The sequence below is a fragment of the Lissotriton helveticus genome, chromosome 6, assembly GCF_964261635.1.
Source record: "Lissotriton helveticus chromosome 6, aLisHel1.1, whole genome shotgun sequence".
Classification (NCBI taxonomy): domain Eukaryota; kingdom Metazoa; phylum Chordata; class Amphibia; order Caudata; family Salamandridae; genus Lissotriton; species Lissotriton helveticus.
The window spans coordinates 230,617,986-230,762,164 of NC_136067.1; positions in this window are offsets into that span (position 1 = coordinate 230,617,986).

Consider the following 144,179-nt stretch of genomic DNA (forward strand, 5'->3'; position numbering starts at 1 on the left):
GGAGTCAAGCTATCCAGGCTGATGAAGGCTGATAGCCAGAAACCGGTCCTTGGATGCTTGATTCCGGTCCAGGAAAGACATGGCTTGGCAGTTCGGGCTGGACTGTTCCCATGAGGCACAGGGTCAAGGCTGATTTGCATATGGCCATGTCTGACCTGGGGTGGTGTGGAGTGCAAAAAAACAATGGATTTAGGCCCAGATCTCTGTACTGGGGTGAATGTATGACATTGTGCTGCATTCTGTCCATCAATTGTTGTTTTTGCATTTGTCACCCCGAGTGGGATGGGTATACTCAGACGTGAGTCCCATGCTCTCCACACCACTGGAGTCAAGCTATCCAGGCTGATGAAGGCTGATAGCCAGAAACCGGTCCTTGGATGCTTGATTCCGGTCCAGGAAAGACATGGCTTGGCAGTTCAGGCTGGACTGTTCCCATGAGGCACAGGGTCAAGGCTGATTTGCATATGGCCATGTTTGACCTGGGGTGGTGTGGAGTGCAAAAAACGATGGATATAGGCCCAGATCTCTGTACTGGGGTGAATGTATGACATTGTTCTGCATTCTGTCCATCAATTGTTGTTTTTGCATTTGTCACCCCGAGTGGGATGGGTATGCTCAGACGTGAGTCCCATGCTCTCCACACCACTGGAGTCAAGCTATCCAGGCTGATGAAGGCTGATAGCCAGAAACCGGTCCTTGGATGCTTGATTCCGGTCCAGGAAAGACATGGCTTGGCAGTTCGGGCTGGACTGTTCCCATGAGGCACAGGGTCAAGGCTGATTTGCATATGGCGATGTCTGACCTGGGGTGGTGTTGAGTGCAAAAAAACGATGGATTTAGGCCCAGATCTCTGTACTGGGGTGAATAAATGACATTGTTCTGCATTCTGTCCATCAATTGTTGTTTTTGCATTTGTCACCCCGAGTGGGATGGGTATGCTCAGACGTGAGTCCCATGCTCTCCACAGCACTGGAGTCAAGCTATCCAGGCTGATGAAGGCTGATAGCCAGAAACCGGTCCTTGAATGCTTGATTCCGGTCCAGGAAAGACATGGCTTGGCAGTTCGGGCTGGACTGTTCCCATGAGGCACAAGGTCAAGGCTGATTTGCATATGGCCATGTCTGACCTGGGGTGGTGTGGAGTGCAAAAAAACTATGGATTTAGGCCCAGATCTCTGTATTGGGGTGAATGTATGACATTGTTCTGCATTCTGTCCATCAATTATTGTTTTTGCATTTGTCACCCCGAGTGGGATGGGTATGCTCAGACGTGAGTCCCATGCTCTCCATACCACTGGAGTCAAGCTATCCAGGCTAATGAAGGCTGATAGCCAGAAACCGGTCCTTGGATGCTTGATTCCGGTCCAGGAAAGACATGGCTTGGCAGTTCGGGCTGGACTGTTCCCATGAGGCACAGGGTCAAGGCTGATTTGCATATGGCCATGTCTGCCCTGGGGTGGTGTGGATTGCAAAAAAACGATGGATTTAGGCCCAGATCTCTGTACTGGGGTGAATGTATGACATTGTTCTGCATTCTGTCCATCAATTGTTGTTTTTGCATTTGTCACCCCGAGTGGGATGGGTATGCTCAGACGTGAGTCCCATGCTCTCCACACCACTGGAGTCAAGCTATCCAGGCTGATGAAGGCTGATAGCCAGAAACCGGTCCTTGGATGCTTGATTCCGGTCCAGGAAAGACATTGCTTGGCAGTTCGGGCTGGACTGTTCCCATGAGGCACAGAGTCAAGGCTGCTTTGCATATGGCCACGTCTGACCTGGGGTGGTGTGGAGTGCAAAAAAACAATGGAATTAGGCCCAGATCTCTGTACTGGGGTGAATGTATGACATTGTTCTGCATTCTGTCCATCAATTGTTGTTTTTGCATTTGTTACCCCGAGTGGGATGGGTATGCTCAGACGTGAGTACCATGCTCTCCAAACCACTGGAGTCAAGCTATCCAGGCTGATGAAGGATGATAGCCAGAAACCGGTCCTTGAATGATTGATTCCGGTCCAGGAAAGACATGGCTTGGCAGTTCGGGCTGGACTGTTCCCATGAGGCACAGGGTCAAGGCTGATTTGCATATGGCCATGTTTGACCTGGGGTGGTGTGGAGTGCAAAAAACGATGGATTTAGGCTCAGATCTCTGTACTGGGGTGAATGTATGACATTGTTCTGCATTCTGTCCATCAATTGTTGTTTTTGCATTTGTCATCCCGAGTGGGATGGGTCTGCTCAGACGTGAGTCCCATGCTCTCCACACCACTGGAGTCAAGCTATCCAGGCTGATGAAGGCTGATAGCCAGAAACCGGTCCTTGGATGCTTGATTCCGGTCCAGGAAAGACATGGCTTGGCAGTTCGGGCTGGACTGTTCCCATGAGGCACAGGGTCAAGGCTGATTTGCATATGGCCATGTCTGACCTGGGGTGGTGTGGAGTGCAAAAAAACAATGGATTTAGGCCCAGATCTCTGTACTGGGGTGAATGTATGACATTGTGCTGCATTCTGTCCATCAATTGTTGTTTTTGCATTTGTCACCCCGAGTGGGATGGGTATACTCAGACGTGAGTCCCATGCTCTCCACACCACTGGAGTCAAGCTATCCAGGCTGATGAAGGCTGATAGCCAGAAACCGGTCCTTGGATGCTTGATTCCGGTCCAGGAAAGACATGGCTTGGCAGTTCAGGCTGGACTGTTCCCATGAGGCACAGGGTCAAGGCTGATTTGCATATGGCCATGTTTGACCTGGGGTGGTGTGGAGTGCAAAAAACGATGGATATAGGCCCAGATCTCTGTACTGGGGTGAATGTATGACATTGTTCTGCATTCTGTCCATCAATTGTTGTTTTTGCATTTGTCACCCCGAGTGGGATGGGTATGCTCAGACGTGAGTCCCATGCTCTCCACACCACTGGAGTCAAGCTATCCAGGCTGATGAAGGCTGATAGCCAGAAACCGGTCCTTGGATGCTTGATTCCGGTCCAGGAAAGACATGGCTTGGCAGTTCGGGCTGGACTGTTCCCATGAGGCACAGGGTCAAGGCTGATTTGCATATGGCCATGTCTGACCTGGGGTGGTGTTGAGTGCAAAAAAACGATGGATTTAGGCCCAGATCTCTGTACTGGGGTGAATAAATGACATTGTTCTGCATTCTGTCCATCAATTGTTGTTTTTGCATTTGTCACCCCGAGTGGGATGGGTATGCTCAGACGTGAGTCCCATGCTCTCCACACCACTGGAGTCAAGCTATCCAGGCTGATGAAGGCTGATAGCCAGAAACCGGTCCTTGGATGCTTGATTCCGGTCCAGGAAAGACATGGCTTGGCAGTTCGGGCTGGACTGTTCCCATGAGGCACAGGGTCAAAGCTGATTTGCATATGGCCATGTCTGACCTGGGGTTGTGTGGAGTGCAAAAAAACAATGGATTTAGGCCCAGATCTCTGTACTGGGGTGAATGTATGACATTGTTCTGCATTCTGTCCATCAATTGTTGTTTTTGCATTTGTCACCCCGAGTGGGATGGGTATGCTCAGACGTGAGTCCCATGCTCTCCACACCACTGGAGTCAAGCTATCCAGGCTGATGAAGGCTGATAGCCAGAAACCAGTCCTTGGATGCTTGATTCCGGTCCAGGAAAGACATGGCTTGGCAGTTTGGGCTGGACTGTTCCCATGAGGCACAGGGACAAGGCTGATTTGCATATGGCCATGTCTGACCTGGGGTGGTGTGGAATGCAAAAAAACGATGGATTTAGGCCCAGATCTCTGTACTGGGGTGAATGTATGACATTGTTCTGCATTCTGTCCATCAATTGTTGTTTTTGCATTTGTCACCCCGAGTGGGATGGGTATGCTCAGACGTGAGTCCCATGCTCTCCATACCACTGGAGTCAAGCTATCCAGGCTGATGAAGGCTGATAGCCAGAAACCGATCCTTGGATGCTTGATTCCGGTCCAGGAAAAACATAGCTTGGCAGTTCGGGCTGGACAGTTCCCATGAGGCACAGGGTCAAGGCTGATTTGCATATGGCCATGTCTGACCTGGGGTGGTGTGGAGTGCAAAAAATATGATGGATTTAGGCCCAGATCTCTGTACTGGGGTGAATGTATGACATTGTTCTGCATTCTGTCCATCAATTGTTGTTTTTGCATTTGTCACCCCGAGTGGGATGGGTATGCTCAGACGTGAGTCCCAAGCTCTCCACAGCACTGGAGTCAAGCTATCCAGGCTGATGAAGGCTGATAGCCAGAAACCGGTCCTTGAATGCTTGATTCCGGTCCAGGAAAGACATGGCTTGGCAGTTCGGGCTGGACTGTTCCCATGAGGCACAGGGTCAAGGCTGATTTGCATATGGCCATGTCTGACCTGGGGTGGTGTGGAGTGCAAAAAAACTATGGATTTAGGCCCAGATCTCTGTATTGGGGTGAATGTATGACATTGTTCTGCATTCTGTCCATCAATTGTTGTTTTTGCATTTGTCACCCCGAGTGGGATGGGTATGCTCAGACGTGAGTCCCATGCTCTCCATACCACTGGAGTCAAGCTATCCAGGCTAATGAAGGCTGATAGCCAGAAACCGGTCCTTGGATGCTTGATTCCGGTCCAGGAAAGACATGGCTTGGCAGTTCGGGCTGGACTGTTCCCATGAGGCACAGGGTCAAGGCTGATTTGCATATGGCCATGTCTGCCCTGGGGTGGTGTGGATTGCAAAAAAACGATGGATTTAGGCCCAGATCTCTGTACTGGGGTGAATGTATGACATTGTTCTGCATTCTGTCCATCAATTGTTGTTTTTGCATTTGTCACCCCGAGTGGGATGGGTATGCTCAGACGTGAGTCCCATGCTCTCCACACCACTGGAGTCAAGCTATCCAGGCTGATGAAGGCTGATAGCCAGAAACCGGTCCTTGGATGCTTGATTCCGGTCCAGGAAAGACATTGCTTGGCAGTTTGGGCTGGACTGTTCCCATGAGGCACAGAGTCAAGGCTGCTTTGCATATGGCCACGTCTGACCTGGGGTGGTGTGGAGTGCAAAAAAACGATGGATTTAGGCCCAGATCTCTGTACTGGGGTGAATGTATGACATTGTTCTGCATTCTGTCCATCAATTGTTGTTTTTGCATTTGTTACCCCGAGTGGGATGGGTATGCTCAGACGTGAGTACCATGCTCTCCAAACCACTGGAGTCAAGCTATCCAGGCTGATGAAGGATGATAGCCAGAAACCGGTCCTTGAATGCTTGATTCCGGTCCAGGAAAGACATGGCTTGGCAGTTCGGGCTGGACTGTTCCCATGAGGCACAGGGTCAAGGCTGATTTGCATATGGCCATGTTTACCTGGGGTGGTGTGGAGTGCAAAAAACGATGGATTTAGGCTCAGATCTCTGTACTGGGGTGAATGTATGACATTGTTCTGCATTCTGTCCATCAATTGTTGTTTTTGCATTTGTCACCCCGAGTGGGATGGGTATGCTCAGACGTGAGTTCCATGCTCTCCACACCACTGGAGTCAAGCTATCCAGTCTGATGAAGGCTGATAGCCAGAAACCGGTCCTTGGATGCTTGATTCCGGTCCAGGAAAGACATGGCTTGGCAGTTCGGGCTGGACTGTTCCCATGAGGCACAGGGTCAAGGCTGATTTGCATATGGCCATGTCTGACCTGGGGTGGTGTGGAGTGCAAAAAAACTATGGATTTAGGCCCAGATCTCTGTACTGGGGTGAATGTATGACATTGTTCTGCATTCTGTCCATCAATTGTTGTTTTTGCATTTGTCATCCCGAGTGGGATGGGTCTGCTCAGACGTGAGTCCCATGCTCTCCACACCACTGGAGTCAAGCTATCCAGGCTGATGAAGGCTGATAGCCAGAAACCGGTCCTTGGATGCTTGATTCCGGTCCAGGAAAGACATGGCTTGGCAGTTCGGGCTGGACTGTTCCCATGAGGCACAGGGTCAAGGCTGATTTGCATATGGCCATGTCTGACCTGGGGTGGTGTGGAGTGCAAAAAAACAATGGATTTAGGCCCAGATCTCTGTACTGGGGTGAATGTATGACATTGTTCTGCATTCTGTCCATCAATTGTTGTTTTTGCATTTGTCACCCCGAGTGGGATGGGTATGCTCAGACGTGAGTCCCATGCTCTCCACACCACTGGAGTCAAGCTATCCAGGCTGATTAAGGCTGATAGCCAGAAACCGGTCCTTGGATGCTTGAGTCTGGTCCAGGAAAGACATGGCTTGGCAGTTCGGGCTGGACTGTTCCCATGAGGCACAGGGTCAAGGCTGATTTGCATTTGGCCATGTTTGACCTGGGGTGGTGTGGAGTGCAAAAAACGATGGATTTAGGCCCAGATATCTGTACTGGGGTGAATGTATGACATTGTTCTGCATTCTGTCCATCAATTGTTGTTTTTGCATTTGTCACCCCGAGTGGGATGGGTATGCTCAGACGTGAGTCCCATGCTCTCCACACCACTGGAGTCAAGCTATCCAGGCTGATGAAGGATGATTGCCAGAAACCGGTCCTTGGATGCTTGATTCCGGTCCAGGAAAGACATGGCTTGGCAGTTCGGCCTGGACTGTTCCCATGAGGCACAGGGTCAAAGCTGATTTGCATATGGCCATGTCTGACCTGGGGTTGTGTGGAGTGCAAAAAAACGATGGATTTAGGCCCAGATCTCTGTACGGGGTGAATGTATGACATTGTTCTGCATTCTGTCCATCAATTGTTGTTTTTGCATTTGTCACCCCGAGTGGGATTGGTATGCTCAGACGTGAGTCCCATGCTATCCACACCACTGGAGTCAAGCTATCCAGGCTGATGAAGGCTGATAGCCAGAAACCGGTCCTTGGATGCTTGATTCCGGTCTCCAGGAAAGACATGGCTTGGTAGTTCGGGCTGGACTGTTCCCATGAGGCACAGGGTCAAGGCTGATTTGCATATGGCCATGTCTGACCTGGGGTGGTGTGGAGTGCAAAAAAACGATGGATTTATGCCCAGATCTCTGTACTGGGGTGAATGTATGACATTGTTCTGCATTCTGTCCATCAATTGTTGTTTTTGCATTTGTCACCCCGAGTGGGATGGGTATGCTCAGACGTGAGTCCCATGCTCTCCACACCACTGGAGTCAAGTTATCCAGGCTGATGAAGGCTGATAGCCAGTACCCGGTCCTTGGATGCTTGATTCCGGTCCAGGAAAGACATGGCTTGGCAGTTCGGGCTGGACTGTTCCCATGAGGCACAGGGTCAAGGCTGATTTGCATATGGCCATGTCTGACCTGGGGTGGTGTGGAGTGCAAAAAAACGATGGATTTAGGCCCAGATCTCTGTACTGGGGTGAATGTATGACATTGTTCTGCATTCTGTCCATCAATTGTTGTTTTTGCATTTGTCACCCCGAGTGGGATGGGTATGCTCAGACGTGAGTCCCATGCTCTCCACACCACTGGAGTCAAGCTATCCAGGCTGATGAAGGCTGATAGCCAGAAACCAGTCCTTGGATGCTTGATTCCGGTCCAGGAAAGACATGGCTTGGCAGTTTGGGCTGGACTGTTCCCATGAGGCACAGGGTCAAGGCTGATTTGCATATGGCCATGTCTGACCTGGGGTGGTGTGGAATGCAAAAAAACGATGGATTTAGGCCCAGATCTCTGTACTGGGGTGAATGTATGACATTGCTCTGCATTCTGTCCATCAATTGTTGTTTTTGCATTTGTCACCCCGAGTGGGATGGGTATGCTCAGACGTGAGTCCCATGGTCTCCATACCACTGGAGTCAAGCTATCCAGGCTGATGAAGGCTGATAGCCAGAAACCGATCCTTGGATGCTTGATTCTGGTCCAGGAAAGACATGGCTTGGCAGTTCGGGCTGGACTGTTCCCATGAGGCACAGGGTCAAGGCTGATTTGCATATGGCCATGTCTGACCTGGGGTGGTGTGGAGTGCAAAAAAACGATGGATTTAGGCCCAGATCTCTGTACTGGGGTGACTGTATGACATTGTTCTGCATTCTGTCCATCAATTGTTGTTTGTGCATTTGTCACCCCGAGTGGGGTGGGTATGCTCAGACGTGAGTCCCTTGCTCTCCACACCACTCGAGTCAAGCTATCCAGGATCATGAAGGCTGATAGCCAGAAACCGGTCCTTGGATGCTTGATTCCGGTCCAGGAAAGACATGGCTTGGCAGTTCGGGCTGGACTGTTCCCATGAGGCACAGGGTCAAGGCTGATTTGCATATGGCCATGTCTGACCTGGGGTGATGTGGAGTGCAAAAAAACGATGGATTTAGGCCCAGATCTCTGTACTGGGGTGAATGTATGACATTGTTCTGCATTCTGTCCATCAATTGTTGTTTTTGCATTTGTCACCCCGAGTGGGATGGGTATGCTCAGACGTGAGTCCCAAGCTCTCCACACCACTGGAGTTAAGCTATCCAGGCTGATGAAGGCTGATAGCCAGAAACCGGTCCTTGGATGCTTGATTCCGGTCCAGGAAAGACATGGCTTGGCAGTTCGGGCTGGACTGTTCCAATGAGGCACAGGGTCAAGGCTGATTTGCATATGGCCATGTCTGCCCTGGGGTGGTGTGGATTGCAAAAAAACGATGGATTTAGGCCCAGATCTCTGTACTGGGGTGAATGTATGACATTGTTCTGCATTCTGTCCATCAATTGTTGTTTTTGCATTTGTCACCCCGAGTGGGATGGGTATGCTCAGACGTGAGTCCCATGCTCTCCACACCACTGGAGTCAAGCTATCCAGGCTGATGAAGGCTGATAGCCAGAAACCGGTCCTTGGATGCTTGATTCCGGTCCAGGAAAGACATGGCTTGGCAGTTCGGGCTGGACTGTTCCCATGAGGCACAGGGTCAAGGCTGCTTTGCATATGGCCACGTCTGACCTGGGGTGGTGTGGAGTGCAAAAAAACAATGGATTTAGGCCCAGATCTCTGTACTGGGGTGAATGTATGACATTGTTCTGCATTCTGTCCATCAATTGTTGTTTTTGCATTTGTCACCCCGAGTGGGATGGGTATGCTCAGACGTGAGTCCCATGCTCTCCATACCACTGGAGTCAAGCTATCCAGGCTGATGAAGGCTGATAGCCAGAAACCGGTCCTTGGATGCTTGATTCCGGTCCAGGAAAGACTTGGCTTGGCAGTTCGGGCTGGACTGTTCCCATGAGGCACAGGGTCAAGGCTGATTTGCATATGGCCATGTCTGACCTGGGGTGGTGTGGAGTGCAAAAAAACGATGGATTTAGGCCCAGATCTCTGTACTGGGGTGAATGTATGACATTGTTCTGCATTCTGTCCATCAATTGTTGTTTTTGCATTTGTCACCCCGAGTGGGATGGGTATGCTCAGACGTGAGTCCCATGCTCTCCACACCACTGGAGTCAAGCTATCCAGGCTGATGAAGGCTGATAGCCAGAAACCGGTCCTTGGATGCTTGATTCCGGTCCAGGAAAGACATGGCTTGGCAGTTCGGGCTGGACTGTTCCCATGAGGCACAGGATCAAGGCTGATTTGCATATGGCCATGTCTGACCTGGGGTGGTGTGGAGTGCAAAAAAACGATGGATTTAGGCCCAGATCTCTGTACTGGGGTGAATGTATGACATTGTTCTGCATTCTGTCCATCAATTGTTGTTTTTGCATTTGTCACCCCGAGTGGGATGGGTATGCTCAGACGTGAGTCCCATGCTCTCCACACCACTGGAGTCAAGCTATCCAGGCTGATGAAGGCTGATAGCCAGAAACCAGTCCTTGGATGCTTGATTCCGGTCCAGGAAAGACATGGCTTGGCAGTTTGGGCTGGACTGTTCCCATGAGGAACAGGGTCAAGGCTGATTTGCATATGGCCATGTCTGACCTGGGGTGGTGTGGAATGCAAAAAAACGATGGATTTAGGCCCAGATCTCTGTACTGGGGTGAATGTATGACATTGTTCTGCATTCTGTCCATCAATTGTTGTTTTTGCATTTGTCACCCCGAGTGGGATGGGTATGCTCAGACGTGAGTCCCATGCTCTCCATACCACTGGAGTCAAGCTATCCAGGCTGATGAAGGCTGATAGCCAGAAACCGATCCTTGGATGCTTGATTCCGGTCCAGGAAAGACATGGCTTGGCAGTTCGGGCTGGACTGTTCCCATGAGGCACAGGGTCAAGGCTGATTTGCATATGGCCATGTCTGACCTGGGGTGGTGTGGAGTGCAAAAAAACGACGGATTTAGGCCCAGATCTCTGTACTGGGGTGAATGTATGACATTGTTCTGCATTCTGTCCATCAATTGTTGTTTATGCATGTCACCCCGAGTGGGATGGGTATGCTCAGACGTGAGTCCCATGCTCTCCACACCACTCGAGTCAAGCTATCCAGGATCATGAAGGCTGATAGCCAGAAACCGGTCCTTGGATGCTTGATTCCGGTCCAGGAAAGACATGGCTTGGCAGTTCGGGCTGGACTGTTCCCATGAGGCACAGGGTCAAGGCTGATTTGCATATGGCCATGTCTGACCTGGGGTGATGTGGAGTGCAAAAAAACGATGGATTTAGGCCCAGATCTCTGTACTGGGGTGAATGTATGACATTGTTCTGCATTCTGTCCATCAATTGTTGTTTTTGCATTTGTCACCCCGAGTGGGATGGGTATGCTCAGACGTGAGTCCCAAGCTCTCCACACCACTGGAGTCAAGCTATCCAGGCTGATGAAGGCTGATAGCCAGAAACCGGTCCTTGGATGCTTGATTCCGGTCCAGGAAAGACATGGCTTGGCAGTTCGGGCTGGACTGTTCCCATGAGGCACAGGGTCAAGGCTGATTTGCATATGGCCATGTCTGCCCTGGGGTGGTGTGGATTGCAAAAAAACGATGGATTTAGGCCCAGATCTCTGTACTGGGGTGAATGTATGACATTGTTCTGCATTCTGTCCATCAATTGTTGTTTTTGCATTTGTCACCCCGAGTGGGATGGGTATGCTCAGACGTGAGTCCCATGCTCTCCACACCACTGGAGTCAAGCTATCCAGGCTGATGAAGGCTGATAGCCAGAAACCGGTCCTTGGATGCTTGATTCCGGTCCAGGAAAGACATGGCTTGGCAGTTCGGGCTGGACTGTTCCCATGAGGCACAGGGTCAAGGCTGATTTGCATATGGCCATGTCTGACCTGGGGTGGTGTGGAGTGCAAAAAAACAATGGATTTAGGCCCAGATCTCTGTACTGGGGTGAATGTATGACATTGTTCTGCATTCTGTCCATCAATTGTTGTTTTTGCATTTGTCATCCCGAGTGGGATTGGTATGCTCAGACGTGAGTCCCATGCACTCCACACCACTGGAGTCAAGCTATACAGGCTGATGAAGGCTGATAGCCAGAAACCGGTCCTTGCATGCTTGATTCCGGTCCAGGAAAGACATGGCTTGGCAGTTCGGGCTGGACTGTTCCCATGAGGCACAGGGTCAAGGCTGATTTGCATATGGCCATGTCTGACCTGGGGTGGTGTGGAGTGCAAAAAAACGATGGATTTAGGCCCAGATCTCTGTACTGGGGTGAATGTATGACATTGTTCTGCATTCTGTCCATCAATTGTTGTTTTTGCATTTGTCACCCCGAGTGGGATGGGTATGCTCAGACGTGAGTCCCATGCTCTCCACACCACTGGAGTCAAGCTATCCAGGCTGATGAAGGCTGATAGCCAGAAACCAGTCCTTGGATGCTTGATTCCGGTCCAGGAAAGACATGGCTTGGCAGTTTGGGCTGGACTGTTCCCATGAGGAACAGGGTCAAGGCTGATTTGCATATGGCCATGTCTGACCTGGGGTGGTGTGGAATGCAAAAAAACGATGGATTTAGGCCCAGATCTCTGTACTGGGGTGAATGTATGACATTGTTCTGCATTCTGTCCATCAATTGTTGTTTTTGCATTTGTCACCCCGAGTGGGATGGGTATGCTCAGACGTGAGTCCCATGCTCTCCATACCACTGGAGTCAAGCTATCCAGGCTGATGAAGGCTGATAGCCAGAAACCGATCCTTGGATGCTTGATTCCGGTCCAGGAAAGACATGGCTTGGCAGTTCGGGCTGGACTGTTCCCATGAGGCACAGGGTCAAGGCTGATTTGCATATGGCCATGTCTGACCTGGGGTGGTGTGGAGTGCAAAAAAACGACAGATTTAGGCCCAGATCTCTGTACTGGGGTGAATGTATGACATTGTTCTGCATTCTGTCCATCAATTGTTGTTTATGCATTTGTCACCCCGAGTGGGATGGGTATGCTCAGACGTGAGTCCCATGCTCTCCACACCACTCGAGTCAAGCTATCCAGGATCATGAAGGCTGATAGCCAGAAACCGGTCCTTGGATGCTTGATTCCGGTCCAGGAAAGACATGGCTTGGCAGTTCGGGCTGGACTGTTCCCATGAGGCACAGGGTCAAGGCTGATTTGCATATGGCCATGTCTGACCTGGGGTGATGTGGAGTGCAAAAAAACGATGGATTTAGGCCCAGATCTCTGTACTGGGGTGAATGTATGACATTGTTCTGCATTCTGTCCATCAATTGTTGTTTTTGCATTTGTCACCCCGAGTGGGATGGGTATGCTCAGACGTGAGTCCCAAGCTCTCCACACCACTGGAGTCAAGCTATCCAGGCTGATGAAGGCTGATAGCCAGAAACCGGTCCTTGGATGCTTGATTCCGGTCCAGGAAAGACATGGCTTGGCAGTTCGGGCTGGACTGTTCCCATGAGGCACAGGGTCAAGGCTGATTTGCATATGGCCATGTCTGCCCTGGGGTGGTGTGGATTGCAAAAAAACGATGGATTTAGGCCCAGATCTCTGTACTGGGGTGAATGTATGACATTGTTCTGCATTCTGTCCATCAATTGTTGTTTTTGCATTTGTCACCCCGAGTGGGATGGGTATGCTCAGACGTGAGTCCCATGCTCTCCACACCACTGGAGTCAAGCTATCCAGGCTGATGAAGGCTGATAGCCAGAAACCGGTCCTTGGATGCTTGATTCCGGTCCAGGAAAGACATGGCTTGGCAGTTCGGGCTGGACTGTTCCCATGAGGCACAGGGTCAAGGCTGATTTGCATATGGCCATGTCTGACCTGGGGTGGTGTGGAGTGCAAAAAAACAATGGATTTAGGCCCAGATCTCTGTACTGGGGTGAATGTATGACATTGTTCTGCATTCTGTCCATCAATTGTTGTTTTTGCATTTGTCATCCCGAGTGGGATTGGTATGCTCAGACGTGAGTCCCATGCACTCCACACCACTGGACTCAAGCTATACAGGCTGATGAAGGCTGATAGCCAGAAACCGGTCCTTGCATGCTTGATTCCGGTCCAGGAAAGACATGGCTTGGCAGTTCGGGCTGGACTGTTCCCATGAGGCACAGGGTCAAGGCTGATTTGCATATGGCCATGTCTGACCTGGGGTGGTGTGGAGTGTAAAAAAACGACGGATTTAGGCCCAGATCTCTGTACTGGGGTGAATGTATGACATTGTTCTGCATTCTGTCCATCAATTGTTGTTTATGCATTTGTCACCCCGAGTGGGATGGGTATGCTCAGACGTGAGTCCCATGCTCTCCACACCACTCGAGTCAAGCTATCCAGGATCATGAAGGCTGATAGCCAGAAACCGGTCCTTGGATGCTTGATTCCGGTCCAGGAAAGACATGGCTTGGCAGTTCGGGCTGGACTGTTCCCATGAGGCACAGGGTCAAGGCTGATTTGCATATGGCCATGTCTGACCTGGGGTGATGTGGAGTGCAAAAAAACGATGGATTTAGGCCCAGATCTCTGTACTGGGGTGAATGTATGACATTGTTCTGCATTCTGTCCATCAATTGTTGTTTTTGCATTTGTCACCCCGAGTGGGATGGGAATGCTCAGACGTGAGTCCCAAGCTCTCCACACCACTGGAGTCAAGCTATCCAGGCTGATGAAGGCTGATAGCCAGAAACCGGTCCTTGGATGCTTGATTCCGGTCCAGGAAAGACATGGCTTGGCAGTTCGGGCTGGACTGTTCCCATGAGGCACAGGGTCAAGGCTGATTTGCATATGGCCATGTCTGCCCTGGGGTGGTGTGGATTGCAAAAAAACGATGGATTTAGGCCCAGATCTCTGTACTGGGGTGAATGTATGACATTGTTCTGCATTCTGTCCATCAATTGTTGTTTTTGCATTTGTCACCCCGAGTGGGATGGGTATGCTCAGACGTGAGTCCCATGCTCTCCACACCACTGGAGTCAAGCTATCCAGGCTGATGAAGGCTGATAGCCAGAAACCGGTCCTTGGATGCTTGATTCCGGTCCAGGAAAGACATGGCTTGGCAGTTCGGGCTGGACTGTTCCCATGAGGCACAGGGTCAAGGCTGATTTGCATATGGCCATGTCTGACCTGGGGTGGTGTGGAGTGCAAAAAAACAATGGATTTAGGCCCAGATCTCTGTACTGGGGTGAATGTATGACATTGTTCTGCATTCTGTCCATCAATTGTTGTTTTTGCATTTGTCATCCCGAGTGGGATTGGTATGCTCAGACGTGAGTCCCATGCACTCCACACCACTGGAGTCAAGCTATACAGGCTGATGAAGGCTGATAGCCAGAAACCGGTCCTTGCATGCTTGATTCCGGTCCAGGAAAGACATGGCTTGGCAGTTCGGGCTGGACTGTTCCCATGAGGCACAGGGTCAAGGCTGATTTGCATATGGCCATGTCTGACCTGGGGTGGTGTGGAGTGCAAAAAAACAACAATGGATTTAGGCCCAGATCTCTGTACTGGGGTGAATGTATGACATTGTTCTGCATTCTGTCCATTAATTGTTGTTTTTGCATTTGTCACCCTGAGTGGGATGGGTATGCTCAGACGTGAGTCCCATGCTCTCCACACCACTGGAGTCAAGCTATCCAGGCTGATTAAGGCTGATAGCCAGAAACCGGTCTTTGGATGCTTGATTCCGGTCCAGGAAAGACATGGCTTGGCAGTTCGGGCTGGACTGTTCCCATGAGGCACAGGGTCAAGGCTGATTTGCATATGGCCATGTCTGCCCTGGGGTGGTGTGGATTGCAAAAAAACGATGGATTTAGGCCCAGATCTCTGTACTGGGGTGAATGTATGACATTGTTCTGCATTCTGTCCATCAATTGTTGTTTTTGCATTTGTCACCCCGAGTGGGATGGGTATGCTCAGACGTGAGTCCCATGCTCTCCACACCACTGGAGTCAAGCTATCCAGGCTGATGAAGGCTGATAGCCAGAAACCGGTCCTTGGATGCTTGATTCCGTTCCAGGAAAGACATGGCTTGGCAGTTCGGGCTGGACTGTTCCCATGAGGCACAGGGTCAAGGCTGCTTTGCATATGGCCACGTCTGACCTGGGGTGGTGTGGAGTGCAAAAAAAGCAATGGATTTAGGCCCAGATCTCTGTACTGGGGTGAATGTATGACATTGTTCTGCATTCTGTCCATCAATTGTTGTTTTTGCATTTGTCACCCCGAGTGGGATGGGTATGCTCAGACGTGAATCCCATGCTCTCCATACCACTGGAGTCAAGCTATCCAGGCTGATGAAGGCTGATAGCCAGAAACCGGTCCTTGGATGCTTGATTCCGGTCCAGGAAAGACTTGGCTTGGCAGTTCGGGCTGGACTGTTCCCATGAGGCACAGGGTCAAGGCTGATTTGCATATGGCCATGTCTGACCTGGGGTGGTGTGGAGTGCAAAAAAACGATGGATTTAGGCCCAGATCTCTGTACTGGGGTGAATGTATGACATTGTTCTGCATTCTGTCCATCAATTGTTGTTTTTGCATTTGTCACCCCGAGTGGGATGGGTATGCTCAGACGTGAGTCCCATGCTCTCCACACCACTGGAGTCAAGCTATCCAGGCTGATGAATGCTGATAGCCAGAAACCGGTCCTTGGATGCTTGATTCCGGTCCAGGAAAGACATGGCTTGGCAGTTCGGGCTGGACTGTTCCCATGAGGCACAGGGTCAAGGCTGATTTGCATATGGCCATGTCTGACCTGGGGTGGTGTGGAGTGCAAAAAAACGATGGATTTAGGCCCAGATCTCTGTACTGGGGTGAATGTATGACATTGTTCTGCATTCTGTCCATCAATTGTTGTTTTTGCATTTGTCACCCCGAGTGGGATGGGTATGCTCAGACGTGAGTCCCATGCTCTCCACACCACTGGAGTCAAGCTATCCAGGCTGATGAAGGCTGATAGCCAGAAACCAGTCCTTGGATGCTTGATTCCGGTCCAGGAAAGACATGGCTTGGCAGTTTGGGCTGGACTGTTCCCATGAGGCACAGGGTCAAGGCTGATTTGCATATGGCCATGTCTGACCTGGGGTGGTGTGGAATGCAAAAAAACAATGGATTTAGGCCCAGATCTCTGTACTGGGGTGAATGTATGACATTGTTCTGCATTCTGTCCATCAATTGTTGTTTTTGCATTTGTCACCCCGAGTGGGATGGGTATGCTCAGACGTGAGTCCCATGCTCTCCATACCACTGGAGTCAAGCTATCCAGGCTGATGAAGGCTGATAGCCAGAAACCGATCCTTGGATGCTTGATTCCGGTCCAGGAAAGACATGGCTTGGCAGTTCGGGCTGGACTGTTCCCATGAGGCACAGGGTCAAGGCTGATTTGTATATGGCCATGTCTGACCTGGGGTGGTGTGGAGTGCAAAAAAACGATGGATTTAGGCCCAGATCTCTGTACTGGGGTGAATGTATGACATTGTTCTGCATTCTGTCCATCAATTGTTGTTTATGCATTTGTCACCCCGAGTGGGATGGGTATGCTCAGACGTGAGTCCCATGCTCTCCACACCACTCGAGTCAAGCTATCCAGGATCATGAAGGCTGATAGCCAGAAACTGGTCCTTGGATGCTTGATTCCGGTCCAGGAAAGACATGGCTTGGCAGTTCGGGCTGGACTGTTCCCATGAGGCACAGGGTCAAGGCTGATTTGCATATGGCCATGTCTGACCTGGGGTGATGTGGAGTGCAAAAAAACGATGGATTTAGGCCCAGATCTCTGTACTGGGGTGAATGTATGACATTGTTCTGCATTCTGTCCATCAATTGTTGTTTTTGCATTTGTCACCCCGAGTGGGATGGGTATGCTCAGACGTGAGTCCCAAGCTCTCCACACCACTGGAGTCAAGCTATCCAGGCTGATGAAGGCTGATAGCCAGAAACCGGTCCTTGGATGCTTGATTCCGGTCAAGGAAAGACATGGCTTGGCAGTTCGGGCTGGACTGTTCCCATGAGGCACAGGGTCAAGGCTGATTTGCATATGGCCATGTCTGACCTGAGGTCGTGTGGAGTGCAAAAAAACTATGGATTTAGGCCCAGATCTCTGTACTGGGGTGAATGTATGACATTGTTCTGCATTCTGTCCATCAATTGTTGTTTTTGCATTTGTCACCCCGAGTGGGATGGGTATGCTCAGACGTGAGTCCCATGCTCTCCATACCACTGGAGTCAAGCTATCCAGGCTGATGAAGGCTGATAGCCTGAAACCGGTCCTTGGATGCTTGATTCCGGTCCAGGAAAGACATGGCTTGGCAGTTCGGGCTGGACTGTTCCCATGAGGCACAGGGTCAAGGCTGATTTGCATATGGCCATGTTTGCCCTGGGGTGGTGTGGATTGCAAAAAAACGATGGATTTAGGCCCAGATCTCTGTACTGGGGTGAATGTATGACATTGTTCTGCATTCTGTCCATCAATTGTTGTTTTTGCATTTGTCACCCCGAGTGGGATGGGTATGCTCAGACGTGAGTCCCATGCTCTCCACACCACTGGAGTCATGCTATCCAGGCTGATGAAGGCTGATAGCCAGAAACCGGTCCTTGGATGCTTGATTCCGGTCCAGGAAAGACATGGCTTGGCAGTTCGGGCTGGACTGTTCCCATGAGGCACAGGGTCAAGGCTGATTTGCATATGGCCATGTCTGACCTGGGGTGGTGTGGAATGCAAAAAAACAATGGATTTAGGCCCAGATCTCTGTACTGGGGTGAATGTATGACATTGTTCTGCATTCTGTCCATCAATTGTTGTTTTTGCATTTGTCATCCCGAGTGGGATTGGTATGCTCAGACGTGAGTCCCATGCACTCCACACCACTGGAGTCAAGCTATCCAGGCTGATGAAGGCTGATAGCCAGAAACCGGTCCTTGGATGCTTGATTCCGGTCCAGGAAAGACATGGCTTGGCAGTTCGGGCTGGACTGTTCCCATGAGGCACAGGGTCAAGGCTGATTTGCATATGGCCATGTCTGCCCTGGGGTGGTGTGGATTGCAAAAAAACAATGGATTTAGGCCCAGATCTCTGTACTGGGGTGAATGTATGACATTGTTCTGCATTCTGTCCATCAATTGTTGTTTTTGCATTTGTCACCCCGAGTGGGATGGGTATGCTCAGACGTGAGTCCCATGCTCTCCACACCACTGGAGTCAAGCTATCCAGGCTGATGAAGGCTGATTGCCAGAAACCGGTCCTTGGATGCTTGATTCCGGTCCAGGAAAGACATGGCTTGGCAGTTCGGGCTGGACTGTTCCCATGAGGCACAGGGTCAAGGCTGATTTGCATATGGCCACGTCTGACCTGGGGTGGTGTGGAGTGCAAAAAAACGATGGATTTAGGCCCAGATCTCTGTACTGGGGTGAATGTATGACATTGTTCTGCATTCTGTCCATCAATTGTTGTTTTTGCATTTGTCACCCCGAGTGGGATGGGTATGCTCAGACGTGAGTCCCATGCTCTCCACACCACTGGAGTCATGCTATCCAGGCTGATGAAGGCTGATAGCCAGAAACCGGTCCTTGGATGCTTGATTCCGGTCCAGGAAAGACATGGCTTGGCAGTTCGGGCTGGACTGTTCCCATGAGGCACAGGGTCAAGGCTGATTTGCATATGGCCATGTCTGACCTGGGGTGGTGTGGAGTGCAAAAAAACAATGGATTTAGGCCCAGATCTCTGTACTGGGGTGAATGTATGACATTGTTCTGCATTCTGTCCATCAATTGTTGTTTTTGCATTTGTCACCCCGAGTGGGATGGGTATGCTCAGACGTGAGTCCCATGCACTCCACACCACTGGAGTCAAGCTATCCAGGCTGATGAAGGCTGATAGCCAGAAACCGGTCCTTGGATGCTTGATTCCGGTCCAGGAAAGACATGGCTTGGCAGTTCGGGCTGGACTGTTCCCATGAGGCACAGGGTCAAGGCTGATTTGCATATGGCCATGTCTGCCCTGGGGTGGTGTGGATTGCAAAAAAACTATGGATTTAGGCCCAGATCTCTGTACTGGGTTGAATGTATGACATTGTTCTGCATTCTGTCCATCAATTGTTGTTTTTGCATTTGTCACCCCGAGTGGGATGGGTATGCTCAGACGTGAGTCCCATGCTCTCCACACCACTGGAGTCAAGCTATCCAGGCTGATGAAGGCTGATAGCCAGAAACCGGTCCTTGGATGCTTGATTCCGGTCCAGGAAAGACATGGCTTGGCAGTTCGGGCTGGACTGTTCCCATGAGGCACAGGGTCAAGGCTGCTTTGCATATGGCCACGTCTGACCTGGGGTGGTGTGGAGTGCAAAAAAACAATGGATTTAGGCCCAGATCTCTGTACTGGGGTGAATGTATGACATTGTTCTGCATTCTGTCCATCAATTGTTGTTTTTGCATTTGTCACCCCGAGTGGGATGGGTATGCTCAGACGTGAGTCCCATGCTCTCCATACCACTGGAGTCAAGCTATCCAGGATCATGAAGGCTGATAGCCAGAAACCGGTCCTTGGATGCTTGATTCCGGTCCAGGAAAGACATGGCTTGGCAGTTCGGGCTGGACTGTTCCCATGAGGCACAGGGTCAAGGCTGATTTGCATATGGCCATGTCTGACCTGGGGTGATGTGGAGTGCAAAAAAACGATGGATTTAGGCCCAGATCTGTGTACTGGGGTGAATGTATGACATTGTTCTGCATTCTGTCCATCAATTGTTGTTTTTGCATTTGTCACCCCGAGTGGGATGGGTATGCTCAGACGTGAGTCCCAAGCTCTCCACACCACTGGAGTCAAGCTATCCAGGCTGATGAAGGCTGATAGCCAGAAACCGGTCCTTGGATGCTTGATTCCGGTCCAGGAAAGACATGGCTTGGCAGTTCGGGCTGGACTGTTCCCATGAGGCACAGGGTCAAGGCTGATTTGCATATGGCCATGTCTGCCCTGGGGTGGTGTGGATTGCAAAAAAACGATGGATTTAGGCCCAGATCTCTGTACTGGGGTGAATGTATGACATTGTTCTGCATTCTGTCCATCAATTGTTGTTTTTGCATTTGTCACCCCGAGTGGGATGGGTATGCTCAGACGTGAGTCCCATGCTCTCCACACCACTGGAGTCAAGCTATCCAGGCTGATGAAGGCTGATAGCCAGAAACCGGTCCTTGGATGCTTGATTCCGGTCCAGGAAAGACATGGCTTGGCAGTTCGGGCTGGACTGTTCCCATGAGGCACAGGGTCAAGGCTGATTTGCATATGGCCATGTCTGACCTGGGGTGGTGTGGAGTGCAAAAAAACAATGGATTTAGGCCCAGATCTCTGTACTGGGGTGAATGTATGACATTGTTCTGCATTCTGTCCATCAATTGTTGTTTTTGCATTTGTCATCCCGAGTGGGATTGGTATGCTCAGACGTGAGTCCCATGCACTCCACACCACTGGAGTCAAGCTATACAGGCTGATGAAGGCTGATAGCCAGAAACCGGTCCTTGCATGCTTGATTCCGGTCCAGGAAAGACATGGCTTGGCAGTTCGGGCTGGACTGTTCCCATGAGGCACAGGGTCAAGGCTGATTTGCATATGGCCATGTCTGACCTGGGGTGGTGTGGAGTGCAAAAAAACAATGGATTTAGGCCCAGATCTCTGTACTGGGGTGAATGTATGACATTGTTCTGCATTCTGTCCATTAATTGTTGTTTTTGCATTTGTCACCCTGAGTGGGATGGGTATGCTCAGACGTGAGTCCCATGCTCTCCACACCACTGGAGTCAAGCTATCCAGGCTGATTAAGGCTGATAGCCAGAAACCGGTCTTTGGATGCTTGATTCCGGTCCAGGAAAGACATGGCTTGGCAGTTCGGGCTGGACTGTTCCCATGAGGCACAGGGTCAAGGCTGATTTGCATATGGCCATGTCTGCCCTGGGGTGGTGTGGATTGCAAAAAAACGATGGATTTAGGCCCAGATCTCTGTACTGGGGTGAATGTATGACATTGTTCTGCATTCTGTCCATCAATTGTTGTTTTTGCATTTGTCACCCCGAGTGGGATGGGTATGCTCAGACGTGAGTCCCATGCTCTCCACACCACTGGAGTCAAGCTATCCAGGCTGATGAAGGCTGATAGCCAGAAACCGGTCCTTGGATGCTTGATTCCGGTCCAGGAAAGACATGGCTTGGCAGTTCGGGCTGGACTGTTCCCATGAGGCACAGGGTCAAGGCTGATTTGCATATGGCCATGTCTGCCCTGGGGTGGTGTGGATTGCAAAAAAACTATGGATTTAGGCCCAGATCTCTGTACTGGGTTGAATGTATGACATTGTTCTGCATTCTGTCCATCAATTGTTGTTTTTGCATTTGTCACCCCGAGTGGGATGGGTATGCTCAGACGTGAGTCCCATGCTCTCCACACCACTGGAGTCAAGCTATCCAGGCTGATGAAGGCTGATAGCCAGAAACCGGTCCTTGGATGCTTGATTCCGGTCCAGGAAAGACATGGCTTGGCAGTTCGGGCTGGACTGTTCCCATGAGGCACAGGGTCAAGGCTGCTTTGCATATGGCCACGTCTGACCTGGGGTGGTGTGGAGTGCAAAAAAACAATGGATTTAGGCCCAGATCTCTGTACTGGGGTGAATGTATGACATTGTTCTGCATTCTGTCCATCAATTGTTGTTTTTGCATTTGTCACCCCGAGTGGGATGGGTATGCTCAGACGTGAGTCCCATGCTCTCCATACCACTGGAGTCAAGCTATCCAGGATCATGAAGGCTGATAGCCAGAAACCGGTCCTTGGATGCTTGATTCCGGTCCAGGAAAGACATGGCTTGGCAGTTCGGGCTGGACTGTTCCCATGAGGCACAGGGTCAAGGCTGATTTGCATATGGCCATGTCTGACCTGGGGTGATGTGGAGTGCAAAAAAACGATGGATTTAGGCCCAGATCTGTGTACTGGGGTGAATGTATGACATTGTTCTGCATTCTGTCCATCAATTGTTGTTTTTGCATTTGTCACCCCGAGTGGGATGGGTATGCTCAGACGTGAGTCCCAAGCTCTCCACACCACTGGAGTCAAGCTATCCAGGCTGATGAAGGCTGATAGCCAGAAACCGGTCCTTGGATGCTTGATTCCGGTCCAGGAAAGACATGGCTTGGCAGTTCGGGCTGGACTGTTCCCATGAGGCACAGGGTCAAGGCTGATTTGCATATGGCCATGTCTGCCCTGGGGTGGTGTGGATTGCAAAAAAACGATGGATTTAGGCCCAGATCTCTGTACTGGGGTGAATGTATGACATTGTTCTGCATTCTGTCCATCAATTGTTGTTTTTGCATTTGTCACCCCGAGTGGGATGGGTATGCTCAGACGTGAGTCCCATGCTCTCCACACCACTGGAGTCAAGCTATCCAGGCTGATGAAGGCTGATAGCCAGAAACCGGTCCTTGGATGCTTGATTCCGGTCCAGGAAAGACATGGCTTGGCAGTTCGGGCTGGACTGTTCCCATGAGGCACAGGGTCAAGGCTGATTTGCATATGGCCATGTCTGACCTGGGGTGGTGTGGAGTGCAAAAAAACAATGGATTTAGGCCCAGATCTCTGTACTGGGGTGAATGTATGACATTGTTCTGCATTCTGTCCATCAATTGTTGTTTTTGCATTTGTCATCCCGAGTGGGATTGGTATGCTCAGACGTGAGTCCCATGCACTCCACACCACTGGAGTCAAGCTATACAGGCTGATGAAGGCTGATAGCCAGAAACCGGTCCTTGCATGCTTGATTCCGGTCCAGGAAAGACATGGCTTGGCAGTTCGGGCTGGACTGTTCCCATGAGGCACAGGGTCAAGGCTGATTTGCATATGGCCATGTCTGACCTGGGGTGGTGTGGAGTGCAAAAAAACAATGGATTTAGGCCCAGATCTCTGTACTGGGGTGAATGTATGACATTGTTCTGCATTCTGTCCATTAATTGTTGTTTTTGCATTTGTCACCCTGAGTGGGATGGGTATGCTCAGACGTGAGTCCCATGCTCTCCACACCACTGGAGTCAAGCTATCCAGGCTGATTAAGGCTGATAGCCAGAAACCGGTCTTTGGATGCTTGATTCCGGTCCAGGAAAGACATGGCTTGGCAGTTCGGGCTGGACTGTTCCCATGAGGCACAGGGTCAAGGCTGATTTGCATATGGCCATGTCTGCCCTGGGGTGGTGTGGATTGCAAAAAAACGATGGATTTAGGCCCAGATCTCTGTACTGGGGTGAATGTATGACATTGTTCTGCATTCTGTCCATCAATTGTTGTTTTTGCATTTGTCACCCCGAGTGGGATGGGTATGCTCAGACGTGAGTCCCATGCTCTCCACACCACTGGAGTCAAGCTATCCAGGCTGATGAAGGCTGATAGCCAGAAAAAGGTCCTTGGATGCTTGATTCCGGTCCAGGAAAGACATGGCTTGGCAGTTCGGGCTGGACTGTTCCCATGAGGCACAGGGTCAAGGCTGCTTTGCATATGGCCACGTCTGACCTGGGGTGGTGTGGAGTGCAAAAAAACAATGGATTTAGGCCCAGATCTCTGTACTGGGGTGAATGTATGACATTGTTCTGCATTCTGTCCATCAATTGTTGTTTTTGCATTTGTCACCCCGAGTGGGATGGGTATGCTCAGACGTGAGTCCCATGCTCTCCATACCACTGGAGTCAAGCTATCCAGGCTGATGAAGGCTGATAGCCAGAAACCGGTCCTTGGATGCTTGATTCCGGTCCAGGAAAGACTTGGCTTGGCAGTTCGGGCTGGACTGTTCCCATGAGGCACAGGGTCAAGGCTGATTTGCATATGGCCATGTCTGACCTGGGGTGGTGTGGAATGCAAAAAAACGATGGATTTAGGCCCAGATCTCTGTACTGGGGTGAATGTATGACATTGTTCTGCATTCTGTCCATCAATTGTTGTTTTTGCATTTGTCACCCCGAGTGGGATGGGTATGCTCAGACGTGAGTCCCATGCTCTCCATACCACTGGAGTCAAGCTATCCAGGCTGATGAAGGCTGATAGCCAGAAACCGATCCTTGGATGCTTGATTCCGGTCCAGGAAAGACATGGCTTGGCAGTTCGGGCTGGACTGTTCCCATGAGGCACAGGGTCAAGGCTGATTTGCATATGGCCATGTCTGACCTGGGGTGGTGTGGAGTGCAAAAAAACGATGGATTTAGGCCCAGATCTCTGTACTGGGGTGAATGTATGACATTGTTCTGCATTCTGTCCATCAATTGTTGTTTATGCATTTGTCACCCCGAGTGGGATGGGTATGCTCAGACGTGAGTCCCATGCTCTCCACACCACTCGAGTCAAGCTATCCAGGATCATGAAGGCTGATAGCCAGAAACTGGTCCTTGGATGCTTGATTCCGGTCCAGGAAAGACATGGCTTGGCAGTTCGGGCTGGACTGTTCCCATGAGGCACAGGGTCAAGGCTGATTTGCATATGGCCATGTCTGACCTGGGGTGATGTGGAGTGCAAAAAAACGATGGATTTAGGCCCAGATCTCTGTACTGGGGTGAATGTATGACATTGTTCTGCATTCTGTCCATCAATTGTTGTTTTTGCATTTGTCACCCCGAGTGGGATGGGTCTGCTCAGACGTGAGTCCCAAGCTCTCCACACCACTGGAGTCAAGCTATCCAGGCTGATGAAGGCTGATAGCCAGAAACCGGTCCTTGGATGCTTGATTCCGGTCCAGGAAAGACATGGCTTGGCAGTTCGGGCTGGACTGTTCCCATGAGGCACAGGGTCAAGGCTGATTTGCATATGGCCATGTCTGACCTGAGGTCGTGTGGAGTGCAAAAAAACTATGGATTTAGGCCCAGATCTCTGTACTGGGGTGAATGTATGACATTGTTCTGCATTCTGTCCATCAATTGTTGTTTTTGCATTTGTCACCCCGAGTGGGATGGGTATGCTCAGACGTGAGTCCCATGCTCTCCATACCACTGGAGTCAAGCTATCCAGGCTGATGAAGGCTGATAGCCTGAAACCGGTCCTTGGATGCTTGATTCCGGTCCAGGAAAGACATGGCTTGGCAGTTCGGGCTGGACTGTTCCCATGAGGCACAGGGTCAAGGCTGATTTGCATATGGCCATGTCTGCCCTGGGGTGGTGTGGATTGCAAAAAAACGATGGATTTAGGCCCAGATCTCTGTACTGGGGTGAATGTATGACATTGTTCTGCATTCTGTCCATCAATTGTTGTTTTTGCATTTGTCACCCCGAGTGGGATGGGTATGCTCAGACGTGAGTCCCATGCTCTCCACACCACTGGAGTCATGCTATCCAGGCTGATGAAGGCTGATAGCCAGAAACCGGTCCTTGGATGCTTGATTCCGGTCCAGGAAAGACATGGCTTGGCAGTTCGGGCTGGACTGTTCCCATGAGTCACAGGGTCAAGGCTGATTTGCATATGGCCATGTCTGACCTGGGGTGGTGTGGAGTGCAAAAAAACAATGGATTTAGGCCCAGATCTCTGTACTGGGGTGAATGTATGACATTGTTCTGCATTCTGTCCATCAATTGTTGTTTTTGCATTTGTCATCCCGAGTGGGATTGGTATGCTCAGACGTGAGTCCCATGCACTCCACACCACTGGAGTCAAGCTATCCAGGCTGATGAAGGCAGATAGCCAGAAACCGGTCCTTGGATGCTTGATTCCGGTCCAGGAAAGACATGGCTTGGCAGTTCGGGCTGGACTGTTCCCATGAGGCACAGGGTCAAGGCTGATTTGCATATGGCCATGTCTGCCCTGGGGTGGTGTGGATTGCAAAAAAACGATGGATTTAGGCCCAGATCTCTGTACTGGGGTGAATGTATGACATTGTTCTGCATTCTGTCCATCAATTGTTGTTTTTGCATTTGTCACCCCGAGTGGGATGGGTATGCTCAGACGTGAGTCCCATGCTCTCCACACCACTGGAGTCAAGCTATCCAGGCTGATGAAGGCTGATAGCCAGAAACCGGTCCTTGGATGCTTGATTCCGGTCCAGGAAAGACATGGCTTGGCAGTTCGGGCTGGACTGTTCCCATGAGGCACAGGGTCAAGGCTGCTTTGCATATGGCCACGTCTGACCTGGGGTGGTGTGGAGTGCAAAAAAACAATGGATTTAGGCCCAGATCTCTGTACTGGGGTGAATGTATGACATTGTTCTGCATTCTGTCCATCAATTGTTGTTTTTGCATTTGTCACCCCGAGTGGGATGGGTATGCTCAGACGTGAGTCCCATGCTCTCCATACCACTGGAGTCAAGCTATCCAGGCTGATGAAGGCTGATAGCCAGAAACCGGTCCTTGGATGCTTGATTCCGGTCCAGGAAAGACTTGGCTTGGCAGTTCGGGCTGGACTGTTCCCATGAGGCACAGGGTCAAGGCTGATTTGCATATGGCCATGTCTGACCTGGGGTGGTGTGGAGTGCAAAAAAACGATGGATTTAGGCCCAGATCTCTGTACTGGGGTGAATGTATGACATTGTTCTGCATTCTGTCCATCAATTGTTGTTTTTGCATTTGTCACCCCGAGTGGGATGGGTATGCTCAGACGTGAGTCCCATGCTCTCCACACCACTGGAGTCAAGCTATCCAGGCTGATGAAGGCTGATAGCCAGAAACCGGTCCTTGGATGCTTGATTCCGGTCCAGGAAAGACATGGCTTGGCAGTTCGGGCTGGACTGTTCCCATGAGGCACAGGGTCAAGGCTGATTTGCATATGGCCATGTCTGACCTGGGGTGGTGTGGAGTGCAAAAAAACGATGGATTTAGGCCCAGATCTCTGTACTGGGGTGAATGTATGACATTGTTCTGCATTCTGTCCATCAATTGTTGTTTTTGCATTTGTCACCCCGAGTGGGATGGGTATGCTCAGACGTGAGTTCCATGCTCTCCACACCACTGGAGTCAAGCTATCCAGTCTGATGAAGGCTGATAGCCAGAAACCGGTCCTTGGATGCTTGATTCCGGTCCAGGAAAGACATGGCTTGGCAGTTCGGGCTGGACTGTTCCCATGAGGCACAGGGTCAAGGCTGATTTGCATATGGCCATGTCTGACCTGGGGTGGTGTGGAGTGCAAAAAAACTATGGATTTAGGCCCAGATCTCTGTACTGGGGTGAATGTATGACATTGTTCTGCATTCTGTCCATCAATTGTTGTTTTTGCATTTGTCATCCCGAGTGGGATGGGTCTGCTCAGACGTGAGTCCCATGCTCTCCACACCACTGGAGTCAAGCTATCCAGGCTGATGAAGGCTGATAGCCAGAAACCGGTCCTTGGATGCTTGATTCCGGTCCAGGAAAGACATGGCTTGGCAGTTCGGGCTGGACTGTTCCCATGAGGCACAGGGTCAAGGCTGCTTTGCATATGGCCACGTCTGACCTGGGGTGGTGTGGAGTGCAAAAAAACAATGGATTTAGGCCCAGATCTCTGTACTGGGGTGAATGTATGACATTGTTCTGCATTCTGTCCATCAATTGTTGTTTTTGCATTTGTCACCCCGAGTGGGATGGGTATGCTCAGACGTGAGTCCCATGCTCTCCATACCACTGGAGTCAAGCTATCCAGGATCATGAAGGCTGATAGCCAGAAACCGGTCCTTGGATGCTTGATTCCGGTCCAGGAAAGACATGGCTTGGCAGTTCGGGCTGGACTGTTCCCATGAGGCACAGGGTCAAGGCTGATTTGCATATGGCCATGTCTGACCTGGGGTGATGTGGAGTGCAAAAAAACGATGGATTTAGGCCCAGATCTGTGTACTGGGGTGAATGTATGACATTGTTCTGCATTCTGTCCATCAATTGTTGTTTTTGCATTTGTCACCCCGAGTGGGATGGGTATGCTCAGACGTGAGTCCCAAGCTCTCCACACCACTGGAGTCAAGCTATCCAGGCTGATGAAGGCTGATAGCCAGAAACCGGTCCTTGGATGCTTGATTCCGGTCCAGGAAAGACATGGCTTGGCAGTTCGGGCTGGACTGTTCCCATGAGGCACAGGGTCAAGGCTGATTTGCATATGGCCATGTCTGCCCTGGGGTGGTGTGGATTGCAAAAAAACGATGGATTTAGGCCCAGATCTCTGTACTGGGGTGAATGTATGACATTGTTCTGCATTCTGTCCATCAATTGTTGTTTTTGCATTTGTCACCCCGAGTGGGATGGGTATGCTCAGACGTGAGTCCCATGCTCTCCACACCACTGGAGTCAAGCTATCCAGGCTGATGAAGGCTGATAGCCAGAAACCGGTCCTTGGATGCTTGATTCCGGTCCAGGAAAGACATGGCTTGGCAGTTCGGGCTGGACTGTTCCCATGAGGCACAGGGTCAAGGCTGATTTGCATATGGCCATGTCTGACCTGGGGTGGTGTGGAGTGCAAAAAAGCAATGGATTTAGGCCCAGATCTCTGTACTGGGGTGAATGTATGACATTGTTCTGCATTCTGTCCATCAATTGTTGTTTTTGCATTTGTCATCCCGAGTGGGATTGGTATGCTCAGACGTGAGTCCCATGCACTCCACACCACTGGAGTCAAGCTATACAGGCTGATGAAGGCTGATAGCCAGAAACCGGTCCTTGCATGCTTGATTCCGGTCCAGGAAAGACATGGCTTGGCAGTTCGGGCTGGACTGTTCCCATGAGGCACAGGGTCAAGGCTGATTTGCATATGGCCATGTCTGACCTGGGGTGGTGTGGAGTGCAAAAAAACAATGGATTTAGGCCCAGATCTCTGTACTGGGGTGAATGTATGACATTGTTCTGCATTCTGTCCATTAATTGTTGTTTTTGCATTTGTCACCCTGAGTGGGATGGGTATGCTCAGACGTGAGTCCCATGCTCTCCACACCACTGGAGTCAAGCTATCCAGGCTGATTAAGGCTGATAGCCAGAAACCGGTCTTTGGATGCTTGATTCCGGTCCAGGAAAGACATGGCTTGGCAGTTCGGGCTGGACTGTTCCCATGAGGCACAGGGTCAAGGCTGATTTGCATATGGCCATGTCTGCCCTGGGGTGGTGTGGATTGCAAAAAAACGATGGATTTAGGCCCAGATCTCTGTACTGGGGTGAATGTATGACATTGTTCTGCATTCTGTCCATCAATTGTTGTTTTTGCATTTGTCACCCCGAGTGGGATGGGTATGCTCAGACGTGAGTCCCATGCTCTCCACACCACTGGAGTCAAGCTATCCAGGCTGATGAAGGCTGATAGCCAGAAACCGGTCCTTGGATGCTTGATTCCGGTCCAGGAAAGACATGGCTTGGCAGTTCGGGCTGGACTGTTCCCATGAGGCACAGGGTCAAGGCTGCTTTGCATATGGCCACGTCTGACCTGGGGTGGTGTGGAGTGCAAAAAAACAATGGATTTAGGCCCAGATCTCTGTACTGGGGTGAATGTATGACATTGTTCTGCATTCTGTCCATCAATTGTTGTTTTTGCATTTGTCACCCCGAGTGGGATGGGTATGCTCAGACGTGAGTCCCATGCTCTCCATACCACTGGAGTCAAGCTATCCAGGCTGATGAAGGCTGATAGCCAGAAACCGGTCCTTGGATGCTTGATTCCGGTCCAGGAAAGACTTGGCTTGGCAGTTCGGGCTGGACTGTTCCCATGAGGCACAGGGTCAAGGCTGATTTGCATATGGCCATGTCTGACCTGGGGTGGTGTGGAGTGCAAAAAAACGATGGATTTAGGCCCAGATCTCTGTACTGGGGTGAATGTATGACATTGTTCTGCATTCTGTCCATCAATTGTTGTTTTTGCATTTGTCACCCCGAGTGGGATGGGTATGCTCAGACGTGAGTCCCATGCTCTCCACACCACTGGAGTCAAGCTATCCAGGCTGATGAAGGCTGATAGCCAGAAACCGGTCCTTGGATGCTTGATTCCGGTCCATGAAAGACATGGCTTGGCAGTTCGGGCTGGACTGTTCCCATGAGGCACAGGGTCAAGGCTGATTTGCATATGGCCATGTCTGACCTGGGGTGGTGTGGAGTGCAAAAAAACGATGGATTTAGGCCCAGATCTCTGTACTGGGGTGAATGTTTGACATTGTTCTGCATTCTGTCCATCAATTGTTGTTTTTGCATTTGTCACCCAGAGTGGGATGGGTATGCTCAGACGTGAGTCCCATGCTCTACACACCACTGGAGTCAAGCTATCCAGGCTGATGAAGGCTGATAGCCAGAAACCAGTCCTTGGATGCTTGATTCCGGTCCAGGAAAGACATGGCTTGGCAGTTTGGGCTGGACTGTTCCCATGAGGCACAGGGTCAAGGCTGATTTGCATATGGCCATGTCTGACCTGGGGTGGTGTGGAATGCAAAAAAACGATGGATTTAGGCCCAGATCTCTGTACTGGGGTGAATGTATGACATTGTTCTGCATTCTGTCCATCAATTGTTGTTTTTGCATTTGTCACCCCGAGTGGGATGGGTATGCTCAGACGTGAGTCCCATGCTCTCCATACCACTGGAGTCAAGCTATCCAGGCTGATGAAGGCTGATAGCCAGAAACCGATCCTTGGATGCTTGATTCCGGTCCAGGAAAGACATGGCTTGGCAGTTCGGGCTGGACTGTTCCCATGAGGCACAGGGTCAAGGCTGATTTGCATATGGCCATGTCTGACCTGGGGTGGTGTGGAGTGCAAAAAAACGATGGATTTAGGCCCAGATCTCTGTACTGGGGTGAATGTATGACATTGTTCTGCATTCTGTCCATCAATTGTTGTTTATGCATTTGTCACCCCGAGTGGGATGGGTATGCTCAGACGTGAGTCCCATGCTCTCCACACCACTCGAGTCAAGCTATCCAGGATCATGAAGGCTGATAGCCAGAAACTGGTCCTTGGATGCTTGATTCCGGTCCAGGAAAGACATGGCTTGGCAGTTCGGGCTGGACTGTTCCCATGAGGCACAGGGTCAAGGCTGATTTGCATATGGCCATGTCTGACCTGGGGTGATGTGGAGTGCAAAAAAACGATGGATTTAGGCCCAGATCTCTGTACTGGGGTGAATGTATGACATTGTTCTGCATTCTGTCCATCAATTGTTGTTTTTGCATTTGTCACCCCGAGTGGGATGGGTATGCTCAGACGTGAGTCCCAAGCTCTCCACACCACTGGAGTCAAGCTATCCAGGCTGATGAAGGCTGATAGCCAGAAACCGGTCCTTGGATGCTTGATTCCGGTCCAGGAAAGACATGGCTTGGCAGTTCGGGCTGGACTGTTCCCATGAGGCACAGGGTCAAGGCTGATTTGCATATGGCCATGTCTGACCTGGGGTGGTGTGGAGTGCAAAAAAGCAATGGATTTAGGCCCAGATCTCTGTACTGGGGTGAATGTATGACATTGTTCTGCATTCTGTCCATCAATTGTTGTTTTTGCATTTGTCATCCCGAGTGGGATTGGTATGCTCAGACGTGAGTCCCATGCACTCCACACCACTGGAGTCAAGCTATACAGGCTGATGAAGGCTGATAGCCAGAAACCGGTCCTTGCATGCTTGATTCCGGTCCAGGAAAGACATGGCTTGGCAGTTCGGGCTGGACTGTTCCCATGAGGCACAGGGTCAAGGCTGATTTGCATATGGCCATGTCTGACCTGGGGTGGTGTGGAGTGCAAAAAAACAATGGATTTAGGCCCAGATCTCTGTACTGGGGTGAATGTATGACATTGTTCTGCATTCTGTCCATTAATTGTTGTTTTTGCATTTGTCACCCTGAGTGGGATGGGTATGCTCAGACGTGAGTCCCATGCTCTCCACACCACTGGAGTCAAGCTATCCAGGCTGATTAAGGCTGATAGCCAGAAACCGGTCTTTGGATGCTTGATTCCGGTCCAGGAAAGACATGGCTTGGCAGTTCGGGCTGGACTGTTCCCATGAGGCACAGGGTCAAGGCTGATTTGCATATGGCCATGTCTGCCCTGGGGTGGTGTGGATTGCAAAAAAACGATGGATTTAGGCCCAGATCTCTGTACTGGGGTGAATGTATGACATTGTTCTGCATTCTGTCCATCAATTGTTGTTTTTGCATTTGTCACCCCGAGTGGGATGGGTATGCTCAGACGTGAGTCCCATGCTCTCCACACCACTGGAGTCAAGCTATCCAGGCTGATGAAGGCTGATAGCCAGAAACCGGTCCTTGGATGCTTGATTCCGGTCCAGGAAAGACATGGCTTGGCAGTTCGGGCTGGACTGTTCCCATGAGGCACAGGGTCAAGGCTGCTTTGCATATGGCCACGTCTGACCTGGGGTGGTGTGGAGTGCAAAAAAACAATGGATTTAGGCCCAGATCTCTGTACTGGGGTGAATGTATGACATTGTTCTGCATTCTGTCCATCAATTGTTGTTTTTGCATTTGTCACCCCGAGTGGGATGGGTATGCTCAGACGTGAGTCCCATGCTCTCCATACCACTGGAGTCAAGCTATCCAGGCTGATGAAGGCTGATAGCCAGAAACCGGTCCTTGGATGCTTGATTCCGGTCCAGGAAAGACTTGGCTTGGCAGTTCGGGCTGGACTGTTCCCATGAGGCACAGGGTCAAGGCTGATTTGCATATGGCCATGTCTGACCTGGGGTGGTGTGGAGTGCAAAAAAACGATGGATTTAGGCCCAGATCTCTGTACTGGGGTGAATGTATGACATTGTTCTGCATTCTGTCCATCAATTGTTGTTTTTGCATTTGTCACCCCGAGTGGGATGGGTATGCTCAGACGTGAGTCCCATGCTCTCCACACCACTGGAGTCAAGCTATCCAGGCTGATGAAGGCTGATAGCCAGAAACCGGTCCTTGGATGCTTGATTCCGGTCCATGAAAGACATGGCTTGGCAGTTCGGGCTGGACTGTTCCCATGAGGCACAGGGTCAAGGCTGATTTGCATATGGCCATGTCTGACCTGGGGTGGTGTGGAGTGCAAAAAAACGATGGATTTAGGCCCAGATCTCTGTACTGGGGTGAATGTTTGACATTGTTCTGCATTCTGTCCATCAATTGTTGTTTTTGCATTTGTCACCCAGAGTGGGATGGGTATGCTCAGACGTGAGTCCCATGCTCTACACACCACTGGAGTCAAGCTATCCAGGCTGATGAAGGCTGATAGCCAGAAACCAGTCCTTGGATGCTTGATTCCGGTCCAGGAAAGACATGGCTTGGCAGTTTGGGCTGGACTGTTCCCATGAGGCACAGGGTCAAGGCTGATTTGCATATGGCCATGTCTGACCTGGGGTGGTGTGGAATGCAAAAAAACGATGGATTTAGGCCCAGATCTCTGTACTGGGGTGAATGTATGACATTGTTCTGCATTCTGTCCATCAATTGTTGTTTTTGCATTTGTCACCCCGAGTGGGATGGGTATGCTCAGACGTGAGTCCCATGCTCTCCATACCACTGGAGTCAAGCTATCCAGGCTGATGAAGGCTGATAGCCAGAAACCGATCCTTGGATGCTTGATTCCGGTCCAGGAAAGACATGGCTTGGCAGTTCGGGCTGGACTGTTCCCATGAGGCACAGGGTCAAGGCTGATTTGCATATGGCCATGTCTGACCTGGGGTGGTGTGGAGTGCAAAAAAACAATGGATTTAGGCCCAGATCTCTGTACTGGGGTGAATGTATGACATTGTTCTGCATTCTGTCCATCAATTGTTGTTTATGCATTTGTCACCCCGAGTGGGATGGGTATGCTCAGACGTGAGTCCCATGCTCTCCACACCACTCGAGTCAAGCTATCCAGGATCATGAAGGCTGATAGCCAGAAACTGGTCCTTGGATGCTTGATTCCGGTCCAGGAAAGACATGGCTTGGCAGTTCGGGCTGGACTGTTCCCATGAGGCACAGGGTCAAGGCTGATTTGCATATGGCCATGTCTGACCTGGGGTGATGTGGAGTGCAAAAAAACGATGGATTTAGGCCCAGATCTCTGTACTGGGGTGAATGTATGACATTGTTCTGCATTCTGTCCATCAATTGTTGTTTTTGCATTTGTCACCCCGAGTGGGATGGGTATGCTCAGACGTGAGTCCCAAGCTCTCCACACCACTGGAGTCAAGCTATCCAGGCTGATGAAGGCTGATAGCCAGAAACCGGTCCTTGGATGCTTGATTCCGGTCCAGGAAAGACATGGCTTGGCAGTTCGGGCTGGACTGTTCCCATGAGGCACAGGGTCAAGGCTGATTTGCATATGGCCATGTCTGACCTGAGGTCGTGTGGAGTGCAAAAAAACTATGGATTTAGGCCCAGATCTCTGTACTGGGGTGAATGTATGACATTGTTCTGCATTCTGTCCATCAATTGTTGTTTTTGCATTTGTCACCCCGAGTGGGATGGGTATGCTCAGACGTGAGTCCCATGCTCTCCATACCACTGGAGTCAAGCTATCCAGGCTGATGAAGGCTGATAGCCTGAAACCGGTCCTTGGATGCTTGATTCCGGTCCAGGAAAGACATGGCTTGGCAGTTCGGGCTGGACTGTTCCCATGAGGCACAGGGTCAAGGCTGATTTGCATATGGCCATGTCTGCCCTGGGGTGGTGTGGATTGCAAAAAAACGATGGATTTAGGCCCAGATCTCTGTACTGGGGTGAATGTATGACATTGTTCTGCATTCTGTCCATCAATTGTTGTTTTTGCATTTGTCACCCCGAGTGGGATGGGTATGCTCAGACGTGAGTCCCATGCTCTCCACACCACTGGAGTCATGCTATCCAGGCTGATGAAGGCTGATAGCCAGAAACCGGTCCTTGGATGCTTGATTCCGGTCCAGGAAAGACATGGCTTGGCAGTTCGGGCTGGACTGTTCCCATGAGTCACAGGGTCAAGGCTGATTTGCATATGGCCATGTCTGACCTGGGGTGGTGTGGAGTGCAAAAAAACAATGGATTTAGGCCCAGATCTCTGTACTGGGGTGAATGTATGACATTGTTCTGCATTCTGTCCATCAATTGTTGTTTTTGCATTTGTCATCCCGAGTGGGATTGGTATGCTCAGACGTGAGTCCCATGCACTCCACACCACTGGAGTCAAGCTATCCAGGCTGATGAAGGCAGATAGCCAGAAACCGGTCCTTGGATGCTTGATTCCGGTCCAGGAAAGACATGGCTTGGCAGTTCGGGCTGGACTGTTCCCATGAGGCACAGGGTCAAGGCTGATTTGCATATGGCCATGTCTGCCCTGGGGTGGTGTGGATTGCAAAAAAACGATGGATTTAGGCCCAGATCTCTGTACTGGGGTGAATGTATGACATTGTTCTGCATTCTGTCCATCAATTGTTGTTTTTGCATTTGTCACCCCGAGTGGGATGGGTATGCTCAGACGTGAGTCCCATGCTCTCCACACCACTGGAGTCAAGCTATCCAGGCTGATGAAGGCTGATAGCCAGAAACCGGTCCTTGGATGCTTGATTCCGGTCCAGGAAAGACATGGCTTGGCAGTTCGGGCTGGACTGTTCCCATGAGGCACAGGGTCAAGGCTGCTTTGCATATGGCCACGTCTGACCTGGGGTGGTGTGGAGTGCAAAAAAACAATGGATTTAGGCCCAGATCTCTGTACTGGGGTGAATGTATGACATTGTTCTGCATTCTGTCCATCAATTGTTGTTTTTGCATTTGTCACCCCGAGTGGGATGGGTATGCTCAGACGTGAGTCCCATGCTCTCCATACCACTGGAGTCAAGCTATCCAGGCTGATGAAGGCTGATAGCCAGAAACCGGTCCTTGGATGCTTGATTCCGGTCCAGGAAAGACTTGGCTTGGCAGTTCGGGCTGGACTGTTCCCATGAGGCACAGGGTCAAGGCTGATTTGCATATGGCCATGTCTGACCTGGGGTGGTGTGGAGTGCAAAAAAACGATGGATTTAGGCCCAGATCTCTGTACTGGGGTGAATGTATGACATTGTTCTGCATTCTGTCCATCAATTGTTGTTTTTGCATTTGTCACCCCGAGTGGGATGGGTATGCTCAGACGTGAGTCCCATGCTCTCCACACCACTGGAGTCAAGCTATCCAGGCTGATGAAGGCTGATAGCCAGAAACCGGTCCTTGGATGCTTGATTCCGGTCCAGGAAAGACATGGCTTGGCAGTTCGGGCTGGACTGTTCCCATGAGGCACAGGGTCAAGGCTGATTTGCATATGGCCATGTCTGACCTGGGGTGGTGTGGAGTGCAAAAAAACGATGGATTTAGGCCCAGATCTCTGTACTGGGGTGAATGTATGACATTGTTCTGCATTCTGTCCATCAATTGTTGTTTTTGCATTTGTCACCCCGAGTGGGATGGGTATGCTCAGACGTGAGTTCCATGCTCTCCACACCACTGGAGTCAAGCTATCCAGTCTGATGAAGGCTGATAGCCAGAAACCGGTCCTTGGATGCTTGATTCCGGTCCAGGAAAGACATGGCTTGGCAGTTCGGGCTGGACTGTTCCCATGAGGCACAGGGTCAAGGCTGATTTGCATATGGCCATGTCTGACCTGGGGTGGTGTGGAGTGCAAAAAAACTATGGATTTAGGCCCAGATCTCTGTACTGGGGTGAATGTATGACATTGTTCTGCATTCTGTCCATCAATTGTTGTTTTTGCATTTGTCATCCCGAGTGGGATGGGTCTGCTCAGACGTGAGTCCCATGCTCTCCACACCACTGGAGTCAAGCTATCCAGGCTGATGAAGGCTGATAGCCAGAAACCGGTCCTTGGATGCTTGATTCCGGTCCAGGAAAGACATGGCTTGGCAGTTCGGGCTGGACTGTTCCCATGAGGCACAGGGTCAAGGCTGATTTGCATATGGCCATGTCTGACCTGGGGTGGTGTGGAGTGCAAAAAAACAATGGATTTAGGCCCAGATCTCTGTACTGGGGTGAATGTATGACATTGTTCTGCATTCTGTCCATCAATTGTTGTTTTTGCATTTGTCATCCCGAGTGGGATGGGTATGCTCAGACGTGAGTCCCATGCTCTCCATACCACTGGAGTCAAGCTATCCAGGCTGATGAAGGCTGATAGCCTGAAACCGGTCCTTGGATGCTTGATTCCGGTCCAGGAAAGACATGGCTTGGCAGTTCGGGCTGGACTGTTCCCATGAGGCACAGGGTCAAGGCTGATTTGCATATGGCCATGTCTGCCCTCGGGTGGTGTGGATTGCAAAAAAAACGATGGATTTAGGCCCAGATCTCTGTACTGGGGTGAATGTATGACATTGTTCTGCATTCTGTCCATCAATTGTTGTTTTTGCATTTGTCACCCCGAGTGGGATGGGTATGCTCAGACGTGAGTCCCATGCTCTCCACACCACTGGAGTCATGCTATCCAGGCTGATGAAGGCTGATAGCCAGAAACCGGTCCTTGGATGCTTGATTCCGGTCCAGGAAAGACATGGCTTGGCAGTTCGGGCTGGACTGTTCCCATGAGGCACAGGGTCAAGGCTGATTTGCATATGGCCATGTCTGACCTGGGGTGGTGTGGAGTGCAAAAAAACAATGGATTTAGGCCCAGATCTCTGTACTGGGGTGAATGTATGACATTGTTCTGCATTCTGTCCATCAATTGTTGTTTTTGCATTTGTCATCCCGAGTGGGATTGGTATGCTCAGACGTGAGTCCCATGCACTCCACACCACTGGAGTCAAGCTATCCAGGCTGATGAAGGCTGATAGCCAGAAACCGGTCCTTGGATGCTTGATTCCGGTCCAGGAAAGACATGGCTTGGCAGTTCGGGCTGGACTGTTCCCATGAGGCACAGGGTCAAGGCTGATTTGCATATGGCCATGTCTGCCCTGGGGTGGTGTGGATTGCAAAAAAACGATGGATTTAGGCCCAGATCTCTGTACTGGGGTGAATGTATGACATTGTTCTGCATTCTGTCCATCAATTGTTGTTTTTGCATTTGTCAACCCGAGTGGGATGGGTATGCTCAGACGTGAGTCCCATGCTCTCCACACCACTGGAGTCAAGCTATCCAGGCTGATGAAGGCTGATAGCCAGAAACCGGTCCTTGGATGCTTGATTCCGGTCCAGGAAAGACATGGCTTGGCAGTTCGGGCTGGACTGTTCCCATGAGGCACAGGGTCAAGGCTGCTTTGCATATGGCCACGTCTGACCTGGGGTGGTGTGGAGTGCAAAAAAACAATGGATTTAGGCCCAGATCTCTGTACTGGGGTGAATGTATGACATTGTTCTGCATTCTGTCCATCAATTGTTGTTTTTGCATTTGTCACCCCGAGTGGGATGGGTATGCTCAGACGTGAGTCCCATGCTCTCCATACCACTGGAGTCAAGCTATCCAGGCTGATGAAGGCTGATAGCCAGAAACCGGTCCTTGGATGCTTGATTCCGGTCCAGGAAAGACTTGGCTTGGCAGTTCGGGCTGGACTGTTCCCATGAGGCACAGGGTCAAGGCTGATTTGCATATGGCCATGTCTGACCTGGGGTGGTGTGGAGTGCAAAAAAACGATGGATTTAGGCCCAGATCTCTGTACTGGGGTGAATGTATGACATTGTTCTGCATTCTGTCCATCAATTGTTGTTTTTGCATTTGTCACCCCGAGTGGGATGGGTATGCTCAGACGTGAGTCCCATGCTCTCCACACCACTGGAGTCAAGCTATCCAGGCTGATGAAGGCTGATAGCCAGAAACCGGTCCTTGGATGCTTGATTCCGGTCCAGGAAAGACATGGCTTGGCAGTTCGGGCTGGACTGTTCCCATGAGGCACAGGGTCAAGGCTCCTTTGCATATGGCCATGTCTGACCTGGGGTGGTGTGGAGTGCAAAAAAACGATGGATTTAGGCCCAGATCTCTGTACTGGGGTGAATGTATGACATTGTTCTGCATTCTGTCCATCAATTGTTGTTTTTGCATTTGTCACCCCGAGTGGGATGGGTATGCTCAGACGTGAGTCCCATGCTCTCCACACCACTGGAGTCATGCTATCCAGGCTGATGAAGGCTGATAGCCAGAAACCGGTCCTTGGATGCTTGATTCCGGTCCAGGAAAGACATGGCTTGGCAGTTCGGGCTGGACTGTTCCCATGAGGCACAGGGTCAAGGCTGATTTGCATATGGCCATGTCTGACCTGGGGTGGTGTGGAGTGCAAAAAAACAATGGATTTAGGCCCAGATCTCTGTACTGGGGTGAATGTATGACATTGTTCTGCATTCTGTCCATCAATTGTTGTTTTTGCATTTGTCATCCCGAGTGGGATTGATATGCTCAGACGTGAGTCCCATGCACTCCACACCACTGGAGTCAAGCTATCCAGGCTGATGAAGGCTGATAGCCAGAAACCGGTCCTTGGATGCTTGATTCCGGTCCAGGAAAGACATGGCTTGGCAGTTCGGGCTGGACTGTTCCCATGAGGCACAGGGTCAAGGCTGATTTGCATATGGCCATGTCTGCCCTGGGGTGGTGTGGATTGCAAAAAAACGATGGATTTAGGCCCAGATCTCTGTACTGGGGTGAATGTATGACATTGTTCTGCATTCTGTCCATCAATTGTTGTTTTTGCATTTGTCACCCCGAGTGGGATGGGTATGCTCAGACGTGAGTCCCATGCTCTCCACACCACTGGAGTCAAGCTATCCAGGCTGATGAAGGCTGATAGCCAGAAACCGGTCCTTGGATGCTTGATTCCGGTCCAGGAAAGACATGGCTTGGCAGTTCGGGCTGGACTGTTCCCATGAGGCACAGGGTCAAGGCTGCTTTGCATATGGCCACGTCTGACCTGGGGTGGTGTGGAGTGCAAAAAAACAATGGATTTAGGCCCAGATCTCTGTACTGGGGTGAATGTATGACATTGTTCTGCATTCTGTCCATCAATTGTTGTTTTTGCATTTGTCACCCCGAGTGGGATGGGTATGCTCAGACGTGAGTCCCATGCTCTCCATACCACTGGAGTCAAGCTATCCAGGCTGATGAAGGCTGATAGCCAGAAACCGGTCCTTGGATGCTTGATTCCGGTCCAGGAAAGACTTGGCTTGGCAGTTCGGGCTGGACTGTTCCCATGAGGCACAGGGTCAAGGCTGATTTGCATATGGCCATGTCTGACCTGGGGTGGTGTGGAGTGCAAAAAAACGATGGATTTAGGCCCAGATCTCTGTACTGGGGTGAATGTATGACATTGTTCTGCATTCTGTCCATCAATTGTTGTTTTTGCATTTGTCACCCCGAGTGGGATGGGTATGCTCAGACGTGAGTCCCATGCTCTCCACACCACTGGAGTCAAGCTATCCAGGCTGATGAAGGCTGATAGCCAGAAACCGGTCCTTGGATGCTTGATTCCGGTCCAGGAAAGACATGGCTTGGCAGTTCGGGCTGGACTGTTCCCATGAGGCACAGGGTCAAGGCTCCTTTGCATATGGCCATGTCTGACCTGGGGTGGTGTGGAGTGCAAAAAACGATGGATTTAGGCTCAGATCTCTGTACTGGGGTGAATGTATGACATTGTTCTGCATTCTGTCCATCAATTGTTGTTTTTGCATTTGTCACCCCGAGTGGGATGGGTATGCTCAGACGTGAGTTCCATGCTCTCCACACCACTGGAGTCAAGCTATCCAGTCTGATGAAGGCTGATAGCCAGAAACCTGTCCTTGGATGCTTGATTCCGGTCCAGGAAAGACATGGCTTGGCAGTTCGGGCTGGACTGTTCCCATGAGGCACAGGGTCAAGGCTGATTTGCATATGGCCATGTCTGACCTGGGGTGGTGTGGAGTGCAAAAAAACTATGGATTTAGGCCCAGATCTCTGTACTGGGGTGAATGTATGACATTGTTCTGCATTCTGTCCATCAATTGTTGTTTTTGCATTTGTCATCCCGAGTGGGATGGGTCTGCTCAGACGTGAGTCCCATGCTCTCCACACCACTGGAGTCAAGCTATCCAGGCTGATGAAGGCTGATAGCCAGAAACCGGTCCTTGGATGCTTGATTCCGGTCCAGGAAAGACATGGCTTGGCAGTTCGGGCTGGACTGTTCCCATGAGGCACAGGGTCAAGGCTGATTTACATATGGCCATGTCTGACCTGGGGTGGTGTGGAGTGCAAAAAAACTATGGATTTAGGCCCAGATCTCTGTACTGGGGTGAATGTATGACATTGTTCTGCATTCTGTCCATCAATTGTTGTTTTTGCATTTGTCACCCCGAGTGGGATGGGTATGCTCAGACGTGAGTCCCATGCTCTCCACACCACTGGAGTCAAGCTATCCAGGCTGATTAAGGCTGATAGCCAGAAACCGGTCCTTGGATGCTTGATTCTGGTCCAGGAAAGACATGGCTTGGCAGTTCGGGCTGGACTGTTCCCATGAGGCACAGGGTCAAGGCTGATTTGCATTTGGCCATGTTTGACCTGGGGTGGTGTGGAGTGCAAAAAACGATGGATTTAGGCCCAGATATCTGTACTGGGGTGAATGTATTATTTATTTATTTATTTAAAGAATTTATAAAGCGCTGCTGACACCTTGCAGGTTTCCTGGCGCTGGAGAAAACTCTTAACTGAGGCAAATCGTAACGGGGGCATAGGGGGAGGGTTTAAGGAAAGAGCCAGGTCTTAATGCGTTTCCTGAAAGGGAGGAGGTGGGAAATTTGGCGGATATCAATGGGCAGACTGTTCCAGAGTTTAGCCGCTGCGATTTGGAAAGATCTGCCCCCGATTCTAACTTTATAGTAATTCGGCACTTTTACAAGACAGGCAGATGTAGAACGCAGGGTCCTGTTGGGGGTGTACCAAGAAAACAAGGCTTGCAGAGGTTTAGGTCCGAGTCCATGCAAAGCTTTGAAGACCAGGCAGAGGGCTTTGAATGCCACCCGCTGCTTCAGTGGTAGCCAGTGTAGCTCGGCTAGGGCTGCTGTGGCCGAGGATCTCCTAGTCCAGCCGAGGGCTAGTTTGGCAGCCGCCGACTGAATTCTTTGCAGCCGATCCAGCAACACGGTTGGAGACTCGAGTAACATCGCGATACAGTAGTCAAGGCGACTAAGAATAGTGCACCTGACTATCGTTGCTCGGGCATGTGCGGGTAGGAGTGGCATAATTTTGCGCAGAGAACGCAGCAACGCAGAACAAGTCCCCACTGTTGTTGTGACTTGAGTTTCCATGCTCAGCTTGTTATTGAGCATAACCCCAAGGTTACGGACCGAGGTTACTGGCTGTGGTTTATCCGGTATTTCCAAAGGCCAAAAATCGCTCGGGAACGGACGAGGAATTCTATTTCCAGCACAGAACAATACCTCGGTTTTGGAAGAGTTGAATTGTAGGGAGTTGTTATGCAGCCACCCAGCCGTCTCTCGTAGGCAATCATGGAAGGATGTTAAGGGAATAGAGTCTTCACCTTCCCAAGAGAGAATGAGCTGGGTGTCGTCAGCATAATTGATGGTTTTTATCCTGTGGGACTTTATAAGCGTGATCAAAGGCTTGAGATACACGTTAAAAAGAATGGGGCTGATGGAGGACCCCTGGGGAACTCCCTGGGGCACGGCTGCAAATTCCGATTGAAATGGGGGAAGGGATACCGCCTGTCTCCTGTCCTGCAGGTAGGAATGAAGCCACAGCAGGGCTGTGCCGTCCACACCGGCCTCTCCGAGTCTCTCCAGCAAAGTCTTGTGGTTGACCGTGTCGAATGCGGCAGACAGGTCCAGCAGTATCAGGGCTACTGCCTGGCCCCTGTCTGCACGCATTCGAAGATCCTCCATGGCAACCAAGACCGCTGTTTCGGTGCCGTGGGCTGGGCGAAAACCGACATTGACATTGTTCTGCATTCTGTCCATCAATTGTTGTTTTTGCATTTGTCACCCCGAGTGGGATGGGTATGCTCAGACGTGAGTCCCATGCTCTCCACACCACTGGAGTCAAGCTATCCAGGCTGATGAAGGATGATAGCCAGAAACCGGTCCTTGGATGCTTGATTCCGGTCCAGGAAAGACATGGCTTGGCAGTTCGGCCTGGACTGTTCCCATGAGGCACAGGGTCAAAGCTGATTTGCATATGGCCATGTCTGACCTGGGGTTGTGTGGAGTGCAAAAAAACGATGGATTTAGGCCCAGATCTCTGTACGGGGTGAATGTATGACATTGTTCTGCATTCTGTCCATCAATTGTTGTTTTTGCATTTGTCACCCCGAGTGGGATTGGTATGCTCAGACGTGAGTCCCATGCTATCCACACCACTGGAGTCAAGCTATCCAGGCTGATGAAGGCTGATAGCCAGAAACCGGTCCTTGGATGCTTGATTCCGGTCTCCAGGAAAGACATGGCTTGGTAGTTCGGGCTGGACTGTTCCCATGAGGCACAGGGTCAAGGCTGATTTGCATATGGCCATGTCTGACCTGGGGTGGTGTGGAGTGCAAAAAAACGATGGATTTAGGCCCAGATCTCTGTACTGGGGTGAATGTATGACATTGTTCTGCATTCTGTCCATCAATTGTTGTTTTTACATTTGTCACCCCGAGTGGGATGGGTATGCTCAGACGTGAGTCCCATGCTCTCCACACCACTGGAGTCAAGCTATCCAGGCTGATGAAGGATGATAGCCAGAAACCGGTCCTTGGATGCTTGATTCCGGTCCAGGAAAGACATGGCTTGGCAGTTCGGGCTGGACTGTTCCCATGAGGCACAGGGTCAAGGCTGATTTGCATATGGCCATGTTTGACCTGGGGTGGTGTGGAGTGCAAAAAACGATGGATTTAGGCTCAGATCTCTGTACTGGGGTGAATGTATGACATTGTTCTGCATTCTGTCCATCAATTGTTGTTTTTGCATTTGTCACCCCGAGTGGGATGGGTATGCTCAGACGTGAGTTCCATGCTCTCCACACCACTGGAGTCAAGCTATCCAGTCTGATGAAGGCTGATAGCCAGAAACCGGTCCTTGGATGCTTGATTCCGGTCCAGGAAAGACATGGCTTGGCAGTTCGGGCTGGACTGTTCCCATGAGGCACAGGGTCAAGGCTGATTTGCATATGGCCATGTCTGACCTGGGGTGGTGTGGAGTGCAAAAAAACTATGGATTTAGGCCCAGATCTCTGTACTGGGGTGAATGTATGACATTGTTCTGCATTCTGTCCATCAATTGTTGTTTTTGCATTTGTCACCCCGAGTGGGATGGGTATGCTCAGACGTGAGTCCCATGCTCTCCACACCACTGGAGTCAAGCTATCCAGGCTGATTAAGGCTGATAGCCAGAAACCGGTCCTTGGATGCTTGATTCTGGTCCAGGAAAGACATGGCTTGGCAGTTCGGGCTGGACTGTTCCCATGAGGCACAGGGTCAAGGCTGATTTGCATTTGGCCATGTTTGACCTGGGGTGGTGTGGAGTGCAAAAAACGATGGATTTAGGCCCAGATATCTGTACTGGGGTGAATGTATTATTTATTTATTTATTTAAAGAATTTATAAAGCGCTGCTGACACCTTGCAGGTTTCCTGGCGCTGGAGAAAACTCTTAACTGAGGCAAATCGTAACGGGGGCATAGGGGGAGGGTTTAAGGAAAGAGCCAGGTCTTAATGCGTTTCCTGAAAGGGAGGAGGTGGGAAATTTGGCGGATATCAATGGGCAGACTGTTCCAGAGTTTAGCCGCTGCGATTTGGAAAGATCTGCCCCCGATTCTAACTTTATAGTAATTCGGCACTTTTACAAGACAGGCAGATGTAGAACGCAGGGTCCTGTTGGGGGTGTACCAAGAAAACAAGGCTTGCAGAGGTTTAGGTCCGAGTCCATGCAAAGCTTTGAAGACCAGGCAGAGGGCTTTGAATGCCACCCGCTGCTTCAGTGGTAGCCAGTGTAGCTCGGCTAGGGCTGCTGTGGCCGAGGATCTCCTAGTCCAGCCGAGGGCTAGTTTGGCAGCCGCCGACTGAATTCTTTGCAGCCGATCCAGCAACACGGTTGGAGACTCGAGTAACATCGCGATACAGTAGTCAAGGCGACTAAGAATAGTGCACCTGACTATCGTTGCTCGGGCATGTGCGGGTAGGAGTGGCATAATTTTGCGCAGAGAACGCAGCAACGCAGAACAAGTCCCCACTGTTTTTGTGACTTGAGTTTCCATGCTCAGCTTGTTATTGAGCATAACCCCAAGGTTACGGACCGAGGTTACTGGCTGTGGTTTATCCGGTATTTCCAAAGGCCAAAAATCGCTCGGGAACGGACGAGGAATTCTATTTCCAGCACAGAACAATACCTCGGTTTTGGAAGAGTTGAATTGTAGGGAGTTGTTATGCAGCCACCCAGCCGTCTCTCGTAGGCAATCATGGAAGGATGTTAAGGGAATAGAGTCTTCACCTTCCCAAGAGAGAATGAGCTGGGTGTCGTCAGCATAATTGATGGTTTTTATCCTGTGGGACTTTATAAGCGTGATCAAAGGCTTGAGATACACGTTAAAAAGAATGGGGCTGATGGAGGACCCCTGGGGAACTCCCTGGGGCACGGCTGCAAATTCCGATTGAAATGGGGGAAGGGATACCGCCTGTCTCCTGTCCTGCAGGTAGGAATGAAGCCACAGCAGGGCTGTGCCGTCCACACCGGCCTCTCCGAGTCTCTCCAGCAAAGTCTTGTGGTTGACCGTGTCGAATGCGGCAGACAGGTCCAGCAGTATCAGGGCTACTGCCTGGCCCCTGTCTGCACGCATTCGAAGATCCTCCATGGCAACCAAGACCGCTGTTTCGGTGCCGTGGGCTGGGCGAAAACCGACATTGACATTGTTCTGCATTCTGTCCATCAATTGTTGTTTTTGCATTTGTCACCCCGAGTGGGATGGGTATGCTCAGACGTGAGTCCCATGCTCTCCACACCACTGGAGTCAAGCTATCCAGGCTGATGAAGGATGATAGCCAGAAACCGGTCCTTGGATGCTTGATTCCGGTCCAGGAAAGACATGGCTTGGCAGTTCGGCCTGGACTGTTCCCATGAGGCACAGGGTCAAAGCTGATTTGCATATGGCCATGTCTGACCTGGGGTTGTGTGGAGTGCAAAAAAACGATGGATTTAGGCCCAGATCTCTGTACGGGGTGAATGTATGACATTGTTCTGCATTCTGTCCATCAATTGTTGTTTTTGCATTTGTCACCCCGAGTGGGATTGGTATGCTCAGACGTGAGTCCCATGCTATCCACACCACTGGAGTCAAGCTATCCAGGCTGATGAAGGCTGATAGCCAGAAACCGGTCCTTGGATGCTTGATTCCGGTCTCCAGGAAAGACATGGCTTGGTAGTTCGGGCTGGACTGTTCCCATGAGGCACAGGGTCAAGGCTGATTTGCATATGGCCATGTCTGACCTGGGGTGGTGTGGAGTGCAAAAAAACGATGGATTTAGGCCCAGATCTCTGTACTGGGGTGAATGTATGACATTGTTCTGCATTCTGTCCATCAATTGTTGTTTTTACATTTGTCACCCCGAGTGGGATGGGTATGCTCAGACGTGAGTCCCATGCTCTCCACACCACTGGAGTCAAGCTATCCAGGCTGATGAAGGATGATAGCCAGAAACCGGTCCTTGGATGCTTGATTCCGGTCCAGGAAAGACATGGCTTGGCAGTTCGGGCTGGACTGTTCCCATGAGGCACAGGGTCAAGGCTGATTTGCATATGGCCATGTTTGACCTGGGGTGGTGTGGAGTGCAAAAAACGATGGATTTAGGCTCAGATCTCTGTACTGGGGTGAATGTATGACATTGTTCTGCATTCTGTCCATCAATTGTTGTTTTTGCATTTGTCACCCCGAGTGGGATGGGTATGCTCAGACGTGAGTTCCATGCTCTCCACACCACTGGAGTCAAGCTATCCAGTCTGATGAAGGCTGATAGCCAGAAACCGGTCCTTGGATGCTTGATTCCGGTCCAGGAAAGACATGGCTTGGCAGTTCGGGCTGGACTGTTCCCATGAGGCACAGGGTCAAGGCTGATTTGCATATGGCCATGTCTGACCTGGGGTGGTGTGGAGTGCAAAAAAACTATGGATTTAGGCCCAGATCTCTGTACTGGGGTGAATGTATGACATTGTTCTGCATTCTGTCCATCAATTGTTGTTTTTGCATTTGTCATCCCGAGTGGGATGGGTCTGCTCAGACGTGAGTCCCATGCTCTCCACACCACTGGAGTCAAGCTATCCAGGCTGATGAAGGCTGATAGCCAGAAACCGGTCCTTGGATGCTTGATTCCGGTCCAGGAAAGACATGGCTTGGCAGTTCGGGCTGGACTGTTCCCATGAGGCACAGGGTCAAGGCTGATTTGCATATGGCCATGTCTGACCTGGGGTTGTGTGGAGTGCAAAAAAACGATGGATTTAGGCCCAGATCTCTGTACGGGGTGAATGTATGACATTGTTCTGCATTCTGTCCATCAATTGTTGTTTTTGCATTTGTCACCCCGAGTGGGATTGGTATGCTCAGACGTGAGTCCCATGCTATCCACACCACTGGAGTCAAGCTATCCAGGCTGATGAAGGCTGATAGCCAGAAACCGGTCCTTGGATGCTTGATTCCGGTCTCCAGGAAAGACATGGCTTGGTAGTTCGGGCTGGACTGTTCCCATGAGGCACAGGGTCAAGGCTGATTTGCATATGGCCATGTCTGACCTGGGGTGGTGTGGAGTGCAAAAAAACGATGGATTTATGCCCAGATCTCTGTACTGGGGTGAATGTATGACATTGTTCTGCATTCTGTCCATCAATTGTTGTTTTTACATTTGTCACCCCGAGTTGGATGGGTATGCTCAGACGTGAGTCCCATGCTCTCCACACCACTGGAGTCAAGCTATCCAGGCTGATGAAGGCTGATAGCCAGAAACCGGTCCTTGGATGCTTGATTCCGGTCCAGGAAAGACATGGCTTGGCAGTTCGGGCTGGACTGTTCCCATGAGGCACAGGGTCAAGGCTGATTTGCATATGGCCATGTCTGACCTGGGGTGGTGTGGAGTGCAAAAAAACGATGGATTTAGGCCCAGATCTCTGTACTGGGGTGAATGTATGACATTGTTCTGCATTCTGTCCATCAATTGTTGTTTTTGCATTTGTCACCCCGAGTGGGATGGATATGCTCAGACGTGAGTCCCATGCTCTCCACACCACTGGAGTCAAGCTATCCAGGCTGATGAAGGCTGATAGCCAGTACCCGGTCCTTGGATGCTTGATTCCGGTCCAGGAAAGACATGGCTTGGCAGTTCGGGCTGGACTGTTCCCATGAGGCACAGGGTCAAGGCTGATTTGCATATGGCCATGTCTGACCTGGGGTGGTGTGGAGTGCAAAAAAACGATGGATTTAGGCCCAGATCTCTGTACTGGGGTGAATGTATGACATTGTTCTGCATTCTGTCCATCAATTGTTGTTTTTGCATTTGTCACCCCGAGTGGGATGGGTATGCTCAGACGTGAGTCCCATGCTCTCCACACCACTGGAGTCAAGCTATCCAGGCTGATGAAGGCTGATAGCCAGAAACCAGTCCTTGGATGCTTGATTCCGGTCCAGGAAAGACATGGCTTGGCAGTTTGGGCTGGACTGTTCCCATGAGGCACAGGGTCAAGGCTGATTTGCATATGGCCATGTCTGGCCTGGGGTGGTGTGGAATGCAAAAAAACGATGGATTTAGGCCCAGATCTCTGTACTGGGGTGAATGTATGACATTGCTCTGCATTCTGTCCATCAATTGTTGTTTTTGCATTTGTCACCCCGAGTGGGATGGGTATGCTCAGACGTGAGTCCCATGCTCTCCATACCACTGGAGTCAAGCTATCCAGGCTGATGAAGGCTGATAGCCAGAAACCGATCCTTGGATGCTTGATTCCGGTCCAGGAAAGACATGGCTTGGCAGTTCGGGCTGGACTGTTCCCATGAGGCACAGGGTCAAGGCTGATTTGCATATGGCCATGTCTGACCTGGGGTTGTGTGGAGTGCAAAAAAACGATGGATTTAGGCCCAGATCTCTGTACTGGGGTGACTGTATGACATTGTTCTGCATTCTGTCCATCAATTGTTGTTTGTGCATTTGTCACCCCGAGTGGGATGGGTATGCCCAGACGTGAGTCCCTTGCTCTCCACACCACTCGAGTCAAGCTATCCAGGATCATGAAGGCTGATAGCCAGAAACCGGTCCTTGGATGCTTGATTCCGGTCCAGGAAAGACATGGCTTGGCAGTTCGGGCTGGACTGTTCCCATGAGGCACAGGGTCAAGGCTGATTTGCATATGGCCATGTCTGACCTGGGGTGATGTGGAGTGCAAAAAAACGATGGATTTAGGCCCAGATCTCTGTACTGGGGTGAATGTATGACATTGTTCTGCATTCTGTCCATCAATTGTTGTTTTTACATTTGTCACCCCGAGTGGGATGGGTATGCTCAGACGTGAGTCCCATGCTCTCCACACCACTGGAGTCAAGCTATCCAGGCTGATGAAGGATGATAGCCAGAAACCGGTCCTTGGATGCTTGATTCCGGTCCAGGAAAGACATGGCTTGGCAGTTCGGGCTGGACTGTTCCCATGAGGCACAGGGTCAAGGCTGATTTGCATATGGCCATGTTTGACCTGGGGTGGTGTGGAGTGCAAAAAACGATGGATTTAGGCTCAGATCTCTGTACTGGGGTGAATGTATGACATTGTTCTGCATTCTGTCCATCAATTGTTGTTTTTGCATTTGTCACCCCGAGTGGGATGGGTATGCTCAGACGTGAGTTCCATGCTCTCCACACCACTGGAGTCAAGCTATCCAGTCTGATGAAGGCTGATAGCCAGAAACCGGTCCTTGGATGCTTGATTCCGGTCCAGGAAAGACATGGCTTGGCAGTTCGGGCTGGACTGTTCCCATGAGGCACAGGGTCAAGGCTGATTTGCATATGGCCATGTCTGACCTGGGGTGGTGTGGAGTGCAAAAAAACTATGGATTTAGGCCCAGATCTCTGTACTGGGGTGAATGTATGACATTGTTCTGCATTCTGTCCATCAATTGTTGTTTTTGCATTTGTCATCCCGAGTGGGATGGGTCTGCTCAGACGTGAGTCCCATGCTCTCCACACCACTGGAGTCAAGCTATCCAGGCTAATGAAGGCTGATAGCCAGAAACCGGTCCTTGGATGCTTGATTCCGGTCCAGGAAAGACATGGCTTGGCAGTTCGGGCTGGACTGTTCCCATGAGGCACAGGGTCAAGGCTGATTTGTATATGGCCATGTCTGACCTGGGGTGGTGTGGAGTGCAAAAAAACAATGGATTTAGGCCCAGATCTCTGTACTGGGGTGAATGTATGACATTGTTCTGCATTCTGTCCATCAATTGTTGTTTTTGCATTTGTCACCCCGAGTGGGATGGGTATGCTCAGACGTGAGTCCCATGCTCTCCACACCACTGGAGTCAAGCTATCCAGGCTGATTAAGGCTGATAGCCAGAAACCGGTCCTTGGATGCTTGATTCTGGTCCAGGAAAGACATGGCTTGGCAGTTCGGGCTGGACTGTTCCCATGAGGCACAGGGTCAAGGCTGATTTGCATTTGGCCATGTTTGACCTGGGGTGGTGTGGAGTGCAAAAAACGATGGATTTAGGCCCAGATATCTGTACTGGGGTGAATGTATGACATTGTTCTGCATTCTGTCCATCAATTGTTGTTTTTGCATTTGTCACCCCGAGTGGGATGGGTATGCTCAGACGTGAGTCCCATGCTCTCCACACCACTGGAGTCAAGCTATCCAGGCTGATGAAGGATGATAGCCAGAAACCGGTCCTTGGATGCTTGATTCCGGTCCAGGAAAGACATGGCTTGGCAGTTCGGCCTGGACTGTTCCCATGAGGCACAGGGTCAAAGCTGATTTGCATATGGCCATGTCTGACCTGGGGTTGTGTGGAGTGCAAAAAAACGATGGATTTAGGCCCAGATCTCTGTACGGGGTGAATGTATGACATTGTTCTGCATTCTGTCCATCAATTGTTGTTTTTGCATTTGTCACCCCGAGTGGGATTGGTATGCTCAGACGTGAGTCCCATGCTATCCACACCACTGGAGTCAAGCTATCCAGGCTGATGAAGGCTGATAGCCAGATACCGGTCCTTGGATGCTTGATTCCGGTCTCCAGGAAAGACATGGCTTGGTAGTTCGGGCTGGACTGTTCCCATGAGGCACAGGGTCAAGGCTGATTTGCATATGGCCATGTCTGACCTGGGGTGGTGTGGAGTGCAAAAAAACGATGGATTTATGCCCAGATCTCTGTACTGGGGTGAATGTATGACATTGTTCTGCATTCTGTCCATCAATTGTTGTTTTTACATTTGTCATCCCGAGTGGGATTGGTATGCTCAGACGTGAGTCCCATGCACTCCACACCACTGGAGTCAAGCTATACAGGCTGATGAAGGCTGATAGCCAGAAACCGGTCCTTGCATGCTTGATTCCGGTCCAGGAAAGACATGGCTTGGCAGTTCGGGCTGGACTGTTCCCATGAGGCACAGGGTCAAGGCTGATTTGCATATGGCCATGTCTGACCTGGGGTGGTGTGGAGTGCAAAAAAACAATGGATTTAGGCCCAGATCTCTGTACTGGGGTGAATGTATGACATTGTTCTGCATTCTGTCCATTAATTGTTGTTTTTGCATTTGTCACCCTGAGTGGGATGGGTATGCTCAGACGTGAGTCCCATGCTCTCCACACCACTGGAGTCAAGCTATCCAGGCTGATTAAGGCTGATAGCCAGAAACCGGTCTTTGGATGCTTGATTCCGGTCCAGGAAAGACATGGCTTGGCAGTTCGGGCTGGACTGTTCCCATGAGGCACAGGGTCAAGGCTGATTTGCATATGGCCATGTCTGCCCTGGGGTGGTGTGGATTGCAAAAAAACGATGGATTTAGGCCCAGATCTCTGTACTGGGGTGAATGTATGACATTGTTCTGCATTCTGTCCATCAATTGTTGTTTTTGCATTTGTCACCCCGAGTGGGATGGGTATGCTCAGACGTGAGTCCCATGCTCTCCACACCACTGGAGTCAAGCTATCCAGGCTGATGAAGGCTGATAGCCAGAAACCGGTCCTTGGATGCTTGATTCCGGTCCAGGAAAGACATGGCTTGGCAGTTCGGGCTGGACTGTTCCCATGAGGCACAGGGTCAAGGCTGCTTTGCATATGGCCACGTCTGACCTGGGGTGGTGTGGAGTGCAAAAAAACAATGGATTTAGGCCCAGATCTCTGTACTGGGGTGAATGTATGACATTGTTCTGCATTCTGTCCATCAATTGTTGTTTTTGCATTTGTCACCCCGAGTGGGATGGGTATGCTCAGACGTGAGTCCCATGCTCTCCATACCACTGGAGTCAAGCTATCCAGGCTGATGAAGGCTGATAGCCAGAAACCGGTCCTTGGATGCTTGATTCCGGTCCAGGAAAGACTTGGCTTGGCAGTTCGGGCTGGACTGTTCCCATGAGGCACAGGGTCAAGGCTGATTTGCATATGGCCATGTCTGACCTGGGGTGGTGTGGAGTGCAAAAAAACGATGGATTTAGGCCCAGATCTCTGTACTGGGGTGAATGTATGACATTGTTCTGCATTCTGTCCATCAATTGTTGTTTTTGCATTTGTCACCCCGAGTGGGATGGGTATGCTCAGACGTGAGTCCCATGCTCTCCACACCACTGGAGTCAAGCTATCCAGGCTGATGAAGGCTGATAGCCAGAAACCGGTCCTTGGATGCTTGATTCCGGTCCATGAAAGACATGGCTTGGCAGTTCGGGCTGGACTGTTCCCATGAGGCACAGGGTCAAGGCTGATTTGCATATGGCCATGTCTGACCTGGGGTGGTGTGGAGTGCAAAAAAACGATGGATTTAGGCCCAGATCTCTGTACTGGGGTGAATGTTTGACATTGTTCTGCATTCTGTCCATCAATTGTTGTTTTTGCATTTGTCACCCAGAGTGGGATGGGTATGCTCAGACGTGAGTCCCATGCTCTACACACCACTGGAGTCAAGCTATCCAGGCTGATGAAGGCTGATAGCCAGAAACCAGTCCTTGGATGCTTGATTCCGGTCCAGGAAAGACATGGCTTGGCAGTTTGGGCTGGACTGTTCCCATGAGGCACAGGGTCAAGGCTGATTTGCATATGGCCATGTCTGACCTGGGGTGGTGTGGAATGCAAAAAAACGATGGATTTAGGCCCAGATCTCTGTACTGGGGTGAATGTATGACATTGTTCTGCATTCTGTCCATCAATTGTTGTTTTTGCATTTGTCACCCCGAGTGGGATGGGTATGCTCAGACGTGAGTCCCATGCTCTCCATACCACTGGAGTCAAGCTATCCAGGCTGATGAAGGCTGATAGCCAGAAACCGATCCTTGGATGCTTGATTCCGGTCCAGGAAAGACATGGCTTGGCAGTTCGGGCTGGACTGTTCCCATGAGGCACAGGGTCAAGGCTGATTTGCATATGGCCATGTCTGACCTGGGGTGGTGTGGAGTGCAAAAAAACGATGGATTTAGGCCCAGATCTCTGTACTGGGGTGAATGTATGACATTGTTCTGCATTCTGTCCATCAATTGTTGTTTATGCATTTGTCACCCCGAGTGGGATGGGTATGCTCAGACGTGAGTCCCATGCTCTCCACACCACTCGAGTCAAGCTATCCAGGATCATGAAGGCTGATAGCCAGAAACTGGTCCTTGGATGCTTGATTCCGGTCCAGGAAAGACATGGCTTGGCAGTTCGGGCTGGACTGTTCCCATGAGGCACAGGGTCAAGGCTGATTTGCATATGGCCATGTCTGACCTGGGGTGATGTGGAGTGCAAAAAAACGATGGATTTAGGCCCAGATCTCTGTACTGGGGTGAATGTATGACATTGTTCTGCATTCTGTCCATCAATTGTTGTTTTTGCATTTGTCACCCCGAGTGGGATGGGTATGCTCAGACGTGAGTCCCAAGCTCTCCACACCACTGGAGTCAAGCTATCCAGGCTGATGAAGGCTGATAGCCAGAAACCGGTCCTTGGATGCTTGATTCCGGTCCAGGAAAGACATGGCTTGGCAGTTCGGGCTGGACTGTTCCCATGAGGCACAGGGTCAAGGCTGATTTGCATATGGCCATGTCTGACCTGAGGTCGTGTGGAGTGCAAAAAAACTATGGATTTAGGCCCAGATCTCTGTACTGGGGTGAATGTATGACATTGTTCTGCATTCTGTCCATCAATTGTTGTTTTTGCATTTGTCACCCCGAGTGGGATGGGTATGCTCAGACATGAGTCCCATGCTCTCCATACCACTGGAGTCAAGCTATCCAGGCTGATGAAGGCTGATAGCCTGAAACCGGTCCTTGGATGCTTGATTCCGGTCCAGGAAAGACATGGCTTGGCAGTTCGGGCGGGACTGTTCCCATGAGGCACAGGGTCAAGGCTGATTTGCATATGGCCATGTCTGCCCTGGGGTGGTGTGGATTGCAAAAAAACGATGGATTTAGGCCCAGATCTCTGTACTGGGGTGAATGTATGACATTGTTCTGCATTCTGTCCATCAATTGTTGTTTTTGCATTTGTCACCCCGAGTGGGATGGGTATGCTCAGACGTGAGTCCCATGCTCTCCACACCACTGGAGTCATGCTATCCAGGCTGATGAAGGCTGATAGCCAGAAACCGGTCCTTGGATGCTTGATTCCGGTCCAGGAAAGACATGGCTTGGCAGTTCGGGCTGGACTGTTCCCATGAGTCACAGGGTCAAGGCTGATTTGCATATGGCCATGTCTGACCTGGGGTGGTGTGGAGTGCAAAAAAACAATGGATTTAGGCCCAGATCTCTGTACTGGGGTGAATGTATGACATTGTTCTGCATTCTGTCCATCAATTGTTGTTTTTGCATTTGTCATCCCGAGTGGGATTGGTATGCTCAGACGTGAGTCCCATGCACTCCACACCACTGGAGTCAAGCTATCCAGGCTGATGAAGGCAGATAGCCAGAAACCGGTCCTTGGATGCTTGATTCCGGTCCAGGAAAGACATGGCTTGGCAGTTCGGGCTGGACTGTTCCCATGAGGCACAGGGTCAAGGCTGATTTGCATATGGCCATGTCTGCCCTGGGGTGGTGTGGATTGCAAAAAAACGATGGATTTAGGCCCAGATCTCTGTACTGGGGTGAATGTATGACATTGTTCTGCATTCTGTCCATCAATTGTTGTTTTTGCATTTGTCACCCCGAGTGGGATGGGTATGCTCAGACGTGAGTCCCATGCTCTCCACACCACTGGAGTCAAGCTATCCAGGCTGATGAAGGCTGATAGCCAGAAACCGGTCCTTGGATGCTTGATTCCGGTCCAGGAAAGACATGGCTTGGCAGTTCGGGCTGGACTGTTCCCATGAGGCACAGGGTCAAGGCTGCTTTGCATATGGCCACGTCTGACCTGGGGTGGTGTGGAGTGCAAAAAAACAATGGATTTAGGCCCAGATCTCTGTACTGGGGTGAATGTATGACATTGTTCTGCATTCTGTCCATCAATTGTTGTTTTTGCATTTGTCACCCCGAGTGGGATGGGTATGCTCAGACGTGAGTCCCATGCTCTCCATACCACTGGAGTCAAGCTATCCAGGCTGATGAAGGCTGATAGCCAGAAACCGGTCCTTGGATGCTTGATTCCGGTCCAGGAAAGACTTGGCTTGGCAGTTCGGGCTGGACTGTTCCCATGAGGCACAGGGTCAAGGCTGATTTGCATATGGCCATGTCTGACCTGGGGTGGTGTGGAGTGCAAAAAAACGATGGATTTAGGCCCAGATCTCTGTACTGGGGTGAATGTATGACATTGTTCTGCATTCTGTCCATCAATTGTTGTTTTTGCATTTGTCACCCCGAGTGGGATGGGTATGCTCAGACGTGAGTCCCATGCTCTCCACACCACTGGAGTCAAGCTATCCAGGCTGATGAAGGCTGATAGCCAGAAACCGGTCCTTGGATGCTTGATTCCGGTCCAGGAAAGACATGGCTTGGCAGTTCGGGCTGGACTGTTCCCATGAGGCACAGGGTCAAGGCTGATTTGCATATGGCCATGTCTGACCTGGGGTGGTGTGGAGTGCAAAAAAACGATGGATTTAGGCCCAGATCTCTGTACTGGGGTGAATGTATGACATTGTTCTGCATTCTGTCCATCAATTGTTGTTTTTGCATTTGTCACCCCGAGTGGGATGGGTATGCTCAGACGTGAGTTCCATGCTCTCCACACCACTGGAGTCAAGCTATCCAGTCTGATGAAGGCTGATAGCCAGAAACCGGTCCTTGGATGCTTGATTCCGGTCCAGGAAAGACATGGCTTGGCAGTTCGGGCTGGACTGTTCCCATGAGGCACAGGGTCAAGGCTGATTTGCATATGGCCATGTCTGACCTGGGGTGGTGTGGAGTGCAAAAAAACTATGGATTTAGGCCCAGATCTCTGTACTGGGGTGAATGTATGACATTGTTCTGCATTCTGTCCATCAATTGTTGTTTTTGCATTTGTCATCCCGAGTGGGATGGGTCTGCTCAGACGTGAGTCCCATGCTCTCCACACCACTGGAGTCAAGCTATCCAGGCTGATGAAGGCTGATAGCCAGAAACCGGTCCTTGGATGCTTGATTCCGGTCCAGGAAAGACATGGCTTGGCAGTTCGGGCTGGACTGTTCCCATGAGGCACACGGTCAAGGCTGATTTGCATATGGCCATGTCTGACCTGGGGTGGTGTGGAGTGCAAAAAAACAATGGATTTAGGCCCAGATCTCTGTACTGGGGTGAATGTATGACATTGTTCTGCATTCTGTCCATCAATTGTTGTTTTTGCATTTGTCATCCCGAGTGGGATGGGTATGCTCAGACGTGAGTCCCATGCTCTCCATACCACTGGAGTCAAGCTATCCAGGCTGATGAAGGCTGATAGCCTGAAACCGGTCCTTGGATGCTTGATTCCGGTCCAGGAAAGACATGGCTTGGCAGTTCGGGCTGGACTGTTCCCATGAGGCACAGGGTCAAGGCTGATTTGCATATGGCCATGTCTGCCCTCGGGTGGTGTGGATTGCAAAAAAAACGATGGATTTAGGCCCAGATCTCGGTACTGGGGTGAATGTATGACATTGTTCTGCATTCTGTCCATCAATTGTTGTTTTTGCATTTGTCACCCCGAGTGGGATGGGTATGCTCAGACGTGAGTCCCATGCTCTCCACACCACTGGAGTCATGCTATCCAGGCTGATGAAGGCTGATAGCCAGAAACCGGTCCTTGGATGCTTGATTCCGGTCCAGGAAAGACATGGCTTGGCAGTTCGGGCTGGACTGTTCCCATGAGGCACAGGGTCAAGGCTGATTTGCATATGGCCATGTCTGACCTGGGGTGGTGTGGAGTGCAAAAAAACGATGGATTTAGGCCCAGATCTCTGTACTGGGGTGAATGTATGACATTGTTCTGCATTCTGTCCATCAATTGTTGTTTTTGCATTTGTCACCCCGAGTGGGATGGGTATGCTCAGACGTGAGTTCCATGCTCTCCACACCACTGGAGTCAAGCTATCCAGTCTGATGAAGGCTGATAGCCAGAAACCGGTCCTTGGATGCTTGATTCCGGTCCAGGAAAGACATGGCTTGGCAGTTCGGGCTGGACTGTTCCCATGAGGCACAGGGTCAAGGCTGATTTGCATATGGCCATGTCTGACCTGGGGTGGTGTGGAGTGCAAAAAAACTATGGATTTAGGCCCAGATCTCTGTACTGGGGTGAATGTATGACATTGTTCTGCATTCTGTCCATCAATTGTTGTTTTTGCATTTGTCATCCCGAGTGGGATGGGTCTGCTCAGACGTGAGTCCCATGCTCTCCACACCACTGGAGTCAAGCTATCCAGGCTGATGAAGGCTGATAGCCAGAAACCGGTCCTTGGATGCTTGATTCCGGTCCAGGAAAGACATGGCTTGGCAGTTCGGGCTGGACTGTTCCCATGAGGCACAGGGTCAAGGCTGATTTGCATATGGCCATGTCTGACCTGGGGTGGTGTGGAGTGCAAAAAAACAATGGATTTAGGCCCAGATCTCTGTACTGGGGTGAATGTATGACATTGTTCTGCATTCTGTCCATCAATTGTTGTTTTTGCATTTGTCATCCCGAGTGGGATGGGTATGCTCAGACGTGAGTCCCATGCTCTCCATACCACTGGAGTCAAGCTATCCAGGCTGATGAAGGCTGATAGCCTGAAACCGGTCCTTGGATGCTTGATTCCGGTCCAGGAAAGACATGGCTTGGCAGTTCGGGCTGGACTGTTCCCATGAGGCACAGGGTCAAGGCTGATTTGCATATGGCCATGTCTGCCCTCGGGTGGTGTGGATTGCAAAAAAAACGATGGATTTAGGCCCAGATCTCTGTACTGGGGTGAATGTATGACATTGTTCTGCATTCTGTCCATCAATTGTTGTTTTTGCATTTGTCACCCCGAGTGGGATGGGTATGCTCAGACGTGAGTCCCATGCTCTCCACACCACTGGAGTCATGCTATCCAGGCTGATGAAGGCTGATAGCCAGAAACCGGTCCTTGGATGCTTGATTCCGGTCCAGGAAAGACATGGCTTGGCAGTTCGGGCTGGACTGTTCCCATGAGGCACAGGGTCAAGGCTGATTTGCATATGGCCATGTCTGACCTGGGGTGGTGTGGAGTGCAAAAAAACAATGGATTTAGGCCCAGATCTCTGTACTGGGGTGAATGTATGACATTGTTCTGCATTCTGTCCATCAATTGTTGTTTTTGCATTTGTCATCCCGAGTGGGATTGGTATGCTCAGACGTGAGTCCCATGCACTCCACACCACTGGAGTCAAGCTATCCAGGCTGATGAAGGCTGATAGCCAGAAACCGGTCCTTGGATGCTTGATTCCGGTCCAGGAAAGACATGGCTTGGCAGTTCGGGCTGGACTGTTCCCATGAGGCACAGGGTCAAGGCTGATTTGCATATGGCCATGTCTGCCCTGGGGTGGTGTGGATTGCAAAAAAACGATGGATTTAGGCCCAGATCTCTGTACTGGGGTGAATGTATGACATTGTTCTGCATTCTGTCCATCAATTGTTGTTTTTGCATTTGTCAACCCGAGTGGGATGGGTATGCTCAGACGTGAGTCCCATGCTCTCCACACCACTGGAGTCAAGCTATCCAGGCTGATGAAGGCTGATAGCCAGAAACCGGTCCTTGGATGCTTGATTCCGGTCCAGGAAAGACATGGCTTGGCAGTTCGGGCTGGACTGTTCCCATGAGGCACAGGGTCAAGGCTGCTTTGCATATGGCCACGTCTGACCTGGGGTGGTGTGGAGTGCAAAAAAACAATGGATTTAGGCCCAGATCTCTGTACTGGGGTGAATGTATGACATTGTTCTGCATTCTGTCCATCAATTGTTGTTTTTGCATTTGTCACCCCGAGTGGGATGGGTATGCTCAGACGTGAGTCCCATGCTCTCCATACCACTGGAGTCAAGCTATCCAGGCTGATGAAGGCTGATAGCCAGAAACCGGTCCTTGGATGCTTGATTCCGGTCCAGGAAAGACTTGGCTTGGCAGTTCGGGCTGGACTGTTCCCATGAGGCACAGGGTCAAGGCTGATTTGCATATGGCCATGTCTGACCTGGGGTGGTGTGGAGTGCAAAAAAACGATGGATTTAGGCCCAGATCTCTGTACTGGGGTGAATGTATGACATTGTTCTGCATTCTGTCCATCAATTGTTGTTTTTGCATTTGTCACCCCGAGTGGGATGGGTATGCTCAGACGTGAGTCCCATGCTCTCCACACCACTGGAGTCAAGCTATCCAGGCTGATGAAGGCTGATAGCCAGAAACCGGTCCTTGGATGCTTGATTCCGGTCCAGGAAAGACATGGCTTGGCAGTTCGGGCTGGACTGTTCCCATGAGGCACAGGGTCAAGGCTCCTTTGCATATGGCCATGTCTGACCTGGGGTGGTGTGGAGTGCAAAAAAACGATGGATTTAGGCCCAGATCTCTGTACTGGGGTGAATGTATGACATTGTTCTGCATTCTGTCCATCAATTGTTGTTTTTGCATTTGTCACCCCGAGTGGGATGGGTATGCTCAGACGTGAGTCCCATGCTCTCCACACCACTGGAGTCATGCTATCCAGGCTGATGAAGGCTGATAGCCAGAAACCGGTCCTTGGATGCTTGATTCCGGTCCAGGAAAGACATGGCTTGGCAGTTCGGGCTGGACTGTTCCCATGAGGCACAGGGTCAAGGCTGATTTGCATATGGCCATGTCTGACCTGGGGTGGTGTGGAGTGCAAAAAAACAATGGATTTAGGCCCAGATCTCTGTACTGGGGTGAATGTATGACATTGTTCTGCATTCTGTCCATCAATTGTTGTTTTTGCATTTGTCATCCCGAGTGGGATTGATATGCTCAGACGTGAGTCCCATGCACTCCACACCACTGGAGTCAAGCTATCCAGGCTGATGAAGGCTGATAGCCAGAAACCGGTCCTTGGATGCTTGATTCCGGTCCAGGAAAGACATGGCTTGGCAGTTCGGGCTGGACTGTTCCCATGAGGCACAGGGTCAAGGCTGATTTGCATATGGCCATGTCTGCCCTGGGGTGGTGTGGATTGCAAAAAAACGATGGATTTAGGCCCAGATCTCTGTACTGGGGTGAATGTATGACATTGTTCTGCATTCTGTCCATCAATTGTTGTTTTTGCATTTGTCACCCCGAGTGGGATGGGTATGCTCAGACGTGAGTCCCATGCTCTCCACACCACTGGAGTCAAGCTATCCAGGCTGATGAAGGCTGATAGCCAGAAACCGGTCCTTGGATGCTTGATTCCGGTCCAGGAAAGACATGGCTTGGCAGTTCGGGCTGGACTGTTCCCATGAGGCACAGGGTCAAGGCTGCTTTGCATATGGCCACGTCTGACCTGGGGTGGTGTGGAGTGCAAAAAAACAATGGATTTAGGCCCAGATCTCTGTACTGGGGTGAATGTATGACATTGTTCTGCATTCTGTCCATCAATTGTTGTTTTTGCATTTGTCACCCCGAGTGGGATGGGTATGCTCAGACGTGAGTCCCATGCTCTCCATACCACTGGAGTCAAGCTATCCAGGCTGATGAAGGCTGATAGCCAGAAACCGGTCCTTGGATGCTTGATTCCGGTCCAGGAAAGACTTGGCTTGGCAGTTCGGGCTGGACTGTTCCCATGAGGCACAGGGTCAAGGCTGATTTGCATATGGCCATGTCTGACCTGGGGTGGTGTGGAGTGCAAAAAAACGATGGATTTAGGCCCAGATCTCTGTACTGGGGTGAATGTATGACATTGTTCTGCATTCTGTCCATCAATTGTTGTTTTTGCATTTGTCACCCCGAGTGGGATGGGTATGCTCAGACGTGAGTCCCATGCTCTCCACACCACTGGAGTCAAGCTATCCAGGCTGATGAAGGCTGATAGCCAGAAACCGGTCCTTGGATGCTTGATTCCGGTCCAGGAAAGACATGGCTTGGCAGTTCGGGCTGGACTGTTCCCATGAGGCACAGGGTCAAGGCTCCTTTGCATATGGCCATGTCTGACCTGGGGTGGTGTGGAGTGCAAAAAAACGATGGATTTAGGCCCAGATCTCTGTACTGGGGTGAATGTATGACATTGTTCTGCATTCTGTCCATCAATTGTTGTTTTTACATTTGTCACCCCGAGTGGGATGGGTATGCTCAGACGTGAGTCCCATGCTCTCCACACCACTGGAGTCAAGCTATCCAGGCTGATGAAGGATGATAGCCAGAAACCGGTCCTTGGATGCTTGATTCCGGTCCAGGAAAGACATGGCTTGGCAGTTCGGGCTGGACTGTTCCCATGAGGCACAGGGTCAAGGCTGATTTGCATATGGCCATGTTTGACCTGGGGTGGTGTGGAGTGCAAAAAACGATGGATTTAGGCTCAGATCTCTGTACTGGGGTGAATGTATGACATTGTTCTGCATTCTGTCCATCAATTGTTGTTTTTGCATTTGTCACCCCGAGTGGGATGGGTATGCTCAGACGTGAGTTCCATGCTCTCCACACCACTGGAGTCAAGCTATCCAGTCTGATGAAGGCTGATAGCCAGAAACCTGTCCTTGGATGCTTGATTCCGGTCCAGGAAAGACATGGCTTGGCAGTTCGGGCTGGACTGTTCCCATGAGGCACAGGGTCAAGGCTGATTTGCATATGGCCATTTCTGACCTGGGGTGGTGTGGAGTGCAAAAAAACTATGGATTTAGGCCCAGATCTCTGTACTGGGGTGAATGTATGACATTGTTCTGCATTCTGTCCATCAATTGTTGTTTTTGCATTTGTCATCCCGAGTGGGATGGGTCTGCTCAGACGTGAGTCCCATGCTCTCCACACCACTGGAGTCAAGCTATCCAGGCTGATGAAGGCTGATAGCCAGAAACCGGTCCTTGGATGCTTGATTCCGGTCCAGGAAAGACATGGCTTGGCAGTTCGGGCTGGACTGTTCCCATGAGGCACAGGGTCAAGGCTGATTTACATATGGCCATGTCTGACCTGGGGTGGTGTGGAGTGCAAAAAAACAATGGATTTAGGCCCAGATCTCTGTACTGGGGTGAATGTATGACATTGTTCTGCATTCTGTCCATCAATTGTTGTTTTTGCATTTGTCACCCCGAGTGGGATGGGTATGCTCAGACGTGAGTCCCATGCTCTCCACACCACTGGAGTCAAGCTATCCAGGCTGATTAAGGCTGATAGCCAGAAACCGGTCCTTGGATGCTTGATTCTGGTCCAGGAAAGACATGGCTTGGCAGTTCGGGCTGGACTGTTCCCATGAGGCACAGGGTCAAGGCTGATTTGCATTTGGCCATGTTTGACCTGGGGTGGTGTGGAGTGCAAAAAACGATGGATTTAGGCCCAGATATCTGTACTGGGGTGAATGTATTATTTATTTATTTATTTAAAGAATTTATAAAGCGCTGCTGACACCTTGCAGGTTTCCTGGCGCTGGAGAAAACTCTTAACTGAGGCAAATCGTAACGGGGGCATAGGGGGAGGGTTTAAGGAAAGAGCCAGGTCTTAATGCGTTTCCTGAAAGGGAGGAGGTGGGAAATTTGGCGGATATCAATGGGCAGACTGTTCCAGAGTTTAGCCGCTGCGATTTGGAAAGATCTGCCCCCGATTCTAACTTTATAGTAATTCGGCACTTTTACAAGACAGGCAGATGTAGAACGCAGGGTCCTGTTGGGGGTGTACCAAGAAAACAAGGCTTGCAGAGGTTTAGGTCCGAGTCCATGCAAAGCTTTGAAGACCAGGCAGAGGGCTTTGAATGCCACCCGCTGCTTCAGTGGTAGCCAGTGTAGCTCGGCTAGGGCTGCTGTGGCCGAGGATCTCCTAGTCCAGCCGAGGGCTAGTTTGGCAGCCGCCGACTGAATTCTTTGCAGCCGATCCAGCAACACGGTTGGAGACTCGAGTAACATCGCGATACAGTAGTCAAGGCGACTAAGAATAGTGCACCTGACTATCGTTGCTCGGGCATGTGCGGGTAGGAGTGGCATAATTTTGCGCAGAGAACGCAGCAACGCAGAACAAGTCCCCACTGTTGTTGTGACTTGAGTTTCCATGCTCAGCTTGTTATTGAGCATAACCCCAAGGTTACGGACCGAGGTTACTGGCTGTGGTTTATCCGGTATTTCCAAAGGCCAAAAATCGCTCGGGAACGGACGAGGAATTCTATTTCCAGCACAGAACAATACCTCGGTTTTGGAAGAGTTGAATTGTAGGGAGTTGTTATGCAGCCACCCAGCCGTCTCTCGTAGGCAATCATGGAAGGATGTTAAGGGAATAGAGTCTTCACCTTCCCAAGAGAGAATGAGCTGGGTGTCGTCAGCATAATTGATGGTTTTTATCCTGTGGGACTTTATAAGCGTGATCAAAGGCTTGAGATACACGTTAAAAAGAATGGGGCTGATGGAGGACCCCTGGGGAACTCCCTGGGGCACGGCTGCAAATTCCGATTGAAATGGGGGAAGGGATACCGCCTGTCTCCTGTCCTGCAGGTAGGAATGAAGCCACAGCAGGGCTGTGCCGTCCACACCGGCCTCTCCGAGTCTCTCCAGCAAAGTCTTGTGGTTGACCGTGTCGAATGCGGCAGACAGGTCCAGCAGTATCAGGGCTACTGCCTGGCCCCTGTCTGCACGCATTCGAAGATCCTCCATGGCAACCAAGACCGCTGTTTCGGTGCCGTGGGCTGGGCGAAAACCGACATTGACATTGTTCTGCATTCTGTCCATCAATTGTTGTTTTTGCATTTGTCACCCCGAGTGGGATGGGTATGCTCAGACGTGAGTCCCATGCTCTCCACACCACTGGAGTCAAGCTATCCAGGCTGATGAAGGATGATAGCCAGAAACCGGTCCTTGGATGCTTGATTCCGGTCCAGGAAAGACATGGCTTGGCAGTTCGGCCTGGACTGTTCCCATGAGGCACAGGGTCAAAGCTGATTTGCATATGGCCATGTCTGACCTGGGGTTGTGTGGAGTGCAAAAAAACGATGGATTTAGGCCCAGATCTCTGTACGGGGTGAATGTATGACATTGTTCTGCATTCTGTCCATCAATTGTTGTTTTTGCATTTGTCACCCCGAGTGGGATTGGTATGCTCAGACGTGAGTCCCATGCTATCCACACCACTGGAGTCAAGCTATCCAGGCTGATGAAGGCTGATAGCCAGAAACCGGTCCTTGGATGCTTGATTCCGGTCTCCAGGAAAGACATGGCTTGGTAGTTCGGGCTGGACTGTTCCCATGAGGCACAGGGTCAAGGCTGATTTGCATATGGCCATGTCTGACCTGGGGTGGTGTGGAGTGCAAAAAAACGATGGATTTAGGCCCAGATCTCTGTACTGGGGTGAATGTATGACATTGTTCTGCATTCTGTCCATCAATTGTTGTTTTTACATTTGTCACCCCGAGTGGGATGGGTATGCTCAGACGTGAGTCCCATGCTCTCCACACCACTGGAGTCAAGCTATCCAGGCTGATGAAGGATGATAGCCAGAAACCGGTCCTTGGATGCTTGATTCCGGTCCAGGAAAGACATGGCTTGGCAGTTCGGGCTGGACTGTTCCCATGAGGCACAGGGTCAAGGCTGATTTGCATATGGCCATGTTTGACCTGGGGTGGTGTGGAGTGCAAAAAACGATGGATTTAGGCTCAGATCTCTGTACTGGGGTGAATGTATGACATTGTTCTGCATTCTGTCCATCAATTGTTGTTTTTGCATTTGTCACCCCGAGTGGGATGGGTATGCTCAGACGTGAGTTCCATGCTCTCCACACCACTGGAGTCAAGCTATCCAGTCTGATGAAGGCTGATAGCCAGAAACCGGTCCTTGGATGCTTGATTCCGGTCCAGGAAAGACATGGCTTGGCAGTTCGGGCTGGACTGTTCCCATGAGGCACAGGGTCAAGGCTGATTTGCATATGGCCATGTCTGACCTGGGGTGGTGTGGAGTGCAAAAAAACTATGGATTTAGGCCCAGATCTCTGTACTGGGGTGAATGTATGACATTGTTCTGCATTCTGTCCATCAATTGTTGTTTTTGCATTTGTCACCCCGAGTGGGATGGGTATGCTCAGACGTGAGTCCCATGCTCTCCACACCACTGGAGTCAAGCTATCCAGGCTGATTAAGGCTGATAGCCAGAAACCGGTCCTTGGATGCTTGATTCTGGTCCAGGAAAGACATGGCTTGGCAGTTCGGGCTGGACTGTTCCCATGAGGCACAGGGTCAAGGCTGATTTGCATTTGGCCATGTTTGACCTGGGGTGGTGTGGAGTGCAAAAAACGATGGATTTAGGCCCAGATATCTGTACTGGGGTGAATGTATTATTTATTTATTTATTTAAAGAATTTATAAAGCGCTGCTGACACCTTGCAGGTTTCCTGGCGCTGGAGAAAACTCTTAACTGAGGCAAATCGTAACGGGGGCATAGGGGGAGGGTTTAAGGAAAGAGCCAGGTCTTAATGCGTTTCCTGAAAGGGAGGAGGTGGGAAATTTGGCGGATATCAATGGGCAGACTGTTCCAGAGTTTAGCCGCTGCGATTTGGAAAGATCTGCCCCCGATTCTAACTTTATAGTAATTCGGCACTTTTACAAGACAGGCAGATGTAGAACGCAGGGTCCTGTTGGGGGTGTACCAAGAAAACAAGGCTTGCAGAGGTTTAGGTCCGAGTCCATGCAAAGCTTTGAAGACCAGGCAGAGGGCTTTGAATGCCACCCGCTGCTTCAGTGGTAGCCAGTGTAGCTCGGCTAGGGCTGCTGTGGCCGAGGATCTCCTAGTCCAGCCGAGGGCTAGTTTGGCAGCCGCCGACTGAATTCTTTGCAGCCGATCCAGCAACACGGTTGGAGACTCGAGTAACATCGCGATACAGTAGTCAAGGCGACTAAGAATAGTGCACCTGACTATCGTTGCTCGGGCATGTGCGGGTAGGAGTGGCATAATTTTGCGCAGAGAACGCAGCAACGCAGAACAAGTCCCCACTGTTTTTGTGACTTGAGTTTCCATGCTCAGCTTGTTATTGAGCATAACCCCAAGGTTACGGACCGAGGTTACTGGCTGTGGTTTATCCGGTATTTCCAAAGGCCAAAAATCGCTCGGGAACGGACGAGGAATTCTATTTCCAGCACAGAACAATACCTCGGTTTTGGAAGAGTTGAATTGTAGGGAGTTGTTATGCAGCCACCCAGCCGTCTCTCGTAGGCAATCATGGAAGGATGTTAAGGGAATAGAGTCTTCACCTTCCCAAGAGAGAATGAGCTGGGTGTCGTCAGCATAATTGATGGTTTTTATCCTGTGGGACTTTATAAGCGTGATCAAAGGCTTGAGATACACGTTAAAAAGAATGGGGCTGATGGAGGACCCCTGGGGAACTCCCTGGGGCACGGCTGCAAATTCCGATTGAAATGGGGGAAGGGATACCGCCTGTCTCCTGTCCTGCAGGTAGGAATGAAGCCACAGCAGGGCTGTGCCGTCCACACCGGCCTCTCCGAGTCTCTCCAGCAAAGTCTTGTGGTTGACCGTGTCGAATGCGGCAGACAGGTCCAGCAGTATCAGGGCTACTGCCTGGCCCCTGTCTGCACGCATTCGAAGATCCTCCATGGCAACCAAGACCGCTGTTTCGGTGCCGTGGGCTGGGCGAAAACCGACATTGACATTGTTCTGCATTCTGTCCATCAATTGTTGTTTTTGCATTTGTCACCCCGAGTGGGATGGGTATGCTCAGACGTGAGTCCCATGCTCTCCACACCACTGGAGTCAAGCTATCCAGGCTGATGAAGGATGATAGCCAGAAACCGGTCCTTGGATGCTTGATTCCGGTCCAGGAAAGACATGGCTTGGCAGTTCGGCCTGGACTGTTCCCATGAGGCACAGGGTCAAAGCTGATTTGCATATGGCCATGTCTGACCTGGGGTTGTGTGGAGTGCAAAAAAACGATGGATTTAGGCCCAGATCTCTGTACGGGGTGAATGTATGACATTGTTCTGCATTCTGTCCATCAATTGTTGTTTTTGCATTTGTCACCCCGAGTGGGATTGGTATGCTCAGACGTGAGTCCCATGCTATCCACACCACTGGAGTCAAGCTATCCAGGCTGATGAAGGCTGATAGCCAGAAACCGGTCCTTGGATGCTTGATTCCGGTCTCCAGGAAAGACATGGCTTGGTAGTTCGGGCTGGACTGTTCCCATGAGGCACAGGGTCAAGGCTGATTTGCATATGGCCATGTCTGACCTGGGGTGGTGTGGAGTGCAAAAAAACGATGGATTTAGGCCCAGATCTCTGTACTGGGGTGAATGTATGACATTGTTCTGCATTCTGTCCATCAATTGTTGTTTTTACATTTGTCACCCCGAGTGGGATGGGTATGCTCAGACGTGAGTCCCATGCTCTCCACACCACTGGAGTCAAGCTATCCAGGCTGATGAAGGATGATAGCCAGAAACCGGTCCTTGGATGCTTGATTCCGGTCCAGGAAAGACATGGCTTGGCAGTTCGGGCTGGACTGTTCCCATGAGGCACAGGGTCAAGGCTGATTTGCATATGGCCATGTTTGACCTGGGGTGGTGTGGAGTGCAAAAAACGATGGATTTAGGCTCAGATCTCTGTACTGGGGTGAATGTATGACATTGTTCTGCATTCTGTCCATCAATTGTTGTTTTTGCATTTGTCACCCCGAGTGGGATGGGTATGCTCAGACGTGAGTTCCATGCTCTCCACACCACTGGAGTCAAGCTATCCAGTCTGATGAAGGCTGATAGCCAGAAACCGGTCCTTGGATGCTTGATTCCGGTCCAGGAAAGACATGGCTTGGCAGTTCGGGCTGGACTGTTCCCATGAGGCACAGGGTCAAGGCTGATTTGCATATGGCCATGTCTGACCTGGGGTGGTGTGGAGTGCAAAAAAACTATGGATTTAGGCCCAGATCTCTGTACTGGGGTGAATGTATGACATTGTTCTGCATTCTGTCCATCAATTGTTGTTTTTGCATTTGTCATCCCGAGTGGGATGGGTCTGCTCAGACGTGAGTCCCATGCTCTCCACACCACTGGAGTCAAGCTATCCAGGCTGATGAAGGCTGATAGCCAGAAACCGGTCCTTGGATGCTTGATTCCGGTCCAGGAAAGACATGGCTTGGCAGTTCGGGCTGGACTGTTCCCATGAGGCACAGGGTCAAGGCTGATTTGCATATGGCCATGTCTGACCTGGGGTTGTGTGGAGTGCAAAAAAACGATGGATTTAGGCCCAGATCTCTGTACGGGGTGAATGTATGACATTGTTCTGCATTCTGTCCATCAATTGTTGTTTTTGCATTTGTCACCCCGAGTGGGATTGGTATGCTCAGACGTGAGTCCCATGCTATCCACACCACTGGAGTCAAGCTATCCAGGCTGATGAAGGCTGATAGCCAGAAACCGGTCCTTGGATGCTTGATTCCGGTCTCCAGGAAAGACATGGCTTGGTAGTTCGGGCTGGACTGTTCCCATGAGGCACAGGGTCAAGGCTGATTTGCATATGGCCATGTCTGACCTGGGGTGGTGTGGAGTGCAAAAAAACGATGGATTTATGCCCAGATCTCTGTACTGGGGTGAATGTATGACATTGTTCTGCATTCTGTCCATCAATTGTTGTTTTTACATTTGTCACCCCGAGTTGGATGGGTATGCTCAGACGTGAGTCCCATGCTCTCCACACCACTGGAGTCAAGCTATCCAGGCTGATGAAGGCTGATAGCCAGAAACCGGTCCTTGGATGCTTGATTCCGGTCCAGGAAAGACATGGCTTGGCAGTTCGGGCTGGACTGTTCCCATGAGGCACAGGGTCAAGGCTGATTTGCATATGGCCATGTCTGACCTGGGGTGGTGTGGAGTGCAAAAAAACGATGGATTTAGGCCCAGATCTCTGTACTGGGGTGAATGTATGACATTGTTCTGCATTCTGTCCATCAATTGTTGTTTTTGCATTTGTCACCCCGAGTGGGATGGATATGCTCAGACGTGAGTCCCATGCTCTCCACACCACTGGAGTCAAGCTATCCAGGCTGATGAAGGCTGATAGCCAGTACCCGGTCCTTGGATGCTTGATTCCGGTCCAGGAAAGACATGGCTTGGCAGTTCGGGCTGGACTGTTCCCATGAGGCACAGGGTCAAGGCTGATTTGCATATGGCCATGTCTGACCTGGGGTGGTGTGGAGTGCAAAAAAACGATGGATTTAGGCCCAGATCTCTGTACTGGGGTGAATGTATGACATTGTTCTGCATTCTGTCCATCAATTGTTGTTTTTGCATTTGTCACCCCGAGTGGGATGGGTATGCTCAGACGTGAGTCCCATGCTCTCCACACCACTGGAGTCAAGCTATCCAGGCTGATGAAGGCTGATAGCCAGAAACCAGTCCTTGGATGCTTGATTCCGGTCCAGGAAAGACATGGCTTGGCAGTTTGGGCTGGACTGTTCCCATGAGGCACAGGGTCAAGGCTGATTTGCATATGGCCATGTCTGGCCTGGGGTGGTGTGGAATGCAAAAAAACGATGGATTTAGGCCCAGATCTCTGTACTGGGGTGAATGTATGACATTGCTCTGCATTCTGTCCATCAATTGTTGTTTTTGCATTTGTCACCCCGAGTGGGATGGGTATGCTCAGACGTGAGTCCCATGCTCTCCATACCACTGGAGTCAAGCTATCCAGGCTGATGAAGGCTGATAGCCAGAAACCGATCCTTGGATGCTTGATTCCGGTCCAGGAAAGACATGGCTTGGCAGTTCGGGCTGGACTGTTCCCATGAGGCACAGGGTCAAGGCTGATTTGCATATGGCCATGTCTGACCTGGGGTTGTGTGGAGTGCAAAAAAACGATGGATTTAGGCCCAGATCTCTGTACTGGGGTGACTGTATGACATTGTTCTGCATTCTGTCCATCAATTGTTGTTTGTGCATTTGTCACCCCGAGTGGGATGGGTATGCCCAGACGTGAGTCCCTTGCTCTCCACACCACTCGAGTCAAGCTATCCAGGATCATGAAGGCTGATAGCCAGAAACCGGTCCTTGGATGCTTGATTCCGGTCCAGGAAAGACATGGCTTGGCAGTTCGGGCTGGACTGTTCCCATGAGGCACAGGGTCAAGGCTGATTTGCATATGGCCATGTCTGACCTGGGGTGATGTGGAGTGCAAAAAAACGATGGATTTAGGCCCAGATCTCTGTACTGGGGTGAATGTATGACATTGTTCTGCATTCTGTCCATCAATTGTTGTTTTTACATTTGTCACCCCGAGTGGGATGGGTATGCTCAGACGTGAGTCCCATGCTCTCCACACCACTGGAGTCAAGCTATCCAGGCTGATGAAGGATGATAGCCAGAAACCGGTCCTTGGATGCTTGATTCCGGTCCAGGAAAGACATGGCTTGGCAGTTCGGGCTGGACTGTTCCCATGAGGCACAGGGTCAAGGCTGATTTGCATATGGCCATGTTTGACCTGGGGTGGTGTGGAGTGCAAAAAACGATGGATTTAGGCTCAGATCTCTGTACTGGGGTGAATGTATGACATTGTTCTGCATTCTGTCCATCAATTGTTGTTTTTGCATTTGTCACCCCGAGTGGGATGGGTATGCTCAGACGTGAGTTCCATGCTCTCCACACCACTGGAGTCAAGCTATCCAGTCTGATGAAGGCTGATAGCCAGAAACCGGTCCTTGGATGCTTGATTCCGGTCCAGGAAAGACATGGCTTGGCAGTTCGGGCTGGACTGTTCCCATGAGGCACAGGGTCAAGGCTGATTTGCATATGGCCATGTCTGACCTGGGGTGGTGTGGAGTGCAAAAAAACTATGGATTTAGGCCCAGATCTCTGTACTGGGGTGAATGTATGACATTGTTCTGCATTCTGTCCATCAATTGTTGTTTTTGCATTTGTCATCCCGAGTGGGATGGGTCTGCTCAGACGTGAGTCCCATGCTCTCCACACCACTGGAGTCAAGCTATCCAGGCTAATGAAGGCTGATAGCCAGAAACCGGTCCTTGGATGCTTGATTCCGGTCCAGGAAAGACATGGCTTGGCAGTTCGGGCTGGACTGTTCCCATGAGGCACAGGGTCAAGGCTGATTTGTATATGGCCATGTCTGACCTGGGGTGGTGTGGAGTGCAAAAAAACAATGGATTTAGGCCCAGATCTCTGTACTGGGGTGAATGTATGACATTGTTCTGCATTCTGTCCATCAATTGTTGTTTTTGCATTTGTCACCCCGAGTGGGATGGGTATGCTCAGACGTGAGTCCCATGCTCTCCACACCACTGGAGTCAAGCTATCCAGGCTGATTAAGGCTGATAGCCAGAAACCGGTCCTTGGATGCTTGATTCTGGTCCAGGAAAGACATGGCTTGGCAGTTCGGGCTGGACTGTTCCCATGAGGCACAGGGTCAAGGCTGATTTGCATTTGGCCATGTTTGACCTGGGGTGGTGTGGAGTGCAAAAAACGATGGATTTAGGCCCAGATATCTGTACTGGGGTGAATGTATGACATTGTTCTGCATTCTGTCCATCAATTGTTGTTTTTGCATTTGTCACCCCGAGTGGGATGGGTATGCTCAGACGTGAGTCCCATGCTCTCCACACCACTGGAGTCAAGCTATCCAGGCTGATGAAGGATGATAGCCAGAAACCGGTCCTTGGATGCTTGATTCCGGTCCAGGAAAGACATGGCTTGGCAGTTCGGCCTGGACTGTTCCCATGAGGCACAGGGTCAAAGCTGATTTGCATATGGCCATGTCTGACCTGGGGTTGTGTGGAGTGCAAAAAAACGATGGATTTAGGCCCAGATCTCTGTACGGGGTGAATGTATGACATTGTTCTGCATTCTGTCCATCAATTGTTGTTTTTGCATTTGTCACCCCGAGTGGGATTGGTATGCTCAGACGTGAGTCCCATGCTATCCACACCACTGGAGTCAAGCTATCCAGGCTGATGAAGGCTGATAGCCAGATACCGGTCCTTGGATGCTTGATTCCGGTCTCCAGGAAAGACATGGCTTGGTAGTTCGGGCTGGACTGTTCCCATGAGGCACAGGGTCAAGGCTGATTTGCATATGGCCATGTCTGACCTGGGGTGGTGTGGAGTGCAAAAAAACGATGGATTTATGCCCAGATCTCTGTACTGGGGTGAATGTATGACATTGTTCTGCATTCTGTCCATCAATTGTTGTTTTTACATTTGTCACCCCGAGTTGGATGGGTATGCTCAGACGTGAGTCCCATGCTCTCCACACCACTGGAGTCAAGCTATCCAGGCTGATGAAGGCTGATAGCCAGAAACCGGTCCTTGGATGCTTGATTCCGGTCCAGGAAAGACATGGCTTGGCAGTTCGGGCTGGACTGTTCCCATGAGGCACAGGGTCAAGGCTGATTTGCATATGGCCATGTCTGACCTGGGGTGGTGTGGAGTGCAAAAAAACGATGGATTTAGGCCCAGATCTCTGTACTGGGGTGAATGTATGACATTGTTCTGCATTCTGTCCATCAATTGTTGTTTTTGCATTTGTCACCCCGAGTGGGATGGATATGCTCAGACGTGAGTCCCATGCTCTCCACACCACTGGAGTCAAGCTATCCAGGCTGATGAAGGCTGATAGCCAGTACCCGGTCCTTGGATGCTTGATTCCGGTCCAGGAAAGACATGGCTTGGCAGTTCGGGCTGGACTGTTCCCATGAGGCACAGGGTCAAGGCTGATTTGCATATGGCCATGTCTGACCTGGGGTGGTGTGGAGTGCAAAAAAACGATGGATTTAGGCCCAGATCTCTGTACTGGGGTGAATGTATGACATTGTTCTGCATTCTGTCCATCAATTGTTGTTTTTGCATTTGTCACCCCGAGTGGGATGGGTATGCTCAGACGTGAGTCCCATGCTCTCCACACCACTGGAGTCAAGCTATCCAGGCTGATGAAGGCTGATAGCCAGAAACCAGTCCTTGGATGCTTGATTCCGGTCCAGGAAAGACATGGCTTGGCAGTTTGGGCTGGACTGTTCCCATGAGGCACAGGGTCAAGGCTGATTTGCATATGGCCATGTCTGACCTGGGGTGGTGTGGAATGCAAAAAAACGATGGATTTAGGCCCAGATCTCTGTACTGGGGTGAATGTATGACATTGCTCTGCATTCTGTCCATCAATTGTTGTTTTTGCATTTGTCACCCCGAGTGGGATGGGTATGCTCAGACGTGAGTCCCATGCTCTCCATACCACTGGAGTCAAGCTATCCAGGCTGATGAAGGCTGATAGCCAGAAACCGATCCTTGGATGCTTGATTCCGGTCCAGGAAAGACATGGCTTGGCAGTTCGGGCTGGACTGTTCCCATGAGGCACAGGGTCAAGGCTGATTTGCATATGGCCATGTCTGACCTGGGGTGGTGTGGAGTGCAAAAAAACGATGGATTTAGGCCCAGATCTCTGTACTGGGGTGACTGTATGACATTGTTCTGCATTCTGTCCATCAATTGTTGTTTGTGCATTTGTCACCCCGAGTGGGATGGGTATGCTCAGACGTGAGTCCCTTGCTCTCCACACCACTCGAGTCAAGCTATCCAGGATCATGAAGGCTGATAGCCAGAAACCGGTCCTTGGATGCTTGATTCCGGTCCAGGAAAGACATGGCTTGGCAGTTCGGGCTGGACTGTTCCCATGAGGCACAGGGTCAAGGCTGATTTGCATATGGCCATGTCTGACCTGGGGTGATGTGGAGTGCAAAAAAACGATGGATTTAGGCCCAGATCTCTGTACTGGGGTGAATGTATGACATTGTTCTGCATTCTGTCCATCAATTGTTGTTTTTGCATTTGTCACCCCGAGTGGGATGGGTATGCTCAGACGTGAGTCCCAAGCTCTCCACACCACTGGAGTCAAGCTATCCAGGCTGATGAAGGCTGATAGCCAGAAACCGGTCCTTGGATGCTTGATTCCGGTCCAGGAAAGACATGGCTTGGCAGTTCGGGCTGGACTGTTCCCATGAGGCACAGGGTCAAGGCTGATTTGCATATGGCCATGTCTGCCCTGGGGTGGTGTGGATTGCAAAAAAACGATGGATTTAGGCCCAGATCTCTGTACTGGGGTGAATGTATGACATTGTTCTGCATTCTGTCCATCAATTGTTGTTTTTGCATTTGTCACCCCGAGTGGGATGGGTATGCTCAGACGTGAGTCCCATGCTCTCCACACCACTGGAGTCAAGCTATCCAGGCTGATGAAGGCTGATAGCCAGAAACCGGTCCTTGGATGCTTGATTCCGGTCCAGGAAAGACATGGCTTGGCAGTTCGGGCTGGACTGTTCCCATGAGGCACAGGGTCAAGGCTGCTTTGCATATGGCCACGTCTGACCTGGGGTGGTGTGGAGTGCAAAAAAACAATGGATTTAGGCCCAGATCTCTGTACTGGGGTGAATGTATGACATTGTTCTGCATTCTGTCCATCAACTGTTGTTTTTGCATTTGTCACCCCGAGTGGGATGGGTATGCTCAGACGTGAGTCCCATGCTCTCCATACCACTGGAGTCAAGCTATCCAGGCTGATGAAGGCTGATAGCCAGAAACCGGTCCTTGGATGCTTGATTCCGGTCCAGGAAAGACTTGGCTTGGCAGTTCGGGCTGGACTGTTCCCATGAGGCACAGGGTCAAGGCTGATTTGCATATGGCCATGTCTGACCTGGGGTGGTGTGGAGTGCAAAAAAACGATGGATTTAGGCCCAGATCTCTGTACTGGGGTGAATGTATGACATTGTTCTGCATTCTGTCCATCAATTGTTGTTTTTGCATTTGTCACCCCGAGTGGGATGGGTATGCTCAGACGTGAGTCCCATGCTCTCCACACCACTGGAGTCAAGCTATCCAGGCTGATGAAGGCTGATAGCCAGAAACCGGTCCTTGGATGCTTGATTCCGGCCCAGGAAAGACATGGCTTGGCAGTTCGGGCTGGACTGTTCCCATGAGGCACAGGGTCAAGGCTGATTTGCATATGGCCATGTCTGACCTGGGGTGGTGTGGAGTGCAAAAAAACGATGGATTTAGGCCCAGATCTCTGTACTGGGGTGAATGTATGACATTGTTCTGCATTCTGTCCATCAATTGTTGTTTTTGCATTTGTCACCCCGAGTGGGATGGGTATGCTCACACGTGAGTCCCATGCTCTCCACACCACTGGAGTCAAGCTATCCAGGCTGATGAAGGCTGATAGCCAGAAACCAGTCCTTGGATGCTTGATTCCGGTCCAGGAAAGACATGGCTTGGCAGTTTGGGCTGGACTGTTCCCATGAGGCACAGGGTCAAGGCTGATTTGCATATGGCCATGTCTGACCTAGGGTGGTGTGGAATGCAAAAAAACGATGGATTTAGGCCCAGATCTCTGTACTGGGGTGAATGTATGACATTGTTCTGCATTCTGTCCATCAATTGTTGTTTATGCATTTGTCACCCCGAGTGGGATGGGTATGCTCAGACGTGAGTCCCATGCTCTCCACACCACTCGAGTCAAGCTATCCAGGATCATGAAGGCTGATAGCCAGAAACCGGTCCTTGGATGCTTGATTCCGGTCCAGGAAAGACATGGCTTGGCAGTTCGGGCTGGACTGTTCCCATGAGGCACAGGGTCAAGGCTGATTTGCATATGGCCATGTCTGACCTGGGGTGTTGTGGAGTGCAAAAAAACGATGGATTTAGGCCCAGATCTCTGTACTGGGGTGAATGTATGACATTGTTCTGCATTCTGTCCATCAATTGTTGTTTTTGCATTTGTCACCCCGAGTGGGATGGGTATGCTCAGACGTGAGTCCCAAGCTCTCCACACCACTGGAGTCAAGCTATCCAGGCTGATGAAGGCTGATAGCCAGAAACCGGTCCTTGGATGCTTGATTCCGGTCCAGGAAAGACATGGCTTGGCAGTTCGGGCTGGACTGTTCCCATGAGGCACAGGGTCAAGGCTGATTTGCATATGGCCATGTCTGACCTGGGGTCGTGTGGAGTGCAAAAAAACTATGGATTTAGGCCCAGATCTCTGTACTGGGGTGAATGTATGACATTGTTCTGCATTCTGTCCATCAATTGTTGTTTTTGCATTTGTCACCCGGAGTGGGATGGGTATGCTCAGACGTGAGTCCCATGCTCTCCATACCACTGGAGTCAAGCTATCCAGGCTAATGAAGGCTGATAGGCAGAAACCGGTCCTTGGATGCTTGATTCCGGTCCAGGAAAGACATGGCTTGGCAGTTTGGGCTGGACTGTTCCCATGAGGCACAGGGTCAAGGCTGATTTGCATATGGCCATGTCTGACCTGGGGTGGTGTGGAATGCAAAAAAACGATGGATTTAGGCCCAGATCTCTGTACTGGGGTGAATGTATGACATTGCTCTGCATTCTGTCCATCAATTGTTGTTTTTGCATTTGTCACCCCGAGTGGGATGGGTATGCTCAGACGTGAGTCCCATGCTCTCCATACCACTGGAGTCAAGCTATCCAGGCTGATGAAGGCTGATAGCCAGAAACCGATCCTTGGATGCTTGATTCCGGTCCAGGAAAGACATGGCTTGGCAGTTCGGGCTGGACTGTTCCCATGAGGCACAGGGTCAAGGCTGATTTGCATATGGCCATGTCTGACCTGGGGTGGTGTGGAGTGCAAAAAAACGATGGATTTAGGCCCAGATCTCTGTACTGGGGTGACTGTATGACATTGTTCTGCATTCTGTCCATCAATTGTTGTTTGTGCATTTGTCACCCCGAGTGGGATGGGTATGCTCAGACGTGAGTCCCTTGCTCTCCACACCACTCGAGTCAAGCTATCCAGGATCATGAAGGCTGATAGCCAGAAACCGGTCCTTGGATGCTTGATTCCGGTCCAGGAAAGACATGGCTTGGCAGTTCGGGCTGGACTGTTCCCATGAGGCACAGGGTCAAGGCTGATTTGCATATGGCCATGTCTGACCTGGGGTGATGTGGAGTGCAAAAAAACGATGGATTTAGGCCCAGATCTCTGTACTGGGGTGAATGTATGACATTGTTCTGCATTCTGTCCATCAATTGTTGTTTTTGCATTTGTCACCCCGAGTGGGATGGGTATGCTCAGACGTGAGTCCCAAGCTCTCCACACCACTGGAGTCAAGCTATCCAGGCTGATGAAGGCTGATAGCCAGAAACCGGTCCTTGGATGCTTGATTCCGGTCCAGGAAAGACATGGCTTGGCAGTTCGGGCTGGACTGTTCCCATGAGGCACAGGGTCAAGGCTGATTTGCATATGGCCATGTCTGCCCTGGGGTGGTGTGGATTGCAAAAAAACGATGGATTTAGGCCCAGATCTCTGTACTGGGGTGAATGTATGACATTGTTCTGCATTCTGTCCATCAATTGTTGTTTTTGCATTTGTCACCCCGAGTGGGATGGGTATGCTCAGACGTGAGTCCCATGCTCTCCACACCACTGGAGTCAAGCTATCCAGGCTGATGAAGGCTGATAGCCAGAAACCGGTCCTTGGATGCTTGATTCCGGTCCAGGAAAGACATGGCTTGGCAGTTCGGGCTGGACTGTTCCCATGAGGCACAGGGTCAAGGCTGCTTTGCATATGGCCACGTCTGACCTGGGGTGGTGTGGAGTGCAAAAAAACAATGGATTTAGGCCCAGATCTCTGTACTGGGGTGAATGTATGACATTGTTCTGCATTCTGTCCATCAACTGTTGTTTTTGCATTTGTCACCCCGAGTGGGATGGGTATGCTCAGACGTGAGTCCCATGCTCTCCATACCACTGGAGTCAAGCTATCCAGGCTGATGAAGGCTGATAGCCAGAAACCGGTCCTTGGATGCTTGATTCCGGTCCAGGAAAGACTTGGCTTGGCAGTTCGGGCTGGACTGTTCCCATGAGGCACAGGGTCAAGGCTGATTTGCATATGGCCATGTCTGACCTTGGGTGGTGTGGAGTGCAAAAAAACGATGGATTTAGGCCCAGATCTCTGTACTGGGGTGAATGTATGACATTGTTCTGCATTCTGTCCATCAATTGTTGTTTTTGCATTTGTCACCCCGAGTGGGATGGGTATGCTCAGACGTGAGTCCCATGCTCTCCACACCACTGGAGTCAAGCTATCCAGGCTGATGAAGGCTGATAGCCAGAAACCGGTCCTTGGATGCTTGATTCCGGCCCAGGAAAGACATGGCTTGGCAGTTCGGGCTGGACTGTTCCCATGAGGCACAGGGTCAAGGCTGATTTGCATATGGCCATGTCTGACCTGGGGTGGTGTGGAGTGCAAAAAAACGATGGATTTAGGCCCAGATCTCTGTACTGGGGTGAATGTATGACATTGTTCTGCATTCTGTCCATCAATTGTTGTTTTTGCATTTGTCACCCCGAGTGGGATGGGTATGCTCAGACGTGAGTCCCATGCTCTCCACACCACTGGAGTCAAGCTATCCAGGCTGATGAAGGCTGATAGCCAGAAACCAGTCCTTGGATGCTTGATTCCGGTCCAGGAAAGACATGGCTTGGCAGTTTGGGCTGGACTGTTCCCATGAGGCACAGGGTCAAGGCTGATTTGCATATGGCCATGTCTGACCTAGGGTGATGTGGAATGCAAAAAAACGATGGATTTAGGCCCAGATCTCTGTACTGGGGTGAATGTATGACATTGTTCTGCATTCTGTCCATCAATTGTTGTTTATGCATTTGTCACCCCGAGTGGGATGGGTATGCTCAGACGTGAGTCCCATGCTCTCCACACCACTCGAGTCAAGCTATCCAGGATCATGAAGGCTGATAGCCAGAAACCGGTCCTTGGATGCTTGATTCCGGTCCAGGAAAGACATGGCTTGGCAGTTCGGGCTGGACTGTTCCCATGAGGCACAGGGTCAAGGCTGATTTGCATATGGCCATGTCTGACCTGGGGTGATGTGGAGTGCAAAAAAACGATGGATTTAGGCCCAGATCTCTGTACTGGGGTGAATGTATGACATTGTTCTGCATTCTGTCCATCAATTGTTGTTTTTGCATTTGTCACCCCGAGTGGGATGGGTATGCTCAGACGTGAGTCCCAAGCTCTCCACACCACTGGAGTCAAGCTATCCAGGCTGATGAAGGCTGATAGCCAGAAACCGGTCCTTGGATGCTTGATTCCGGTCCAGGAAAGACATGGCTTGGCAGTTTGGGCTGGACTGTTCCCATGAGGCACAGGGTCAAGGCTGATTTGCATATGGCCATGTCTGACCTGGGGTCGTGTGGAGTGCAAAAAAACTATGGATTTAGGCCCAGATCTCTGTACTGGGGTGAATGTATGACATTGTTCTGCATTCTGTCCATCAATTGTTGTTTTTGCATTTGTCACCCGGAGTGGGATGGGTATGCTCAGACGTGAGTCCCATGCTCTCCATACCACTGGAGTCAAGCTATCCAGGCTGATGAAGGCTGATAGCCAGAAACCGGTCCTTGGATGCTTGATTCCGGTCCAGGAAAGACATGGCTTGGCAGTTCGGGCTGGACTGTTCCCATGAGGCACAGGGTCAAGGCTGATTTGCATATGGCCATGTCTGCCCTGGGGTGGTGTGGATTGCAAAAAAACGATGGATTTAGGCCCAGATCTCTGTACTGGGGTGAATGTATGACATTGTTCTGCATTCTGTCCATCAATTGTTGTTTTTGCATTTGTCACCCCGAGTGGGATGGGTATGCTCAGACGTGAGTCCCATGCTCTCCACACCACTGGAGTCACGCTATCCAGGCTGATGAAGGCTGATAGCCAGAAACCGGTCCTTGGATGCTTGATTCCGGTCCAGGAAAGACATGGCTTGGCAGTTCGGGCTGGACTGTTCCCATGAGGCACAGGGTCAAGGCTGATTTGCATATGGCCATGTCTGACCTGGGGTGGTGTGGAGTGCAAAAAAACAATGGATTTAGGCCCAGATCTCTGTACTGGGGTGAATGTATGACATTGTTCTGCATTCTGTCCATCAATTGTTGTTTTTGCATTTGTCATCCCGAGTGGGATTGGTATGCTCAGACGTGAGTCCCATGCACTCCACACCACTGGAGTCAAGCTATACAGGCTGATGAAGGCTGATAGCCAGAAACCGGTCCTTGCATGCTTGATTCCGGTCCAGGAAAGACATGGCTTGGCAGTTCGGGCTGGACTGTTCCCATGAGGCACAGGGTCAAGGCTGATTTGCATATGGCCATGTCTGACCTGGGGTGGTGTGGAGTGCAAAAAAACAATGGATTTAGGCCCAGATCTCTGTACTGGGGTGAATGTGTGACATTGTTCTGCATTCTGTCCATTAATTGTTGTTTTTGCATTTGTCACCCTGAGTGGGATGGGTATGCTCAGACGTGAGTCCCATGCTCTCCACACCACTGGAGTCAAGCTATCCAGGCTGATTAAGGCTGATAGCCAGAAACCGGTCTTTGGATGCTTGATTCCGGTCCAGGAAAGACATGGCTTGGCAGTTCGGGCTGGACTGTTCCCATGAGGCACAGGGTCAAGGCTGATTTGCATATGGCCATGTCTGCCCTGGGGTGATGTGGATTGCAAAAAAACGATGGATTTAGGCCCAGATCTCTGTACTGGGGTGAATGTATGACATTGTTCTGCATTCTGTCCATCAATTGTTGTTTTTGCATTTGTCACCCCGAGTGGGATGGGTATGCTCAGACGTGATTCCCATGCTCTCCACACCACTGGAGTCAAGCTATCCAGGCTGATGAAGGCTGATAGCCAGAAACCGGTCCTTGGATGCTTGATTCCGGTCCAGGAAAGACATGGCTTGGCAGTTCGGGCTGGACTGTTCCCATGAGGCACAGGGTCAAGGCTGCTTTGCATATGGCCACGTCTGACCTGGGGTGGTGTGGAGTGCAAAAAAACAATGGATTTAGGCCCAGATCTCTGTACTGGGGTGAATGTATGACATTGTTCTGCATTCTGTCCATCAATTGTTGTTTTTGCATTTGTCACCCCGAGTGGGATGGGTATGCTCAGACGTGAGTCCCATGCTCTCCATACCACTGGAGTCAAGCTATCCAGGCTGATGAAGGCTGATAGCCAGAAACCGGTCCTTGGATGCTTGATTCCGGTCCAGGAAAGACTTGGCTTGGCAGTTCGGGCTGGACTGTTCCCATGAGGCACAGGGTCAAGGCTGATTTGCATATGGCCATGTCTGCCCTGGGGTGATGTGGATTGCAAAAAAACGATGGATTTAGGCCCAGATCTCTGTACTGGGGTGAATGTATGACATTGTTCTGCATTCTGTCCATCAATTGTTGTTTTTGCATTTGTCACCCCGAGTGGGATGGGTATGCTCAGACGTGATTCCCATGCTCTCCACACCACTGGAGTCAAGCTATCCAGGCTGATGAAGGCTGATAGCCAGAAACCGGTCCTTGGATGCTTGATTCCGGTCCAGGAAAGACATGGCTTGGCAGTTCGGGCTGGACTGTTCCCATGAGGCACAGGGTCAAGGCTGCTTTGCATATGGCCACGTCTGACCTGGGGTGGTGTGGAGTGCAAAAAAACAATGGATTTAGGCCCAGATCTCTGTACTGGGGTGAACGTATGACATTGTTCTGCATTCTGTCCATCAATTGTTGTTTTTGCATTTGTCACCCCGAGTGGGATGGGTATGCTCAGACGTGAGTCCCATGCTCTCCATACCACTGGAGTCAAGCTATCCAGGCTGATGAAGGCTGATAGCCAGAAACCGGTCCTTGGATGCTTGATTCCGGTCCAGGAAAGACTTGGCTTGGCAGTTCGGGCTGGACTGTTCCCATGAGGCACAGGGTCAAGGCTGATTTGCATATGGCCATGTCTGACCTGGGGTGGTGTGGAGTGCAAAAAAACGATGGATTTAGGCCCAGATCTCTGTACTGGGGTGAATGTATGACATTGTTCTGCATTCTGTCCATCAATTGTTGTTTTTGCATTTGTCACCCCGAGTGGGATGGGTATGCTCAGACGTGAGACCCATGCTCTCCACACCACTCGAGTCAAGCTATCCAGGATCATGAAGGCTGATAGCCAGAAACTGGTCCTTGGATGCTTGATTCCGGTCCAGGAAAGACATGGCTTGGCAGTTCGGGCTGGACTGTTCCCATGAGGCACAGGGTCAAGGCTGATTTGCATATGGCCATGTCTGACCTGGGGTGATGTGGAGTGCAAAAAAACGATGGATTTAGGCCCAGATCTCTGTATTGGGGTGAATGTATGACATTGTTCTGCATTCTGTCCATCAATTGTTGTTTTTGCATTTGGCACCCCGAGTGGGATGGGTATGCTCAGACGTGAGTCCCAAGCTCTCCACACCACTGGAGTCAAGCTATCCAGGCTGATGAAGGCTGATAGCCAGAAACCGGTCCTTGGATGCTTGATTCCGGTCCAGGAAAGACATGGCTTGGCAGTTCGGGCTGGACTGTTCCCATGAGGCACAGGGTCAAGGCTGATTTGCATATGGCCATGTCTGACCTGAGGTCGTGTGGAGTGCAAAAAAACTATGGATTTAGGCCCAGATCTCTGTACTGGGGTGAATGTATGACATTGTTCTGCATTCTGTCCATCAATTGTTGTTTTTGCATTTGTCACCCCGAGTGGGATGGGTATGCTCAGACGTGAGTCCCATGCTCTCCATACCACTGGAGTCAAGCTATCCAGGCTGATGAAGGCTGATAGCCTGAAACCGGTCCTTGGATGCTTGATTCCGGTCCAGGAAAGACATGGCTTGGCAGTTCGGGCTGGACTGTTCCCATGAGGCACAGGGTCAAGGCTGATTTGCATATGGCCATGTCTGCCCTGGGGTGGTGTGGATTGCAAAAAAACGATGGATTTAGGCCCAGATCTCTGTACTGGGGTGAATGTATGACATTGTTCTGCATTCTGTCCATCAATTGTTGTTTTTGCATTTGTCACCCCGAGTGGGATGGGTATGCTCAGACGTGAGTCCCATGCTCTCCACACCACTGGAGTCAAGCTATCCAGGCTGATGAAGGCTGATAGCCAGAAACCGGTCCTTGGATGCTTGATTCCGGTCCAGGAAAGACATGGCTTGGCAGTTCGGGCTGGACTGTTCCCATGAGGCACAGGGTCAAGGCTGCTTTGCATATGGCCACGTCTGACCTGGGGTGGTGTGGAGTGCAAAAAAACAATGGATTTAGGCCCTGATCTCTGTACTGGGGTGAATGTATGACATTGTTCTGCATTCTGTCCATCAATTGTTGTTTTTGCATTTGTCACCCCGAGTGGGATGGGTATGCTCAGACGTGAGTCCCATGCTCTCCATACCACTGGAGTCAAGCTATCCAGGCTGATGAAGGCTGATAGCCAGAAACCGGTCCTTGGATGCTTGATTCCGGTCCAGGAAAGACTTGGCTTGGCAGTTCGGGCTGGACTGTTCCCATGAGGCACAGGGTCAAGGCTGATTTGCATATGGCCATGTCTGACCTGGGGTGGTGTGGAGTGCAAAAAAACGATGGATTTAGGCCCAGATCTCTGTACTGGGGTGAATGTATGACATTGTTCTGCATTCTGTCCATCAATTGTTGTTTTTGCATTTGTCACCCCGAGTGGGATGGGTATGCTCAGACGTGAGTCCCATTCTCTCCACACCACTGGAGTCAAGCTATCCAGGCTGATGAAGGCTGATAGCCAGAAACCGGTCCTTGGATGCTTGATTCCGGTCCAGGAAAGACATGGCTTGGCAGTTCGGGCTGGACTGTTCCCATGAGGCACAGGGTCAAGGCTGATTTGCATATGGCCATGTCTGACCTGGGGTGGTGTGGAGTGCAAAAAAACGATGGATTTAGGCCCAGATCTCTGTACTGGGATGAATGTATGACATTGTTCTGCATTCTGTCCATCAATTGTTGTTTTTGCATTTGTCACCCCGAGTGGGATGGGTATGCTCAGACGTGAGTTCCATGTTCTCCACACCACTGGAGTCAAGCTATCCAGTCTGATGAAGGCTGATAGCCAGAAACCGGTCCTTGGATGCTTGATTCCGGTCCAGGAAAGACATGGCTTGGCAGTTCGGGCTGGACTGTTCCCATGAGGCACAGGGTCAAGGCTGATTTGCATATGGCCATGTCTGACCTGGGGTGGTGTGGAGTGCAAAAAAACTATGGATTTAGGCCCAGATCTCTGTACTGGGGTGAATGTATGACATTGTTCTGCATTCTGTCCATCAATTGTTGTTTTTGCATTTGTCATCCCGAGTGGGATGGGTCTGCTCAGACGTGAGTCCCATGCTCTCCACACCACTGGAGTCAAGCTATCCAGGCTGATGAAGGCTGATAGCCAGAAACCGGTCCTTGGATGCTTGATTCCGGTCCAGGAAAGACATGGCTTGGCAGTTCGGGCTGGACTGTTCCCATGAGGCACAGGGTCAAGGCTGATTTGCATATGGCCATGTCTGACCTGGGGTGGTGTGGAGTGCAAAAAAACAATGGATTTAGGCCCAGATCTCTGTACTGGGGTGAATGTATGACATTGTTCTGCATTCTGTCCATCAATTGTTGTTTTTGCATTTGTCATCCCGAGTGGGATGGGTATGCTCAGACGTGAGTCCCATGCTCTCCATACCACTGGAGTCAAGCTATCCAGGCTGATGAAGGCTGATAGCCTGAAACCGGTCCTTGGATGCTTGATTCCGGTCCAGGAAAGACATGGCTTGGCAGTTCGGGCTGGACTGTTCCCATGAGGCACAGGGTCAAGGCTGATTTGCATATGGCCATGTCTGCCCTCGGGTGGTGTGGATTGCAAAAAAACGATGGATTTAGGCCCAGATCTCTGTACTGGGGTGAATGTATGACATTGTTCTGCATTCTGTCCATCAATTGTTGTTTTTGCATTTGTCACCCCGAGTGGGATGGGTATGCTCAGACGTGAGTCCCATGCTCTCCACACCACTGGAGTCATGCTATCCAGGCTGATGAAGGCTGATAGCCAGAAACCGGTCCTTGGATGCTTGATTCCGGTCCAGGAAAGACATGGCTTGGCAGTTCGGGCTGGACTGTTCCCATGAGGCACAGGGTCAAGGCTGATTTGCATATGGCCATGTCTGACCTGGGGTGGTGTGGAGTGCAAAAAAACAATGGATTTAGGCCCAGATCTCTGTACTGGGGTGAATGTATGACGGCGCTCATTAAAGCGGCAGATGACATCCGGCTAATCCGGGATCAAGGAGGTGCAGCACTGTTGGTGCTACTAGACTTGTCGGCTGCCTTCGACACGGTTGACCATAAGATCTTGGTCAACCGTGTCGAGGAGATGGGTGTGCAAGGTTTAGCTAAAAAATTACTGGCATCTTTTCTGACGGACAGATCTCAGGCGGTCATCTTAGGACAATTTGAATCAGCTGAGCTGTCCTTGCCATGTGGGGTACCTCAAGGTTCATCCCTGAGTCCGACACTATTCAATATCTATGTGTCGGACCTTGCTAAGACCATCAAAGCACATGGGATGAACCTTACCTCATATGCGGATGACACTCAGTTGATCCTGGCCGTCAGAGACGATGGGGATAGAGTAGCGGAGAATTTTAGGGCAGGTATGTTGGCTATCGGACAGTGGATGTCGGCAAACTGCTTAAAATTGAATTCCGAAAAAACCGAGGTGGTAACCTTTGGCCACCTCAGCCCCACCTGGTCTCAGGTGTGGTGGCCATCATCTTTTGGAACTTTGCCGAAACCCTCCACGAAGGTGAGAAATCTGGGCGTCATCTTCGATGATAGCCTGAACTTCATGGCACATGCCAACCAAATAGCTGCAACAGCATTTTATAAACTACGCTTGGTAAAGAAGGTTCTGCCTTTCCTCCCAAAAAATGTCGGTAAGACATTAGTCAGCGCTCTTGTCCTGTCAGCATTGGACTATTGTAATGGCTTGTTCGCCAACACTCAAATCAGAGTCATCAAGAAAATGCAGACAGTTCAGAACGCTGCAGCAAGACTTCTCGCTAACATTCCCAAGTTTGAACCAATAACTGAAGTCCTGAGAAGCTATCATTGGCTGCCCATCAGAAATCGTATCAAATTTAAAACTTTGTGTATTGTCTATAAATCACTACATCACCAAGCACCTCAATTTCTGAGAAACCATTTGGTTCCATATATTCCTTCTCGCCCACTCCGTTCAGCTAAACAGAATGATCTGATTGTTCCACGGACCAAGTTAGTCAACTGGGGAGACAGACGTTTCCTGGTTGTGGCTCCAAGGCTATGGAACACACTTCCTCAATCTATCAGATCTAGTCCAAACCTGCTTGTCTTCCGAAAGAAGTTGAAAACGTGGTTGTTTAACCTTTAGAACCCACTGCTTACCTCAGGAGAGTTGTTGACATTACAGCGCCGAGATGCCTGCGGGCAATTGTTCGCGCTTAAGAAATGTTAAAAATAAATAAATAAATAAATAAATAAATTGTTCTGCATTCTGTCCATCAATTGTTGTTTTTGCATTTGTCATCCCGAGTGGGATTGGTATGCTCAGACGTGAGTCCCATGCACTCCACACCACTGGAGTCAAGCTATCCAGGCTGATGAAGGCTGATAGCCAGAAACCGGTCCTTGGATGCTTGATTCCGGTCCAGGAAAGACATGGCTTGGCAGTTCGGGCGGGACTGTTCCCATGAGGCACAGGGTCAAGGCTGATTTGCATATGGCCATGTCTGCCCTGGGGTGGTGTGGATTGCAAAAAAACGATGGATTTAGGCCCAGATCTCTGTACTGGGGTGAATGTATGACATTGTTCTGCATTCTGTCCATCAATTGTTGTTTTTGCATTTGTCACCCCGAGTGGGATGGGTATGCTCAGACATGAGTCCCATGCTCTCCACACCACTGGAGTCAAGCTATCCAGGCTGATGAAGGCTGATAGCCAGAAACCGGTCCTTGGATGCTTGATTCCGGTCCAGGAAAGACATGGCTTGGCAGTTCGGGCTGGACTGTTCCCATGAGGCACAGGGTCAAGGCTGCTTTGCATATGGCCACGTCTGACCTGGGGTGGTGTGGAGTGCAAAAAAACAATGGATTTAGGCCCAGATCTCTGTACTGGGGTGAATGTATGACATTGTTCTGCATTCTGTCCATCAATTGTTGTTTTTGCATTTGTCACCCCGAGTGGGATGGGTATGCTCAGACGTGAGTCCCATGCTCTCCATACCACTGGAGTCAAGCTATCCAGGCTGATGAAGGCTGATAGCCAGAAACCGGTCCTTGGATGCTTGATTCCGGTCCAGGAAAGACTTGGCTTGGCAGTTCGGGCTGGACTGTTCCCATGAGGCACAGGGTCAAGGCTGATTTGCATATGGCCATGTCTGACCTGGGGTGGTGTGGAGTGCAAAAAAACGATGGATTTAGGCCCAGATCTCTGTACTGGGGTGAATGTATGACATTGTTCTGCATTCTGTCCATCAATTGTTGTTTTTGCATTTGTCACCCCGAGTGGGATGGGTATGCTCAGACGTGAGTCCCATGCTCTCCACACCACTGGAGTCAAGCTATCCAGGCTGATGAAGGCTGATAGCCAGAAACCGGTCCTTGGATGCTTGATTCCGGTCCAGGAAAGACATGGCTTGGCAGTTCGGGCTGGACTGTTCCCATGAGGCACAGGGTCAAGGCTCCTTTGCATATGGCCATGTCTGACCTGGGGTGGTGTGGAGTGCAAAAAAACGATGGATTTAGGCCCAGATCTCTGTACTGGGGTGAATGTATGACATTGTTCTGCATTCTGTCCATCAATTGTTGTTTTTACATTTGTCACCCCGAGTGGGATGGGTATGCTCAGACGTGAGTCCCATGCTCTCCACACCACTGGAGTCAAGCTATCCAGGCTGATGAAGGATGATAGCCAGAAACCGGTCCTTGGATGCTTGATTCCGGTCCAGGAAAGACATGGCTTGGCAGTTCGGGCTGGACTGTTCCCATGAGGCACAGGGTCAAGGCTGATTTGCATATGGCCATGTTTGACCTGGGGTGGTGTGGAGTGCAAAAAACGATGGATTTAGGCTCAGATCTCTGTACTGGGGTGAATGTATGACATTGTTCTGCATTCTGTCCATCAATTGTTGTTTTTGCATTTGTCACCCCGAGTGGGATGGGTATGCTCAGACGTGAGTTCCATGCTCTCCACACCACTGGAGTCAAGCTATCCAGTCTGATGAAGGCTGATAGCCAGAAACCTGTCCTTGGATGCTTGATTCCGGTCCAGGAAAGACATGGCTTGGCAGTTCGGGCTGGACTGTTCCCATGAGGCACAGGGTCAAGGCTGATTTGCATATGGCCATGTCTGACCTGGGGTGGTGTGGAGTGCAAAAAAACTATGGATTTAGGCCCAGATCTCTGTACTGGGGTGAATGTATGACATTGTTCTGCATTCTGTCCATCAATTGTTGTTTTTGCATTTGTCATCCCGAGTGGGATGGGTCTGCTCAGACGTGAGTCCCATGCTCTCCACACCACTGGAGTCAAGCTATCCAGGCTGATGAAGGCTGATAGCCAGAAACCGGTCCTTGGATGCTTGATTCCGGTCCAGGAAAGACATGGCTTGGCAGTTCGGGCTGGACTGTTCCCATGAGGCACAGGGTCAAGGCTGATTTGCATATGGCCATGTCTGACCTGGGGTGGTGTGGAGTGCAAAAAAACAATGGATTTAGGCCCAGATCTCTGTACTGGGGTGAATGTATGACATTGTTCTGCATTCTGTCCATCAATTGTTGTTTTTGCATTTGTCACCCCGAGTGGGATGGGTATGCTCAGACGTGAGTCCCATGCTCTCCACACCACTGGAGTCAAGCTATCCAGGCTGATTAAGGCTGATAGCCAGAAACCGGTCCTTGGATGCTTGATTCTGGTCCAGGAAAGACATGGCTTGGCAGTTCGGGCTGGACTGTTCCCATGAGGCACAGGGTCAAGGCTGATTTGCATTTGGCCATGTTTGACCTGGGGTGGTGTGGAGTGCAAAAAACGATGGATTTAGGCCCAGATATCTGTACTGGGGTGAATGTATTATTTATTTATTTATTTAAAGAATTTATAAAGCGCTGCTGACACCTTGCAGGTTTCCTGGCGCTGGAGAAAACTCTTAACTGAGGCAAATCGTAACGGGGGCATAGGGGGAGGGTTTAAGGAAAGAGCCAGGTCTTAATGCGTTTCCTGAAAGGGAGGAGGTGGGAAATTTGGCGGATATCAATGGGCAGACTGTTCCAGAGTTTAGCCGCTGCGATTTGGAAAGATCTGCCCCCGATTCTAACTTTATAGTAATTCGGCACTTTTACAAGACAGGCAGATGTAGAACGCAGGGTCCTGTTGGGGGTGTACCAAGAAAACAAGGCTTGCAGAGGTTTAGGTCCGAGTCCATGCAAAGCTTTGAAGACCAGGCAGAGGGCTTTGAATGCCACCCGCTGCTTCAGTGGTAGCCAGTGTAGCTCGGCTAGGGCTGCTGTGGCCGAGGATCTCCTAGTCCAGCCGAGGGCTAGTTTGGCAGCCGCCGACTGAATTCTTTGCAGCCGATCCAGCAACACGGTTGGAGACTCGAGTAACATCGCGATACAGTAGTCAAGGCGACTAAGAATAGTGCACCTGACTATCGTTGCTCGGGCATGTGCGGGTAGGAGTGGCATAATTTTGCGCAGAGAACGCAGCAACGCAGAACAAGTCCCCACTGTTTTTGTGACTTGAGTTTCCATGCTCAGCTTGTTATTGAGCATAACCCCAAGGTTACGGACCGAGGTTACTGGCTGTGGTTTATCCGGTATTTCCAAAGGCCAAAAATCGCTCGGGAACGGACGAGGAATTCTATTTCCAGCACAGAACAATACCTCGGTTTTGGAAGAGTTGAATTGTAGGGAGTTGTTATGCAGCCACCCAGCCGTCTCTCGTAGGCAATCATGGAAGGATGTTAAGGGAATAGAGTCTTCACCTTCCCAAGAGAGAATGAGCTGGGTGTCGTCAGCATAATTGATGGTTTTTATCCTGTGGGACTTTATAAGCGTGATCAAAGGCTTGAGAGACACGTTAAAAAGAATGGGGCTGATGGAGGACCCCTGGGGAACTCCCTGGGGCACGGCTGCAAATTCCGATTGAAATGGGGGAAGGGATACCGCCTGTCTCCTGTCCTGCAGGTAGGAATGAAGCCACAGCAGGGCTGTGCCGTCCACACCGGCCTCTCCGAGTCTCTCCAGCAAAGTCTTGTGGTTGACCGTGTCGAATGCGGCAGACAGGTCCAGCAGTATCAGGGCTACTGCCTGGCCCCTGTCTGCACGCATTCGAAGATCCTCCATGGCAACCAAGACCGCTGTTTCGGTGCCGTGGGCTGGGCGAAAACCGACATTGACATTGTTCTGCATTCTGTCCATCAATTGTTGTTTTTGCATTTGTCACCCCGAGTGGGATGGGTATGCTCAGACGTGAGTCCCATGCTCTCCACACCACTGGAGTCAAGCTATCCAGGCTGATGAAGGATGATAGCCAGAAACCGGTCCTTGGATGCTTGATTCCGGTCCAGGAAAGACATGGCTTGGCAGTTCGGCCTGGACTGTTCCCATGAGGCACAGGGTCAAAGCTGATTTGCATATGGCCATGTCTGACCTGGGGTTGTGTGGAGTGCAAAAAAACGATGGATTTAGGCCCAGATCTCTGTAAGGGGTGAATGTATGACATTGTTCTGCATTCTGTCCATCAATTGTTGTTTTTGCATTTGTCACCCCGAGTGGGATTGGTATGCTCAGACGTGAGTCCCATGCTATCCACACCACTGGAGTCAAGCTATCCAGGCTGATGAAGGCTGATAGCCAGAAACCGGTCCTTGGATGCTTGATTCCGGTCTCCAGGAAAGACATGGCTTGGTAGTTCGGGCTGGACTGTTCCCATGAGGCACAGGGTCAAGGCTGATTTGCATATGGCCATGTCTGACCTGGGGTGGTGTGGAGTGCAAAAAAACGATGGATTTAGGCCCAGATCTCTGTACTGGGGTGAATGTATGACATTGTTCTGCATTCTGTCCATCAATTGTTGTTTTTACATTTGTCACCCCGAGTGGGATGGGTATGCTCAGACGTGAGTCCCATGCTCTCCACACCACTGGAGTCAAGCTATCCAGGCTGATGAAGGATGATAGCCATAAACCGGTCCTTGGATGCTTGATTCCGGTCCAGGAAAGACATGGCTTGGCAGTTCGGGCTGGACTGTTCCCATGAGGCACAGGGTCAAGGCTGATTTGCATATGGCCATGTTTGACCTGGGGTGGTGTGGAGTGCAAAAAACGATGGATTTAGGCTCAGATCTCTGTACTGGGGTGAATGTATGACATTGTTCTGCATTCTGTCCATCAATTGTTGTTTTTGCATTTGTCACCCCGAGTGGGATGGGTATGCTCAGACGTGAGTTCCATGCTCTCCACACCACTGGAGTCAAGCTATCCAGTCTGATGAAGGCTGATAGCCAGAAACCGGTCCTTGGATGCTTGATTCCGGTCCAGGAAAGATATGGCTTGGCAGTTCGGGCTGGACTGTTCCCATGAGGCACAGGGTCAAGGCTGATTTGCATATGGCCATGTCTGACCTGGGGTGGTGTGGAGTGCAAAAAAACTATGGATTTAGGCCCAGATCTCTGTACTGGGGTGAATGTATGACATTGTTCTGCATTCTGTCCATCAATTGTTGTTTTTGCATTTGTCATCCCGAGTGGGATGGGTCTGCTCAGACGTGAGTCCCATGCTCTCCACACCACTGGAGTCAAGCTATCCAGGCTGATGAAGGCTGATAGCCAGAAACCGGTCCTTGGATGCTTGATTCCGGTCCAGGAAAGACATGGCTTGGCAGTTCGGGCTGGACTGTTCCCATGAGGCACAGGGTCAAGGCTGATTTGCATATGGCCATGTCTGACCTGGGGTGGTGTGGAGTGCAAAAAAACAATGGATTTAGGCCCAGATCTCTGTACTGGGGTGAATGTATGACATTGTTCTGCATTCTGTCCATCAATTGTTGTTTTTGCATTTGTCACCCCGAGTGGGATGGGTATGCTCAGACGTGAGTCCCATGCTCTCCACACCACTGGAGTCAAGCTATCCAGGCTGATTAAGGCTGATAGCCAGAAACCGGTCCTTGGATGCTTGATTCTGGTCCAGGAAAGACATGGCTTGGCAGTTCGGGCTGGACTGTTCCCATGAGGCACAGGGTCAAGGCTGATTTGCATTTGGCCATGTTTGACCTGGGGTGGTGTGGAGTGCAAAAAACGATGGATTTAGGCCCAGATATCTGTACTGGGGTGAATGTATGACATTGTTCTGCATTCTGTCCATCAATTGTTGTTTTTGCATTTGTCACCCCGAGTGGGATGGGTATGCTCAGACGTGAGTCCCATGCTCTCCACACCACTGGAGTCAAGCTATCCAGGCTGATGAAGGATGATAGCCAGAAACCGGTCCTTGGATGCTTGATTCCGGTCCAGGAAAGACATGGCTTGGCAGTTCGGCCTGGACTGTTCCCATGAGGCACAGGGTCAAAGCTGATTTGCATATGGCCATGTCTGACCTGGGGTTGTGTGGAGTGCAAAAAAACGATGGATTTAGGCCCAGATCTCTGTACGGGGTGAATGTATGACATTGTTCTGCATTCTGTCCATCAATTGTTGTTTTTGCATTTGTCACCCCGAGTGGGATTGGTATGCTCAGACGTGAGTCCCATGCTATCCACACCACTGGAGTCAAGCTATCCAGGCTGATGAAGGCTGATAGCCAGAAACCGGTCCTTGGATGCTTGATTCCGGTCTCCAGGAAAGACATGGCTTGGTAGTTCGGGCTGGACTGTTCCCATGAGGCACAGGGTCAAGGCTGATTTGCATATGGCCATGTCTGACCTGGGGTGGTGTGGAGTGCAAAAAAACGATGGATTTATGCCCAGATCTCTGTACTGGGGTGAATGTATGACATTGTTCTGCATTCTGTCCATCAATTGTTGTTTTTACATTTGTCACCCCGAGTTGGATGGGTATGCTCAGACGTGAGTCCCATGCTCTCCACACCACTGGAGTCAAGCTATCCAGGCTGATGAAGGCTGATAGCCAGAAACCGGTCCTTGGATGCTTGATTCCGGTCCAGGAAAGACATGGCTTGGCAGTTCGGGCTGGACTGTTCCCATGAGGCACAGGGTCAAGGCTGATTTGCATATGGCCATGTCTGACCTGGGGTGGTGTGGAGTGCAAAAAAACGATGGATTTAGGCCCAGATCTCTGTACTGGGGTGAATGTATGACATTGTTCTGCATTCTGTCCATCAATTGTTGTTTTTGCATTTGTCACCCCGAGTGGGATGGATATGCTCAGACGTGAGTCCCATGCTCTCCACACCACTGGAGTCAAGCTATCCAGGCTGATGAAGGCTGATAGCCAGTACCCGGTCCTTGGATGCTTGATTCCGGTCCAGGAAAGACATGGCTTGGCAGTTCGGGCTGGACTGTTCCCATGAGGCACAGGGTCAAGGCTGATTTGCATATGGCCATGTCTGACCTGGGGTGGTGTGGAGTGCAAAAAAACGATGGATTTAGGCCCAGATCTCTGTACTGGGGTGAATGTATGACATTGTTCTGCATTCTGTCCATCAATTGTTGTTTTTGCATTTGTCACCCCGAGTGGGATGGGTATGCTCAGACGTGAGTCCCATGCTCTCCACACCACTGGAGTCAAGCTATCCAGGCTGATGAAGGCTGATAGCCAGAAACCAGTCCTTGGATGCTTGATTCCGGTCCAGGAAAGACATGGCTTGGCAGTTTGGGCTGGACTGTTCCCATGAGGCACAGGGTCAAGGCTGATTTGCATATGGCCATGTCTGGCCTGGGGTGGTGTGTAATGCAAAAAAACGATGGATTTAGGCCCAGATCTCTGTACTGGGGTGAATGTATGACATTGCTCTGCATTCTGTCCATCAATTGTTGTTTTTGCATTTGTCACCCCGAGTGGGATGGGTATGCTCAGACGTGAGTCCCATGCTCTCCATACCACTGGAGTCAAGCTATCGAGGCTGATGAAGGCTGATAGCCAGAAACCGATCCTTGGATGCTTGATTCCGGTCCAGGAAAGACATGGCTTGGCAGTTCGGGCTGGACTGTTCCCATGAGGCACAGGGTCAAGGCTGATGTGCATATGGCCATGTCTGACCTGGGGTGGTGTGGAGTGCAAAAAAACGATGGATTTAGGCCCAGATCTCTGTACTGGGGTGACTGTATGACATTGTTCTGCATTCTGTCCATCAATTGTTGTTTGTGCATTTGTCACCCCGAGTGGGATGGGTATGCTCAGACGTGAGTCCCTTGCTCTCCACACCACTCGAGTCAAGCTATCCAGGATCATGAAGGCTGATAGCCAGAAACCGGTCCTTGGATGCTTGATTCCGGTCCAGGAAAGACATGGCTTGGCAGTTCGGGCTGGACTGTTCCCATGAGGCACAGGGTCAAGGCTGATTTGCATATGGCCATGTCTGACCTGGGGTGATGTGGAGTGCAAAAAAACGATGGATTTAGGCCCAGATCTCTGTACTGGGGTGAATGTATGACATTGTTCTGCATTCTGTCCATCAATTGTTGTTTTTACATTTGTCACCCCGAGTGGGATGGGTATGCTCAGACGTGAGTCCCATGCTCTCCACACCACTGGAGTCAAGCTATCCAGGCTGATGAAGGATGATAGCCAGAAACCGGTCCTTGGATGCTTGATTCCGGTCCAGGAAAGACATGGCTTGGCAGTTCGGGCTGGACTGTTCCCATGAGGCACAGGGTCAAGGCTGATTTGCATATGGCCATGTTTGACCTGGGGTGGTGTGGAGTGCAAAAAACGATGGATTTAGGCTCAGATCTCTGTACTGGGGTGAATGTATGACATTGTTCTGCATTCTGTCCATCAATTGTTGTTTTTGCATTTGTCACCCCGAGTGGGATGGGTATGCTCAGACGTGAGTTCCATGCTCTCCACACCACTGGAGTCAAGCTATCCAGTCTGATGAAGGCTGATAGCCAGAAACCGGTCCTTGGATGCTTGATTCCGGTCCAGGAAAGACATGGCTTGGCAGTTCGGGCTGGACTGTTCCCATGAGGCACAGGGTCAAGGCTGATTTGCATATGGCCATGTCTGACCTGGGGTGGTGTGGAGTGCAAAAAAACTATGGATTTAGGCCCAGATCTCTGTACTGGGGTGAATGTATGACATTGTTCTGCATTCTGTCCATCAATTGTTGTTTTTGCATTTGTCATCCCGAGTGGGATGGGTCTGCTCAGACGTGAGTCCCATGCTCTCCACACCACTGGAGTCAAGCTATCCAGGCTGATGAAGGCTGATAGCCAGAAACCGGTCCTTGGATGCTTGATTCCGGTCCAGGAAAGACATGGCTTGGCAGTTCGGGCTGGACTGTTCCCATGAGGCACAGGGTCAAGGCTGATTTGCATATGGCCATGTCTGACCTGGGGTGGTGTGGAGTGCAAAAAAACAATGGATTTAGGCCCAGATCTCTGTACTGGGGTGAATGTATGACATTGTTCTGCATTCTGTCCATCAATTGTTGTTTTTGCATTTGTCACCCCGAGTGGGATGGGTATGCTCAGACGTGAGTCCCATGCTCTCCACACCACTGGAGTCAAGCTATCCAGGCTGATTAAGGCTGATAGCCAGAAACCGGTCCTTGGATGCTTGATTCTGGTCCAGGAAAGACATGGCTTGGCAGTTCGGGCTGGACTGTTCCCATGAGGCACAGGGTCAAGGCTGATTTGCATTTGGCCATGTTTGACCTGGGGTGGTGTGGAGTGAAAAAACGATGGATTTAGGCCCAGATATCTGTACTGGGGTGAATGTATGACATTGTTCTGCATTCTGTCCATCAATTGTTGTTTTTGCATTTGTCACCCCGAGTGGGATGGGTATGCTCAGACGTGAGTCCCATGCTCTCCACACCACTGGAGTCAAGCTATCCAGGCTGATGAAGGATGATAGCCAGAAACCGGTCCTTGGATGCTTGATTCCGGTCCAGGAAAGACATGGCTTGGCAGTTCGGCCTGGACTGTTCCCATGAGGCACAGGGTCAAAGCTGATTTGCATATGGCCATGTCTGACCTGGGGTTGTGTGGAGTGCAAAAAAACGATGGATTTAGGCCCAGATCTCTGTACGGGGTGAATGTATGACATTGTTCTGCATTCTGTCCATCAATTGTTGTTTTTGCATTTGTCACCCCGAGTGGGATTGGTATGCTCAGACGTGAGTCCCATGCTATCCACACCACTGGAGTCAAGCTATCCAGGCTGATGAAGGCTGATAGCCAGAAACCGGTCCTTGGATGCTTGATTCCGGTCTCCAGGAAAGACATGGCTTGGTAGTTCGGGCTGGACTGTTCCCATGAGGCACAGGGTCAAGGCTGATTTGCATATGGCCATGTCTGACCTGGGGTGGTGTGGAGTGCAAAAAAACGATGGATTTATGCCCAGATCTCTGTACTGGGGTGAATGTATGACATTGTTCTGCATTCTGTCCATCAATTGTTGTTTTTACATTTGTCACCCCGAGTTGGATGGGTATGCTCAGACGTGAGTCCCATGCTCTCCACACCACTGGAGTCAAGCTATCCAGGCTGATGAAGGCTGATAGCCAGAAACCGGTCCTTGGATGCTTGATTCCGGTCCAGGAAAGACATGGCTTGGCAGTTCGGGCTGGACTGTTCCCATGAGGCACAGGGTCAAGGCTGATTTGCATATGGCCATGTCTGACCTGGGGTGGTGTGGAGTGCAAAAAAACGATGGATTTAGGCCCAGATCTCTGTACTGGGGTGAATGTATGACATTGTTCTGCATTCTGTCCATCAATTGTTGTTTTTGCATTTGTCACCCCGAGTGGGATGGATATGCTCAGACGTGAGTCCCATGCTCTCCACACCACTGGAGTCAAGCTATCCAGGCTGATGAAGGCTGATAGCCAGTACCCGGTCCTTGGATGCTTGATTCCGGTCCAGGAAAGACATGGCTTGGCAGTTCGGGCTGGACTGTTCCCATGAGGCACAGGGTCAAGGCTGATTTGCATATGGCCATGTCTGACCTGGGGTGGTGTGGAGTGCAAAAAAACGATGGATTTAGGCCCAGATCTCTGTACTGGGGTGAATGTATGACATTGTTCTGCATTCTGTCCATCAATTGTTGTTTTTGCATTTGTCACCCCGAGTGGGATGGGTATGCTCAGACGTGAGTCCCATGCTCTCCACACCACTGGAGTCAAGCTATCCAGGCTGATGAAGGCTGATAGCCAGAAACCAGTCCTTGGATGCTTGATTCCGGTCCAGGAAAGACATGGCTTGGCAGTTTGGGCTGGACTGTTCCCATGAGGCACAGGGTCAAGGCTGATTTGCATATGGCCATGTCTGACCTGGGGTGGTGTGGAATGCAAAAAAACGATGGATTTAGGCCCAGATCTCTGTACTGGGGTGAATGTATGACATTGCTCTGCATTCTGTCCATCAATTGTTGTTTTTGCATTTGTCACCCCGAGTGGGATGGGTATGCTCAGACGTGAGTCCCATGCTCTCCATACCACTGGAGTCAAGCTATCCAGGCTGATGAAGGCTGATAGCCAGAAACCGATCCTTGGATGCTTGATTCCGGTCCAGGAAAGACATGGCTTGGCAGTTCGGGCTGGACTGTTCCCATGAGGCACAGGGTCAAGGCTGATTTGCATATGGCCATGTCTGACCTGGGGTGGTGTGGAGTGCAAAAAAACGATGGATTTAGGCCCAGATCTCTGTACTGGGGTGACTGTATGACATTGTTCTGCATTCTGTCCATCAATTGTTGTTTGTGCATTTGTCACCCCGAGTGGGATGGGTATGCTCAGACGTGAGTCCCTTGCTCTCCACACCACTCGAGTCAAGCTATCCAGGATCATGAAGGCTGATAGCCAGAAACCGGTCCTTGGATGCTTGATTCCGGTCCAGGAAAGACATGGCTTGGCAGTTCGGGCTGGACTGTTCCCATGAGGCACAGGGTCAAGGCTGATTTGCATATGGCCATGTCTGACCTGGGGTGATGTGGAGTGCAAAAAAACGATGGATTTAGGCCCAGATCTCTGTACTGGGGTGAATGTATGACATTGTTCTGCATTCTGTCCATCAATTGTTGTTTTTGCATTTGTCACCCCGAGTGGGATGGGTATGCTCAGACGTGAGTCCCAAGCTCTCCACACCACTGGAGTCAAGCTATCCAGGCTGATGAAGGCTGATAGCCAGAAACCGGTCCTTGGATGCTTGATTCCGGTCCAGGAAAGACATGGCTTGGCAGTTCGGGCTGGACTGTTCCCATGAGGCACAGGGTCAAGGCTGATTTGCATATGGCCATGTCTGCCCTGGGGTGGTGTGGATTGCAAAAAAACGATGGATTTAGGCCCAGATCTCTGTACTGGGGTGAATGTATGACATTGTTCTGCATTCTGTCCATCAACTGTTGTTTTTGCATTTGTCACCCCGAGTGGGATGGGTATGCTCAGACGTGAGTCCCATGCTCTCCATACCACTGGAGTCAAGCTATCCAGGCTGATGAAGGCTGATAGCCAGAAACCGGTCCTTGGATGCTTGATTCCGGTCCAGGAAAGACTTGGCTTGGCAGTTCGGGCTGGACTGTTCCCATGAGGCACAGGGTCAAGGCTGATTTGCATATGGCCATGTCTGACCTGGGGTGGTGTGGAGTGCAAAAAAACGATGGATTTAGGCCCAGATCTCTGTACTGGGGTGAATGTATGACATTGTTCTGCATTCTGTCCATCAATTGTTGTTTTTGCATTTGTCACCCCGAGTGGGATGGGTATGCTCAGACGTGAGTCCCATGCTCTCCACACCACTGGAGTCAAGCTATCCAGGCTGATGAAGGCTGATAGCCAGAAACCGGTCCTTGGATGCTTGATTCCGGCCCAGGAAAGACATGGCTTGGCAGTTCGGGCTGGACTGTTCCCATGAGGCACAGGGTCAAGGCTGATTTGCATATGGCCATGTCTGACCTGGGGTGGTGTGGAGTGCAAAAAAACGATGGATCTAGGCCCAGATCTCTGTACTGGGGTGAATGTATGACATTGTTCTGCATTCTGTCCATCAATTGTTGTTTTTGCATTTGTCACCCCGAGTGGGATGGGTATGCTCAGACGTGAGTCCCATGCTCTCCACACCACTGGAGTCAAGCTATCCAGGCTGATGAAGGCTGATAGCCAGAAACCAGTCCTTGGATGCTTGATTCCGGTCCAGGAAAGACATGGCTTGGCAGTTTGGGCTGGACTGTTCCCATGAGGCACAGGGTCAAGGCTGATTTGCATATGGCCATGTCTGACCTAGGGTGGTGTGGAATGCAAAAAAACGATGGATTTAGGCCCAGATCTCTGTACTGGGGTGAATGTATGACATTGTTCTGCATTCTGTCCATCAATTGTTGTTTTTGCAATTGTCACCCCGAGTGGGATGGGTATGCTCAGACGTGAGTCCCATGCTCTCCATACCACTGGAGTCAAGCTATCCAGGCTGATGAAGGCTGATAGCCAGAAACCGATCCTTGGATGCTTGATTCCGGTCCAGGAAAGACATGGCTTGGCAGTTCGGGCTGGACTGTTCCCATGAGGCACAGGGTCAAGGCTGATTTGCATATGGCCATGTCTGACCTGGGGTGGTGTGGAGTGCAAAAAAACGACGGATTTAGGCCCAGATCTCTGTACTGGGGTGAATGTATGACATTGTTCTGCATTCTGTCCATCAATTGTTGTTTATGCATTTGTCACCCCGAGTGGGATGGGTATGCTCAGACGTGAGTCCCATGCTCTCCACACCACTCGAGTCAAGCTATCCAGGATCATGAAGGCTGATAGCCAGAAACCGGTCCTTGGATGCTTGATTCCGGTCCAGGAAAGACATGGCTTGGCAGTTCGGGCTGGACTGTTCCCATGAGGCACAGGGTCAAGGCTGATTTGCATATGGCCATGTCTGACCTGGGGTGATGTGGAGTGCAAAAAAACGATGGATTTAGGCCCAGATCTCTGTATTGGGGTGAATGTATGACATTGTTCTGCATTCTGTCCATCAATTGTTGTTTTTGCATTTGTCACCCCGAGTGGGATGGGTATGCTCAGACGTGAGTCCCAAGCTCTCCACACCACTGGAGTCAAGCTATCCAGGCTGATGAAGGCTGATAGCCAGAAACCGGTCCTTGGATGCTTGATTCCGGTCCAGGAAAGACATGGCTTGGCAGTTCGGGCTGGACTGTTCCCATGAGGCACAGGGTCAAGGCTGATTTGCATATGGCCATGTCTGACCTGGGGTCGTGTGGAGTGCAAAAAAACTATGGATTTAGGCCCAGATCTCTGTACTGGGGTGAATGTATGACATTGTTCTGCATTCTGTCCATCAATTGTTGTTTTTGCATTTGTCACCCGGAGTGGGATGGGTATGCTCAGACGTGAGTCCCATGCTCTCCATACCACTGGAGTCAAGCTATCCAGGCTGATGAAGGCTGATAGCCAGAAACCGGTCCTTGGATGCTTGATTCCGGTCCAGGAAAGACATGGCTTGGCAGTTCGGGCTGGACTGTTCCCATGAGGCACAGGGTCAAGGCTGATTTGCATATGGCCATGTCTGCCCTGGGGTGGTGTGGATTGCAAAAAAACGATGGATTTAGGCCCAGATCTCTGTACTGGGGTGAATGTATGACATTGTTCTGCATTCTGTCCATCAATTGTTGTTTTTGCATTTGTCACCCCGAGTGGGATGGGTATGCTCAGACGTGAGTCCCATGCTCTCCACACCACTGGAGTCACGCTATCCAGGCTGATGAAGGCTGATAGCCAGAAACCGGTCCTTGGATGCTTGATTCCGGTCCAGGAAAGACATGGCTTGGCAGTTCGGGCTGGACTGTTCCCATGAGGCACAGGGTCAAGGCTGATTTGCATATGGCCATGTCTGACCTGGGGTGGTGTGGAGTGCAAAAAAACAATGGATTTAGGCCCAGATCTCTGTACTGGGGTGAATGTATGACATTGTTCTGCATTCTGTCCATCAATTGTTGTTTTTGCATTTGTCATCCCGAGTGGGATTGGTATGCTCAGACGTGAGTCCCATGCACTCCACACCACTGGAGTCAAGCTATACAGGCTGATGAAGGCTGATAGCCAGAAACCGGTCCTTGCATGCTTGATTCCGGTCCAGGAAAGACATGGCTTGGCAGTTCGGGCTGGACTGTTCCCATGAGGCACAGGGTCAAGGCTGATTTGCATATGGCCATGTCTGACCTGGGGTGGTGTGGAGTGCAAAAAAACAATGGATTTAGGCCCAGATCTCTGTACTGGGGTGAATGTATGACATTGTTCTGCATTCTGTCCATTAATTGTTGTTTTTGCATTTGTCACCCTGAGTGGGATGGGTATGCTCAGACGTGAGTCCCATGCTCTCCACACCACTGGAGTCAAGCTATCCAGGCTGATTAAGGCTGATAGCCAGAAACCGGTCTTTGGATGCTTGATTCCGGTCCAGGAAAGACATGGCTTGGCAGTTCGGGCTGGACTGTTCCCATGAGGCACAGGGTCAAGGCTGATTTGCATATGGCCATGTCTGCCCTGGGGTGATGTGGATTGCAAAAAAACGATGGATTTAGGCACAGATCTCTGTACTGGGGTGAATGTATGACATTGTTCTGCATTCTGTCCATCAATTGTTGTTTTTGCATTTGTCACCCCGAGTGGGATGGGTATGCTCAGACGTGATTCCCATGCTCTCCACACCACTGGAGTCAAGCTATCCAGGCTGATGAAGGCTGATAGCCAGAAACCGGTCCTTGGATGCTTGATTCCGGTCCAGGAAAGACATGGCTTGGCAGTTCGGGCTGGACTGTTCCCATGAGGCACAGGGTCAAGGCTGCTTTGCATATGGCCACGTCTGACCTGGGGTGGTGTGGAGTGCAAAAAAACAATGGATTTAGGCCCAGATCTCTGTACTGGGGTGAATGTATGACATTGTTCTGCATTCTGTTCATCAATTGTTGTTTTTGCATTTGTCACCCCGAGTGGGATGGGTATGCTCAGACGTGAGTCCCATGCTCTCCATACCACTGGAGTCAAGCTATCCAGGCTGATGAAGGCTGATAGCCAGAAACCGGTCCTTGGATGCTTGATTCCGGTCCAGGAAAGACTTGGCTTGGCAGTTCGGGCTGGACTGTTCCCATGAGGCACAGGGTCAAGGCTGATTTGCATATGGCCATGTCTGCCCTGGGGTGATGTGGATTGCAAAAAAACGATGGATTTAGGCCCAGATCTCTGTACTGGGGTGAATGTATGACATTGTTCTGCATTCTGTCCATCAATTGTTGTTTTTGCATTTGTCACCCCGAGTGGGATGGGTATGCTCAGACGTGATTCCCATGCTCTCCACACCACTGGAGTCAAGCTATCCAGGCTGATGAAGGCTGATAGCCAGAAACCGGTCCTTGGATGCTTGATTCCGGTCCAGGAAAGACATGGCTTGGCAGTTCGGGCTGGACTGTTCCCATGAGGCACAGGGTCAAGGCTGCTTTGCATATGGCCACGTCTGACCTGGGGTGGTGTGGAGTGCAAAAAAACAATGGATTTAGGCCCAGATCTCTGTACTGGGGTGAATGTATGACATTGTTCTGCATTCTGTCCATCAATTGTTGTTTTTGCATTTGTCACCCCGAGTGGGATGGGTATGCTCAGACGTGAGTCCCATGCTCTCCATACCACTGGAGTCAAGCTATCCAGGCTGATGAAGGCTGATAGCCAGAAACCGGTCCTTGGATGCTTGATTCCGGTCCAGGAAAGACTTGGCTTGGCAGTTCGGGCTGGACTGTTCCCATGAGGCACAGGGTCAAGGCTGATTTGCATATGGCCATGTCTGACCTGGGGTGGTGTGGAGTGCAAAAAAACGATGGATTTAGGCCCAGATCTCTGTACTGGGGTGAATGTATGACATTGTTCTGCATTCTGTCCATCAATTGTTGTTTTTGCATTTGTCACCCCGAGTGGGATGGGTATGCTCAGACGTGAGACCCATGCTCTCCACACCACTCGAGTCAAGCTATCCAGGATCATGAAGGCTGATAGCCAGAAACTGGTCCTTGGATGCTTGATTCCGGTCCAGGAAAGACATGGCTTGGCAGTTCGGGCTGGACTGTTCCCATGAGGCACAGGGTCAAGGCTGATTTGCATATGGCCATGTCTGACCTGGGGTGATGTGGAGTGCAAAAAAACGATGGATTTAGGCCCAGATCTCTGTACTGGGGTGAATGTATGACATTGTTCTGCATTCTGTCCATCAATTGTTGTTTTTGCATTTGGCACCCCGAGTGGGATGGGTATGCTCAGACGTGAGTCCCAAGCTCTCCACACCACTGGAGTCAAGCTATCCAGGCTGATGAAGGCTGATAGCCAGAAACCGGTCCTTGGATGCTTGATTCCGGTCCAGGAAAGACATGGCTTGGCAGTTCGGGCTGGACTGTTCCCATGAGGCACAGGGTCAAGGCTGATTTGCATATGGCCATGTCTGACCTGAGGTCGTGTGGAGTGCAAAAAAACTATGGATTTAGGCCCAGATCTCTGTACTGGGGTGAATGTATGACATTGTTCTGCATTCTGTCCATCAATTGTTGTTTTTGCATTTGTCACCCCGAGTGGGATGGGTATGCTCAGACGTGAGTCCCATGCTCTCCATACCACTGGAGTCAAGCTATCCAGGCTGATGAAGGCTGATAGCCTGAAACCGGTCCTTGGATGCTTGATTCCGGTCCAGGAAAGACATGGCTTGGCAGTTCGGGCTGGACTGTTCCCATGAGGCACAGGGTCAAGGCTGATTTGCATATGGCCATGTCTGCCCTGGGGTGGTGTGGATTGCAAAAAAACGATGGATTTAGGCCCAGATCTCTGTACTGGGGTGAATGTATGACATTGTTCTGCATTCTGTCCATCAATTGTTGTTTTTGCATTTGTCACCCCGAGTGGGATGGGTATGCTCAGACGTGAGTCCCATGCTCTCCACACCACTGGAGTCATGCTATCCAGGCTGATGAAGGCTGATAGCCAGAAACCGGTCCTTGGATGCTTGATTCCGGTCCAGGAAAGACATGGCTTGGCAGTTCGGGTTGGACTGTTCCCATGAGGCACTGGGTCAAGGCTGATTTGCATATGGCCATGTCTGACCTGGGGTGGTGTGGAGTGCAAAAAAACAATGGATTTAGGCCCAGATCTCTGTACTGGGGTGAATGTATGACATTGTTCTGCATTCTGTCCATCAATTGTTGTTTTTGCATTTGTCACCCCGAGTGGGATGGGTATGCTCAGACGTGAGACCCATGCTCTCCACACCACTCGAGTCAAGCTATCCAGGATCATGAAGGCTGATAGCCAGAAACTGGTCCTTGGATGCTTGATTCCGGTCCAGGAAAGACATGGCTTGGCAGTTCGGGCTGGACTGTTCCCATGAGGCACAGGGTCAAGGCTGATTTGCATATGGCCATGTCTGCCCTGGGGTGGTGTGGATTGCAAAAAAACGATGGATTTAGGCCCAGATCTCTGTACTGGGGTGAATGTATGACATTGTTCTGCATTCTGTCCATCAATTGTTGTTTTTGCATTTGTCACCCCGAGTCGGATGGGTATGCTCAGACGTGAGTCCCATGCTCTCCACACCACTGGAGTCAAGCTATCCAGGCTGATGAAGGCTGATAGCCAGAAACCGGTCCTTGGATGCTTGATTCCGGTCCAGGAAAGACATAGCTTGGCAGTTCGGGCTGGACTGTTCCCATGAGGCACAGGGTCAAGGCTGCTTTGCATATGGCCACGTCTGACCTGGGGTGGTGTGGAGTGCAAAAAAACAATGGATTTAGGCCCAGATCTCTGTACTGGGGTGAATGTATGACATTGTTCTGCATTCTGTCCATCAATTGTTGTTTTTGCATTTGTCACACCGAGTGGGATGGGTATGCTCAGACGTGAGTCCCATGCTCTCCATACCACTGGAGTCAAGCTATCCAGGCTGATGAAGGCTGATAGCCAGAAACCGGTCCTTGGATGCTTGATTCCGGTCCAGGAAAGACTTGGCTTGGCAGTTCGGGCTGGACTGTTCCCATGAGGCACAGGGTCAAGGCTGATTTGCATATGGCCATGTCTGACCTGGGGTGGTGTGGAGTGCAAAAAAACGATGGATTTAGGCCCAGATCTCTGTACTGGGGTGAATGTATGACATTGTTCTGCATTCTGTCCATCAATTGTTGTTTTTGCATTTGTCACCCCGAGTGGGATGGGTATGCTCAGACGTGAGTCCCATGCTCTCCACACCACTGGAGTCAAGCTATCCAGGCTGATGAAGGCTGATAGCCAGAAACCGGTCCTTGGATGCTTGATTCCGGTCCAGGAAAGACATGGCTTGGCAGTTCGGGCTGGACTGTTCCCATGAGGCACAGGGTCAAGGCTGATTTGCATATGGCCATGTCTGACCTGGGGTGGTGTGGAGTGCAAAAAAACGATGGATTTAGGCCCAGATCTCTGTACTGGGGTGAATGTATGACATTGTTCTGCATTCTGTCCATCAATTGTTGTTTTTGCATTTGTCACCCCGAGTGGGATGGGTATGCTCAGACGTGAGTCCCATGCTCTCCACACCACTGGAGTCAAGCTATCCAGGCTGATGAAGGCTGATAGCCAGAAACCAGTCCTTGGATGCTTGATTCCGGTCCAGGAAAGACATGGCTTGGCAGTTTGGGCTGGACTGTTCCCATGAGGCACAGGGTCAAGGCTGATTTGCATATGGCCATGTCTGACCTGGGGTGGTGTGGAATGCAAAAAAACGATGGATTTAGGCCCAGATCTCTGTACTGGGGTGAATGTATGACATTGTTCTGCATTCTGTCCATCAATTGTTGTTTTTGCATTTGTCACCCCGAGTGGGATGGGTATGCTCAGACGTGAGTCCCATGCTCTCCATACCACTGGAGTCAAGCTATCCAGGCTGATGAAGGCTGATAGCCAGAAACCGATCCTTGGATGCTTGATTCCGGTCCAGGAAAGACATGGCTTGGCAGTTCGGGCTGGACTGTTCCCATGAGGCACAGGGTCAAGGCTGATTTGCATATGGCCATGTCTGACCTGGGGTGATGTGGAGTGCAAAAAAACGACGGATTTAGGCCCAGATCTCTGTACTGGGGTGAATGTATGACATTGTTCTGCATTCTGTCCATCAATTGTTGTTTATGCATTTGTCACCCCGAGTGGGATGGGTATGCTCAGACGTGAGTCCCATGCTCTCCACACCACTCGAGTCAAGCTATCCAGGATCATGAAGGCTGATAGCCAGAAACCGGTCCTTGGATGCTTGATTGCGGTCCAGGAAAGACATGGCTTGGCAGTTCGGGCTGGACTGTTCCCATGAGGCACAGGGTCAAGGCTGATTTGCATATGGCCATGTCTGACCTGGGGTGATGTGGAGTGCAAAAAAACAATGGATTTAGGCCCAGATCTCTGTACTGGGGTGAATGTATGACATTGTTCTGCATTCTGTCCATCAATTGTTGTTTTTGCATTTGTCACCCCGAGTGGGATGGGTATGCTCAGACGTGAGTCCCATGCTCTCCATACCACTGGAGTCAAGCTATCCAGGCTGATGAAGGCTGATAGCCAGAAACCGGTCCTTGGATGCTTGATTCCGGTCCAGGAAAGACATGGCTTGGCAGTTCGGGCTGGACTGTTCCCATGAGGCACAGGGTCAAGGCTGATTTGCATATGGCCATGTCTGCCCTGGGGTGGTGTGGATTGCAAAAAAACGATGGATTTAGGCCCAGATCTCTGTACTGGGGTGAATGTATGACATTGTTCTGCATTCTGTCCATCAATTGTTGTTTTTGCATTTGTCACCCCGAGTGGGATGGGTATGCTCAGACGTGAGTCCCATGCTCTCCACACCACTGGAGTCAAGCTATCCAGGCTGATGAAGGCTGATAGCCAGAAACCGGTCCTTGGATGCTTGATTCCGGTCCAGGAAAGACATGGCTTGGCAGTTCGGGCTGGACTGTTCCCATGAGGCACAGGGTCAAGGCTGATTTGCATATAGCCATGTCTGACCTGGGGTGGTGTGGAGTGCAAAAAAACAATGGATTTAGGCCCAGATCTCTGTACTGGGGTGAATGTATGACATTGTTCTGCATTCTGTCCATCAATTGTTGTTTTTGCATTTGTCACCCCGAGTGGGATGGGTATGCTCAGACGTGAGTCCCATGCTCTCCACACCACTGGAGTCAAGCTATCCAGGCTGATGAAGGCTGATAGCCAGAAACCAGTCCTTGGATGCTTGATTCCGGTCCAGGAAAGACATGGCTTGGCAGTTTGGGCTGGACTGTTCCCATGAGGCACAGGGTCAAGGCTGATTTGCATATGGCCATGTCTGACCTAGGGTGGTGTGGAATGCAAAAAAACGATGGATTTAGGCCCAGATCTCTGTACTGGGGTGAATGTATGACATTGTTCTGCATTCTGTCCATCAATTGTTGTTTTTGCAATTGTCACCCCGAGTGGGATGGGTATGCTCAGACGTGAGTCCCATGCTCTCCATACCACTGGAGTCAAGCTATCCAGGCTGATGAAGGCTGATAGCCAGAAACCGATCCTTGGATGCTTGATTCCGGTCCAGGAAAGACATGGCTTGGCAGTTCGGGCTGGACTGTTCCCATGAGGCACAGGGTCAAGGCTGATTTGCATATGGCCATGTCTGACCTGGGGTGGTGTGGAGTGCAAAAAAACGACGGATTTAGGCCCAGATCTCTGTACTGGGGTGAATGTATGACATTGTTCTGCATTCTGTCCATCAATTGTTGTTTATGCATTTGTCACCCCGAGTGGGATGGGTATGCTCAGACGTGAGTCCCATGCTCTCCACACCACTCGAGTCAAGCTATCCAGGATCATGAAGGCTGATAGCCAGAAACCGGTCCTTGGATGCTTGATTCCGGTCCAGGAAAGACATGGCTTGGCAGTTCGGGCTGGACTGTTCCCATGAGGCACAGGGTCAAGGCTGATTTGCATATGGCCATGTCTGACCTGGGGTGATGTGGAGTGCAAAAAAACGATGGATTTAGGCCCAGATCTCTGTATTGGGGTGAATGTATGACATTGTTCTGCATTCTGTCCATCAATTGTTGTTTTTGCATTTGTCACCCCGAGTGGGATGGGTATGCTCAGACGTGAGTCCCAAGCTCTCCACACCACTGGAGTCAAGCTATCCAGGCTGATGAAGGCTGATAGCCAGAAACCGGTCCTTGGATGCTTGATTCCGGTCCAGGAAAGACATGGCTTGGCAGTTCGGGCTGGACTGTTCCCATGAGGCACAGGGTCAAGGCTGATTTGCATATGGCCATGTCTGACCTGGGGTCGTGTGGAGTGCAAAAAAACTATGGATTTAGGCCCAGATCTCTGTACTGGGGTGAATGTATGACATTGTTCTGCATTCTGTCCATCAATTGTTGTTTTTGCATTTGTCACCCGGAGTGGGATGGGTATGCTCAGACGTGAGTCCCATGCTCTCCATACCACTGGAGTCAAGCTATCCAGGCTGATGAAGGCTGATAGCCAGAAACCGGTCCTTGGATGCTTGATTCCGGTCCAGGAAAGACATGGCTTGGCAGTTCGGGCTGGACTGTTCCCATGAGGCACAGGGTCAAGGCTGATTTGCATATGGCCATGTCTGCCCTGGGGTGGTGTGGATTGCAAAAAAACGATGGATTTAGGCCCAGATCTCTGTACTGGGGTGAATGTATGACATTGTTCTGCATTCTGTCCATCAATTGTTGTTTTTGCATTTGTCACCCCGAGTGGGATGGGTATGCTCAGACGTGAGTCCCATGCTCTCCACACCACTGGAGTCACGCTATCCAGGCTGATGAAGGCTGATAGCCAGAAACCGGTCCTTGGATGCTTGATTCCGGTCCAGGAAAGACATGGCTTGGCAGTTCGGGCTGGACTGTTCCCATGAGGCACAGGGTCAAGGCTGATTTGCATATGGCCATGTCTGACCTGGGGTGGTGTGGAGTGCAAAAAAACAATGGATTTAGGCCCAGATCTCTGTACTGGGGTGAATGTATGACATTGTTCTGCATTCTGTCCATCAATTGTTGTTTTTGCATTTGTCATCCCGAGTGGGATTGGTATGCTCAGACGTGAGTCCCATGCACTCCACACCACTGGAGTCAAGCTATACAGGCTGATGAAGGCTGATAGCCAGAAACCGGTCCTTGCATGCTTGATTCCGGTCCAGGAAAGACATGGCTTGGCAGTTCGGGCTGGACTGTTCCCATGAGGCACAGGGTCAAGGCTGATTTGCATATGGCCATGTCTGACCTGGGGTGGTGTGGAGTGCAAAAAAACAATGGATTTAGGCCCAGATCTCTGTACTGGGGTGAATGTATGACATTGTTCTGCATTCTGTCCATTAATTGTTGTTTTTGCATTTGTCACCCTGAGTGGGATGGGTATGCTCAGACGTGAGTCCCATGCTCTCCACACCACTGGAGTCAAGCTATCCAGGCTGATTAAGGCTGATAGCCAGAAACCGGTCTTTGGATGCTTGATTCCGGTCCAGGAAAGACATGGCTTGGCAGTTCGGGCTGGACTGTTCCCATGAGGCACAGGGTCAAGGCTGATTTGCATATGGCCATGTCTGCCCTGGGGTGATGTGGATTGCAAAAAAACGATGGATTTAGGCACAGATCTCTGTACTGGGGTGAATGTATGACATTGTTCTGCATTCTGTCCATCAATTGTTGTTTTTGCATTTGTCACCCCGAGTGGGATGGGTATGCTCAGACGTGATTCCCATGCTCTCCACACCACTGGAGTCAAGCTATCCAGGCTGATGAAGGCTGATAGCCAGAAACCGGTCCTTGGATGCTTGATTCCGGTCCAGGAAAGACATGGCTTGGCAGTTCGGGCTGGACTGTTCCCATGAGGCACAGGGTCAAGGCTGCTTTGCATATGGCCACGTCTGACCTGGGGTGGTGTGGAGTGCAAAAAAACAATGGATTTAGGCCCAGATCTCTGTACTGGGGTGAATGTATGACATTGTTCTGCATTCTGTTCATCAATTGTTGTTTTTGCATTTGTCACCCCGAGTGGGATGGGTATGCTCAGACGTGAGTCCCATGCTCTCCATACCACTGGAGTCAAGCTATCCAGGCTGATGAAGGCTGATAGCCAGAAACCGGTCCTTGGATGCTTGATTCCGGTCCAGGAAAGACTTGGCTTGGCAGTTCGGGCTGGACTGTTCCCATGAGGCACAGGGTCAAGGCTGATTTGCATATGGCCATGTCTGCCCTGGGGTGATGTGGATTGCAAAAAAACGATGGATTTAGGCCCAGATCTCTGTACTGGGGTGAATGTATGACATTGTTCTGCATTCTGTCCATCAATTGTTGTTTTTGCATTTGTCACCCCGAGTGGGATGGGTATGCTCAGACGTGATTCCCATGCTCTCCACACCACTGGAGTCAAGCTATCCAGGCTGATGAAGGCTGATAGCCAGAAACCGGTCCTTGGATGCTTGATTCCGGTCCAGGAAAGACATGGCTTGGCAGTTCGGGCTGGACTGTTCCCATGAGGCACAGGGTCAAGGCTGCTTTGCATATGGCCACGTCTGACCTGGGGTGGTGTGGAGTGCAAAAAAACAATGGATTTAGGCCCAGATCTCTGTACTGGGGTGAATGTATGACATTGTTCTGCATTCTGTCCATCAATTGTTGTTTTTGCATTTGTCACCCCGAGTGGGATGGGTATGCTCAGACGTGAGTCCCATGCTCTCCATACCACTGGAGTCAAGCTATCCAGGCTGATGAAGGCTGATAGCCAGAAACCGGTCCTTGGATGCTTGATTCCGGTCCAGGAAAGACTTGGCTTGGCAGTTCGGGCTGGACTGTTCCCATGAGGCACAGGGTCAAGGCTGATTTGCATATGGCCATGTCTGACCTGGGGTGGTGTGGAGTGCAAAAAAACGATGGATTTAGGCCCAGATCTCTGTACTGGGGTGAATGTATGACATTGTTCTGCATTCTGTCCATCAATTGTTGTTTTTGCATTTGTCACCCCGAGTGGGATGGGTATGCTCAGACGTGAGACCCATGCTCTCCACACCACTCGAGTCAAGCTATCCAGGATCATGAAGGCTGATAGCCAGAAACTGGTCCTTGGATGCTTGATTCCGGTCCAGGAAAGACATGGCTTGGCAGTTCGGGCTGGACTGTTCCCATGAGGCACAGGGTCAAGGCTGATTTGCATATGGCCATGTCTGACCTGGGGTGATGTGGAGTGCAAAAAAACGATGGATTTAGGCCCAGATCTCTGTACTGGGGTGAATGTATGACATTGTTCTGCATTCTGTCCATCAATTGTTGTTTTTGCATTTGGCACCCCGAGTGGGATGGGTATGCTCAGACGTGAGTCCCAAGCTCTCCACACCACTGGAGTCAAGCTATCCAGGCTGATGAAGGCTGATAGCCAGAAACCGGTCCTTGGATGCTTGATTCCGGTCCAGGAAAGACATGGCTTGGCAGTTCGGGCTGGACTGTTCCCATGAGGCACAGGGTCAAGGCTGATTTGCATATGGCCATGTCTGACCTGAGGTCGTGTGGAGTGCAAAAAAACTATGGATTTAGGCCCAGATCTCTGTACTGGGGTGAATGTATGACATTGTTCTGCATTCTGTCCATCAATTGTTGTTTTTGCATTTGTCACCCCGAGTGGGATGGGTATGCTCAGACGTGAGTCCCATGCTCTCCATACCACTGGAGTCAAGCTATCCAGGCTGATGAAGGCTGATAGCCTGAAACCGGTCCTTGGATGCTTGATTCCGGTCCAGGAAAGACATGGCTTGGCAGTTCGGGCTGGACTGTTCCCATGAGGCACAGGGTCAAGGCTGATTTGCATATGGCCATGTCTGCCCTGGGGTGGTGTGGATTGCAAAAAAACGATGGATTTAGGCCCAGATCTCTGTACTGGGGTGAATGTATGACATTGTTCTGCATTCTGTCCATCAATTGTTGTTTTTGCATTTGTCACCCCGAGTGGGATGGGTATGCTCAGACGTGAGTCCCATGCTCTCCACACCACTGGAGTCATGCTATCCAGGCTGATGAAGGCTGATAGCCAGAAACCGGTCCTTGGATGCTTGATTCCGGTCCAGGAAAGACATGGCTTGGCAGTTCGGGTTGGACTGTTCCCATGAGGCACTGGGTCAAGGCTGATTTGCATATGGCCATGTCTGACCTGGGGTGGTGTGGAGTGCAAAAAAACAATGGATTTAGGCCCAGATCTCTGTACTGGGGTGAATGTATGACATTGTTCTGCATTCTGTCCATCAATTGTTGTTTTTGCATTTGTCACCCCGAGTGGGATGGGTATGCTCAGACGTGAGACCCATGCTCTCCACACCACTCGAGTCAAGCTATCCAGGATCATGAAGGCTGATAGCCAGAAACTGGTCCTTGGATGCTTGATTCCGGTCCAGGAAAGACATGGCTTGGCAGTTCGGGCTGGACTGTTCCCATGAGGCACAGGGTCAAGGCTGATTTGCATATGGCCATGTCTGCCCTGGGGTGGTGTGGATTGCAAAAAAACGATGGATTTAGGCCCAGATCTCTGTACTGGGGTGAATGTATGACATTGTTCTGCATTCTGTCCATCAATTGTTGTTTTTGCATTTGTCACCCCGAGTCGGATGGGTATGCTCAGACGTGAGTCCCATGCTCTCCACACCACTGGAGTCAAGCTATCCAGGCTGATGAAGGCTGATAGCCAGAAACCGGTCCTTGGATGCTTGATTCCGGTCCAGGAAAGACATAGCTTGGCAGTTCGGGCTGGACTGTTCCCATGAGGCACAGGGTCAAGGCTGCTTTGCATATGGCCACGTCTGACCTGGGGTGGTGTGGAGTGCAAAAAAACAATGGATTTAGGCCCAGATCTCTGTACTGGGGTGAATGTATGACATTGTTCTGCATTCTGTCCATCAATTGTTGTTTTTGCATTTGTCACACCGAGTGGGATGGGTATGCTCAGACGTGAGTCCCATGCTCTCCATACCACTGGAGTCAAGCTATCCAGGCTGATGAAGGCTGATAGCCAGAAACCGGTCCTTGGATGCTTGATTCCGGTCCAGGAAAGACTTGGCTTGGCAGTTCGGGCTGGACTGTTCCCATGAGGCACAGGGTCAAGGCTGATTTGCATATGGCCATGTCTGACCTGGGGTGGTGTGGAGTGCAAAAAAACGATGGATTTAGGCCCAGATCTCTGTACTGGGGTGAATGTATGACATTGTTCTGCATTCTGTCCATCAATTGTTGTTTTTGCATTTGTCACCCCGAGTGGGATGGGTATGCTCAGACGTGAGTCCCATGCTCTCCACACCACTGGAGTCAAGCTATCCAGGCTGATGAAGGCTGATAGCCAGAAACCGGTCCTTGGATGCTTGATTCCGGTCCAGGAAAGACATGGCTTGGCAGTTCGGGCTGGACTGTTCCCATGAGGCACAGGGTCAAGGCTGATTTGCATATGGCCATGTCTGACCTGGGGTGGTGTGGAGTGCAAAAAAACGATGGATTTAGGCCCAGATCTCTGTACTGGGGTGAATGTATGACATTGTTCTGCATTCTGTCCATCAATTGTTGTTTTTGCATTTGTCACCCCGAGTGGGATGGGTATGCTCAGACGTGAGTCCCATGCTCTCCACACCACTGGAGTCAAGCTATCCAGGCTGATGAAGGCTGATAGCCAGAAACCAGTCCTTGGATGCTTGATTCCGGTCCAGGAAAGACATGGCTTGGCAGTTTGGGCTGGACTGTTCCCATGAGGCACAGGGTCAAGGCTGATTTGCATATGGCCATGTCTGACCTGGGGTGGTGTGGAATGCAAAAAAACGATGGATTTAGGCCCAGATCTCTGTACTGGGGTGAATGTATGACATTGTTCTGCATTCTGTCCATCAATTGTTGTTTTTGCATTTGTCACCCCGAGTGGGATGGGTATGCTCAGACGTGAGTCCCATGCTCTCCATACCACTGGAGTCAAGCTATCCAGGCTGATGAAGGCTGATAGCCAGAAACCGATCCTTGGATGCTTGATTCCGGTCCAGGAAAGACATGGCTTGGCAGTTCGGGCTGGACTGTTCCCATGAGGCACAGGGTCAAGGCTGATTTGCATATGGCCATGTCTGACCTGGGGTGATGTGGAGTGCAAAAAAACGACGGATTTAGGCCCAGATCTCTGTACTGGGGTGAATGTATGACATTGTTCTGCATTCTGTCCATCAATTGTTGTTTATGCATTTGTCACCCCGAGTGGGATGGGTATGCTCAGACGTGAGTCCCATGCTCTCCACACCACTCGAGTCAAGCTATCCAGGATCATGAAGGCTGATAGCCAGAAACCGGTCCTTGGATGCTTGATTGCGGTCCAGGAAAGACATGGCTTGGCAGTTCGGGCTGGACTGTTCCCATGAGGCACAGGGTCAAGGCTGATTTGCATATGGCCATGTCTGACCTGGGGTGATGTGGAGTGCAAAAAAACAATGGATTTAGGCCCAGATCTCTGTACTGGGGTGAATGTATGACATTGTTCTGCATTCTGTCCATCAATTGTTGTTTTTGCATTTGTCACCCCGAGTGGGATGGGTATGCTCAGACGTGAGTCCCATGCTCTCCATACCACTGGAGTCAAGCTATCCAGGCTGATGAAGGCTGATAGCCAGAAACCGGTCCTTGGATGCTTGATTCCGGTCCAGGAAAGACATGGCTTGGCAGTTCGGGCTGGACTGTTCCCATGAGGCACAGGGTCAAGGCTGATTTGCATATGGCCATGTCTGCCCTGGGGTGGTGTGGATTGCAAAAAAACGATGGATTTAGGCCCAGATCTCTGTACTGGGGTGAATGTATGACATTGTTCTGCATTCTGTCCATCAATTGTTGTTTTTGCATTTGTCACCCCGAGTGGGATGGGTATGCTCAGACGTGAGTCCCATGCTCTCCACACCACTGGAGTCAAGCTATCCAGGCTGATGAAGGCTGATAGCCAGAAACCGGTCCTTGGATGCTTGATTCCGGTCCAGGAAAGACATGGCTTGGCAGTTCGGGCTGGACTGTTCCCATGAGGCACAGGGTCAAGGCTGATTTGCATATAGCCATGTCTGACCTGGGGTGGTGTGGAGTGCAAAAAAACAATGGATTTAGGCCCAGATCTCTGTACTGGGGTGAATGTATGACATTGTTCTGCATTCTGTCCATCAATTGTTGTTTTTGCATTTGTCACCCCGAGTGGGATGGGTATGCTCAGACGTGAGTCCCATGCTCTCCATACCACTGGAGTCAAGCTATCCAGGCTGATGAAGGCTGATAGCCAGAAACCGGTCCTTGGATGCTTGATTCCGGTCCAGGAAAGACATGGCTTGGCAGTTCGGGCTGGACTGTTCCCATGAGGCACAGGGTCAAGGCTGATTTGCATATGGCCATGTCTGCCCTGGGGTGGTGTGGATTGCAAAAAAACGATGGATTTAGGCCCAGATCTCTGTACTGGGGTGAATGTATGACATTGTTCTGCATTCTGTCCATCAATTGTTGTTTTTGCATTTGTCACCCCGAGTCGGATGGGTATGCTCAGACGTGAGTCCCATGCTCTCCACACCACTGGAGTCAAGCTATCCAGGCTGATGAAGGCTGATAGCCAGAAACCGGTCCTTGGATGCTTGATTCCGGTCCAGGAAAGACATAGCTTGGCAGTTCGGGCTGGACTGTTCCCATGAGGCACAGGGTCAAGGCTGCTTTGCATATGGCCACGTCTGACCTGGGGTGGTGTGGAGTGCAAAAAAACAATGGATTTAGGCCCAGATCTCTGTACTGGGGTGAATGTATGACATTGTTCTGCATTCTGTCCATCAATTGTTGTTTTTGCATTTGTCACCCCGAGTGGGATGGGTATGCTCAGACGTGAGTCCCATGCTCTCCATACCACTGGAGTCAAGCTATCCAGGCTGATGAAGGCTGATAGCCAGAAACCGGTCCTTGGATGCTTGATTCCGGTCCAGGAAAGACTTGGCTTGGCAGTTCGGGCTGGACTGTTCCCATGAGGCACAGGGTCAAGGCTGATTTGCATATGGCCATGTCTGACCTGGGGTGGTGTGGAGTGCAAAAAAACGATGGATTTAGGCCCAGATCTCTGTACTGGGGTGAATGTATGACATTGTTCTGCATTCTGTCCATCAATTGTTGTTTTTGCATTTGTCACCCCGAGTGGGATGGGTATGCTCAGACGTGAGTCCCATGCTCTCCACACCACTGGAGTCAAGCTATCCAGGCTGATGAAGGCTGATAGCCAGAAACCGGTCCTTGGATGCTTGATTCCGGTCCAGGAAAGACATGGCTTGGCAGTTCGGGCTGGACTGTTCCCATGAGGCACAGGGTCAAGGCTGATTTGCATATGGCCATGTCTGACCTGGGGTGGTGTGGAGTGCAAAAAAACGATGGATTTAGGCCCAGATCTCTGTACTGGGGTGAATGTATGACATTGTTCTGCATTCTGTCCATCAATTGTTGTTTTTGCATTTGTCACCCCGAGTGGGATGGGTATGCTCAGACGTGAGTCCCATGCTCTCCACACCACTGGAGTCAAGCTATCCAGGCTGATGAAGGCTGATAGCCAGAAACCAGTCCTTGGATGCTTGATTCCGGTCCAGGAAAGACATGGCTTGGCAGTTTGGGCTGGACTGTTCCCATGAGGCACAGGGTCAAGGCTGATTTGCATATGGCCATGTCTGACCTGGGGTGGTGTGGAATGCAAAAAAACGATGGATTTAGGCCCAGATCTCTGTACTGGGGTGAATGTATGACATTGTTCTGCATTCTGTCCATCAATTGTTGTTTTTGCATTTGTCACCCCGAGTGGGATGGGTATGCTCAGACGTGAGTCCCATGCTCTCCATACCACTGGAGTCAAGCTATCCAGGCTGATGAAGGCTGATAGCCAGAAACCGATCCTTGGATGCTTGATTCCGGTCCAGGAAAGACATGGCTTGGCAGTTCGGGCTGGACTGTTCCCATGAGGCACAGGGTCAAGGCTGATTTGCATATGGCCATGTCTGACCTGGGGTGATGTGGAGTGCAAAAAAACGACGGATTTAGGCCCAGATCTCTGTACTGGGGTGAATGTATGACATTGTTCTGCATTCTGTCCATCAATTGTTGTTTATGCATTTGTCACCCCGAGTGGGATGGGTATGCTCAGACGTGAGTCCCATGCTCTCCACACCACTCGAGTCAAGCTATCCAGGATCATGAAGGCTGATAGCCAGAAACCGGTCCTTGGATGCTTGATTGCGGTCCAGGAAAGACATGGCTTGGCAGTTCGGGCTGGACTGTTCCCATGAGGCACAGGGTCAAGGCTGATTTGCATATGGCCATGTCTGACCTGGGGTGATGTGGAGTGCAAAAAAACGATGGATTTAGGCCCAGATCTCTGTACTGGGGTGAATGTATGACATTGTTCTGCATTCTGTCCATCAATTGTTGTTTTTGCATTTGTCACCCCGAGTGGGATGGGTATGCTCAGACGTGAGTCCCATGCTCTCCATACCACTGGAGTCAAGCTATCCAGGCTGATGAAGGCTGATAGCCAGAAACCGGTCCTTGGATGCTTGATTCCGGTCCAGGAAAGACATGGCTTGGCAGTTCGGGCTGGACTGTTCCCATGAGGCACAGGGTCAAGGCTGATTTGCATATGGCCATGTCTGCCCTGGGGTGGTGTGGATTGCAAAAAAACGATGGATTTAGGCCCAGATCTCTGTACTGGGGTGAATGTATGACATTGTTCTGCATTCTGTCCATCAATTGTTGTTTTTGCATTTGTCACCCCGAGTGGGATGGGTATGCTCAGACGTGAGTCCCATGCTCTCCACACCACTGGAGTCAAGCTATCCAGGCTGATGAAGGCTGATAGCCAGAAACCGGTCCTTGGATGCTTGATTCCGGTCCAGGAAAGACATGGCTTGGCAGTTCGGGCTGGACTGTTCCCATGAGGCACAGGGTCAAGGCTGATTTGCATATGGCCATGTCTGACCTGGGGTGGTGTGGAGTGCAAAAAACCAATGGATTTAGGCCCAGATCTCTGTACTGGGGTGAATGTATGACATTGTTCTGCATTCTGTCCATCAATTGTTGTTTTTGCATTTGTCACCCCGAGTGGGATGGGTATGCTCAGACGTGAGTCCCATGCTCTCCATACCACTGGAGTCAAGCTATCCAGGCTGATGAAGGCTGATAGCCAGAAACCGGTCCTTGGATGCTTGATTCCGGTCCAGGAAAGACATGGCTTGGCAGTTCGGGCTGGACTGTTCCCATGAGGCACAGGGTCAAGGCTGATTTGCATATGGCCATGTCTGCCCTGGGGTGGTGTGGATTGCAAAAAACGATGGATTTAGGCCCAGATCTCTGTACTGGGGTGAATGTATGACATTGTTCTGCATTCTGTCCATCAATTGTTGTTTTTGCATTTGTCACCCCGAGTGGGATGGGTATGCTCAGACGTGAGTCCCATGCTCTCCACACCACTGGAGTCAAGCTATCCAGGCTGATGAAGGCTGATAGCCAGAAACCGGTCCTTGGATGCTTGATTCCGGTCCAGGAAAGACATGGCTTGGCAGTTCGGGCTGGACTGTTCCCATGAGGCACAGGGTCAAGGCTGATTTGCATATGGCCATGTCTGACCTGGGGTGGTGTGGAGTGCAAAAAAACAATGGATTTAGGCCCAGATCTCTGTACTGGGGTGAATGTATGACATTGTTCTGCATTCTGTCCATCAATTGTTGTTTTTGCATTTGTCATCCCGAGTGGGATTGGTATGCTCAGACGTGAGTCCCATGCACTCCACACCACTGGAGTCAAGCTATACAGGCTGATGAAGGCTGATAGCCAGAAACCGGTCCTTGCATGCTTGATTCCGGTCCAGGAAAGACATGGCTTTCCAGTTCGGGCTGGACTGTTCCCATGAGGCACAGGGTCAAGGCTGATTTGCATATGGCCATGTCTGACCTGGGGTGGTGTGGAGTGCAAAAAAACAATGGATTTAGGCCCAGATCTCTGTACTGGGGTGAATGTATGACATTGTTCTGCATTCTGTCCATTAATTGTTGTTTTTGCATTTGTCACCCTGAGTGGGATGGGTATGCTCAGACGTGAGTCCCATGCTCTCCACACCACTGGAGTCAAGCTATCCAGGCTGATTAAGGCTGATAGCCAGAAACCGGTCTTTGGATGCTTGATTCCGGTCCAGGAAAGACATGGCTTGGCAGTTCGGGCTGGACTGTTCCCATGAGGCACAGGGTCAAGGCTGATTTGCATATGGCCATGTCTGCCCTGGGGTGGTGTGGATTGCAAAAAAACGATGGATTTAGGCCCAGATCTCTGTACTGGGGTGAATGTATGACATTGTTCTGCATTCTGTCCATCAATTGTTGTTTTTGCATTTGTCACCCCGAGTGGGATGGGTATGCTCAGACGTGAGTCCCATGCTCTCCACACCACTGGAGTCAAGCTATCCAGGCTGATGAAGGCTGATAGCCAGAAACCGGTCCTTGGATGCTTGATTCCGGTCCAGGAAAGACATGGCTTGGCAGTTCGGGCTGGACTGTTCCCATGAGGCACAGGGTCAAGGCTGCTTTGCATATGGCCACGTCTGACCTGGGGTGGTGTGGAGTGCAAAAAAACAATGGATTTAGGCCCAGATCTCTGTACTGGGGTGAATGTATGACATTGTTCTGCATTCTGTCCATCAATTGTTGTTTTTGCATTTGTCACCCCGAGTGGGATGGGTATGCTCAGACGTGAGTCCCATGCTCTCCATACCACTGGAGTCAAGCTATCCAGGCTGATGAAGGCTGATAGCCAGAAACCGGTCCTTGGATGCTTGATTCCGGTCCAGGAAAGACTTGGCTTGGCAGTTCGGGCTGGACTGTTCCCATGAGGCACAGGGTCAAGGCTGATTTGCATATGGCCATGTCTGACCTGGGGTGGTGTGGAGTGCAAAAAAACGATGGATTTAGGCCCAGATCTCTGTACTGGGGTGAATGTATGACATTGTTCTGCATTCTGTCCATCAATTGTTGTTTTTGCATTTGTCACCCTGAGTGGGATGGGTATGCTCAGACGTGAGTCCCATGCTCTCCACACCACTGGAGTCAAGCTATCCAGGCTGATGAAGGCTGATAGCCAGAAACCGGTCCTTGGATGCTTGATTCCGGTCCAGGAAAGACATGGCTTGGCAGTTCGGGCTGGACTGTTCCCATGAGGCACAGGGTCAAGGCTGATTTGCATATGGCCATGTCTGACCTGGGGTGGTGTGGAGTGCAAAAAAACGATGGATTTAGGCCCAGATCTCTGTACTGGGGTGAATGTATGACATTGTTCTGCATTCTGTCCATCAATTGTTGTTTTTGCATTTGTCACCCCGAGTGGGATGGGTATGCTCAGACGTGAGTCCCATGCTCTCCACACCACTGGAGTCAAGCTATCCAGGCTGATGAAGGCTGATAGCCACAAACCAGTCCTTGGATGCTTGATTCCGGTCCAGGAAAGACATGGCTTGGCAGTTTGGGCTGGACTGTTCCCATGATGCACAGGGTCAAGGCTGATTTGCATATGGCCATGTCTGACCTGGGGTGGTGTGGAATGCAAAAAAACGATGGATTTAGGCCCAGATCTCTGTACTGGGGTGAATGTATGACATTGTTCTGCATTCTGTCCATCAATTGTTGTTTTTGCATTTGTCACCCCGAGTGGGATGGGTATGCTCAGACGTGAGTCCCATGCTCTCCATACCACTGGAGTCAAGCTATCCAGGCTGATGAAGGCTGATAGCCAGAAACCGATCCTTGGATGCTTGATTCCGGTCCAGGAAAGACATGGCTTGGCAGTTCGGGCTGGACTGTTCCCATGAGGCACAGGGTCAAGGCTGATTTGCATATGGCCATGTCTGACCTGGGGTGGTGTGGAGTGCAAAAAAACGATGGATTTAGGCCCAGATCTCTGTACTGGGGTGAATGTATGACATTGTTCTGCATTCTGTCCATCAATTGTTGTTTATGCATTTGTCACCCCGAGTGGGATGGGTATGCTCAGACATGAGTCCCATGCTCTCCACACCACTCGAGTCAAGCTATCCAGGATCATGAAGGCTGATAGCCAGGAACTGGTCCTTGGATGCTTGATTCCGGTCCAGGAAAGACATGGCTTGGCAGTTCGGGCTGGACTGTTCCCATGAGGCACAGGGTCAAGGCTGATTTGCATATGGCCATGTCTGACCTGAGGTCGTGTGGAGTGCAAAAAAACTATGGATTTAGGCCCAGATCTCTGTACTGGGGTGAATGTATGACATTGTTCTGCATTCTGTCCATCAATTGTTGTTTTTGCATTTGTCACCCCGAGTGGGATGGGTATGCTCAGACGTGAGTCCCATGCTCTCCATACCACTGGAGTCAAGCTATCCAGGCTGATGAAGGCTGATAGCCTGAAACCGGTCCTTGGGTGCTTGATTCCGGTCCAGGAAAGACATGGCTTGGCAGTTCGGGCTGGACTGTTCCCATGAGGCACAGGGTCAAGGCTGATTTGCATATGGCCATGTCTGCCCTGGGGTGGTGTGGATTGCAAAAAAACGATGGATTTAGGCCCAGATCTCTGTACTGAGGTGAATGTATGACATTGTTCTGCATTCTGTCCATCAATTGTTGTTTTTGCATTTGTCACCCCGAGTGGGATGGGTATGCTCAGACGTGAGTCCCATGCTCTCCACACCACTGGAGTCATGCTATCCAGGCTGATGAAGGCTGATAGCCAGAAACCGGTCCTTGGAAGCTTGATTCCGGTCCAGGAAAGACATGGCTTGGCAGTTCGGGCTGGACTGTTCCCATGAGGCACAGGGTCAAGGCTGATTTGCATATGGCCATGTCTGACCTGGGGTGGTGTGGAGTGCAAAAAAACAATGGATTTAGGCCCAGATCTCTGTACTGGGGTGAATGTATGACATTGTTCTGCATTCTGTCCATCAATTGTTGTTTTTGCATTTGTCATCCCGAGTGGGATTGGTATGCTCAGACGTGAGTCCCATGCACTCCACACCACTGGAGTCAAGCTATACAGGCTGATGAAGGCTGATAGCCAGAAACCGGTCCTTGCATGCTTGATTCCGGTCCAGGAAAGACATGGCTTGGCAGTTCGGGCTGGACTGTTCCCATGAGGCACAGGGTCAAGGCTGATTTGCATATGGCCATGTCTGACCTGGGGTGGTGTGGAGTGCAAAAAAACAATGGATTTAGGCCCAGATCTCTGTGCTGGGGTGAATGTATGACATTGTTCTGCATTCTGTCCATTAATTGTTGTTTTTGCATTTGTCACCCTGAGTGGGATGGGTATGCTCAGACGTGAGTCCCATGCTCTCCACACCACTGGAGTCAAGCTATCCAGGCTGATTAAGGCTGATAGCCAGAAACCGGTCCTTGGATGCTTGATTCCGGTCCAGGAAAGACATGGCTTGGCAGTTCGGGCTGGACTGTTCCCATGAGGCACAGGGTCAAGGCTGATTTGCATATGGCCATGTCTGACCTGGGGTGGTGTGGAGTGCAAAAAAACGATGGATTTAGGCCCAGATCTCTGTACAGGGTGAATGTATGACATTGTTCTGCATTCTGTCCATCAATTGTTGTTTTTGCATTTGTCACCCCGAGTGGGATTGGTATGCTCAGACGTGAGTCCCATGCTATCCACACCACTGGAGTCAAGCTATCCAGGCTGATGAAGGCTGATAGCCAGAAACCGGTCCTTGGATGCTTGATTCCGGTCTCCAGGAAAGACATGGCCTGGTAGTTCGGGCTGGACTGTTCCCATGAGGCACAGGGTCAAGGCTGATTTGCATATGGCCATGTCTGACCTGGGGTGGTGTGGAGTGCAAAAAAACGATGGATTTATGCCCAGATCTCTGTACTGGGGTGAATGTATGACATTGTTCTGCATTCTGTCCATCAATTGTTGTTTTTGCATTTGTCACCCCGAGTTGGATGGGTATGCTCAGACGTGAGTCCCATGCTCTCCACACCACTGGAGTCAAGCTATCCAGGCTGATGAAGGCTGATAGCCAGAAACCGGTCCTTGGGTGCTTGATTCCGGTCCAGGAAAGACATGGCTTGGCAGTTCGGGCTGGACTGTTCCCATGAGGCACAGGGTCAAGGCTGATTTGCATATGGCCATGTCTGACCTGGGGTGGTGTGGAGTGCAAACGAACGATGGATTTAGGCCCAGATCTCTGTACTGGGGTGAATGTATGACATTGTTCTGCATTCTGTCCATCAATTGTTGTTTTTGCATTTGTCACCCGACTGGGATGGGTATGCTCAGACGTGAGTCCCATGCTCTCCACACCACTGGAGTCAAGCTATCCAGGCTGATGAAGGCTGATAGCCAGAAACCGGTCCTTGGATGCTTGATTCCGGTCCAGGAAAGACTTGGCTTGGCAGTTCGGGCTGGACTGTTCCCATCAGGCACAGGGTCAAGGCTGATTTGCATATGGCCATGTCTGACCTGGGGTGGTGTGGAGTGCAAAAAAACGATGGATTTAGGCCCAGATCTCTGTACCGGGGTGAATGTATGACATTGTTCTGCATTCTGTCCATCAATTGTTGTTTTTGCATTTGTCACCCCGAGTGGGATGGGTATGCTCAGACGTGAGTCCCATGCTCTCCACACCACTGGAGTCAAGCTATCCAGGCTGATGAAGGCTGATAGCCAGAAACCAGTCCTTGGATGCTTGATTCCGGTCCAGGAAAGACATGGCTTGGCAGTTTGGGCTGGACTGTTCCCATGAGGCACAGGGTCAAGGCTGATTTGCATATGGCCATGTCTGACCTAGGGTGGTGTGGAATGCAAAAAAACGATGGATTTAGGCCCAGATCTCTGTACTGGGGTGAATGTATGACATTGTTCTGCATTCTGTCCATCAATTGTTGTTTTTGCATTTGTCACCCCGAGTGGGATGGGTATGCTCAGACGTGAGTCCCATGCTCTCCATACCACTGGAGTCAAGCTATCCAGGCTGATGAAGGCTGATAGCCAGAAACCGATCCTTGGATGCTTGATTCCGGTCCAGGAAAGACATGGCTTGGCAGTTCGGGCTGGACTGTTCCCATGAGGCACAGGGTCAAGGCTGATTTGCATATGGCCATGTCTGACCTGGGGTGGTGTGGAGTGCAAAAAAACGACGGATTTAGGCCCAGATCTCTGTACTGGGGTGAATGTATGACATTGTTCTGCATTCTGTCCATCAATTGTTGTTTATGCATTTGTCACCCCGAGTGGGATGGGTATGCTCAGACGTGAGTCCCATGCTCTCCACACCACTCGAGTCAAGCTATCCAGGATCATGAAGGCTGATAGCCAGAAACCGGTCCTTGGATGCTTGATTCCGGTCCAGGAAAGACATGGCTTGGCAGTTCGGGCTGGACTGTTCCCATGAGGCACAGGGTCAAGGCTGATTTGCATATGGCCATGTCTGACCTGGGGTGATGTGGAGTGCAAAAAAACGATGGATTTAGGCCCAGATCTCTGTACTGGGGTGAATGTATGACATTGTTCTGCATTCTGTCCATCAATTGTTGTTTTTGCATTTGTCACCCCGAGTGGGATGGGTATGCTCAGACGTGAGTCCCAAGCTCTCCACACCACTGGAGTCAAGCTATCCAGGCTGATGAAGGCTGATAGCCAGAAACCGGTCCTTGGATGCTTGATTCCGGTCCAGGAAAGACATGGCTTGGCAGTTCGGGCTGGACTGTTCCCATGAGGCACAGGGTCAAGGCTGATTTGCATATGGCCATGTCTGACCTGGGGTCGTGTGGAGTGCAAAAAAACTATGGATTTAGGCCCAGATCTCTGTACTGGGGTGAATGTATGACATTGTTCTGCATTCTGTCCATCAATTGTTGTTTTTGCATTTGTCACCCGGAGTGGGATGGGTATGCTCAGACGTGAGTCCCATGCTCTCCATACCACTGGAGTCAAGCTATCCAGGCTGATGAAGGCTGATAGCCAGAAACCGGTCCTTGGATGCTTGATTCCGGTCCAGGAAAGACATGGCTTGGCAGTTCGGGCTGGACTGTTCCCATGAGGCACAGGCTCAAGGCTGATTTGCATATGGCCATGTCTGCCCTGGGGTGGTGTGGATTGCAAAAAAACGATGGATTTAGGCCCAGATCTCTGTACTGGGGTGAATGTATGACATTGTTCTGCATTCTGTCCATCAATTGTTGTTTTTGCATTTGTCACCCCGAGTGGGATGGGTATGCTCAGACGTGAGTCCCATGCTCTCCACACCACTGGAGTCACGCTATCCAGGCTGATGAAGGCTGATAGCCAGAAACCGGTCCTTGGATGCTTGATTCCGGTCCAGGAAAGACATGGCTTGGCAGTTCGGGCTAGACTGTTCCCATGAGGCACAGGGTCAAGGCTGATTTGCATATGGCCATGTCTGACCTGGGGTGGTGTGGAGTGCAAAAAAACAATGGATTTAGGCCCAGATCTCTGTACTGGGGTGAATGTATGACATTGTTCTGCATTCTGTCCATCAATTGTTGTTTTTGCATTTGTCATCCCGAGTGGGATTGGTATGCTCAGACGTGAGTCCCATGCACTCCACACCACTGGAGTCAAGCTATACAGGCTGATGAAGGCTGATAGCCAGAAACCGGTCCTTGCATGCTTGATTCCGGTCCAGGAAAGACATGGCTTGGCAGTTCGGGCTGGACTGTTCCCATGAGGCACAGGGTCAAGGCTGATTTGCATATGGCCATGTCTGACCTGGGGTGGTGTGGAGTGCAAAAAAACAATGGATTTAGGCCCAGATCTCTGTACTGGGGTGAATGTATGACATTTTTCTGCATTCTGTCCATTAATTGTTGTTTTTGCATTTGTCACCCTGAGTGGGATGGGTATGCTCAGACGTGAGTCCCATGCTCTCCACACCACTGGAGTCAAGCTATCCAGGCTGATTAAGGCTGATAGCCAGAAACCGGTCTTTGGATGCTTGATTCCGGTCCAGGAAAGACATGGCTTGGCAGTTCGGGCTGGACTGTTCCCATGAGGCACAGGGTCAAGGCTGATTTGCATATGGCCATGTCTGCCCTGGGGTGATGTGGATTGCAAAAAAACGATGGATTTAGGCCCAGATCTCTGTACTGGGGTGAATGTATGACATTGTTCTGCATTCTGTCCATCAATTGTTGTTTTTGCATTTGTCACCCCGAGTGGGATGGGTATGCTCAGACGTGATTCCCATGCTCTCCACACCACTGGAGTCAAGCTATCCAGGCTGATGAAGGCTGATAGCCAGAAACCGGTCCTTGGATGCTTGATTCCGGTCCAGGAAAGACATGGCTTGGCAGTTCGGGCTGGACTGTTCCCATGAGGCACAGGGTCAAGGCTGCTTTGCATATGGCCACGTCTGACCTGGGGTGGTGTGGAGTGCAAAAAAACAATGGATTTAGGCCCAGATCTCTGTACTGGGGTGAATGTATGACATTGTTCTGCATTCTGTCCATCAATTGTTGTTTTTGCATTTGTCACACCGAGTGGGATGGGTATGCTCAGACGTGAGTCCCATGCTCTCCATACCACTGGAGTCAAGCTATCCAGGCTGATGAAGGCTGATAGCCAGAAACCGGTCCTTGGATGCTTGATTCCGGTCCAGGAAAGACTTGGCTTGGCAGTTCGGGCTGGACTGTTCCCATGAGGCACAGGGTCAAGGCTGATTTGCATATGGCCATGTCTGACCTGGGGTGGTGTGGAGTGCAAAAAAACGATGGATTTAGGCCCAGATCTCTGTACTGGGGTGAATGTATGACATTGTTCTGCATTCTGTCCATCAATTGTTGGTTTTGCATTTGTCACCCCGAGTGGGATGGGTATGCTCAGACGTGAGACCCATGCTCTCCACACCACTCGAGTCAAGCTATCCAGGATCATGAAGGCTGATAGCCAGAAACTGGTCCTTGGATGCTTGATTCCGGTCCAGGAAAGACATGGCTTGGCAGTTCGGGCTGGACTGTTCCCATGAGGCACAGGGTCAAGGCTGATTTGCATATGGCCATGTCTGACCTGGGGTGATGTGGAGTGCAAAAAAACGATGGATTTAGGCCCAGATCTCTGTACTGGGGTGAATGTATGACATTGTTCTGCATTCTGTCCATCAATTGTTGTTTTTGCATTTGTCACCCCGAGTGGGATGGGTATGCTCAGACGTGAGTCCCAAGCTCTCCACACCACTGGAGTCAAGCTATCCAGGCTGATGAAGGCTGATAGCCAGAAACCGGTCCTTGGATGCTTGATTCCGGTCCAGGAAAGACATGGCTTGGCAGTTCGGGCTGGACTGTTCCCATGAGGCACAGGGTCAAGGCTGATTTGCATATGGCCATGTCTGACCTGAGGTCGTGTGGAGTGCAAAAAAACTATGGATTTAGGCCCAGATCTCTGTACTGGGGTGAATGTATGACATTGTTCTGCATTCTGTCCATCAATTGTTGTTTTTGCATTTGTCACCCCGAGTGGGATGGGTATGCTCAGACGTGAGTCCCATGCTCTCCACACCACTCGAGTCAAGCTATCCAGGATCATGAAGGCTGATAGCCAGAAACCGGTCCTTGGATGCTTGATTCCGGTCCAGGAAAGACATGGCTTGGCAGTTCGGGCTGGACTGTTCCCATGAGGCACAGGGTCAAGGCTGATTTGCATATGGCCATGTCTGACCTGGGGTGATGTGGAGTGCAAAAAAACGATGGATTTAGGCCCAGATCTCTGTACTGGGGTGAATGTATGACATTGTTCTGCATTCTGTCCATCAATTGTTGTTTTTGCATTTGTCACCCCGAGTGGGATGGGTATGCTCAGACGTGAGTCCCAAGCTCTCCACACCACTGGAGTCAAGCTATCCAGGCTGATGAAGGCTGATAGCCAGAAACCGGTCCTTGGATGCTTGATTCCGGTCCAGGAAAGACATGGCTTGGCAGTTCGGGCTGGACTGTTCCCATGAGGCACAGGGTCAAGGCTGATTTGCATATGGCCATGTCTGACCTGGGGTCGTGTGGAGTGCAAAAAAACTATGGATTTAGGCCCAGATCTCTGTACTGGGGTGAATGTATGACATTGTTCTGCATTCTGTCCATCAATTGTTGTTTTTGCATTTGTCACCCGGAGTGGGATGGGTATGCTCAGACGTGAGTCCCATGCTCTCCATACCACTGGAGTCAAGCTATCCAGGCTGATGAAGGCTGATAGCCAGAAACCGGTCCTTGGATGCTTGATTCCGGTCCAGGAAAGACATGGCTTGGCAGTTCGGGCTGGACTGTTCCCATGAGGCACAGGCTCAAGGCTGATTTGCATATGGCCATGTCTGCCCTGGGGTGGTGTGGATTGCAAAAAAACGATGGATTTAGGCCCAGATCTCTGTACTGGGGTGAATGTATGACATTGTTCTGCATTCTGTCCATCAATTGTTGTTTTTGCATTTGTCACCCCGAGTGGGATGGGTATGCTCAGACGTGAGTCCCATGCTCTCCACACCACTGGAGTCACGCTATCCAGGCTGATGAAGGCTGATAGCCAGAAACCGGTCCTTGGATGCTTGATTCCGGTCCAGGAAAGACATGGCTTGGCAGTTCGGGCTAGACTGTTCCCATGAGGCACAGGGTCAAGGCTGATTTGCATATGGCCATGTCTGACCTGGGGTGGTGTGGAGTGCAAAAAAACAATGGATTTAGGCCCAGATCTCTGTACTGGGGTGAATGTATGACATTGTTCTGCATTCTGTCCATCAATTGTTGTTTTTGCATTTGTCATCCCGAGTGGGATTGGTATGCTCAGACGTGAGTCCCATGCACTCCACACCACTGGAGTCAAGCTATACAGGCTGATGAAGGCTGATAGCCAGAAACCGGTCCTTGCATGCTTGATTCCGGTCCAGGAAAGACATGGCTTGGCAGTTCGGGCTGGACTGTTCCCATGAGGCACAGGGTCAAGGCTGATTTGCATATGGCCATGTCTGACCTGGGGTGGTGTGGAGTGCAAAAAAACAATGGATTTAGGCCCAGATCTCTGTACTGGGGTGAATGTATGACATTTTTCTGCATTCTGTCCATTAATTGTTGTTTTTGCATTTGTCACCCTGAGTGGGATGGGTATGCTCAGACGTGAGTCCCATGCTCTCCACACCACTGGAGTCAAGCTATCCAGGCTGATTAAGGCTGATAGCCAGAAACCGGTCTTTGGATGCTTGATTCCGGTCCAGGAAAGACATGGCTTGGCAGTTCGGGCTGGACTGTTCCCATGAGGCACAGGGTCAAGGCTGATTTGCATATGGCCATGTCTGCCCTGGGGTGATGTGGATTGCAAAAAAACGATGGATTTAGGCCCAGATCTCTGTACTGGGGTGAATGTATGACATTGTTCTGCATTCTGTCCATCAATTGTTGTTTTTGCATTTGTCACCCCGAGTGGGATGGGTATGCTCAGACGTGATTCCCATGCTCTCCACACCACTGGAGTCAAGCTATCCAGGCTGATGAAGGCTGATAGCCAGAAACCGGTCCTTGGATGCTTGATTCCGGTCCAGGAAAGACATGGCTTGGCAGTTCGGGCTGGACTGTTCCCATGAGGCACAGGGTCAAGGCTGCTTTGCATATGGCCACGTCTGACCTGGGGTGGTGTGGAGTGCAAAAAAACAATGGATTTAGGCCCAGATCTCTGTACTGGGGTGAATGTATGACATTGTTCTGCATTCTGTCCATCAATTGTTGTTTTTGCATTTGTCACACCGAGTGGGATGGGTATGCTCAGACGTGAGTCCCATGCTCTCCATACCACTGGAGTCAAGCTATCCAGGCTGATGAAGGCTGATAGCCAGAAACCGGTCCTTGGATGCTTGATTCCGGTCCAGGAAAGACTTGGCTTGGCAGTTCGGGCTGGACTGTTCCCATGAGGCACAGGGTCAAGGCTGATTTGCATATGGCCATGTCTGACCTGGGGTGGTGTGGAGTGCAAAAAAACGATGGATTTAGGCCCAGATCTCTGTACTGGGGTGAATGTATGACATTGTTCTGCATTCTGTCCATCAATTGTTGTTTTTGCATTTGTCACCCCGAGTGGGATGGGTATGCTCAGACGTGAGACCCATGCTCTCCACACCACTCGAGTCAAGCTATCCAGGATCATGAAGGCTGATAGCCAGAAACTGGTCCTTGGATGCTTGATTCCGGTCCAGGAAAGACATGGCTTGGCAGTTCGGGCTGGACTGTTCCCATGAGGCACAGGGTCAAGGCTGATTTGCATATGGCCATGTCTGACCTGGGGTGATGTGGAGTGCAAAAAAACGATGGATTTAGGCCCAGATCTCTGTACTGGGGTGAATGTATGACATTGTTCTGCATTCTGTCCATCAATTGTTGTTTTTGCATTTGTCACCCCGAGTGGGATGGGTATGCTCAGACGTGAGTCCCAAGCTCTCCACACCACTGGAGTCAAGCTATCCAGGCTGATGAAGGCTGATAGCCAGAAACCGGTCCTTGGATGCTTGATTCCGGTCCAGGAAAGACATGGCTTGGCAGTTCGGGCTGGACTGTTCCCATGAGGCACAGGGTCAAGGCTGATTTGCATATGGCCATGTCTGACCTGAGGTCGTGTGGAGTGCAAAAAAACTATGGATTTAGGCCCAGATCTCTGTACTGGGGTGAATGTATGACATTGTTCTGCATTCTGTCCATCAATTGTTGTTTTTGCATTTGTCACCCCGAGTGGGATGGGTATGCTCAGACGTGAGTCCCATGCTCTCCATACCACTGGAGTCAAGCTATCCAGGCTGATGAAGGCTGATAGCCTGAAACCGGTCCTTGGATGCTTGATTCCGGTCCAGGAAAGACATGGCTTGGCAGTTCGGGCTGGACTGTTCCCATGAGGCACAGGGTCAAGGCTGATTTGCATATGGCCATGTCTGCCCTGGGGTGGTGTGGATTGCAAAAAAACGATGGATTTAGGCCCAGATCTCTGTACTGGGGTGAATGTATGACATTGTTCTGCATTCTGTCCATCAATTGTTGTTTTTGCATTTGTCACCCCGAGTGGGATGGGTATGCTCAGACGTGAGTCCCATGCTCTCCACACCACTGGAGTCATGCTATCCAGGCTGATGAAGGCTGATAGCCAGAAACCGGTCCTTGGATGCTTGATTCCGGTCCAGGAAAGACATGGCTTGGCAGTTCGGGTTGGACTGTTCCCATGAGGCACTAGGTCAAGGCTGATTTGCATATGGCCATGTCTGACCTGGGGTGGTGTGGAGTGCAAAAAAACAATGGATTTAGGCCCAGATCTCTGTACTGGGGTGAATGTATGACATTGTTCTGCATTCTGTCCATCAATTGTTGTTTTTGCATTTGTCACCCCGAGTGGGATGGGTATGCTCAGACGTGAGACCCATGCTCTCCACACCACTCGAGTCAAGCTATCCAGGATCATGAAGGCTGATAGCCAGAAACTGGTCCTTGGATGCTTGATTCCGGTCCAGGAAAGACATGGCTTTTCAGTTCGGGCTGGACTGTTCCCATGAGGCACAGGGTCAAGGCTGATTTGCATATGGCCATGTCTGACCTGGGGTGATGTGGAGTGCAAAAAAACGATGGATTTAGGCCCAGATCTCTGTACTGGGGTGAATGTATGACATTGTTCTGCATTCTGTCCATCAATTGTTGTTTTTGCATTTGTCACCCCGAGTGGGATGGGTATGCTCAGACGTGAGTCCCAAGCTCTCCACACCACTGGAGTCAAGCTATCCAGGCTGATGAAGGCTGATAGCCAGAAACCGGTCCTTGGATGCTTGATTCCGGTCCAGGAAAGACATGGCTTGGCAGTTCGGGCTGGACTGTTCCCATGAGGCACAGGGTCAAGGCTGATTTGCATATGGCCATGTCTGACCTGAGGTCGTGTGGAGTGCAAAAAAACTATGGATTTAGGCCCAGATCTCTGTACTGGGGTGAATGTATGACATTGTTCTGCATTCTGTCCATCAATTGTTGTTTTTGCATTTGTCACCCCGAGTGGGATGGGTATGCTCAGACGTGAGTCCCATGCTCTCCATACCACTGGAGTCAAGCTATCCAGGCTGATGAAGGCTGATAGCCTGAAACCGGTCCTTGGATGCTTGATTCCGGTCCAGGAAAGACATGGCTTGGCAGTTCGGGCTGGACTGTTCCCATGAGGCACAGGGTCAAGGCTGATTTGCATATGGCCATGTCTGCCCTGGGGTGGTGTGGATTGCAAACAAACGATGGATTTAGGCCCAGATCTCTGTACTGGGGTGAATGTATGACATTGTTCTGCATTCTGTCCATCAATTGTTGTTTTTGCATTTGTCACCCCGAGTGGGATGGGTATGCTCAGACGTGAGTCCCATGCTCTCCACACCACTGGAGTCACGCTATCCAGGCTGATGAAGGCTGATAGCCAGAAACCGGTCCTTGGATGCTTGATTCCGGTCCAGGAAAGACATGGCTTGGCAGTTCGGGCTGGACTGTTCCCATGAGGCACAGGGTCAAGGCTGATTTGCATATGGCCATGTCTGACCTGGGGTGGTGTGGAGTGCAAAAAAACAATGGATTTAGGCCCAGATCTCTGTACTGGGGTGAATGTATGACATTGTTCTGCATTCTGTCCATCAATTGTTGTTTTTGCATTTGTCATCCCGAGTGGGATTGGTATGCTCAGACGTGAGTCCCATGCACTCCACACCACTGGAGTCAAGCTATACAGGCTGATGAAGGCTGATAGCCAGAAACCGGTCCTTGCATGCTTGATTCCAGTCCAGGAAAGACATGGCTTGGCAGTTCGGGCTGGACTGTTCCCATGAGGCACAGGGTCAAGGCTGATTTGCATATGGCCATGTCTGACCTGGGGTGGTGTGGAGTGCAAAAAAACAATGGATTTAGGCCCAGATCTCTGTACTGGGGTGAATGTATGACATTGTTCTGCATTCTGTCCATTAATTGTTGTTTTTGCATTTGTCACCCTGAGTGGGATGGGTATGCTCAGACGTGAGTCCCATGCTCTCCACACCACTGGAGTCAAGCTATCCAGGCTGATTAAGGCTGATAGCCAGAAACCGGTCTTTGGATGCTTGATTCCGGTCCAGGAAAGACATGGCTTGGCAGTTCGGGCTGGACTGTTCCCATGAGGCACAGGGTCAAGGCTGATTTGCATATGGCCATGTCTGCCCTGGGGTGATGTGGATTGCAAAAAAACGATGGATTTAGGCCCAGATCTCTGTACTGGGGTGAATGTATGACATTGTTCTGCATTCTGTCTATCAATTGTTGTTTTTGCATTTGTCACCCCGAGTGGGATGGGTATGCTCAGACGTGATTCCCATGCTCTCCACACCACTGGAGTCAAGCTATCCAGGCTGATGAAGGCTGATAGCCAGAAACCGGTCCTTGGATGCTTGATTCCGGTCCAGGAAAGACATGGCTTGGCAGTTCGGGCTGGACTGTTCCCATGAGGCACAGGGTCAAGGCTGCTTTGCATATGGCCACGTCTGACCTGGGGTGGTGTGGAGTGCAAAAAAACAATGGATTTAGGCCCAGATCTCTGTACTGGGGTGAATGTATGACATTGTTCTGCATTCTGTCCATCAATTGTTGTTTTTGCATTTGTCACACCGAGTGGGATGGGTATGCTCAGACGTGAGTCCCATGCTCTCCATACCACTGGAGTCAAGCTATCCAGGCTGATGAAGGCTGATAGCCAGAAACCGGTCCTTGGATGCTTGATTCCGGTCCAGGAAAGACTTGGCTTGGCAGTTCGGGCTGGACTGTTCCCATGAGGCACAGGGTCAAGGCTGATTTGCATATGGCCATGTCTGACCTGGGGTGGTGTGGAGTGCAAAAAAACGATGGATTTAGGCCCAGATCTCTGTACTGGGGTGAATGTATGACATTGTTCTGCATTCTGTCCATCAATTGTTGTTTTTGCATTTGTCACCCCGAGTGGGATGGGTATGCTCAGACGTGAGACCCATGCTCTCCACACCACTCGAGTCAAGCTATCCAGGATCATGAAGGCTGATAGCCAGAAACTGGTCCTTGGATGCTTGATTCCGGTCCAGGAAAGACATGGCTTGGCAGTTCGGGCTGGACTGTTCCCATGAGGCACAGGGTCAAGGCTGATTTGCATATGGCCATGTCTGACCTGGGGTGATGTGGAGTGCAAAAAAACGATGGATTTAGGCCCAGATCTCTGTACTGGGGTGAATGTATGACATTGTTCTGCATTCTGTCCATCAATTGTTGTTTTTGCATTTGTCACCCCGAGTGGGATGGGTATGCTCAGACGTGAGTCCCAAGCTCTCCACACCACTGGAGTCAAGCTATCCAGGCTGATGAAGGCTGATAGCCAGAAACCGGTCCTTGGATGCTTGATTCCGGTCCAGGAAAGACATGGCTTGGCAGTTCGGGCTGGACTGTTCCCATGAGGCACAGGGTCAAGGCTGATTTGCATATGGCCATGTCTGACCTGAGGTCGTGTGGAGTGCAAAAAAACTATGGATTTAGGCCCAGATCTCTGTACTGGGGTGAATGTATGACATTGTTCTGCATTCTGTCCATCAATTGTTGTTTTTGCATTTGTCACCCCGAGTGGGATGGGTATGCTCAGACGTGAGTCCCATGCTCTCCATACCACTGGAGTCAAGCTATCCAGGCTGATGAAGGCTGATAGCCTGAAACCGGTCCTTGGATGCTTGATTCCGGTCCAGGAAAGACATGGCTTGGCAGTTCGGGCTGGACTGTTCCCATGAGGCACAGGGTCAAGGCTGATTTGCATATGGCCATGTCTGCCCTGGGGTGGTGTGGATTGCAAAAAAACGATGGATTTAGGCCCAGATCTCTGTACTGGGGTGAATGTATGACATTGTTCTGCATTCTGTCCATCAATTGTTGTTTTTGCATTTGTCACCCCGAGTGGGATGGGTATGCTCAGACGTGAGTCCCAAGCTCTCCACACCACTGGAGTCAAGCTATCCAGGCTGATGAAGGCTGATAGCCAGAAACCGGTCCTTGGATGCTTGATTCCGGTCCAGGAAAGACATGGCTTGGCAGTTCGGGCTGGACTGTTCCCATGAGGCACAGGGTCAAGGCTGATTTGCATATGGCCATGTCTGACCTGAGGTCGTGTGGAGTGCAAAAAAACTATGGATTTAGGCCCAGATCTCTGTACTGGGGTGAATGTATGACATTGTTCTGCATTCTGTCCATCAATTGTTGTTTTTGCATTTGTCACCCCGAGTGGGATGGGTATGCTCAGACGTGAGTCCCATGCTCTCCATACCACTGGAGTCAAGCTATCCAGGCTGATGAAGGCTGGTAGCCTGAAACCGGTCCTTGGATGCTTGATTCCGGTCCAGGAAAGACATGGCTTGGCAGTTCGGGCTGGACTGTTCCCATGAGGCACAGGGTCAAGGCTGATTTGCATATGGCCATGTCTGCCCTGGGGTGGTGTGGATTGCAAACAAACGATGGATTTAGGCCCAGATCTCTGTACTGGGGTGAATGTATGACATTGTTCTGCATTCTGTCCATCAATTGTTGTTTTTGCATTTGTCACCCCGAGTGGGATGGGTATGCTCAGACGTGAGTCCCATGCTCTCCACACCACTGGAGTCACGCTATCCAGGCTGATGAAGGCTGATAGCCAGAAACCGGTCCTTGGATGCTTGATTCCGGTCCAGGAAAGACATGGCTTGGCAGTTCGGGCTGGACTGTTCCCATGAGGCACAGGGTCAAGGCTGATTTGCATATGGCCATGTCTGACCTGGGGTGGTGTGGAGTGCAAAAAAACAATGGATTTAGGCCCAGATCTCTGTACTGGGGTGAATGTATGACATTGTTCTGCATTCTGTCCATCAATTGTTGTTTTTGCATTTGTCATCCCGAGTGGGATTGGTATGCTCAGACGTGAGTCCCATGCACTCCACACCACTGGAGTCAAGCTATACAGGCTGATGAAGGCTGATAGCCAGAAACCGGTCCTTGCATGCTTGATTCCGGTCCAGGAAAGACATGGCTTGGCAGTTCGGGCTGGACTGTTCCCATGAGGCACAGGGTCAAGGCTGATTTGCATATGGCCATGTCTGACCTGGGGTGGTGTGGAGTGCAAAAAAACAATGGATTTAGGCCCAGATCTCTGTACTGGGGTGAATGTATGACATTGTTCTGCATTCTGTCCATTAATTGTTGTTTTTGCATTTGTCACCCTGAGTGGGATGGGTATGCTCAGACGTGAGTCCCATGCTCTCCACACCACTGGAGTCAAGCTATCCAGGCTGATTAAGGCTGATAGCCAGAAACCGGTCTTTGGATGCTTGATTCCGGTCCAGGAAAGACATGGCTTGGCAGTTCGGGCTGGACTGTTCCCATGAGGCACAGGGTCAAGGCTGATTTGCATATGGCCATGTCTGCCCTGGGGTGATGTGGATTGCAAAAAAACGATGGATTTAGGCCCAGATCTCTGTACTGGGGTGAATGTATGACATTGTTCTGCATTCTGTCTATCAATTGTTGTTTTTGCATTTGTCACCCCGAGTGGGATGGGTATGCTCAGACGTGATTCCCATGCTCTCCACACCACTGGAGTCAAGCTATCCAGGCTGATGAAGGCTGATAGCCAGAAACCGGTCCTTGGATGCTTGATTCCGGTCCAGGAAAGACATGGCTTGGCAGTTCGGGCTGGACTGTTCCCATGAGGCACAGGGTCAAGGCTGCTTTGCATATGGCCACGTCTGACCTGGGGTGGTGTGGAGTGCAAAAAAACAATGGATTTAGGCCCAGATCTCTGTACTGGGGTGAATGTATGACATTGTTCTGCATTCTGTCCATCAATTGTTGTTTTTGCATTTGTCACACCGAGTGGGATGGGTATGCTCAGACGTGAGTCCCATGCTCTCCATACCACTGGAGTCAAGCTATCCAGGCTGATGAAGGCTGATAGCCAGAAACCGGTCCTTGGATGCTTGATTCCGGTCCAGGAAAGACTTGGCTTGGCAGTTCGGGCTGGACTGTTCCCATGAGGCACAGGGTCAAGGCTGATTTGCATATGGCCATGTCTGGCCTGGGGTGGTGTGGAGTGCAAAAAAACGATGGATTTAGGCCCAGATCTCTGTACTGGGGTGAATGTATGACATTGTTCTGCATTCTGTCCATCAATTGTTGTTTTTGCATTTGTCACCCCGAGTGGGATGGGTATGCTCAGACGTGAGACCCATGCTCTCCACACCACTCGAGTCAAGCTATCCAGGATCATGAAGGCTGATAGCCAGAAACTGGTCCTTGGATGCTTGATTCCGGTCCAGGAAAGACATGGCTTGGCAGTTCGGGCTGGACTGTTCCCATGAGGCACAGGGTCAAGGCTGATTTGCATATGGCCATGTCTGACCTGGGGTGATGTGGAGTGCAAAAAAACGATGGATTTAGGCCCAGATCTCTGTACTGGGGTGAATGTATGACATTGTTCTGCATTCTGTCCATCAATTGTTGTTTTTGCATTTGTCACCCCGAGTGGGATGGGTATGCTCAGACGTGAGTCCCAAGCTCTCCACACCACTGGAGTCAAGCTATCCAGGCTGATGAAGGCTGATAGCCAGAAACCGGTCCTTGGATGCTTGATTCCGGTCCAGGAAAGACATGGCTTGGCAGTTCGGGCTGGACTGTTCCCATGAGGCACAGGGTCAAGGCTGATTTGCATATGGCCATGTCTGACCTGAGGTCGTGTGGAGTGCAAACAAACTATGGATTTAGGCCCAGATCTCTGTACTGGGGTGAATGTATGACATTGTTCTGCATTCTGTCCATCAATTGTTGTTTTTGCATTTGTCACCCCGAGTGGGATGGGTATGCTCAGACGTGAGTCCCATGCTCTCCATACCACTGGAGTCAAGCTATCCAGGCTGATGAAGGCTGATAGCCTGAAACCGGTCCTTGGATGCTTGATTCCGGTCCAGGAAAGACATGGCTTGGCAGTTCGGGCTGGACTGTTCCCATGAGGCACAGGGTCAAGGCTGATTTGCATATGGCCATGTCTGCCCTGGGGTGGTGTGGATTGCAAAAAAACGATGGATTTAGGCCCAGATCTCTGTACTGGGGTGAATGTATGACATTGTTCTGCATTCTGTCCATCAATTGTTGTTTTTGCATTTGTCACCCCGAGTGGGATGGGTATGCTCAGACGTGAGTCCCATGCTCTCCACACCACTGGAGTCATGCTATCCAGGCTGATGAAGGCTGATAGCCAGAAACCGGTCCTTGGATGCTTGATTCCGGTCCAGGAAAGACATGGCTTGGCAGTTCGGGTTGGACTGTTCCCATGAGGCACTAGGTCAAGGCTGATTTGCATATGGCCATGTCTGACCTGGGGTGGTGTGGAGTGCAAAAAAACAATGGATTTAGGCCCAGATCTCTGTACTGGGGTGAATGTATGACATTGTTCTGCATTCTGTCCATCAATTGTTGTTTTTGCATTTGTCACCCCGAGTGGGATGGGTATGCTCAGACGTGAGACCCATGCTCTCCACACCACTCGAGTCAAGCTATCCAGGATCATGAAGGCTGATAGCCAGAAACTGGTCCTTGGATGCTTGATTCCGGTCCAGGAAAGACATGGCTTTTCAGTTCGGGCTGGACTGTTCCCATGAGGCACAGGGTCAAGGCTGATTTGCATATGGCCATGTCTGACCTGGGGTGATGTGGAGTGCAAAAAAACGATGGATTTAGGCCCAGATCTCTGTACTGGGGTGAATGTATGACATTGTTCTGCATTCTGTCCATCAATTGTTGTTTTTGCATTTGTCACCCCGAGTGGGATGGGTATGCTCAGACGTGAGTCCCAAGCTCTCCACACCACTGGAGTCAAGCTATCCAGGCTGATGAAGGCTGATAGCCAGAAACCGGTCCTTGGATGCTTGATTCCGGTCCAGGAAAGACATGGCTTGGCAGTTCGGGCTGGACTGTTCCCATGAGGCACAGGGTCAAGGCTGATTTGCATATGGCCATGTCTGACCTGAGGTCGTGTGGAGTGCAAAAAAACTATGGATTTAGGCCCAGATCTCTGTACTGGGGTGAATGTATGACATTGTTCTGCATTCTGTCCATCAATTGTTGTTTTTGCATTTGTCACCCCGAGTGGGATGGGTATGCTCAGACGTGAGTCCCATGCTCTCCATACCACTGGAGTCAAGCTATCCAGGCTGATGAAGGCTGATAGCCTGAAACCGGTCCTTGGATGCTTGATTCCGGTCCAGGAAAGACATGGCTTGGCAGTTCGGGCTGGACTGTTCCCATGAGGCACAGGGTCAAGGCTGATTTGCATATGGCCATGTCTGCCCTGGGGTGGTGTGGATTGCAAACAAACGATGGATTTAGGCCCAGATCTCTGTACTGGGGTGAATGTATGACATTGTTCTGCATTCTGTCCATCAATTGTTGTTTTTGCATTTGTCACCCCGAGTGGGATGGGTATGCTCAGACGTGAGTCCCATGCTCTCCACACCACTGGAGTCACGCTATCCAGGCTGATGAAGGCTGATAGCCAGAAACCGGTCCTTGGATGCTTGATTCCGGTCCAGGAAAGACATGGCTTGGCAGTTCGGGCTGGACTGTTCCCATGAGGCACAGGGTCAAGGCTGATTTGCATATGGCCATGTCTGACCTGGGGTGGTGTGGAGTGCAAAAAAACAATGGATTTAGGCCCAGATCTCTGTACTGGGGTGAATGTATGACATTGTTCTGCATTCTGTCCATCAATTGTTGTTTTTGCATTTGTCATCCCGAGTGGGATTGGTATGCTCAGACGTGAGTCCCATGCACTCCACACCACTGGAGTCAAGCTATACAGGCTGATGAAGGCTGATAGCCAGAAACCGGTCCTTGCATGCTTGATTCCGGTCCAGGAAAGACATGGCTTGGCAGTTCGGGCTGGACTGTTCCCATGAGGCACAGGGTCAAGGCTGATTTGCATATGGCCATGTCTGACCTGGGGTGGTGTGGAGTGCAAAAAAACAATGGATTTAGGCCCAGATCTCTGTACTGGGGTGAATGTATGACATTGTTCTGCATTCTGTCCATTAATTGTTGTTTTTGCATTTGTCACCCTGAGTGGGATGGGTATGCTCAGACGTGAGTCCCATGCTCTCCACACCACTGGAGTCAAGCTATCCAGGCTGATTAAGGCTGATAGCCAGAAACCGGTCTTTGGATGCTTGATTCCGGTCCAGGAAAGACATGGCTTGGCAGTTCGGGCTGGACTGTTCCCATGAGGCACAGGGTCAAGGCTGATTTGCATATGGCCATGTCTGCCCTGGGGTGATGTGGATTGCAAAAAAACGATGGATTTAGGCCCAGATCTCTGTACTGGGGTGAATGTATGACATTGTTCTGCATTCTGTCTATCAATTGTTGTTTTTGCATTTGTCACCCCGAGTGGGATGGGTATGCTCAGACGTGATTCCCATGCTCTCCACACCACTGGAGTCAAGCTATCCAGGCTGATGAAGGCTGATAGCCAGAAACCGGTCCTTGGATGCTTGATTCCGGTCCAGGAAAGACATGGCTTGGCAGTTCGGGCTGGACTGTTCCCATGAGGCACAGGGTCAAGGCTGCTTTGCATATGGCCACGTCTGACCTGGGGTGGTGTGGAGTGCAAAAAAACAATGGATTTAGGCCCAGATCTCTGTACTGGGGTGAATGTATGACATTGTTCTGCATTCTGTCCATCAATTGTTGTTTTTGCATTTGTCACACCGAGTGGGATGGGTATGCTCAGACGTGAGTCCCATGCTCTCCATACCACTGGAGTCAAGCTATCCAGGCTGATGAAGGCTGATAGCCAGAAACCGGTCCTTGGATGCTTGATTCCGGTCCAGGAAAGACTTGGCTTGGCAGTTCGGGCTGGACTGTTCCCATGAGGCACAGGGTCAAGGCTGATTTGCATATGGCCATGTCTGACCTGGGGTGGTGTGGAGTGCAAAAAAACGATGGATTTAGGCCCAGATCTCTGTACTGGGGTGAATGTATGACATTGTTCTGCATTCTGTCCATCAATTGTTGTTTTTGCATTTGTCACCCCGAGTGGGATGGGTATGCTCAGACGTGAGACCCATGCTCTCCACACCACTCGAGTCAAGCTATCCAGGATCATGAAGGCTGATAGCCAGAAACTGGTCCTTGGATGCTTGATTCCGGTCCAGGAAAGACATGGCTTGGCAGTTCGGGCTGGACTGTTCCCATGAGGCACAGGGTCAAGGCTGATTTGCATATGGCCATGTCTGACCTGGGGTGATGTGGAGTGCAAAAAAACGATGGATTTAGGCCCAGATCTCTGTACTGGGGTGAATGTATGACATTGTTCTGCATTCTGTCCATCAATTGTTGTTTTTGCATTTGTCACCCCGAGTGGGATGGGTATGCTCAGACGTGAGTCCCAAGCTCTCCACACCACTGGAGTCAAGCTATCCAGGCTGATGAAGGCTGATAGCCAGAAACCGGTCCTTGGATGCTTGATTCCGGTCCAGGAAAGACATGGCTTGGCAGTTCGGGCTGGACTGTTCCCATGAGGCACAGGGTCAAGGCTGATTTGCATATGGCCATGTCTGACCTGAGGTCGTGTGGAGTGCAAAAAAACTATGGATTTAGGCCCAGATCTCTGTACTGGGGTGAATGTATGACATTGTTCTGCATTCTGTCCATCAATTGTTGTTTTTGCATTTGTCACCCCGAGTGGGATGGGTATGCTCAGACGTGAGTCCCATGCTCTCCATACCACTGGAGTCAAGCTATCCAGGCTGATGAAGGCTGATAGCCTGAAACCGGTCCTTGGATGCTTGATTCCGGTCCAGGAAAGACATGGCTTGGCAGTTCGGGCTGGACTGTTCCCATGAGGCACAGGGTCAAGGCTGATTTGCATATGGCCATGTCTGCCCTGGGGTGGTGTGGATTGCAAAAAAACGATGGATTTAGGCCCAGATCTCTGTACTGGGGTGAATGTATGACATTGTTCTGCATTCTGTCCATCAATTGTTGTTTTTGCATTTGTCACCCCGAGTGGGATGGGTATGCTCAGACGTGAGTCCCATGCTCTCCACACCACTGGAGTCATGCTATCCAGGCTGATGAAGGCTGATAGCCAGAAACCGGTCCTTGGATGCTTGATTCCGGTCCAGGAAAGACATGGCTTGGCAGTTCGGGTTGGACTGTTCCCATGAGGCACTGGGTCAAGGCTGATTTGCATATGGCCATGTCTGACCTGGGGTGGTGTGGAGTGCAAAAAAACAATGGATTTAGGCCCAGATCTCTGTACTGGGGTGAATGTATGACATTGTTCTGCATTCTGTCCATCAATTGTTGTTTTTGCATTTGTCACCCCGAGTGGGATGGGTATGCTCAGACGTGAGACCCATGCTCTCCACACCACTCGAGTCAAGCTATCCAGGATCATGAAGGCTGATAGCCAGAAACTGGTCCTTGGATGCTTGATTCCGGTCCAGGAAAGACATGGCTTGGCAGTTCGGGCTGGACTGTTCCCATGAGGCACAGGGTCAAGGCTGATTTGCATATGGCCATGTCTGACCTGGGGTGATGTGGAGTGCAAAAAAACGATGGATTTAGGCCCAGATCTCTGTACTGGGGTGAATGTATGACATTGTTCTGCATTCTGTCCATCAATTGTTGTTTTTGCATTTGTCACCCCGAGTGGGATGGGTATGCTCAGACGTGAGTCCCAAGCTCTCCACACCACTGGAGTCAAGCTATCCAGGCTGATGAAGGCTGATAGCCAGAAACCGGTCCTTGGATGCTTGATTCCGGTCCAGGAAAGACATGGCTTGGCAGTTCGGGCTGGACTGTTCCCATGAGGCACAGGGTCAAGGCTGATTTGCATATGGCCATGTCTGACCTGAGGTCGTGTGGAGTGCAAAAAAACTATGGATTTAGGCCCAGATCTCTGTACTGGGGTGAATGTATGACATTGTTCTGCATTCTGTCCATCAATTGTTGTTTTTGCATTTGTCACCCCGAGTGGGATGGGTATGCTCAGACGTGAGTCCCATGCTCTCCATACCACTGGAGTCAAGCTATCCAGGCTGATGAAGGCTGATAGCCTGAAACCGGTCCTTGGATGCTTGATTCCGGTCCAGGAAAGACATGGCTTGGCAGTTCGGGCTGGACTGTTCCCATGAGGCACAGGGTCAAGGCTGATTTGCATATGGCCATGTCTGCCCTGGGGTGGTGTGGATTGCAAAAAAACGATGGATTTAGGCCCAGATCTCTGTA